Raw genomic sequence first — 121896 nt, 5'->3', positions numbered from 1 at the left:
TCAGACAAAGTTTTGAACTTTATTTTTGATTTTCGCATCTATGGGTTAAACGAACGAAATCACTGTTTCATCAACAGAGCTGTTAAAATATAAGCACTCACACTGGCTATAAGAAATAAGTTCCTACGTGAATATATGTATGGTACGCACTGACTGCAGGACCGGTTTACAAAATCTCCAAGCTTATAATAAAACTCATAAATTGTTTTCAATGAGAAATAAGTAAATAAACACAAATTGAAAGAATAAAGCAGTTAGTTTTAAGCTTTAAGCAAAATGCGTAGATAGTTGCATGCAAAGAAATAAGACCTGTATATGTTAACCTTTCCTCAAAAGTTGGTTGGAATATGTTCAACCAATACAATTGTTAAACAGCATGTTGCTGTATATGATAGTATAACAAATTGAGAAAACTTGCTTAAAAATTTCTTCACAATTAAATTATGTTGACAACATTCAATTCATCAAATATTGAACTGCTCCATTAAGAAAATCAAATTCAACCAGCATGTAATATTTGAATTGAATAAACATATAAGTATGATTTAATCATTCTTGAAAAAAGGCAGTCATTAATTCAAACAAAATAATAAGTTTGCAAATATTTTAGTCAAGCAACATTCACTTTTATTTACTGTGACTTTTTTATGCATGCGCTTTTTAATTTGAAGATTGAAGTTAACCAATAACGAACAGTTGAAATACTGTAAAATCTTTAATTTAAATATAAAAATACGGAACGAAATTCTTGATACATTATTAAACAATTACGGAATTCAATGGCTTAAACATAAACGGACATATTCTTAAAAGAACATTCAGAATGATTTTAAGGAAGTAAGGGTGAATACCATTTTTTATTCATTTCTTCAAAGTCAGATAAGTAAGAGTAAAATATAACTTTAACTGGAAAATAATTAAGCTAGTGAGCTTATAGAAACTAACAGTCTTACAATATTTAAGGTAATGAATGAGGAAAGATAAAAGGGCAATTCCTTTATATGTGAAATCATTTTAACCGTCATCAGAGAACACCATATGATTCCCCCTTCTTTCAATGTTTACATTAATCAGGGAGATAGAAGGACATTGCAAACCATGGAAACACACTTAATTTGTCACGCCCTGCGCACACTTAATTTGTCACGCCCTGTGCATGCGCAGTACACACCTTAAAAATATAAACAACACAATGAACAAGCGAAATGTATTTATTATATTGCGGAAACAGTAGCTACTAGTTAATGGAGACTGTTAATTCTACGAACAACAAGTTATTGAAATGTTGTATATGACTTGCGTTGTGATAATTTTAGCATCGGCTTGCGATTCATCAACTCAGAATGTTCCGTCTGAGATGGAAACGTTCACCAATGTCATGCTGAGTGAAGCAAAGAGACTTTGTCCGTTGGCAAACATATGTGGAAATAACAACCTAAATGACGAGAACAAAATCGAGACGGGGAAAATTTCTTGTTGTGATGGTATGTTTGATTAACATATTTTTACTTTGTGTCATGATAGTCATTCATTTAGTTCCTTACCAACGTTAATTTTACCACGTTGTTTGCACTCTGCTACATACTTTGATTCTGATTTAGACTCTACTTAAAATGCACTTAAATCAAAAAGGACAACGTGTGCACGGAAGAAATTGAATACTCTGTAAACGTGAGGTTAATTTCACGCCGTTTACGTTGTCGAAGTGCTCCATGACGATGTATATATGTTGTATGTATCTATTGTTAAAATACAAACGTAACTCACAGTTTAGTAATCTTTTATAAAATTGTTCGCTTGATACATATAATTGTGCTGACAAAATTTGTGCAACGTATGTATTGTTATAGAATAAAAAAGAAGAAGTATATGAACTTTCCGGACATCCTCCGTAGTTTGCAATACTGATAGAATAGTTGGTATCTCACTGTCGAGTGTTTATTAAATTCTAAAGAATAAATTGAATAAAAATGTTTCTCATTTGTTGAATGGCGATCAAGGGCGGCAAAGAGTTTAAATAGCCTAAAGGTTGCTCAAAATATTTCCAAAACATGATAAAAAGAAATTAGCAAATGTAGCAAATGGTGATGAAACATGGGTGCATAATTTGAAACCAGTAAGGAATATTGATGATAAAATATGAGCTACCATAGCTATCCAAAGTCCTGTAATTGCTAAAAGCTCGCTGAGTGCAAAGACGATTTTTGCATGCAATTTTCTTCTGTAATGCAGGTGTTGCAATTCAGGTGCCAATAAAAAAGTCACAAGTGTTTCTGGACAGCATAAGATAACGTATTGAAGAAAATTTTAAAATATTACTATCAAAATAGGCGCAAATTAAACAGTTTCAAACATACACGATTTTCCACAAGGACGCTTTCTTTTACTTTTAAACCATACGCCGCTTTTCATGGAATGACACGAAGTGTCACATTGTTTCACAAGTTTCCATGCAAAACCTCCGTATGAACACATATGCTTCTTTATGTTTCTTTATTCAAATTTCAGCCTTTTCGTGTTTAATGTTGAATTTTGCTTTAGCCGGTGCTAGGGGTGTGTAAAAAATTGTGTCTTATTAAATGGTCAAAAGATGAGTTAGTTAAGCACTTCGAAGTGAAAAAGAAATGTTCGGAATTTACTTATGAATTCACGTTCAGGTCAATCAAATATCTCTAATGTTTAATGTACAACGTTTTTTTTTAGATCAGCCATTTTAAAGTTAAAATGGCATTTAATATTACGAGTAACATTACGTATTAATCATGTCTCAGGAAGTGTGGTATATTTTAATTCTTTTATACAATTTTACAGATTGTTCTTGCGATGCAAACTGCTCGAAGCGCGGAGACTGCTGTTTTCTTACCGAAGCTGAAAAGGTCGCAGTAATTGATCAAAGAAAACACCAGGAATGTATCGCTCCAGCAACTTTGGATCTCCTACCTACCAAATACTACAAGTATAGATTTTACTACATGACAACTTCATGTCCCGATGAGCAAGATTCTGGTCAAAATAACTCATTCGACTGCGGAAATGTTCATGTTGCACCATGGGGAAGCCTTTTTCCGATTTATTCTAAATCCACAGGAAAGATTTACAAAAATAGTGCTTGTGCAGATTGTCATGGAGTACGTGATGGTGTTGAATGGTTCGCTTACATGAATTGTAAAGCAGTGGATAAAAGTCACACTCGATATTTATCTGTCGCTGAAAATATCAATCCTTTCACTTACAACTCGTTCTCAGACTACTGTCAAATCTATTTCACCCCCACACAAACGATAGATAAAGAAATATGTTTTCCAGATATCATTGATACATGCAATGACACAGAAGCATGTTTGCTTAATACAAAAAAAAATTTACTGAAATGGTCTTACAAATATCCAACTAACAGGGAAGAACACACTCCATAGAACGACACTGTAAAAGGGGTTTTTCCCCGAAAAAAATTAAATTTATTAACCCCTTTTTCTAGTTAATAAAAAGGCAAATTGTTTCTTTTTTTTAATAATTATATAAAAAGTTTTTAAAATATAAATTTTTAAACATACGTTATTAACCCGTTGGGTAGAAATAACGAAAAAATTTAATTTTTTAAATTTTTTAAAGGGAAATCATAAAATATTTTAGGGTTAAAAATTTACTGGTAAAAATTGTTTTTAAAAATAATTAGTTTTTTGCCATATGTTTTTATGTTTTATTAAACAAATCTGGGATTAATTTGACTTTTTATATTTGTTTAGGCAGTGGGAAAACTTTGCTAGACGTCTTTTTGCCCAAATCTGGTAAAATATATGACATAAACCTTTAATTTTTTTACCCCAGCTTTGACATGGGTTTTCCATACACTTTTGCTTTCTTTTAAATTTGTGTCAGAAATAATCAATCCCCCAATTAAATGACGTTACTGAAAAAGGGAAGTAAACCATTTTCTTGGATGGAGTTGCCCCTGGTAAGTTTTTTGGGCAATTTAAATTTGATTTTTTATTAAAATTTTTTGGAAAATAGGGGGCAAAAGATTTAAAAAACGGGGGGAAATTTTTCATCATATTTCCCCTGAAAAAACCCTAAAAAAGAAGAGGGGAAAAACATTTCAGTTTTTCAAAAAATTTCCCAATACTATATGAAAAAAACCATGGAGAATAGTTACCCGGGGAAAAACAGAAAGCTTTCTTTTTAAATTTTTCTAGAATAAAAAATTTTCTTTACCCGTCCTGGACTTAAAATAAATTTGCCCCTTTAAAATTTGGTATCATTTGGGAATTTAAAAAACCCCAAAATTTCCGGGAAAACGTTTCCCCTTTTTCAGCAAAATTAAATTTTTCCCAAAATCAAAAATTCGAAAAAAACCACCTGAATTCGGAAGAGTTAAAAAATAAATTTTTCCCTTGAAAAAATGATTTTCATTTAATTTTCAGGGGGTTAAAAATTATAGTATGATAGTAGAAAAATGTTTCCCTTTTTTTACAAGGGTCCCTTTTTCTTTGATAGTGAATTTGAAGTAATGGGCGAAAATTGAGGGAAAAACCTAAAATTCGTATATTTTTAAACGACAGCCCTTTTATGGGAACGACAAAAGGGTTTTAAATCTTTCGTCGGGCCCCGGGATTTGCAAAAGAAATTTTTGTAGATCATGTAGCGGCAAAAATTTATTTTAATTTAAAACAGAAAGTTATAATTTCAGTTTAAAAACCTCTTGTGGTAAGGAATGCCCCAAAATAACCCCAGTATTTTCACTAAATCTTGTCAAGTATATATGTTTTGCAAACTGATAAGCACATCATTGTGCGATATATACGGAGCAGATATTACTATTATGAATCTTTGTATTGTTTAGAAGCACACACGCACCCAACAGAAACGGCTGCTCTTGCAAATCGCCGCCTTCTCGTTATCAGTTATATATACATGTATTTATTCCAGATTGTACTATCTATTTATAGGTTTCACTCTTTCTCATAATTGCTTAGATCATGTTGTCGTTTATTCAAATTAGATCGTTGTCTTTGATTCATATACATACACATCTTAACTTTTGATCCCTTCTTGCATTTTTGATTTAGTTTACGGTTGCCGACCATTCTTACACAGCTTTATGATGTGACATAGATAAAAACTCCCAGAAATCGCTTAATACGATACATTTTTTTAAAATGTAAAATTTAAACTTTTTGTGATTTTAGATGTTTCATGTGCTATCAAATACTTTTAAATAAATAAAGATATCTGCAAAAGATTACATCACTCAGAATTCAAGTTTTTTCCCAAACCAAGAATATAAACCAAGTAAATATACATATTTTTAGAATTGGAAATAAAAATATATAGACACCTCTGGGAAATAAAGTGTGGGGAAAAAGTTTTGGAGGGGAATATTGCCCAAAATTTTAAGTTTGGTCACATATTCAACGGGGCAGAAGAAATTAAAAACAAGGATATTTGTGCCCTGTTTTTGCGTTTATTTTTAAAACCCCCCCGGTTTCCCCATAGGGGGCGAGTCCCCCCAGAAGAGTTTTGTCTTTTTAATTTTTTTGGAGGATATTTGCAATTTACAGATACAAAAAAGATCCCCCAAATTTCCCAAAGCTTCTCCGGGTTTTTTTATGGTCCCAAAGTGTTTAAGCCCCCCATACCCCGGGGCCTCGTTTTTAAAGCCCTCACCCGAAAGACTGATTATTTAATTTTAGTTGGCCACCCCGGAAATCGAACCAACAATTTTCGAGTTTACAGTCCCCGCGTTTTAAAACCTTTTGAGCTATGCGGGCTGGTTTAGGTTTATTTGTTTTGTGCGAAACGTTTATACCTCCCCTGAAAAGGGTGTGAAATTGAAATATTTCAAAATTTATCTATAATTGTTTTTAGATTTTTTTGTCGTTTATTCAAATTAGACGTTTGTCTTTGATTCATAAAAATAAAACATTTTTAACTTTTACCCCTTTTTTCATTTTTAAATTTAGTTTACGGTTCCCGCCCCTTTCTTACACAGTTTTAAATTGATTTTGGACTAAAAAAAACTCCCAGAAATCCCCTTAATACGAAAATTTTTTTTTTAAAATGAAAAATTTAAATTTTTTTTTTGATTTTAGAGGGTTTCATGTGCTTTTCAAATTTATTTTTTAAAATAAATAAAATATCTCCAAAAGTTTACATCACTCAGAATTCAAGTTTTTTCCCAAACCAAGAATATAAACCAAGTAAATATACATATTTTTAGAATTGGAAATAAAAATATATAGACACCTCTGGGAAATAAAGTGTGTGAAACAAGTCATTGACAGAATATTGTCAAAATCAACTGGTCACATAAACAACGAGGCAGAAGTATGATAAACAGAGGATATTTGTTTTGTATTTATTTATTATTCATTAAAGTCTCATCAATATACATTCATACAAGTTACAATCAATATATATATATATATATAGTCATAATAAAAAGTATATTGCCACTCCATAGTGGAGTTATAAGAGACTGTACAAACATCATATACACATTATATGAAATCATTTGAAAGGAACACAACAATAAATGATAAAAACTAAATGAACTAAAGGACTAGGCTAAATGAATTTATAAAAATTAATAATAATAATTAAAATAAATAAATAAATAAAAAATAAACGCATAAGCGAAGACACATTAGAATCAGTTTAAGTAGGAAAAGTATATGCAATTATACATACAATCTAATTAAGAAAGATTATTTACAAATTAAAACTACCCGTCTTTGTAATATAAGATAGCAGGTTTTGGCACAGATTCTTATCATATCTGGGTTGGAAAACAAAAAATCAAATTTATTGGCATCAGATAGTGTTAAAAATAAGTCATTATGATCTATTGCACGATTAAACATTTTTTCTCTTATATCACAGTACACTGGACAGTGAAACAATACATGATATTCATTTTCTATAGTTTCACAAAATGGACAAATTCTTTCATTAATTGGCAAACCTTCGTATCTGCCAGTTTCAATTCTAATGGGAGCAACCCCACACCGGAACTTACAAAATGCGGACCTGTGTCTAGGCGGAAGAATCAATTTGCAATATTGCTCAGTGACATATTCATATTTAACGCATTTATACAACCGGAGTTTATTACCGCCTCGTCTAGAAAGACCCGTATTTCTATTAATTCTGTCTTTCCAGGTGGTAATGTACTTATTATAGACAATACTACTGACTTTCTGTACAAAAGATGTTGGCAAGGGCTGTAAGATATTATCATACGTGTTCAAATGATTGTCATCGAAAAATTGCTTAATCAAAAATGCCCAATTTCTACACAAACGATTGGACTTTGACGCTACCCAGAGTGCTATTCGTTTATTGACTCTCTCTGTGTTCATATGAGATAAGCGTGACCAATACAGAGAAACTGATTTCCACTGCCTAACTGACGGAGGAATCCAACCCATGTCACCTGAAACACCATCATTAGGAGTGTACTTTCCGACACCTAGAAAAAAGCGTTGAGCTCTGTTGTGAACCGCATTAATACACGAATAAGACCAAGAACCCCATAGAGGTGCACTATAACTTATTACAGGCCAAACAACAGAGTCATACAATTTAGAATAAACTTCAAATGGAACACCACCAAGCCTTTGCATTTTGCAATTAAAAGACCCAATGCGCGACTAGCACTCTGAGCAACAGCTTTAACAGTTACTGAATAATCGAGATGCTCGTGTAATATGACACCTAAATAAGTATATCTATCAACTATGTTCAATACATTATTACCACATTTAAAGGCAACACTCGTACGTTGAACAGCTTTCGGGCGGAAGTGAAATACATTACTTTTTATAGGGTTAACGGTCATATCATTCAACGAACACCAGTCATTTAAGGCATTTAACAATATCTGTAGATCTTGAGCATTATCAGCTAATTTAACGATATCATCAGCGAATAACATGATACAAAGTTTTTCATTACCAATTTTTAAACCCAGATCAAAAGATTTAATCAATAATGTTAAATCATTGATGAATAAATTAAAAAGCAAGGGAGATAAAATGCATCCTTGACGTAAACCACATTTCACGTCAAACCACTCTGTTTTAAATGAATTAATTCGAACACATGACATCACAGATACATACAAAGATTGAACAGCAGATAACATCTTACCACATACACCAATATCATACAATCTTTTCCAAAGTATATTTCTATTTATAGTATCATAAGCTTTCTTAAAATCGATGAAGGCACAAAATGTTGACAATTTATTTTTCTTTCTTGTATCAAAAATGTTATTAAGAGACAAAATATGATCTATGGTACTACGACCTTTTCTGAATCCGTTCTGTTCATCTGACAATTTTACATTTGATTCCGTCCAAAGATTCAATCGAATATTTAAAATATAACAATACAGTTTATACATTGAAGGTGCAAGTGATATGCCTCTATATGATAAAGGGTCTCGTTTATCTAAGGTAGATGATTTTGGTATCGGGCAAATTACAGATTTACTCCATAAAGTAGGAACTATACCTTTATCAAAGCAAATGTTAAATAAAACATGCAAAAAAGAAAGAGCAGAATCATTGGTAAGCACCTCAACTGGAATGTTATCAATTCCACAAGATTTACCTTTCTTGGCATTAGCCAATGCTTTATGAACCTCTATGACGGAAATATGATCATTAAAGGAAATATTTTCTGAGTGTGAAGTGTCAACAAAAGTATATAATTCACTATCCGTATGAGTGACATCACTCAGAATTCAAGTTTTTTCCCAAACCAAGAATATAAACCAAGTAAATATACATATTTTTAGAATTGGAAATAAAAATATATAGACACCTCTGGGAAATAAAGTGTGTGAAACAAGTCATTGACAGAATATTGTCAAAATCAACTGGTCACATAAACAACGAGGCAGAAGTATGATAAACAGAGGATATTTGTTTTGTATGAATACGTTATATATCTCACTGAGAAGTGTGAAAATTGCAATATTTCACTTAGCGTTAATGTTTAGTTCAATAACGTTTTTATTGTGTAAATATAAACACAATATACAATTTCCAAATTTTACAAACATAATCATCAAGTAAGTGTACATACAAAAGGCTGGGCCAAGCAAAAGTTCTAACAATATTATCGTTGGTCATTCCCTAGCGTTAGTGTAAATGTGGATACTTTCTCAATTTTATGTGAAATATATATCATATTTATATTATATACTTACAAATGAAATATTGAGAAATATTGATGAAATAAAATGCATATTTTTATTTTCTGTATTTTCACTGTATAAATTTAGTTTTCACTGCAGTGAAACATATTTCCCGTATTTTCACTAGTGTCTTGTCGGAATACTTTCTTCTAAATTCTGCCAATACACATATTTTAGTATGCAATTTGTTACGAGTATATAAACATCTGAAAAAAAGGAATCGATGAAACAAAACAATGTTAAAGCGTTAATGTCAATCATAAACATTTAGCACATGGACTCTATATGTTTCATTTTATTGCAACCAACAGCAAAACGTAGCACACGATGTGGCCCTACTTTAAAGTGACATCATGTTAAAATTGTCAAATTGAGCTGAATTGACTGATATATTTCAAATGATTGACTGTTATAATGGTGATTACCTAATGTATATATTTGAAAATATTTAGGATGAAATATATGTACGACATTTATGCCTTAAATATATAATGACTGCCCCACTCTTTTTGTCAATTGATTGTTACATGTAAAATCCGATGGATAGTTTGAGAAATTTCCTTATGCCACGTGAATTGTTTATCTTTTATATTAAGTAAATTATAAAAATATAAACTACAGCAAAATGTTAACTTTTCTGGACTTTCACCTGTTTACTTACTATATGCCTTTGGACGGGCACATTGTCACATTAAAGAATCATACTCTGTTGCAGAGGATAAAATAATAAAAAAATGCTTGCACTGTTTATCTTATTACCTGTACATTAAAATGTCCATGTAATCAAATCACGATTACTTGTATTTGTCAAACGGTATTGCTTTGTTTTACTTTTTTTTTCTTTTTTTTTTTGGTGGTGGTGGGGGATAACGGTGCTTTGTTAACCGTTCGAGAAATGCATGGTTTAATTTCTGTAATTGTGTTAAATTATGGTGTACTATTAATTCTATTCCAGATAGAAAATATACATCCTTTTTATATACTTCATTTTGATAACGTGTTACATTGGATAAGTAAGACTTTTCTACTTTTTGACTTTTTCGGCGCCTATTAGTATAACTATTCGACGTCTAATATATAGACACTTCGACCCTTAACCCTTGATATCTATAAACATTTCGTCCAGAAACTTTGACACACATTTTAAAATTGAATTAAATTCTTAACCGAAATCAAGAACATTTACAGAAACGAATTTGAATTTATGTATTGAAAACTTTAAAGTAACAAATACGTAGTAAGTAATGTAGTATGTTTTTGATCCACGGACTTTAATTGACCATTAATCGTATTATAATTAAAGGATTAGGTACAATTTGGTAAAGAAAAGAATCACACCGCCCATTACAAATCATCTTTGTTGTTGTTGTTGTTGCTTTAAATATTTTTATTTTCTATATCGTTTGCACAAAACGTACTTCATTCTACTAAATATCGTGGTATTTATTGTTCGTACATGTATTTAGGACATGATTCTTAACAATAAAGAAGGTTGAACAGATATATAGATTTTCTCTCACATAAACCTTTAAATAAACATTTAAAACTTGCTGATAATTTTTTCTTTAATACATTTGTATGTATGTACAAAATTATTTTTTTTGTCGAACGATGTGAATATCAAACAATGGTCCGCCTTAATTAGAATGAGGATGAACACAAACGTGTAAATGAGTAGTTACTAATAAGCTCAGCAAAAAAGTCATGTCGCACTTAACAATAATACAAGTATATTGGAGTGACAACAACAATAATGTTGCTGAACCCGTGAAGCCTCGTTAACTTATATATTTTATTGTAATATTGAAACGTGGGTAGGAAATTACATCAAACAGGTAGCAAATGTGTTAGTTACAATGAAATCATTAACGGGCTAATATTAATGTTGTTAAAGAGTACATATAATGGTTGCTAATAAGTAATATTTTGCAAGCCGAAGAAAGTGGACGTCATCACCATTGATTTGACATTATGCTCAATATTTTTGTTATCAAGTTGAGTTTATTAAATAATTATTGTCATACCACTCGATGAAAATAAATCCTATATTTATACAATACAATAATACAATACAATAATACAATACAGTTTATTTGGTTTAAACATTACAACAACATTTCTATCACAATAATAGACAGGCAACATAGCTAATAGCAGCAATATGCAAAAACAACATGTTATCAAATTTGTGTTAGCGGAGGGATATTTGTTATATGACAAACTATATAAATCTTGATTTGATATTTTTTGTGATGACATACATAAAGGAAGATTACTACACAAATTAAGAGAAAAATGTTAATTACCTCTTCTTTTAAAGGCAAAGTATAATTTTTTTTGATAAACTTTGAGTCATTTTTCTAGACTTAGATGATAAGATACTTTCAAACTTTGTGATTGTTGGCCAATGGCAATAATAACTTGGCAAATATTTTATTCTTATATCTCTATAGTAAGGGCAGACTAACAATTTATATAAAACTTGAATATTTTCTATATGTTCGTGTAGAATCAACACTGAATTTATGGAAGTACATGTAGTTGAATAAAATACTATTATGCTCGCAAAATATAGATTTATACAACTCGTTCAATAAATTCAGTATTGAATATTTGCTCATTTTACATCCTATTTTTCTTTAAACGTGTTAAAATTCGATAAGCAAACCATGCTTGTTGTTCACATCTTGTTTATCATATTTGTAGCTTTGATATGTTTAAATTTGAGGGCCAAAACCATCGTATGTTTATACATTTTAAGCCTTTATCAGAAGGAAAGAGTTATTGCAAAAATGTTAACATTTAATATCAACATTCAAGAAATATATCGCATCAAATAATCAGGAAAAGTTTTGGACTTTATTTTTGGTTTTCGCATTCATGGGGTAAACGAAATCACTGTATCATCAACAGAGCTGTTAAAATATAATCACAATGTCTCCTCATTACGATACTAGGAAACAAGTTCGTTCGTTAATACATGTATGATACGCACATCTGATGCAGGACGGGCTTTACGAATAATTCAAGCTTATAGTATAACTTATCATTTGTTGAGCAGTAAGTAAATAAACACAAATTATTATAATAAAGCTGCGATTTTTTCTTATACGTTTCAGAAAATTATAACAAACGTCAAAATACGGCAACAACTGTATTGAAAAATGTGAAACTCAGCTCCATGCCAAATGCATAGATAATTACATGAATGTAAAATTGGGAAAACTATGATAAAAAGCCCTGAATATGTTTTCTTTTCTTATTACTAAAAAACTGTGTAACTTATTAATATATGTTCTATAAAGTAATGACATTGACTTATGTTTATTTGTAAAACACACTGTGTACCCATGGGCATATTGCCCAGATGTATTTTGAAATAAACTCTTGAAACTATCAGTACAATATAAGACGCATGTTGCTGTATAGGATAGTATAACAAATAGAAAGTGAATCGGCGAAACATTTCTTCACAATAAAATTATGTTGATAACATTCTATTCATGAAATACTGAACTGCACCATTAGAGAAAATTAAATTCAACCAACATGTAATATTTGAATTGATTTAACGTACATGTATATGTATGATTTAATAATTCGGAAAAAAAACTAAAAAAATTAAAAAGACAGTCATTAATTGAAATAAAAATAATTACTTGCAAATATTTTAGTCAAGCTTCATTCTTCTGTTTTTAATTGTGACTGTTTTATGCACGTGCTTTTTAATCTGAAGATTGAAGTTAAACAATTACGAATTTCATGAAAAGAACAGTAAAAGTTCTGTCAAATTTTAAATTCAAATATAAAAATACGAAACGAATTCGTAAAACATTATTACACACGTACAGAATTCAGTAGCTTAAATATACACGGACATAATTCTTAAAGAACATTCAGAATATTTTTAAAGAAGTAAGGGTGAATACTAATATTCCTCAAATTTAGATAAGTAAGAGTAAAATATAATTTTATAGTACTCAGTCTATCAAAACAAACGCAACAACAACAACAACAACAAACAACTATTCAATCTGTTAAAAGTTGTTTTAAGAAAAATGCAAAGTTAATGTAAATTTATGTATCAAGCTAGATTGCTTATAGAAACTAACGATCTTACAATATTTAAGGTAATGAATGTGGAAAGATAAAAGGATGATTCCACGTGTGAAACTCATTTTAACCGTCATCAGAGAACACCATATGATTTTCCCCCTTCATCCAATGTTTACATAAAACAGGAAGATAGAAGGACATTGTAAACCATGGAAACAAACATAATTTATCACGCCCTGCGCATGCGCCGTACACAAGATTATAAGTATAAACAACACAATGAACCAGCCAAACGTATTCACGATATTGCGGACACAGTAGCTACTAGTAATGGGAGACTGTTTACTCTACGAATAACAAGTTATTGAAATGTTGTCGTATATGACTTGCGTTGTGATTATTTTAGCATCGGTTTGCGATTTATCAACTCAGAATGTTCCGTCTGAGATGGAAACGTTCACCAATGTCATGTTGAGTGAAGCAAAGAGACTTTGCCCGTTGGCAAATATATGTGGAAATAACAACCTTAATGACGAGACCAAAATCGAGACGGGGAAAATCTCTTGTTGTGATGGTAGGTTTGATTAACATATTTTTACTTTGTGTCATGATAGTCATTCATTTAGTTCCTTACCAACGTTAATTTTACCACGTTGTTTGCACTCTGCTACATACTTTGATTCTGATTTAGACTCTACTTAAAATGCACTTAAATCAAAAAGGACAACGTGTGCACCTGCTGTCGAAAATATATAAAAAAGTTACAGAAATTGTTGAAAAAGATGTCAGATCTATACTGGTACCATGGCTTGTGAAAACGGAAGAAATTGAATAATCTGTAAACGTGAAGTTAATTTGACGCCGTTTACGTTGTCAAAGTGCTACATGACGATGTATATATGTTGTATGTTACTACTGTTAAAATACAAACGTAACTCACAGTTCAGTAATCTTTTATGAAAGTGTTCGCTAGATATGTGTAATTTGTGCAACGTATGTATTGTTGTAGAATAAAAAATGAAGAAGTACATGTATATGAACTTTCCGGACATCCCCCGTAGTTTACAATACTGCCAGAATAGTTGGTATCTCACTGTCGAGTGTTTATCGGCCTGAGAGGTGTATATCGGCTATTTAACACCGGTTTGGAGTTTTGATGCGTAGGAATTGACCACGAAGGCCGTAGGCCTGGCTCGAATCAAAACGACAAAACCGGTGTTAAATAGCCGATATACACCTCTCAGGCCGAAGATCACTAATGTTATTTTTTTCAAGCGGATTAACTTCCGGTGCCGATTTTCGTATAACGCTGTTCGATCTTCGCACCCTACTGTTGCAAAGATATAGAAAATATTAAACAAAAGAAATAATAAGAAAAAATAGTATTTTATCAAGTTTTCAACACGTCGTATTGTGTTTACATCAGTGCCCTATTCATCGTTCTTGTATGTATGAAATGACGTGAGCTTGTTTATGAATGAGTTGTTTACTTAAGATGACGACATTACGCTTCTTACGGATTGGCGCCGTTTTGTCAAAATATTTATTAACTGATATGAATCAAATATGTGGCGTTAGTGTATGTGAGATATTATTTCGGTATTGTATGAAAAGAAAACATTATAAGAACAGAAAATATAAATAAAAATGCTTTTTACTGTTGCTTTAAAAGGCCTTGTAAACTATATAATCGAAGGTGAAAACATAACAGCCGCATAAACAAGTAGTCCCTAACAAGTGTTTATTGGCAGTTTAACACCGTTTTTTTTCCTTCTTTGTCTATAGTGAAAAATCACGTGGAGTGTTAGAATAAATTCTAAAGTATAAATTGAATAAAAATGTTTCTCATTTGTTGAATGGCGATCAAGGGCGGCAAAGAGTTAAAATAGCATAAACGCTGCTCAAAATCTTTCCAAAACATGATAAAAAGAAATTAGCAAATGTAACAAATGGTGATGAAACATGGGTGCATAATTTGAAACCAGTAAGGAATATTGATGATAAAATATGAGCTACCATAGCTATCCAAAGTCCTTTAATTGCTAAAAGCTCGCTGAGTGCAAATATGGTTTTTGCATGCAACTTTTTTCTGTAGTGCAGGTGTTGCAATTTAGGTGCCGATAAAAATGTCACAAGTGTTTCTGGAAAGCGTTATTGACATGAAGTATTGAAGACATTTTTAAAAAGCACTATCATAATAGGCGCAAATTAAACAGTTTCAAAAATATACGATTTTCCACAAGCACGCTTTCCATACGCCGCTTTTCATGGAATGGCACGAAGTGTGACAGTGAAGTTTCCATGCTAAACCTCCGTATGAACACATATGCGAATGTTTCTTAATTCAAATTTCACCCTTTTCGTGTTTAATGTTGAATTTTGCTTTAGCCGGTGCTAGGGGTGTGTAAAATATTGTGTCTTATTAAATGGTCAAAAGATGAGTTAGTTAAGCACTTCGAAGTGAAAAAAGAAATGTTCGGAATTTACTTATGAATTCACGTTCAGGTCAATCAAATATCTCTAATGTTTAATGTACAGCGCTTTTTTTAGATCAGCCATTTTAAAGTTAAAATGGCATTTTATATTACGAGAAACATTACGTATTAATCATGTCTCAGGAAGTGTGGTATATTTTAATTCTTTTTATACAATTTTACAGATTGTTCTTGCGATGCAAACTGCTCGAAGCGCGGAGACTGCTGTTTTCCTACCGAAGCTGAAAAGGTCGCATTAATTGATCAAAGAAAACACCAGGAATGTATCGCTCCACAAACTTTGGATCTCCTACCTACCGAATACTACAAGTATAGATTTTACTACATGACAACTTCATGTCCCGATGAGCAAGATTCTGGTCAAAATAACACATTCGACTGCGGAAATGTTCATGTTGCACCATGGGGAAGCCTTTTTCCGATTTATTCTAAATCCACAGGAAAGATTTACAAAAATAGTGCTTGTGCAGATTGTCATGGAGTACGTGATGGTGTTGAATGGTTCGCTTACATGAATTGTAAAGCAGTGGATAAAAGTCACACTCGATATTTATCTGTCGCTGAAAATATCAATCCTTTCACTTACAACTCGTTCTCAGACTACTGTCAAATCTATTTCACCCCCACACAAACGATAGATAAAGAAATATGTTTTCCAGATATCATTGATACATGCAATGACACAGAAGCAATGATTCCTGAAATGTCTGAAATGACTTCAAATGATGTTATTGAAGCGTGTGTCAATGGTGCTGTTGCACCGTTTCATTCCCACTATACTTACGCCAACGTGTTCTGTTTCTTATGTAACGGTGGCGTCAGTTTCATAGCTGAAAATTGCTTTACATTCAACACGCAATTATTTGGACCGCCTGAGAATGGCAAAACCTTTACATGTTTGCTTAATACAAATTTTCTGATGAGTCTTACAAATATCAACAACAGGAGACACACTCATAGAACGACAGCATGTACAAGGAACACCGCACAGAATCAAGTATTAACTCCATTTTTCTAGTTAATAATAAGCAAACTGCTACTACTTATTTAATAATTATATACTAAGATAAAAATATAAATAGTTTAAAAATTCGTTATTAAGTTATTTACGTTATTAAGCGTTAGTAGCAATAAAACGAAATAATTAATGTTTTGAAATTTATACTTTTTAAGAAATATACTGTATATAAATATATTACTGTTCAAATTTACGTAAATGTTTTGAAATAACTTAGCTTTTTTCATATTTGTTTAGGCAGTCGATACGTGCATAGACGTCTTGTGTCCATCTGGTCAAATATATGACATCAACTTTAACTGTTTTTATCCAGCATTGACATGGCGTGTTCCATATCACATTGCTCTTCGTCTGAAGTTTGTGTCAGAGATAATGAATCAATCCACATTAATGACGTTACTGCAAAGCGGAAGTGACGTCAGTTCTTGGATGGACTGTCCCTGGCCTAAGTGGTGGGTAATTAATGATCTTTTTTATGAATTGGAAATAGCCGGCAAACAGAGTAAGAACGTGGGGAGTTTCATCATATTTCTGAAAACAACTCAAAGAAGACGGAAACACAGTTCAGTTCTCAAAGAAATTCAATACTATATGACAAAACCATGGAGAATATTAGCCCTGCAAACAGAAATGCTTCTTTCTTCACATTTTCTAGAATATAAAATTCTTTATCCGTCCTGGCAATTAAATAATCAAATTGTCCCTGAATGGTATCAATTGGCAACACAAAATCAATATACCGGGAAGATTCCCTTCTTTCAGCAGAATTCAATATTTCCAATCATAAATTCGAAAATACCCATGCCTGAATTCGGAAGAGTTAACAAAATGAATTTCTGTAAAATGATATCACTTGAATTCAGTGGTTCAAATTATAGTATGATAGTAGAAAATATGCTTCTTTTATACAATGGTACCTTTCTCTTTGATAGTGAATTTGAAGTAATGGGCGATATTGATGGAAAACTAGAAATTCGTATATGTTTAAACGACAGTCCATTTATAGAACGACAGAAGGTTAAATCATCGTCAGCACCGACTGTAGCAAGTTTTGTAGCTTCATTGTACGCGGCAATATTTATATTCATATTATAACAGATAAGTATATACTTGCAGATTGAAATACTCGTTGAGGTAAGAGGAATGGTCAAAAATAACACAGTATTTGCAGTAAATCTTGGCGAGTATATATGTTCTGCAAACTGATAAGCACATCATTGTGCGATATATACGAAGCAGATATTACTATTTTGCATCTTTGTATTGTCAAAGAAGCACACACGCACCCAACAGAAAAGGCTGCTCTTGCAAATCGCCGCCTTCTCGTTATCAGTTATATATACATGTATTTATTCCAGATTGTACTATCTATTTAAAGGTTTCACTCTTTCTCATAATTGCTTAGATCATGTTGTCATTTATTCAAATTAGATCGTTGTCTTTGATTCATATACATAAACATCTTAATTTTTTATCCCTTCTTGCATTTTTGATTTAGTTAACGGTTGCCGACCATTCTTACACAGCTTTATGATGTGACAAAAATAAAAACTCCCAGAAATCGCTTAATACGATACATTTTTTTAAACGTCGCTAAATTATGGAGAAAAGTAGAAAAGTTTATCTTAGCCACAATGACTTAAACTTACAACGGAAGACATGATATTATGTATATGCATGGCAAATAGACGAAATGTCTTAGACATCCAAAAATCTAATTCTAGCCTAAATAAACAAGACAGAAAGGAATGACAAACTGGTTAATTTATTTTGGGAACCATGAAAAGACAACGATTAAAATATAGTCATACGGAGGACCAGCGATCTGTAGAAATAGAAGAAATATGTTACATTTTGTTAGGTTTTTTTTTACATTCAGTTAAAGTGAATCGGTCTGTAATTGAAGGTATGTTATAAAATAAATAATTACGTTGGTTATAAGAATTATGTATAAATGATGCTGCTCAGTGTTCGATACAGGATCCGTTATTACATACATCTATATAGCAGATAATAAAATGTTCTAGCACAAAATATTTTTATTGTCACATAAATGTTCATACTAAATAACTTAGAACTTTATATCAACTAAACATTATTTTTTTTCAAGTAATTTTTTATAAGAATATCCAAATGATACATTTTTATTATTTCTTTTATCAATATTTTGGACACTTATGGAAAATTTGCACGTAATAGTCCAATCAAATTTAATATTTCAAAAATTAATATGTTTGTTAGATATATAATGCTATAATAAAAATATTTTAACATGAATGAATTGTTTTGTATAAAGTATTGTTTATGTTTGCCCAATTGGCTTTTAAGCCTGATGGCCTTTCAATGAAATAAAAATGTTTAAATATTGTGAATATTGTTAGGCATTTTCATTGCACAGAATTATATACTCTTGGGTTTTATTATTCCTATATTTGTTGAATAATACACTATAAGTAATATACTAAAATTGCCAAATGACTATTATGAGCCCATTTCTAGTGAGAAGCCTTGCATTTTTTTGCCATTTTGTCATTTTGCACAATAAGAAATGATGATTCTGGAAAAGCGGTGTGAGGGAGGAGGCCTATTGGTGCTACACCAAATGGTGCACGAATCTCGGGAAAATATTTCCAGTCCCGTCATGTTTTTTTAAAGAAAAGTTTCTTGTTATAAAAAACAGCAACGCGTATAGAGTTAATCAACTACAAGTATATTTAGTACTTACCACAAGGAAAAAAATTCGTCTTTCATGAAATTAAAACTGGTTATTCATGTCAAACATTAACTAGTTACTGACATGTAACATTGATTTAGTTATATAGATTTTGACAGGTTACATTTTCTGAGTAAATGCTATTGTGGGATTATAAAAATAACGCACGTCTCTCAGGGTAATAGTGCATATTGTAATTAGAAACCCGAGAACTGAAATAACACCCAAGATTCACTTGTATCTTGAACAATGAAATTTAGCAAATGCTTTTCTGACATAAAACGGTAAATTAGTAGAGGATTTAACATAGTTTTGAATTGTTTATATGCATTACAACACGTGGAATCGGTAATCTGATGATACCAGTGTGTGTTTTATAAATCTACAAGTTTCTGTTTAAAATAATGCAGAAATACATTAATAATATCACCAACAGTTTGGTTTAACCAAACAAATCCAAAACCGTATCTGAATACCAAATTTCTAATGGAAGATGCCCAACTTATCCTTCCTAAACTATCTTGCTGTTTAAACATTAAATTAATAAAAAATGGGTATCTATTTTCAGACATACATAAGAGTTTGCACCAGTATTTTATACATTTAATACAATGTATGATGATCAATACTGAGTGTGGAGTTTATCACATTCTCCCAAAGCTACACCACCATTTACAGAAGAAATGCCTCCAAGGAAATCTTTACAATATTGAATATGAAGTTGTTCTAAAATATCCGAGTATTCTTTACCTTATATTTCAGCCCCATACGTAAGAATAGGTTTTGCCATAGAATCAAATAATATAAAATATTCGTCATGTAAAAAAAAATAACCAAATGTTCTATTCACAAAAATAGATATCCTTTCTTGCGCAGCAAACTGCTTTCGCCCTAGACCAAGAAAGGTGTGCAAACTGTTACCTTTACACGCGAGTATAACCAATATATACGTTCGTAACGGACCGCTGTTTCGGAACACAATTACTACTGTTTTTAACTCAATTAAAGTGATGCCTGTATCACTACAAAATTCTGAAATAGACTATAATTGCATTTGTAACTCAGTTGCTGTTTCAGCACAATTTGCAACGTCGTCTTCGAAAAGAACACATATAATGTAATTAATTTGAATCGTTGCGGTCGTAGTAAGCGAGATAACTCATTAATACATAAATAAAATATTATTGTACTGGTTACGTCCATTGCCTTGTCTGAAAGAACAAACCGCGTATATTCCCATAACGCCATTTTGATGTTAACTAGTGAACAATTTATGGTGCAAATGTCCATCAAAGGCGTTTGGAAATTCAACAGTCCAACACCAGGTTTACTAATGTATTTTTGTAAAGTTTAGTAAAAATGTTACAGGCCTTGACATTAGCGGTGGTCCGTTGGTCCGAGACCACCTGATTTTGGCAAGGACCAACTAGTTTTACAAGCAACTGGTCCGTCAGACCACTTGAATTTTCAGGATGGTGCAAGGCTCTTCTGGGAGGAAGGCGATTTGGTAAAAAAACATGTTATATACTTTCTGTTTAAAATCATTTGTCCGACGTACATGTATACGTTCATTCATCTCATTAATTAAAGAAGTTCTTAAGCCTAAAAATTTTGCTTACGTATGTTAAAAAGGAAAGAACTTGTTTTATTAATTTAGGTAAAAGATTCATTCAAATGACACTAGTATTGAATTTTATTTAATTGTGATATTGTATTTTATATCGGATAAACTTAATTTTAGATACTTGAATAATGGCAGCAAACAAAAGAAAATTGAAAAAATATATCTACCGGTAGTAATTCTTGACTTCTTATCTTTATTTCAACAATAAAAGATCTGTTTTTCGCACTTAACTTTTAATTAACAATTTAATAATTTTTATGAAAAATGTTAATCTATAAAAGATAATTATTATAAGACGTATCACGTAACAACAATGAGCATTTGAATAAGAGTTAGAGAATATGGCAGACTAATGTGGTATCGCTAATCTCTAACTTGAGTTGAGAAAGAATTCCATTCAACATAAAATTTTACCTAAATAAGTGCAGCTCTGATATCTATTTGTAAATGAGATAAAAAAATCACTTTACAACAGAATACCTACTGACTTGCTCTCCTTAATTTCTGATCAGATGAAAATTATTTATATATCTATCAATATATGTTTTCTTTAGTTGTTAATAATATATCTCTGTGTATTTTTTTTCAAAATCTGAATATTTTTTATTTAATGAATGAAAAAAACAACAACAAAAACATGATGGACCACTTGACTTCCAGAAGGACCACCTATATTTCAAATCCAGTGGTCCGACTTACCACCTGCTAAAAAAGTAAGTGGCGAGGCCTCATGTTATCAACAGTGGAATATTCTGCCATAAATCCTGCTTGATATTTGCCATAAAACCTGCTTGATATTCGTCTATTTCGTTAAATCTTTTGGCCAATGTACATAGCCTATCGTGATTAATATTTGAGAATATTGTATCAACGATATACCTCTATAATATGAAGGGTCTTATTTATTACCGGATTTATGTAAAGGTCTCTCCACATGCCAGTTTCTAATATCTTACTAAATAATGTCTGAAAAATAGGATAAAAAATGATCTGGGATGACGATTTCATAATGACATCGCGAGATATTTCTTCACCTAAATCTCTATGACAATATATTGTCATCACTGAATGTTTCAAGAATGTCATTTTCTGATACGGTTTCGAGATTACCAAAGGTTGCAGGTGCAGGCACACTGTTATTAATTAAAACTTGTGATGTCAACCGGCTGATTTGTAAGGAGCAGTACCTCAACGTTTACTCATGTCACGTTGATTGTCCTCTGTTTGTCGACACGAATAACTTCTTATTGAAGATTCTGCTTTATGTCCTGTAACACGCATAATATAACGTGCTTTGTCCCCAGCTCTGCCCAATATATAGATGTTGAAGTCGCTCTTATACAACGGTTGAAATATTCAGTTTTTATCACATACTTGTACCCGTGCCGATTTTGCGACTCCGTAAAAATGGTATTGCACTGCTGTGCATATATTCAAGAAATAACATCGGCCTGAGAGGTGTATATCGGCTATTTAACACCGGTTTGGAGTTTTGATGCGTAGGAATTTACCACGAAGGCCGTAGGCCTTAGTGGTTAATTTTTTCGCGTCAAAACGACAAAACCGGTGTTAAATAGCCGATATACACCTCTCAGGTCGATGTTATTTCGATTCTATCACGATAAAATAAGGAAGATCACTTATGTTATTTTTCAAGCGGAAATAACTTCCGGTGCCGATTTTCGTATAACGCTGTTCGATTTTCGCACCCTACAGTTGCAAAGATATAGAAATTATTAAACAAAATAAATAATAAGAAAGAAACGTTATTTTATCAAGTTTTCAACAATAAAAACTTGTGTTTTCAGCCCCATTTATCATTCTTGTATGTATGAAATAACGTCAGCTTGTTTATGAATGAGTTGTTTACTTAGGATGACGTCATTACGCTGCTTACGGATTGGCGCAGTTTTGTCAAAATATTTATTAACTGATATGGATCTAATATGTGGCGTTAGTGTATGTGAGATATTATTTCGGTATTGTATGAAAAGAAAACATTATAAGAACAGAAAATATAAATAAAAATGTTTTTTATTGTTGCTTTAAAAGGCTTTGTAAACTATATAATCGAGGGAGAAAACATAAAAGCCGCATATACAAGTAGTCCCTTACCAGTGTTTATTGGCAGGTTAACACCGTTTTTTTCCTTCTTTGTCTATAGTGACAAAATCACGTGGAGTGATAAAATTTGACGTAACGTCATTTGCGTTATACAAGCAAGTGTAAGTGTAAAAGACGCGCAAAATGTTAGTTACTTTAAACAGTTTTTTATTTTTGGTATGTGATAAATCGACTTTCACTCGTTTAGGTACATATGTAATTTTACTCAACACATTCAATAAATTCAGTATTGTTTCAGTCTTTAAAACGAATCTATATAACTGCACAAGGATTTCTTTGGTTAAAATATGATTTAATTAATTAACAAATTTGTATAAGACATGTTTATATAGAAACTTTAAATAAATAAATCTTAGACAAGTTATATGTGTGCCGTGGCATAATAGTGTTACAAGTTTTTTTTTATTTAATCATACTTTAGCATGTTCAAAAGTAAAACCAATATCTTTGAGTAAAAAAAAATATTTTGCATGTAATATAATATGTGAAATGAATATATCTTTACGAGACTAAACAAAGACTACAATGAACGCGTCACCGCTCAGCGCAGATCCACATACGCATTGTTTTACTTTTACCATGTTCACAATTGTACAATATTCTGAAATTATAAGGGCTAAAAGAGCCACACATTTGAGAAAAAGAGTTTATTGCCGATATAGTTTATTGACGATTCGGAATCCAAAATGGGGACAGTCTCTTCACAAACTGGACAATCAAAATTTAATGTTCAAGATGACTCCATTTTAAAACATAACACGAAAATCGAAAAACAATCACGAATATTAGTTAGCATAAATAGTGACAATACGGTGAGGATATCTGAGGGAATATCGATAGCTACTCAAACACCACGGGATAGGAACGGTTTATTGGATACTGTGGTAGAACCAAACAAAGAAATTACTCCAAATTATAAGGAATCGAGGATAAAAGCGTACAGGGAAGATAAATTCGTGCAAACTGAACTTGAAGAACAAGAAATGGAAAATGTGCATGAAAGTAAAGTTGATACAAATAGTAGTCAAGTTGTTATTCCACAGCTACATTTATACGATGGAAATTATGAAAGTGACAATAACCATGTAAATAATGAAGTACAACAAGAAGACAAAAATGATTTAATGAGAAGGAAAGAAGCATCAGACAGTGAAGTTGGTATGACTGACTATTGGACTGACACCGGAGTTCAAACAGATGACGAGTTAACAAATTATGGTGTAAGGATAGCATGGGATACTAAATCCGTTGACGCACCTGAACGTATACATCAACACTTGAGTAAGGAGGCAATAAAAAGGGACAACGAAAAAGAAACAAGATCTAAATCGGACTCACCTGAATTTATCAATCATGATAAAAGATTGAACCAAGATTATAATGAGGCAAATAGCCCCGAGGAGAACCAGACATTCCAAAATACTGATTGTGATATCCTTGCATCAGTCAATTGTTTGTCGGAAGATTCTAAAAGGGACGAGAATAGTAAGCATCAGGAATTAAATAGTACAAATATGGATATGCAAAGTTTAAGAAATGAAAACAGGAATGAAGATGAAGAATCAAATAGGGTTCCAGAACATAACTTGCCAAGACTGATAAGGCCATTTGATCAATTGTCATTAGAGAGATATGGAAAATATAAGGTTCGACTTTCCAGTGACAAAGAAAAATGTATAGTGTCGTCTGCAGCATTTCTCGAAACGGGAGATGCAATATTAATTGACAGAAGTAACCAAAAAGTGAAATTTGTCGATAAAACATTTCAATTCATTTCCTCTTACGAGCTCCCTGCTAAGCCATGGGCAATTTGTTCCAAAGGTAAAGACATTTATGTGACGATGGGAAACACTCAAATTCAACAACTTATTGTTGAGGATATGATCATAGAACCGGTTAAATCATATGACATTAAGGGCAGATGCTTGGGTATTTGTTTATTAAACAGTTTTCTGGCGGTTGGCCTGCAGGTTGGAGAAATATGTTTGTTAGATTCGGATGGTAAAAGGCAAGGGACTATCCAATTACCTACAATAAGTGACAAACCATGCAATCCTTGGCATTTAACTGCAACAACAGAAGGGAATGTTCTTGTAACTGATTCTGACGCCTGTGCACTGTTTTGTGTAAACACAAAGTCGGAACTTATTTTCACGTTCAAACAATTAGGCTCGCCTCGTGGAACAGCTGTGGATTCTGAAGGAAATATACTGATTGCTGGGAGGGATAAAGAAACGGGGGCCGTTGTAACTATTGTTCACAAGGATGAAGAGTTGCGCCATATGTTACACATAAATCAGCAATTAGAAATAAAAAGTAGAGTTCTAATGACGTGGGAACAATTGGAATTCGTCCCTTATTGTGTATGTTTCAGAAAGGACAGGGTAGTTGTGTTAGGGGGTATACAAGAGTCCTTAAAAATAATGACTCTCTGATACGTATAGAAGAGAAATGTATAGTTGTACCACCAACATAGTACTGAACATTATTATGTATGTATGCTAAACCAAAAGTATCATTTCGTTTGTTGTTTCAAAAGATTTAATAAATTAACTCTTGTTGTTTATCACGGAATGTTTTATAAGTTCCACCTTGTGTTTTAAGAAATGTTTTTTTTTCTCAAAACAATTGTGTACAATGCTGATAGACGCATTGCTACTACAAAAGCTCAGCCCTTAGCTAACAAGAGCGGTCAGTTACATGTTACAAGTATTAGGATATTTATCATTTTTTTAAGTTCACAAGGGTCAAAATTCAGTTAAAATTCGCGTAATTTATGGGCTTGCGATATTGACCTATATGAAGACATTTATAAAGTTTCAAATGAAAACCTTCAATAGTATTAAGCAAATTTAATCACAAACAAAAATAACATAGAATTGCAGACTCGGTTTGATTTGGTCTGGTACATGAGGGATAATGAAATAAGTGCAACATCCCTCACGCCCCCTAGCACCGGCTTGAGCGGTACTCCAATTTTCTCAACACTTTATAGTGTTGGGTATCAATGATCCGAAGGCCCAGAAATATAACAACACTGAAGTGAAGTACGGGGCAACTTTTTACGGCCTGCCACACAGCACTTGACACCTGCTGTTGTGAAGTACAAAAAATCTGGAAAACAAAGTGATCCCTCGGAGCATTAATCACAACAAAATAACATAAGAATTTGCAGACTCGGTTTTGATTGAGTCTGTAATGAGGATAATGAATAAGTGCAACATCCCTCCACGCCCCCTAGCACCGGCTTGAGCGGTACTCAATTCTCAACACTTAATAGTGTTGGTATCAATGATCCCGAAGGACCAGAAAATATAACAACACTGAAGTGAAGTACGGGGCAACTTTTTACGGCTGCCACACAGCACTTGACACCTGCTGTTGTGAAGTACAAAATTCTGGAAACAAAGTGATCCCTCGGAAGCATTAATCACAACAAAATAACATAAGAAGACATTTATAAAGTTTCAAATGAAAACCTTCAATAGTATTGAAGACCTATGTTGCATACAATGTTTTAACCAAGAATTATCAAAGTTCAAAAAGGGTCATAAGTCTTTCAAAATCCATGCTAGTTTAATTCATGGGCCTCCTATATATTGACCTCAAATAAGTGTGTGAAGTAACCAGATCTTCTGTGGTTGATGGGACAAGATGTTATACAAGATGCACATAAAACTTGAACCAGTGTTACACCGACACCCAGGCTCACTGTTCTTCAAATAGTCAAACTCAAAAGGTTCACAGAACGTTTCTGCACACTTAAATTCATTTGAATTACCTAGTTTATACAAAATACTCTCTGTATAAATATGAAAACAAGAAACAAAAACAGTTATATGAAAGTTGTATTTATTTAAAAAAACAATGTAAGCATGTAACAAATCTACAAAGGAAAACATGAAAATACAACAATATTAGGATCTAGAAAAATCTTTTCTCTGAAACTACAATGTACATGTATGTTAATTTGTCCTCAAAACACAAACATTGCCATTTTTATAGTAACCAAATCAATATATAAAACATTTGATTAATCAAACTCAAGGAATCAAAAATTTATTATCATTATCATAACATCTATAACACATTTACAATGTAGAAAGTAAGATTCTTTTGGGCCCATATTTTGCTCCAAAATGATTTATTGCTTATTAGCTTTCATTCACTCATATAATTTGTTTCACTGACAACATCTTGGCATTTATTACACATGCCAGACTATTGAAATTATGTTGTATATAGTACTATATACATGTGAAAGTTGTTTTGTTAATAGGCTTCCCACAATTTTCTGCCAATAAAATTCAAGACTTGTTTCTGATAATTTGCTGTTTGTTGTTTTCCGCTCTTATTTTCTCTTAACGCTTTAAAATGGACATTTAATTTCTTGCTTTTAGTCTACATAATTATGATGTATTTAATACATGAATGGATCATGTATTGTCACCTCTGTGCAGAAATGGGTAACTCCTATTAAATTGTGTAAGGATTTTGTAATTTCTGCACTAAGGTGATGGAATATCAATTTAAATTGCATTAATCAAATAGATGGCTTATACAAATAAAATATCCATTTAACTACATTTTGCATTCCCGGAACAATGTTTTAATGCATAATCAGAAAAAATCTTGAGATATCTTAATATTTGATTTAAGTAAAAATGAATAGTGTCTAATAATTAAAATTTGAGAAAATATACTCTTTTTGATGCTATTGATAAATAAAATCATAAGAGTTACTGCCCTTGTCTGCCACAAACCAACACCCTAATTCCTCAATACTAACACTCATTTATATAACCAAAATAACATGACATTATTTCCTTTGATTAATTAAATTCACAATTTCAATTCATTTGCAAAAACACAATTTTTGCTTATGATTTATACAATTATTTTAGATTTGTTACATGTAACATGCACTATTATTGGGTTTATGCTTTACTGGCTAACATATAAAAGCAGTATTATACAAACTTACATAGAGTAACAGCAAAAAATTAAAAGTAACTACCAAATATATTTCAGACCTTCTACCAAAAATTTTTTTTAACTTTACCCTGATTTGAACTAAAAATCATAAAGACATTTTCACAATTGAAAACAATCCTTTTGACACATCTTTTCCCCAAACTTTATCTCTGGAGTAAATGAATCCCTAAATTATGTACATTTTTAGTAACAATAAAAAACAAAACAAAAATGTTTAAGGTAACTTGGGAGTCAAAACTGTCAAATGCTGCACTGTTTTTTTTAAAGCACTAAAAAAATGAAACTTTAAAGCATTTCACACAAAATAAATATAATAAATAATTGAAGTGGCCACACTTCTGACAAAATATGTCAAAAAAAGGGGGAAAAGAATAAAAAATCTTGACATTCATTCAATTAAGATCAACGATAAAGTGGAAAAATGAAAGTAAATTGTAATTTTAGCACTCATAACTTGTATACAAATCACTGTCAAACTTTTCAACGTTGAAAATGCTAGTCAGGAACACACAAGAATCTGTCACATATTTTTTTATAAAATTATATAAAACACTAGTGAAATTCATTTTATTTTCCACACAAAAAAGATTATCTGAGTATAGGTAAATCTTGATGATAAAATATTGAATTTTCTCAGATATCAGGGCTCTATAAATCCTATAGACTGACGTCCTGGACAACTAAAAAACACCAAGGACAAGTGACAATAAATAGAAAGTAAGTCCTGTAAAAGTCTGATTTTTATCATTTGTGGAAGAACAATATTAACCCCTTGCCTGCTATACAGGAACACAGTCTGCTGTGTCAATACGGATCATGGGCACAGTCTGTTTCCAAAGAGTTTACACATTAACAGCCTCGTATTCACATTTACTACTTTTTGTTAGCAAATGCATAAATTTTTCATTCATAAATAGATAACTTGTGATAATGACATACTCTATGCTGTGTAAAAGTGACCAATCATATTCTTTATGCAAATTATACCGCAGTTGATTTTGGAGCATGAATGCTGGAGTAAACAAAGTAAAATAGCAAACGCTAGGATAAATGTTAACAAAGTATTAGAGCAATTGTGGGCAGAGTGCGAAAGTGATGAGGAAATTGTTCAGGAAACCAATATAAATCGCACGATTCTGAATATGAAATAATGAAAACGATATATTTTGTCAAATAATTTATATCACAAGAATACAAGACATGAAAGTTAAATCTTATTCACTGTGTGTTCATACAAAAGAAACATGAATCTACTTTCAATATAAGAAAATATTCATTGTGATTTGTAGTAAAGAGACAAATTTTTGTCAAGTTGTCTTATTTATGTACATAAGAATGTAAAAATATTAGTGAACTGTAAATATTCTTATTGTTTTGCTTTATGTTTATCAAGGTTAAACCACTTGACATAAACATATACTGATAAAAAATTATATCATGATAAAGACTGCATATTCCATACCGAGTGTACTTAGATAAATATCAGAGGTTAATTAGCTACAGCTGTAAGATTAACAGTATTGCTGTTATCTTGTTTATTAATGCCAGATCACAGTGGCTATGCTAACAAGCCATTAAATACACAGCAGACCAAGGATTAAAATATTAAAAAAGAAACTATCTACTATTAAACAATCAAACATACTAGCTGAAATAGTAATAGTTCTTACGAAAACAGACAAATTTTCATTGAAACTGTGAAACTGAGTCAAAACAAACACAGGCTATTAAAGTTGAATGGTACATGGGAAGAGTCCTGGACAATTAGAATTATTTCAGTTGCAACAAAATGTTTTATTGTATACTAAATAAAATGCAAACTGTAACTGTAAAAAATTTCGATATGCATAATAAGCATACTGAACATTATGTTTTACATTTATAAGACTTCGACTCTTGTAATTAGTTTTAGGACAACACTATTTTATTAGGTTAGTTGTCTTGGACAACTGGATTCAAAACAAATTTGTACAGCCCTGTATATCTCCTGTAACATATGAAAATGAATATTACATATAAAAAAATTCTGAAAATACTGGCATCTTCTGGGTTTTTTTTTACTCATTTATCACATTACAGGATACACATTGTTCTGCAGTTGAAAATAAAAATTTACTATCACAGTGTTTGATTTTGCATAATTCCTGATTAAATGTTTATATTACCTATTCCACTACAACAACTTTAAGAAGGTTACTTGGCCTTAACCCAGCTTCCACCAGTACCAACACTTTGACCAGATCCAAACTCACCACCAAGTGAGGGAAAGTCTGAATCTATATTGTGAATTACCATGTGGCCATTATAGTCCTTTCTCACAAGCACTTGTCGGCATGTCTGACAAGTCAAGAAACCTGACTGGGTCTTTGTCCAAGCACCTTTGGCATTCCTACTTTTCCCACTTATTTTTAGCACATTATCTGGTTTCTTCATACATTCTGACTGCATGTACACATTCAGTAACTCTTGTTGTTTCTCAATATCTGGAAGCAAAGCTAGCAGTTCTTGGAAGACATCTAAGAAATTCTCCTTGCCAAGAATCTCACAGCATCTGTTGTAATACTGACCAGCTGTGATGTCAGAGCGACGGAACTCACCAGAGAGGGTTTTAAAGTCTGTGAATTGCATAGAATCTGAATCACAGAATGACCTAATAGTACTAATCAACAGCTGATTTCTTTCCTGAAAACCTTCTGGCTGGTAATACTGGTAATTGTCCATGTTTGTCCCAATAGTGATTTCTTTCTCTTCTAAAACCCCATTGTTTAAACTTCCAGACATTGACTGAGAACTAAATCCTGGCGGTGGTTTGTTGTTAGCACTTGCTGGATTTCCAAAACCTGGTGGAGCATTAGACTGAACTGATTTTTTCTCATTCCTAAATCCAGGGGGTGGTTTCTTCGGACTTTTTGACCCCAGACTTGGAAAATCCTCATCAGCAATTGCAAATTTCACCAGTTGTGGTTGAGCTTCTCTGTATACAGGTTCAGATATTTTTAGTTCTGTTATATTAAGTACTTCTTTCTCAGACTCCATTTTCTTTTCTATCTTATCAATTTTTTTCTTGCCTTTTCCTTTTTCAGGTTTGGGTTCTACTTTATTATCTTGATTTGATTTCACTACTGGTTCCTGTTTTCCTGAAACACCAGAGTCTTCTTTTATTTCAGATTTCAGTAACAGACTAGCTATGTCATCCAGTGAAGAATTACCTTTTAGGGAACCATTATTTCCAGCGTCTTCATTTTTAATCACTGTTAATTTGTCCTTCTTTTTCTTCTTTTTATTTTTATTTCTTTCAGACTTTGGAGAATCTGGTACATTAATAGGACTAAAACGATCTATAACTTCCTTACTAGTCAATTCTGTATGGGTAACATTATTATTACTATTCTTAATTTCTTTAGACGGCTTTTTAGAAGAGGAATTAAACCATTTATCATTACTTGATTTATTAGAAGGTGCTCCTAATGATGGAAAGTCATTAACATTGTAAGATTGAGGTATTTTATGTTTGCTATTAGGTCTCTTTGTTGCAGGTTTGTCTATCACATTTATCTTTTTCTCTGGTTGAGTCCAACCTGTTTGTAAAGGTTTAAACGAAGACTTATTACTAGATGGTAAATCCGGAAAATCTTCTTCAGGATTTTTAGCTTTAAAAGTGGAAGTAAATTTTGCACCTCGTCCTTTTGCAGGCAAACTATTAATAGAACTGTCACTTCGAGATGTTAATGTTGGAAAGTCATTTAAACCACCATGTTGAACTGACATACTATTTGACATAGCAAATCTGTCAGCTAGTGACGGTTTACTGTCTGATGTTGCTGTAGACACTGATGTAGATGTTGTTGTTGTTGAGACAGTAGCTTGTGACTTGACACTGGCAGAAACATTGTTTTCCACAGGAGCCTGAGCGCCAAGGGCAGGAAAATGTTCCTCAGTGCGAGCAAAATCATCTTCAGAGGATGACGATGAATCAGCTTTAGGTTTCTCTTTCTTCATGTCCACATCCTTCATTGTACTGAGAGAAGCTTGAATTGCTCTATCTATGTCTTGTTTCTCCCTAATATGCCATAGAAAATACATTATATTATAATAACAACATCAATTCTCAACTTGTATGCACATGTATCAAATTAACTTACAGAATAAGGCAGAACTTACATCACCAGTTTGATATTAGCTATCATGCCAGTTTTGTCTATATTTATAATTTTGAATTTTTTTTTATTTCAAACTATGCTAAAGTAATTGATTCAAGAATGATATATAAGGTTTGATAATAGCAAAAAGAGCTTACATTAGTTAGAAAATAAAAAATTCATTTGACACAATGTCTTCACTGACTTTTTGAATTGGTGCTTTGTCAGAATCATATTAACTGACTGTCAGCAAGAAAGGTTTACAATAAATAAACTAAATTAAATCTTACAATGTCTCAAGACAATTATAAAAGTTTGTACAAGCTTAAATCTGCACAATCTTGACACTTATAAAAACTTCCAACAGAAAAACAATCACTATTCACCTATGTGAGGTATAGTTGTTGGTGTATTTGTTCCCCCCTCTACCACCTCTGTTACCCTGATTTCGAGGACCACCCCTCCGTCCATCTTCATTCTCATCTCTTCTTGGTTCTCTACCTGTAATTGATTTATAAATGAAATACATGTATAGTACAAGAATGGTTATCATACATTTTACTCAGAACAAAATGCATTAAAAATACCCCCAAATATTACATCATGTGGATGTGAGGTATATTATAGTAAGTGAATAGCACTTTCCATGTATAACTAGTGAATGTTGGTGTGTTCAGTATATTAGTATACTTGCAACTTGAACCATGTGCTACAATTGCAAAGTGACTCAAACCTTATAAAGTGTGGTTCATAAAATAAAGCTATTGCTTACAAAGGTTGTCTATACTAAAATTCTAAACTTGTTTCATTGTTAATGGCCTTAAAACATATTTACCAAGTTAACAATCTACAACAATGTATCCGGATAATATCATTTTATTTGAAGCAAACCTAATGTGGATTATAGACGCCAACTGCATGCAAACCTTATTACTATGGGACCATCAAAAAAAAGGTTACATACATGTATGATAGGGAAACTTAAAATATGAATAAAATATAGTACACAAAATTGACCAAGACTAGTTACAATAGTCAAGATTTTATAACTCCCAATGTTACTACCTTTTGCATTGACAGTTAACATCAAAAGCATTTTCACAGCATTGAAAAATCATGCAGTTCAGATATCTGTTTGACTAATTATACTCAAATACCTGTCTTGTCAAGTATCTTAGTGACAAAATAATGTCACTTTAGGACACAACTGTCAGACAGGGAGTTGTTTAAATCACTGACTGTATAAATGATTTATGGTGTGCAATTTTAATTAGGGTTTGTGTACATATGACATGCAGTTGTTTAATTCAGTGAGTTGCTATATCAAGTTTGACTGAACCTACTGTACAGTACCTACATGGAAATGAAGACTTATTTCTTTTAAATATAGAGTTCAACATAAATTAAAGGCAGACAAGCTAGTCAGTAAAATGGAAGAAATACTTACCTCTCTGTGGTCTACTATTTGGTCTAGGTGCATAATTGATATCAATGTTGATGGTTCTTTCTTGCCTTGCTTGAAGTTTAGTCTGGGCTTTACTATGTTCTTGAGCCTGATGACTTTTCAGATCAATGTCGGAACGAAAGGCGTTAGTAAACTGAGCACTGGCACATTCTCCTTCCTCACATAGGTAATGGTCAGTGTCAAAATGATCTCTCAGTGATGAATAGTCACTTTAAATATAATAGATATATATTTAACATAACTGATATACTGTTAGAGATAAATTCTATTTAAATGTAAAGTTATGTGTAAGTCAAATAGGGCTGTGCACAACGATTCACCAAATGTTGTAATCTATTTCAATTTCAGGCATCCCAATTCTATTATCTTTTATTTGATTCATGGCTTATTTTTATTTTGCCTTTAGTTGACAATTCTGCTTATTAACTCTTAAGTGTGCCCCTTAACATTTTTTTCCCCATTTTTTAGTTGTATAAACATTATCTCAACTTACTTGACTTCTTTCTTATTACTAGTAGTGTTCATGAAAATAAAAAGTGGTCTATTTGGAAAACAATTATAATCGAACTAACTATCACAGTATTAATTTGACTACACTTACAGATCTGACTTTTTTTTCTGAACTTAAAGTAGGCGTTTTAACACTTTAATATCAGTGCTTTCTTTTCATGTGTTGCATCAATTTAGTTGTGCTAATACTAACTTCGGACAGGACATAACCACAAAACATATATTTTATGTTACTATGTTTAATTCCTTAAGCATTCCTACACCCTTTATTTAAGTTTTGTTGGAGGATTTCTTAGAATTTTCTTACTACTTTGACATCTGTAGCCATTCTGATTTGCTCACCGAAAATACAACACCACACGCTCACTGACTGGAGGACTGAGTAAAATTAACCAATCATATGTAACCTAATATAGCAGTTGACTAGTGAGAGAGGTACTAAAACTCACATTGATTTTTTCCGTGTTTATTGTTGGTTGTGAATAGAATCAAAATTGTTTCAGATGTATATATGTACAGCTTTTAAACACATTTATATAAAAACACCCCTCAACCTGTTAATTACAGTAAATAAAATTATACACAAAAGCTTAACTTACTTATAAAATTCTTGAGATCCAAGACTTTCACAGAAATGACAATAAAAGTGATCCTTTCTAAGATGCTTGTACAGTTCATCTTTGTCTAAATATCTTTCTTCACAGAACTGACACAATGGATGACCTTTGTATGACTTATCGTCTTTGTCACCAACACGACGGTGAATGGCATGGTCATGCCGATTGTATGCCTTGCGCTCACTACTGAATATCTGATTAAACCAAAAATACAAAGAATAAAGTTTTTATGACATTTCAAAAGTTTTCAGATAATCTAAAATAATGCAAATCTAAAATTACAATACGAAGATTTATAGTGTCATCAATGATGTTATGTTTCATTTTGAAAAGAGAAAGTTATTAATCAGATGAGTGAATTTCCTCATCAAGTTATTCTTGAAAACAAGATTTAATTTTCTTAATTTGTTCATAAAATTCAAGCAGCTTTATTTTTATAACAAGACATTTCAGTGAGTCCCTTTACTTTCAAACACAAATTTACCTGCTTTTATTTTGTATGCAAATGGAGATATCGGATTTGTTATGAAATAAATTTAAATTTACCTTCAATTCTAAACAAAGATCACAATAAAATAAGGTGTGGACACGTCTCATATGATCTCTGAGTGCTTTAAAATTTTTCTCTGGATACCGGTCCTTACATTTAGTGCAGCGGTGCTCCAGCAACTCTTCAAACCTTTCTCGTATAGTGTCGTCCTCAAACTGAATTTTCAATTTTCTGTTCATAATAAACTTTCTTATAGGCATCTCTCCAAACTTTTCTCTTGTTTTCAGGAAGAAAACCTGAAAATTAATGTGAAAAATAAATTGATAAGTACTGTGTTATTAAGTTTGACAGTCGCACATTCTCAATTGACACATACATTTAGCATCACGGACTCAGAATATCTTTGCTTCCCTCCTGAGTCCTGCAGTCCATAGCAATTTTTTCTAGGTCTCTGGAGGGACAACAAACAATATTTCATTATATGCCTTAATCGCATGAAAAACAATATATATACTTATATTTAATCATACATGTATATCTGTTCTCATGGTATTTTTTTTTCAATATTCAAAGTTTTTAGAATGTACCGGTACTTCAATCATAGGATATAGGTGGTATCTATCTTGTCTTCCTTAAATGTAATTTTGATAAGTAAGTTTTAACCATGTAACATAAACTTTAACTTTTCTGCAGCAGTAACAGACATTAAGTATCATTAATTAATTCGGGCTAGTATCATTAATTAATTCGGGTCTCTCTCTGAAATACATGTATTTAAAGTGATGTGAATTTTAACTAAAGCCCATATTTTCCAAAAAAAAAATAGGAAAAGGAAACTACTATGTCAGCTACATTTTCTTTTTTAAAAACAAAAGTGAAAGTAAAATTTTCTGAAAATGCAAAATTGTACCAATGTAATATTTTTCAAAAAATGATCAAGTGAATTAAAAGCAAATTTATGACATGTTTACACATTAAATATGACAAAAACATGCATTTCACTAAGATATTCAAAATATGAATTCTTGATATATATAAATTATTATAAAGTATAATTTTTTTTTATAATACTGTATATTAAATTGAGGAGGGGAGGAAATTAAGATATAGAAAATCTGTCTGTAATTTGTTATATACATTTATTATTGTATACTGACATGTACATGTAACTGTGGAACAACACAATAAAGTTATCAAACTACAATATTCCACTACATGTTTGTTTCCACTCTTATGATAAACTAAAGTGAATCTCGGAGAGAAAAAAACTGTTGCAGGTGTATTTTTTAAGGTATAGATCTATACATGTTAGGCAACAATAAATACTTTTTAAGGAGGGGAAGAGGGCCAAATTTGAGCACAAAATTGTCTCTAAAAAGCACAGACTACAGATTTTTAAAAAAAATAATAGATCTGCTAAAAGGAAGTTGATATAAATTTGTATTCAAACATTATTTTAAGACAGTCTGACCCCCGTATATAGTGTACAACAATGTAATTTTACACTTCTTCACCTTTTTATCTTTTAAGGCAGTGGCTGCTTAAACAGTTCTGATCATAACCAAATAATCTCTGCCCCTGCTTAATTGCTTACTGATAAGTAACAATATTGTGCCACTAATAATAATTAATAGGAAGTGGCTAGCCGTACGGGCCCGTAAGACAGTAAGACAGTAAGACAAACTTTATTTATAGTCGGTTATGATTAACAGTACAAAACATAAGCTTTAAGCTTGTATCCGACATGAACAAAATATAGAAAATAATAATAAGAAACAAAGAAACAAAAACAAACAGACACCATAAGATAATAATACATACAATTAATTTATATAGTCATTGTAATGAAATCTGAGCGGTTACAATGAAAAATACAGTCATATCTATTAACAGGGTTTTACATATATACAGATACATAGTACATAATTCAAGGAAAAGACTAAATTTATTTACAAGCAAAAAAACAGGAATCAAGTAAAATAGAACATAAACGATTAGATGCACATAGAGCAGGCACACTTGTCATTACTCCATGTTTCAATTAGTCGTTTAAACTCATTTAAGTCAGATGTACATCTTAGATCATTAGATAAACTATTCCAGATTTTAGATGCTTCAAAGCGAAAACTCTTTTTACCATAATTGGTTGTGCGTACTTTAGGTACATCTAAAGTTTTTTGGTATCTAAAATTATAATTTGATGAACGCACATTAACAAGTTCTTGAACATACTTAGGAGAAATGCTGTTAAGACATTTAAAAACTTCAATAGCGAGTTGTTTAATTCCAGGGCACTAGACAACATTTGGGGACAGGTACCCATACCCTCAGGAAGGGGAATTTTGCGTCATTTTAAGACAAAAGGGGGAATTTCAAGTCATATACTAGTATGAGTTCTTTAAATTTAGGTTTTACACTAACTCTTGGCACTATTTCCTACCATTACTTACAATAGGCTTATAGCTAGTATATTTATTACTATAGACCTTACAAATAAAACATATAACATGAAGTTGTTCTTGAAGTAGGCTATCTCACTGTTTTCTTATTGCACTTGACTGACTCAGACATCAATCACAGCTCCAGATATATGTTTTTGGCCAAGGGTTTTATACCCCTCAAATTCTAGAGTGAGGGGTAAAATGCAAATTCTGAAAAACATAAGGGTTAAATTAAAATCTATAACAAGCATAATGCATTTTTTTATGATAAAAATTAAAACTGACAGTTGCTTTTGTTGTTGTTGTTTACAAAAAAAAACTTGTACAAAAAATATTGATTCAGTGCAACAAGCTCTGGAAAGGCAGACTTTCCTAGGCAAGGGTATGTTGTACCCAAGTTATGGAAACACAGCAAAATTATTTCCTATTATAGTCATTAATGTTTTCTTTATTTTTAATGTTAAAAATGTATCACACTATTTTGCAATCTGCACTGGTCAGTTCTTAATCTATTTTCTACATAATTCTGCCTGTTCTTTAGATTGAAACAATTATAACAATGAAAATTGAAATAAGAATTAAATAAAAATAAACAAGAAAGTTTTATGCCTTTTCTAAGAAAAGTATTGGTTTCAGAGGAAATTGTATGTAACTGTAAAACTGAGTACGAAAATATTTGGTTCGAAAATATTTGAGTACAAAACTGCAAGAGAAATACGTTTTTTCCAACAACAACTGACAGAAATTAAAACAGTTTTGTTTATTTTCTAGCAGAAGTATGATGATGTATGTCTATTCTCTAAACAAATTAAATATAAGGTAAACTCCTACAATGATAATCTGCCACATTAATTTTGTCAATAATTTTACGGGAGTTATCTCCCTTCTGTACATTTCTCACTTCCTGCTACTTTCGGTTTTAACATACAGCGTTGTTGACAACTGTATTTTAGTTTTCAATCCATTGAAAGTTGAACAGAAATATATTTTATTTTCATGAAATCAAAACATCACCTTTTTCTTAAATATCAAACATTAGCACTACGATTTTTTTTTTAGGGGAATTTTTTACTGAAATAGGGGAAAAAAACATATGATTTTGAGAGGGGAATGGGGCCGATATTCGGCCCCAAAAATGGCCAAACGAGTGCCCTGAATTCTACTGATATGGAGTGAAGACATATTAGTCAGTTTAAGCAGATCTTCATAACTTGATGAATAGTCATTAAAAACAATTTTCAGAGCTCTATATTGAAGTTTTTCCAACTTGTTTGTATTGTCCTTACTACAAAAATGCCAGACTAAAGGGCAGAAATTAAAGTTGGATCTGATAAAACTTTTGTATATAAGAATTTTTGCATCCAGATTAAGTAGAGGACATAGTCTGGTTAATACATTTATTTGTCTTGCTGACTTTTTACAAACATTTGAGATATGAATATCAAAATTTAATAGGGAATCTATTTCAATACCTAGAAGTTTTACATGAGATTCACAAGGAATAGTGGCATCAAGAATCTGGAATTTAGACACATTTTTACAGGTTTGTTTGCCTATACATATAGCCTGAAACTTCTCAGGGTTTGCTTGCATAAGATTGTCTTCAAACCATTTAATCATGACAACACTTTCATCTTGTATTGTGCTTTTGAGAGTTTCCACATTAATATGATTAAATGAGAGGGTATTGTCGTCTGCATAATTATAAACAGAACCCTTTTTAATGAAATAAAATATATCATTTAAGAAAATGTTAAATAAGAGGGGACCAAGAATTGACCCTTGTGGAACCCCTTTGTTTATTTCATTCCACTCACTACAGATTGTACCTAGTTTTACTTGTTGCTGTCTTTTAAACAAATAACTTTGCATGAGATTAGCAGAGGCATCAGACAGACCATAGGCCTTAAGTTTAAAGAATAATCAGGTCATGCGGAAGACAGTCAAAAGCCTTAGACAGATCCATGAGTATGGCAGCTTACATATTCATTTCTATCTAATGCTCTCTTCCAATCTTCAATGAGGCGCAGTAATGTTGTCTGACAGCCAAAATTTCTACGGAATGCTGATAGAAAGTCATGAAAAATGTTTTCAAAATGTAAGTTAAGTTGAGCACTAATAGATTTTTCAAAAAACTTTTGAAATGGTAGGTAAGATGCTGACAGGCCTGTAATTTTTCTTTTGGAAAGGATCATCCTTTTTGAACAGAGGTTTAACTTGTGCTAGTTTTAAAGCTTGTGGAAATTGAGAGGTTTGAAAGCTTTTATTAATAAGCGAAGTTATAGGATTTGTCAGGGCATACGCACCTGCTTTAATTATCTTTGGTGGTAGGCTGTCCACACCAATGGCCTTTTTTGAATTTAAACTTTTCAATAATTTAAAAGTTTGATCAGTGCTCACTGGAGCAAATTGAAAAGTATCTATTGATGGATGATTTTTAGATATTTGTGTTATGCTAGGATGTGTTTCATCAATATCAGCATCAGTTTTTATACCAATATCACAAGCAATATTCACATAAAAATCATTCAGAATATTACTTATTTCCTTTTGGTCTGATATTAGGGTCTCATTTTCATTAAGAATAATTTTGCTGTCAGATTTTGCTGTAGATTTTGATGTCAAAAACGGTTTAATTGTTGGCCAGAAGTGGCTAGATTTTGGACCTTCATTACACCTTTCAAAGAAATATTTTTCCATTGACTCTCTTTTTAGTTTTGTGACCAAATTTCTTTGTTTGCGGAACTTTTCCCAGTTTTTGTTATTACGGTTTTTGAAATAGCAATTTCTTAGTTGCTGTTTTTTATAGATTGATTTTCTCAATTCGCCATTCATGAAAGGAACTTTTTGTGATCTTAATTTGCGTTCTTTTATTGGAGCATGTTCATCTACAACTTCTTTGAAAAGTGTTTCAAAAGCCCAGTATGAATCATCAATATCATCAAAAATATCTGCAATATGGAATGGAATTTTGCTAAGTTCAGTGTTGAAAACAGACTCATTAAAATGTTTGTATGATCTAAATTTAACATATTTCGGTTTTGTTTGACAACACTGCTCTTTTATTGTAGTAGCTACTAGATTGTGACAGTCACTGATACCAACATCTAAATTTTCTGTGTTACAAATAAAATTTGATCTGTTAGTTAAAATAACATCAATTGCTGAGGGACTTGCATTTTTCATAAAGCATGTGTTTCCTTTTACAACATTTTCAAGGTTATATGTATCACAAATATCGCGAAGGGTGGATGATTTTTCAAGCCTGTTCATGTCAAAGTTCAGATCACCAAGAAGCAGGATGTTTTCATATTGTCTTAAAGTTCTATCAAGAACATTAGTGCAGGTGTTAGTAAAATCCACATTTTTGATATTAGGAGGTTTGTAAAGAGCCAGGATACACCACTTTCTTTTATTTAAAGATAGTTCAAAACACATGCATTCAAAATTTTCTGGCTCCAGGTCTTTCTTTCTCCGGAATGGCAAATCATCACGTGAATAAACAAGAATTCCCCCTCCAAATTTATTGCGATCCCGGCGATCAATTTTGTATCCATTATAATGGAAAATGTTGCTATTAAAGCTATCATCCAGCTTAGTTTCAGATAAGATAAATATATCCACTAATTTTCTCTTCAAAATTTCATGCACTTCTAAGTATTTTGATTTAAGACTGTTGATATTTAAATGTGCTATCAAAGGACGTTTGAGATCTTTTTGTCGTAATTCACTTAATTTTTTTAGGATATCACTGTTACAATCTTCACTATTTAATATGACGGATTTGTTGTTATCGATTGTTGCTGCATCATCTGAGGATAAGATTTGCTCTGTTGAAACTGAGTTAGTTGGTGTACTTCCATGTAATGAAATGGATTGACCTGTTGATGATGGTGATTGAGCTGTTGATGGTGGGAATTGACATTGTAGGGATAAGGATCTACTCCATGAGAAAGATGATTGTCCTGTTGATGATAAGAATTGATCTGCTGAGGATAAGAATTGGTCTTTTGTGGATTTACCTGTTGTGATTGGGGATTGACATTTTGATGATGGGGACTGACTTGTTGCAGATAAGGATTGACAAAAGTTCTAGCCGTACGTGAGTCACGTATGACTAGCCAGGACTCGCTGCATTGTCTAGCCGTACGGCACTTTTCAAAATTATATAGAAGTCGATCATGCATGTGTTATTTTGTGCCTCATGATTATGATTTGTTGTTTTATTTGACTGAAAGATGATTTTTGGTTAATTAAGCACATGGATCGAATAAATAATGATCGGAGTGGAATAAATAAATAAATAAATAAATAAAAAGAACATTGAAAAAAAAAAACGATGAAAAGCAAAAATAATTGTATAATTTTCAAATACAGTAGATAAATATCGAACATAAAAGCACAATCAATTAATAAGCCTTAAATAAAGCCTACCCAGGGACTGACAATAGAATTTTAAAATGCGTTTCACGGAACATGCAAACTTTCCTTAATGATGGACAAACTTCTATACCGTCGGTAATTGACGCAAATATCAGAGCCTAACAATAATTATTTTCTTTTTTTTTCATTTTAAAGGTGTCGAAAATTAAACTTTATGAAACAAAAAAGGATTATTATCAAAATTTTGTAAACTATTTCAATTGATGTTATTTAACTGCGACCTAACGCTATTTTTTCTCGATGTCTTGAGATGATAAAGATCGATATTCGTACTTTTTTTACTGTAGCCAACAAGGCGATTAATCTCTATTTAAAGTAAATATACGAAGACAATTACTATTTCTTGGTTAAAATCCTCGCTTAAAGTCATGAAATAACATATGTATTTTCGACTTCTATATAAATTTGAAAAGTGCCGTACGGCTAGACAATGCAGCGAGTCCTGGCTAGTCGTACGTGACTCACGTACGGCTAGAACTTTTGGCTAGCCGTACGGCTAGCCACTTCCTAATTAATATTCCCGAACTGAAACAAGATGACATTGTGTTTGATTCTGTAATGAAATATTATTTAATAGGTACCTCTGGTAAATCTGTCCTACATATTGGACAATAAAACTGCTCACACAAAGCCCTCATTCTAGTGGAACATCTGAAACAAATCGGATGATCACATTTGCCAATTGCAAAAAAGTCAATGTGCTCGTGGCAAACAAGGCAGAGGTTGTCTGTAGACTCCATAATAATTATAATCTTTTTCTTTAATGTGATAACTAAAAAATACAGAAATACGTCTTGTTTCTAAATATATTAATATCTGAGCTTGACACGTCAACAATGGGTGTTTTATAATCTTTTCAATCCAAAAATAGGTTTGTTTCTTCTTTCCGCCTGATTGTGCAACTTGGTGTGTGATAAACGTCATCAGTTTTAGTGATTATAGATCTATTTTTATAATTTTAAAGAAAATGTTTCTTTTCAAGAAAAAGTAAAAATTATTGTGAAAATCTTTGTGAAAAATATCAAGCGATAACCGAAATATAAAAGACAAACCGTTTACTTTAAAATATTTATTTATTATACGCATAAATATATGACGTCATTCCAAACTTCACAAGACGGAAAAATGTCACTACCATCACAACCTCAAGCTTATGGAGCTGGCATGGCTGGAGGGTCGTTTGACCCTGTCGCCTTCATTAAGAGACCCCAGGTTATTCTCAGGATAGTTAGCTGGGTAGGTTTAAGTTTTCATTTGAAATATCTATGACTTTGAAAGGCATAAAAGCTAATCAATGACCAATTATTTATGGTTGTCATTATTAGAAATTACTCATGATCATGTGTTTCAACTTTCATTTTGTGTTTATAAAATTATGCAAAATGATTTTAAATTAATTATTATACATGCGTTTAGAAATTCGTTAATTGCAGTAGTAAAGCAACACCAAAGCCACAATAATCATTCTAAACCATTTAAAATGGCATTTTTATCCTAGTTAGTGTCTAGTTTGTACCTAGATCTAGATGACTAAGATGTAGGCCTATCCTGGAGTAGACCCAGAGTCTTAACCATGAGTATATATATATATTTATAGAAAGGCTGTCCTCGGAAATAACAAGAATGAACACTGGGTTATTTACTAATCTTTCCGACTGATAACTCTCACTGCTATTTTGCTTGTAGGATACTTAAATATGCCAAAATGTCATCAGAGCAGTTTTGCATGTGGACGTGTACATGTTGAGAAAATTTGCAACCTGACTGGGACTCGAACCCAGGACCCTCGAAATACAGTACCTCAGCTCTCCCGACTAAGCTAGCTGGCTGCTATAACACGCTAAAAAGTGAACAGTTCTGAACCGGGACATACTCCCCCACTAATATTGAAATGCGTCCTGGAATTTCTAATGGGTACAGAGAACAAAGTGAAATTGGACTCGGAGCATATACATGTACCATTATGGTCCCATGTTGGGTGTCACAGGGTGAGAAAAATGTGCAACCTGACCAGGACTTGAACCCAGGACCCTCAGATTTCCATACTGCAGCTCTAGCAACTGAACTTATCCAGCCACATACACACTGTCTCCCCTAAATCAGGGAACAGTTCTGAACAGTGACATTTATAAGGAAGTCTAATTTTCAGATTGTTATGAATGAAATAAAAAATTAGAGACAATATTAAATTTTGGTGATCTGTGAATTGAAGTTTTATCTTTTTGATTGCAGAACTTTGAAATTTAAGTTATCGATTTCAGCTTTGCTTTGCTCTTAGCAGGCCTGATTATGTCGGAATTGTAAGCGAAGTATGATTCATTTTAGGAGTACATTTTAAAATACAAGTTTCTTCATCTTCCCAGCAAAGTAAGAACATGAGTTAAAGTCTTGTTGATACATAATATTTCATTATCTTCATATAGGCTTCTAATGCATTTGTTTAGTTGGTACACTACTACACATCTTTAAATTCTAGTTTCTATATTTTGTCAGAAATTTTCAGACATTATACTTTTTATTCATTTATACTCTTTATACATTTATATTTGAATACTCATTTATTCACATTTGAATATGATCAAGTTATGTGTGCAATGTAATGTAATCATTAATGAAAGCAGGCAGCAACTTTGATGTTCTTTGAGTACATGCAGCAGTCACACAGATTGACATTAATGGTAGGCAAGTTCATTTAAACTGGATCATTTTAACAATTGTTTGAACTGTAGACACTCGGAGTTGGTAATTTTCATTGTCAGAGAATCTTACAAACTTTAGTTACAATATTTTATGATTTAAATATCAATTCTGCACACACACTCTAAAATATGGGTTAAACTAATGGAAAATATGTTGTACCTATTGCAAAGAAAGTAATTATACCCCCGCACAACAAAGTTGTAAGGGGGGTATACTGGAATCAGCTTTTCCGTCCAGCCACTGGGCATCCGTCGGTTTTTCCTTGTCTGCCCAATAACTTAAGAATCCTTTGACCCACGGTCTTCATATTTGGCATGGAGGTTAGTCATGATTAGTAGATGACCCCTATTGATTTTAAGTTCACCAGGTCAAAGGTCACAGAGGCCTTGACTGTAAAAAGCTTGTCCACCCAATAACTTAAGATTCCGTTGACCCACAGTCTTCATATTTGGCATGGAAATTAGTCATGAGTAGTAGATGACCCCTATAGAATTTGAGGTCACTGTGTCAAAAGTCAAGGTCACAGAGGCCTTGACTAAAAAAAATCTTGGCTGCCCAATATCTGAATTCTTTGACCCACAGTCTTCATATTTGGCATGGAGGTAAGTCTTGATTATTAGATGGAGGTTGGTCATGACCATTTGGTGACCTATGTTGATTTAGAGTTCACTGGATCAAAAGTCAAGGTCCCAGGGGCCTTTAGTTCAGAAAGCTTGTGATCTTTTCCACTAAAAACATGTAGAATAAATAGCTTAGATTTTTTTTTTATTCTTTCCTACCCTAACTTTTTCTGAAAAAAATCTGAGAAACAAAAAATAATTAAATAAAACAGTGACCTAAAATATAAATTTTCGTTCTTAAAAGTTTTGAGCCTGCTCTCAGTCCACAATGAGATAAAGGACTAGTTGCAATCATCACTCAAAAGAGCAATAAAAAGGCCATCAAGGTCCTGTTGATAAAGATTTCATGAAGATAAAAATTGAGCTACCAAAAGTATAGAGCTTGGTCTTACTGCATGAATGCTCATATTGGGCAGGGGCACTACAGATGGCACTGGCTAAATACAGTTACATTTATATCATATACAGATATATTCATATCATATTAGATCGCAATATCAAGTTTGATTTTGGTTATTTAATTTTTTTGTGACAGGAGTTGTGTACCCTTTAATTATCAGGTTATTTTTGTATAATTTTCATTATCAGCCAGGTGAGTGTTTCCTCATAAAATTTAACTTTTGAAATGTATACTAAATTGTTTGGGATCACATCAAATTGGTAATATAAAAATTTAGGACGTTAAATTTGATATTTGTAATAGCTATGGATCAATATCTTTTGAAAAGTTTCATCAGTTTGAGTGTTTTACTTCCTAATCTCAACGGAGCTAAAGTTTCATATTTTGTTAAATGTTACAGAAAACTTATAACAGTATGTAAATGAAATCACTGTACCATGTCTTTCCTAGCCTGTTCCCAGTTTTGAATACGAGCACATTTTACTTCCGATCAATATGCTGGTACCTTTCTTGGCCGTGAGCCTATATATTATAACTCGAAATTTTATTGTGAAAACAGGAAGTAGACTTTTAAACATAGAAAAGTCTCCAGTCACGGATCTTTTGATAATTTTACACCCAACCATTGATAGATCAGATGAAAGGAGCATAATTGTGCCCTTTTGTGTGTTTATGTAAGAGGGGTTTTAATCTTGATGCTAACACCTTTATGTACATGTAGATAGATATGAAGATAGAGTCTTTATAAAACTAAACATTTAAATAAGATGAATCTACAGTCATTGTAAATAAAAGTGTCATTTTGATATATTGAAATATAAACTGGACCAATAAATTACCTTGACAATTCCTGTGGAACCATAAAAGCGAAATTTAACTAAAACTATCTAACCAATGGAACAATTTAAGATACTAACCTAGTTGGAACTATTCAAATAGAAAATTATTCATGTGTAAATTAATCTCATAAAAGGGTTTAATTATATCTGAAAGTTGCGAGAAAAAGTTTGAACTTTGTTTTTAGGAAAAGAATCTTTTTTGTACTATGATACAGTGATTTTTGTTACAGTGATTTCCTCCTTATATAACAGAGGCCAATAAAAGACCTTTTCTTAATTGAAATTCTAATTCTATAAAATTGATGCAGTTTTCCCAAATATCTAAACTTATTCCAGCTGTTTTACTTCCCGAATTAGCAATTTTAGGGATAATTTTTCCAAAAATATCAATTGAGAAAAACCACTGTGTTAGGGATATGATACCAAAATGCATCTAAAAATGGTCATTTTCAATGACTACATACTAATTTTTGATATTTCAGGTGTTTTCTATAATAGTGTTTGGATGTATATCTGCTGGCGGATACTACCGAGACCACTGTCAGATGCGGGACAGTGGAGCATGTGGCTATGGTATAGGTATTGGGGTGATGGCTTTCCTGTTCTGTATAGCATTCCTTATCATTGATGTTCTCTTCGACAACATGAGCAGTGTTCAACACAGAAAATATGCTGTCCTTGCAGATCTCATTGTATCTGGTAAGTTTGTCTTTATTATTTATCACATAATTGTGTGTGTGGGTGTGTGGTTTTTGATAAAAAGTTGGCTACTTTAGCCAAGTATTTAAGGTAACTACCCACATAGTTTAAAGTTTACATCATTCATTTTAGTTCAGTTGAGTAGGAAGCTATGAGCTAATATCGGCACACTCTTGACTGAGCAATTAGGGTAAGTGTTTTGCTCAGAGAAACAACAGCTTGCCCCTGTTGAGGTTTGAACCCACACTGCTAGAGATCTTTAGATTATTTGTCCTAGGCAATAACCACTCAGCCATGCTGCCACATAATGGTATGTTCTTGCTTTCAATGTAGAACTTTTCAAATGTTCAGGAAAAGTTCAGCAAACATACAATAGTTCAGCCGTTCCTTAGCTAACTGAAGGTCATTGGTGGTTCTACTTATTGTATGTTAAATAATACTGGGAATCTTACTTCCCCAGTATAGCATGTAAGCCATCATATGACTTAAATAGTGTTTGACAACTTCTAACTGTTGTACAAACAAAAAAGATACTTACCCATATTTAAGAAAGAAAAAGAAGAAGAAAAAAACAGCTTCCAAAAATCAATATATTTCTTTTAAGTAGCCTAGGTAAAATTGAACTATTTTGACTTTTCGTTAAGGGAGTGACAAGATTTTCATTGAATTATAAAAAAGCACATTATACATACATGTATATTATCTTTGGAAACTGAAACACTTAAATTTACTAATCTAAAACACTTAAAGTGAATATGAAATGAAAACACAAAAAACTAAAACCACATTGATTCTTGAATAACAGGACATTTTTTACTGTAAACAATTTAAAGTAAATTGTATCAATGTAGTACCTCTATAAGCACAAAAGCAGAAAGCACTATTTATGCATTTATAATGCAGAGATAGTCAGTAAAAGGGAAAGTTTTCAGATTATGTGAACTCTCTAAAGAGAAGTAATGAATAGATCCAATATTCCAATATAAGCTGCTTGCTTGATTGTGTACACGAGACTACTACAGCTTTCCTTTACTACAATCATTCATGTTCTGCTACTGTCCAAAAACCGTTCTGTGACTGTAAAAAAAATGATCAATACCTTCTGGTATATATATACCATTTATATAATGAGATTGCTTTTAACTTGCTAAACTTTTACTTAACCCTAATGCTTAAATGGACTTGTCCATCTGTCAATCTAAACCAAACTTTTTATCATTACTAGGGAATACTTCAAGATTAGTACTGACTGATTGAATAGGGAACAGTGCAGACCATGATCAGATTGCACAGGTGTGCAGTCTTGGTCTGCACTGTTTTCATGGGTTAGATTCAGTCGCTGTCAGAAGGGTTACTGATCATGTAGTGTTAGTGTCTTTAATGCCTTCCAGTTTCACCAGTTGAACACTAGTGCAGCCCACACATATGATCCAAAATATGCCCTATTTTAACAAGGGACATGTAAGAATTGAAAACAGAATGAGATTATTTAACAAATTAATTAATAGCATAGATAAATAGTCAGCACCTGTAGGTAACTGGTCTGTAAATGAAAAGTGTAGGCTTGTTTATTTTCATTACTTTCTGCCATTGTATTTTTAAATTAAACTTAAAGCACTTAGTCTAAGTTACAGTACTAAAATAATTTAATTCTTCTTTGATAATTAAGTTATATATCTGCTGGGACAAAACTTGTAAATAATTATGGTTATGGGCCTTTGCTGTCAAAATTTGGCACATTTGAGAAACCTTTAGCCAAGTTGAATAAGTTTGATTAATTTCCTAAATACAGATTATTTTACACAATGTCATGTTCATTAATGGTTTGACACAGTTTTTCCTAAGCCTCATTCTTTAAGATAGATCCCAAAAAATAGTGTATGAAAATCATGTTTCTAAACCTCATTCTTTAAGATAGTACCCCAAAAAATAGTTGTATGAAAATCATGTTTCGCAAGGTGGATCAATAAAATTATTAGAGACAGAGAGTGGGAGAGTAAATCTTAAATCCTGCCGTATACATAACTATAGTCTTCATTGATTTCCAATTGACACTTTACAGAACTCTTATTTTCCCAGTGCCAAAGCTTTGCTTGACTCTCGTTTAATAGACAAAACCAAACAAATACAGTGATCATGATTATAGATATTTGCCTCTTATTAACCTGTTAAGCCCCATACAATGTAAAATAATCATCTTATAATGTCAGCCAATCCCTGTAGTTATTTTATACGATATTTTACACAAGACTACTTTGTATCTGTAGACCATAACATTTTGTTGTTGTTAAGGGTCAGTTATTATAAGTTGTTGTCATATGTCCTTCAAGGTTATCTGTCTGTCTGTCTGTTTGTCTGCCCTATTGTGTTCCTTGTCCGTGTTCCTTGTGTTCCTGTAAGTCACTCAAGAGAAGAATGTATACTTTTCATATACAGTCTAACTTGCCCATGCGACCACGTGTATTAAGCGACCTTTGTCTAAAACGACCACTTTAAATTCCCCCGATCATTTTCTCTCTATATCTTTAATGTATTAAGCGACTTTTGCTCAACGCGACCAGCGACCGCTAATTAGTCACCTAATTGAGATAAATCTTTTCATTAAACGACCACTTTTACCTGTCAAGTAATTGTGTTTTTAGATGACGCCACTTCGTAATGTCACAAGTGTCAACAATCAAAACACAACAAATAAATGTGTGAAAAAGTCTATTTCCCAAACCGTTTTAGCGTATGCAAATGAAGTTAAGTATAGGCGTGACATGTATTATCCAATAATATCGGATAAACAATGCAACGCTCCGCCCCTACTGAGATGGTGTATACGCTTCGCTTGTTGACATTTAGACTGCATTGAATTGACATTGAACTTGATCAGCGATTAAATTAATCGAAACAATTAGATGTAGTTTGTATATTTCAAATGAAAAAAATTCACAACAGAAAACATCTTCACTTATAGGGTTTTTCGTGTTTGAATCAAAGAAAAAAACAACGGAGAAGTTAAAAAATTCTGGAAAAATGTCAAACATGTACGTAATGGATCAAAACTGTTTTGTCAATAAATATCAGAAAGTAATGTTTTACATTTGCATCCATTTAGATTATTGGAGCGTGCTTATTATTCAACATGTATATAAAAACGAATTTGAAAAACATTCCCACCGCATAAGAAAGATGTCATTTATAGATTTTGACTTTTATATCATGCTGACTGTCTTAAGAGACCGTTTTGGGTGTTTCCCTTGCGCGGTCGCTTAATACACGTTTGACTGTAATCAATGGATACATCTATCATGGACTTAAACATGAACATTCAGCTTTGTTTCTGAAAAAAAGTTAACAGTACCTGATCAATAAAAAATCAAAGGATTTCTGTCAGAGAACACCTTGCTAATGTCATGTGATATCAGTAAAGAATGGTGCACATGGTGCAGTAGAAGATTTTCAATATCAACATGATGATGTGATGTGTACCCATGTTTGTATAAAATATCATGTTGCAATTATTGTATGAAATAAAAGCAGGAAAAAAAGTGCAGAAACTTATATAAGCTGGTAAATCTGGAAGCAAGGAACATATTTATGATGTAGTTTCATGTAAATGTATAAACTAGTTAACCTATAGGGAAATTTTATCTTTTGATGAGGCATTCATGGCCAAGTGGTTAAAACAGTTCACTTTAACCACGCTCCATTCACAAGTATGGGTTTGAATCCTGTCAGGGAATTTGTATTCTTTCCAGTGAGGACCTTGTCCAAAAATCTTGTGGTCAACCCAGGTGACTGCTGTTGCTGAAATAATGCACAGAGGGGCACCTGACATCTTCCTTGACCAGTTAAGCTGTAAAGTCACCATATACAGTTTCAATGTGACAATGGTTGAACCTATTTCACCCCTGCCCTCCCCCATATCCCAAACGAAAAAAAACAACAAAAAACAAAACAGTAACCACTTAAAAACATAAAAAACTAACATCACAGGGAGATCTAGTGGTTCATTTCAGTATCAAAAAATGGATTTTTTTTTTCTTCATCACAAACTGATTAAGATATTAACTTTTTTTGAAGAGTCTGAGATATGGCATCTTTATATTTAACCTCAGTTTTAATATGTGATCTTTCATTGGGGAATATCATAATAGCACAATTATACATCTACTAAAATTGAAGTTGAAAATATCACAGTTTGCCTGACTCAGCAGATTTTATTATCAGTGTGGATCAGTTTACAGAATAATTGTCCTATCATGCTTGTGGTGCCTTTCTTTTGTGTATTGATTTTATCCTTTGATCACTTAAAGTGTTGATATCACAGTGATCTGTTGGAGAGTACTTAATATAGAAAATCATTTATACCTTGAATCATGGAATGCTGATGATTTAGTTTGGTTGTAAAACCTGAGACGAGCCTGCTCATACAGCATAAAACCTAAGACAAGCCTGCTTGTCTGTTGTAAAACCTGAGATGAGCCTGCTTATCCAGCGTTAAACCTAAGACGAGCCTGTTCGTCCAGTGTAAACATGAGACAAGTCTGCTCATCCGGTGTAAAACCGGAGATGAGCCTGCTCATCCAGCATTAAACCTAAGACAATCCTGCTCATCAGGAGTAAAACTTGAGACCAGTCTGCTTATCCAGTGTAGAAACTGAGACAAGCATTCTCATCTGTGGTGTAAAACCTGATGTGAGCCTGCTTATCAGATTATATCTGGAGTAAAACCTGAGACGAGCCTGCTCATCAATTGTAAAACCTGAGACATGAGCCTGCTTTTCTGGTGTAGAACCTGACGTGAGCCTGCCTATCCGGTGTAGAACCTGAGGCTAGCCTGTTTATTTGGTGTAAAACCTGACACGAGCCTGTTTATCTGACGTAAAACCTGAGATGTGCTTGCTCATCCAATGTAAAACCTGACATGAACCTGCTAATCTGGTGTTTAAACCTGAGACGAGCCTGCTTTTCTGATGTAAAACTTGAGACAAGCCTGCTCATCCAGTGTAGAACCTGAGACGACCCTGCTCATCCATTGTAAAATCTGAGATGAGTCTGCTTTTCTGGAGTAAAACCTGAGACAAGCCTGCTCATCCAATGTACATGTACATCCTGAGATGAGCCTGCGTGTCCCATGTAGAACCCAAAACAAGCCTGCTTATTCACTGTACAATATAGAACCTGAGACGTTTTCAAATACTCATTGTTATTTTTCTATCACTCATAAATTATTTATTAATTGAAATGTTAATAAAGTGGTTTTATCTTACACTTTTCTTTCCCTTCTAGACAATAAATGCTCGTGCACAGCATGGTTTATCAATAATTCATTATACTTTTATAAATACTGCACATTTAACAAATGAGTATGTCTGGGAAATAATAACCTGTCTATTATATCTTGTTATTTTAGAATTACTTTAAAGGTATACATTGTTTTATCTTCTGTTTCTTTCGGACCAACTCAGTATTAGAATGTGAAAGTATAATTTTCCAGTAATTTAATTATCCTTCCTTACTGACTTAAAAAAAAATCAAGCTTGAAAATGGCTTTGTTGAACCTGAGTGCATATTTTACCATTAGTGTAATTATCCTTTGTAAAAAAGTTACAGGAAGTTTTTTGTTTTTAAGAGGGCATGATTTAGTTTAATAATGGTGATAAAAAGGAAGTTTTTCAGGTGTAAGTGCATCCTTTTCTCTTTACTTGATGTTAGCAGTAATTATTGATTAGATACAAGATTAATTAAGTAGCAATGGATTTAAACAAGATAGATCTAAAATTGTGATACAAGTCTGTTACAAATTGTACTTGTCAAGCATAGAGCAAGAATATTGATTGACAATTTTTTGTAAGCAAAAGATATTATCAAAGTTTGTTCATATTTCAAACAATCTGTAAATGAAGTGCAGCTATTTTTTTTATGGAAGACATTATTTTTAGGCAAAGTCTGATCTTAATCATTGAAAATAATGTACATTTCATGAGCATGCAATGGTGCGACTGATTGAAATTTATGGTTTTAACCTATTTAGGCTTATTGTTGCAATAAGCCCAGAAGATACATACATGCAGACATCCAGGTTCTATACTGTTATTTTCCCAATTTTGGTACTGAACACCCTTAATACACTAATGGACTGTTCCAAATGTACAACATCAGCAGGCAATATGTTTATTTAACTTAACTCAACCTCTATGGCAATTTACTTTGTTTAAAAAATGTTTTATAATTATGAAATATTGAAAAATGAGGTGTTAGATTTCAACCTTGTACACTGCTAAAGGATGAACCTAAAACTTATCATTTATTTATATTATGTTCAGCTAAAGTGAAACATTACTGACAACATCATTCCAGTAAAGTAATATAATATTTGACATCGCAATGGCTTATCAGTATTCCCTGCATGAAAATAATCATCACTGCAGGATTATTCATGTTTAAAGCCTTATATATATGAGCTGCGTCAGTTTCTCTACTTGTTATAGGGTTTGTAAGCGAACAGCATGGATCCTGATCAGACTGCGGGGATGCGCAGGCTGGTCTGGATCCATGCTGGTCGCAAACGCATTATGTTGGTTTTGTCGTGACGCGGCTCATATGAGCAATGATCAATAGAAATATAGAGATAGTGAATCATGTTTGGACTGTTATATTTCAGCTTTGTGGACATTTCTGTGGTTTGTGGGTTTCTGTTTCCTGACAGATCAGTGGAGACGAAGGGAAGAGAAGCCAGGGTATATTGCACCACATGGTCATGGCAAGGACAACATTCAAGCTTCAATAGCATTCTCTTTCTTCTCCATCTTCACATGGGTAAGTAATATATGCTGAAACCATGTTTTCTGTATACTTTTATGTTTCTACTGATGGATTTATGAATTTCAGCTAAGCTCTTTTCCAGCATTTTTCCATTGACATCATAGGTCATATTGCAACAGATTAAGAAAAATATGATGGGCTAAGTTCTGATTCTGAATCCAGTGTCTGTGGATCATAGGCTTACCTGTTTGCTTGTTTGTTTGTCTGATTTATTTTAAACGCAGCATGCCTCCTGATGCATGCTAATTTTCATGAAAATTTTGAAAATGTATTTAAAAGGTTAAATATTGTGAAGTGAACAAAGAAAGTACTTTACATTTACATTTATATTGAATCTCTTTACTTTTCTTAAGATCTTAAGTCCTTTTTTGCCCCCACAGAGTGGGAGCATATAGCGTTGCACTTGTCCGTCCGTCCGTATGTACGTTTGTCCGTACGTCCCGAAATCTTGTGAACGCAACTCCTCTTAAACCGGATGGCAGATTTTGCTTAAACTTTCAGGGATGAACAACCTTAATGTGTAGATGGTAGTAAAGGAAGGAATTTTTGCTGCGACCAAATTTAACAGAATTATGGCCCTTTGTTGATTTTTTCACTATATACTATATAGAAATTTTGTGAACGCAACTCCTCTTAAACCGGATGGCAGATTTTGCTTAAACTTTCAGGGATGAACAACCTTAATGTGTAGATGGTAGTAAAGGAAGGAATTTTTGCTGCGACCAAATTTAACAGAATTATGGCCCTTTGTTGATTTTTTCACTATATACTATATAGAAATTTTGTGAACGCAACTCCTCTTAAACCGGATGGCAGATTTTGCTTAAACTTCCAGGGATGAACAACCTTAATGTGTAGATGGTAGTAAAGGAAGGAATTTTTGCTGCAACCAAATTTAACAGAATTATGGCCCTTTGTTGATTTTTTCACTATATACCATATAGAAATTTTGTGAACGCAACTCCTCTTAAACCGGATGGCAGATTTTGCTTAAACTTCCAGGGATGAACAACCTTAATGTGTAGATGGTAGTAAAGGAAGGAATTTTTGCTGCGACCAAATTTAACAGAATTATGGCCCTTGTTGATTTTTTCAATATATACTAGTACCATATAAATGTTGTCAGTGGGGGCATCCGTGTCCTTTGGACACAGTTCTAGTTTTTAAAGATTGAATTTCTTGATGCTCATCTGGAGGCTTGCAACTTTAAGATCGATTTTGAAACATTTTTTTGTTGTATGTTGGTGATCAGTCAACCTAACCAGCTTTCCTTGATAACTAACCAGTAAACACCAATTCTCAACAAATGTCTGACTACCTGTCCGACATGAACCAGCTGTGAGAGACTAATGTGCATTAGACCAATTTTTGCAGGGAAATTTTGCCTCACAATATGATCACCCCGGGATAACAAAATATCCAATGCTCTCCCTATTGGGCTAAATGTGCTGAAGCACTTTAGTTGTAAAACAATCCTTATAATTAAGTTTTTTATATATAATCTGTAGACAAGACTTACTCGTTGGCATTTTAATTGTTTCAATTAAGCAAAATTGACTTATGTCCATAATTTAAGTGTCCTAAAATCTTTTGTAAAAAAATTGTTAAAACATTTGTCAGAAATCTATTTTTATCCTGTAAAGTCATTGTGTGAAACGTAACAAACTGCCAAGAATGTCAATGTTGATAGGAGAAAAATAGTTTGCAATATAAAGTAAATTATCTTACTTTTAATTTAGTATATATACAGCTATGCTATCTTGATCATTTTAGGCTGGATTAGCATTCTTTGCATTCAGAAGATACCGTGAGGGAACATCAGAGTCTCTTTCCTCTGGTTACCCTGACAACCAGCCGCAGACCCAGTCTTCACCATATTCATCGTTCCCTGGAAGTGACGCAAGCGATCCCTACCAACAACCTCCATTTGCTGGCCAGAAGAGTGGGGATATCCCCGAATACCAGGCCCCTACTTACTAGTCATGATTATGATGTTAGCTATAATACTAAAATTATATATTCCATTCATTGTAAAATTATTTTTACTTTTTTGAAGAGATTAAGTTTGTTGTTTTAATACTAGGGAGATAATCCTTTTTGTTTTGTGAAAAGGCATGAACAATATTTGTTTGTAATAAGAAACAGTGCAGGGTTATGGTTAGGATGGTGAATATTGATGATAAGGGTAACATATCATGGTCTGGACAGAGTCAGCAGGGGGTCAGATACTGTGTTGGAACAGGGCATCATGAGAAAATCTCTCGACCCACAAATATAGTCAGTTGATCCACAAATATAGTCAGTCGGGAGATCAAAGTTAGTATTAAAGTACAAGTACTTGAGTTTTAGAAATTAAAAATAAATAGCAAGTTTCTGGAAGATTATCATTATGACCATGTTTTGTATCATGGGGAAAAAAATATAATATTTCTTCTTTGTTTAAGCAGGTAATTATTTTAGTGCCTCATAACCGAAAGTTGTGGTAATGGTTTGAAATTTCATTACTAGTTTAAAGGAGGAACTTAATTAATTTAAGGAGAAAACTTTTTTGTATGTTTTTTAAGTGTATGTTAACAAAGATTGACAAAAGCTTTTAGACTAACTTCAGCTATATCTAGTTTTTAAAGATAATTCAGTATTTAGAATAACCTAATATTTATGATAATTTTAAACATGGTTGTAGCAGTATCTTTTTTTTATTTTGTTTAATTTATTAAATTAATATAGTGCATTGTTGAATACCTAACAATTACTAGAAATAATGCTTTTGAGGTATATTTTCTGCATATAAAGTTAATTTTTATCTTTGAATCTGAGATGATAGTGATGGTAAAGTTTACAACGCAATAAAAGTTTTTTTTTGTTTTTTTTTGTAACTTTGAAATTTTTGAAAATTTAACATTTTTTAAAGTTTGTTCAACCTTGTCAAATTTTAATCAATGTAGCCTGAATCATTGATGTATGAATATTAATGATTGATAATTTCATAATTGATTGCATATAGTCATATTGTAAGTTTCCAAATAGTAAAAATATGCCTGAAATCGCTTACTGTACATATAAACTCGGATTTTATTTTATATATGTATTTTTTTCATTGCTTATGACTTACTTAATGACTTTCATTGTGGCTTGTAAAGAAGGTTTCAAAACATCTAGATAATCTGTGCTTTTTCCTTTGTGCTCACACATTTTATTTGCTATTATTTGTAAAATGTTTTCTTTTTTTATTTTGTTATTTTATTTGTTGTTTTTCTTTTGTTCTTAGAGGGTTAGCCTTGCCCTAAAAACTGGTTGTTAAGAAGCTATTTATGTTTATTATATTCTATGTTACTGTTAGGATAAGATTTCTGTGGGTTTGACCTAATTTCATTCCATTTTCTTTTCACATATGAATTTATTTTATAGATCAGAGTAAATCCTTATAGTTTGTAATGTTATGAAAAAGTTTTGTGATTTTAAACCATGCCAAAATTAAACAATGTAGAGGGTATTGTATACAAGATAAACACAGATGGATGCATTGAGTTTCATACAACTTATTATGGAAGAAAAGCCTGAAAATCAGAACTTTGACGTTTTGATAGAATAAAAATAATGAATGAAAAAATTAATAAATGAATAAAAATGAAAAATATCTAAAATTACTGTAGGTTATATGTCCAGTTAATAGGACTAACATGCTAAAAATAAATGATAGGAATGTTTGTAAAGAAGTAATGATGAAACCATTGAAATATAAAGGGTATTTACATAATGATATAAGCGGTTGTGGTTTTCATTAGATAGATACAGATCCTTTTTTTTTATCTTTATACAAGTGTATAAGTTTATGCTTGCAATAGCATGTTAATCTTGTAGCTTTTACATGTAAGTTATAGATAATCACGACTAATGTTAACATTCTATATCATGTATTGAGATGTATTGTTCTTTATGTTAAAGAATTGAAATGGTTGCTTTGCATATGTGTGTCATGCGTTCATTGGTGTTTTTTTTCTGCTTACAATTTCTGTTAGATTACATTATTATGTTTATGTTTGTAGTTTGTTAAAGAAATTTTTTTCATGATTTTGTACTGAGAATAATTATTAGATCTACAATTTACATATTAGACGAGAAATATATAAAAATCTTGATGCAGCTTGATTTACATTAATAATCAAAAGCATAATATTAAAATATACACAGAATATCCCAAAATCTTTCTAAGCAATTTGTTTTTTTGTATACATGTTTACATTGTTACTTCCAAGAAGATCTTTATGAAGCTGTTGCTTGTGGAATAAATCGGAAACTTATGCCTACATATTATGTATCATTTATATAGAATACATTATGTTCATTTGATTAAAACCAGCTTAAGTACTTGTATATGCATGTATACGATGATATTATATCATACTGGCAAAAGATGTGTTTACTTAACATATTAATATAGTCCATTCATATGTACACTTAACTTACTGATAGTGTTCATACATGTGTGACAAATGATGACATATTTTCAGTTTTATTATAACTTTTTATACTGATTTGTGGAAGAGCTGTAAAATTCTTATTGTTCCTCATTTTAGACACAAAATTTGAATCCAAGTAGAAAAGTTTATAGAAGTTAATCATTTACTGCAAATACAATTATTTTAAAGCTGGTTTTTGTTATGTTTGTAAGTGAAAGTGCCATTATGAGCACAGAAGTCCATTCCAGAAATGCCATTCCATCTGTATTTATTTACCTTATGTTTAGATAGTTTATAATAATTTTGTTGTGATATTTTACATTTATTGTTATCTTCCTTCTCTCTATCTTTCTGAGAAAGGGGGATAATTCATTCTATCTTATTGTATAAGCAATACTTTGCTGTGTGGTCTATGTAATATATTGTCCCCCCTTTAGCACTGCATAGATAGATATATATATGTATATTTAAGTACCTTTAAACTATTTACTAACCAGTCATGTTCAATCATCTATTTATAACAATATTATCACTCATCACCGATGTTGTATAGAGTCTTTACCTTTTTGAAATGTTGATCCTGTCAGTTGCTGATGTCAGGCGGTTTTCAAGCCCAAAGTCAGCCTTGAAAAGTAGATTGGCTCTAAACAGCTAGCTTGCACCTGCCAGATTTACTTCTTAACACTCTAGAAAAGAGTAAAAACCATCAAACAGTTTCCAACATCAGGATTTTGTTTAGATTAACTGAACCAGTTTTTGTTAAGCATTTATGTAAATAATGACATCTGGTAAACTGGATTGAACCTTTGTAATGTTATTGGTGTCTGTGAAAGTAAACCCTACAACAGGTAACTTGTTTATGATTTATATAAAATGCTCTTTATTTAAAGAGGTACAAACTAGCTTGAAACAAAAGCAAAACTGAAATATAAATGATGTATTTTAGAAAATACTTAGTAATCAATTACCACAGAAATATTTCTAATTTAGCAGTGATCATCGATTTATATGTTACATTAATTCATTTAGTGGATGTTGTTTTCACTCTTAGACCATTATGCACTCATTTATATATACACTAATAAAATGTCCATTAAGGTTTGATACATGTATAGTGTACACATTAACATGCAGGCATTGAGAAGTTTGTCAGTAAATTTAGGTTTGAGAAAATATTAATCTTGAAATTTTGAGGTTTTCATTAAAAACCTATTATCATAAACATTTGTAACAAGTTAAAAAAAACCTATCATCACAAGTTAAAAAACCTTGTTTATAAATGACTCTTTGTGAAACTGGGTAGTTTTTTTTCCACGCAATATGTTTTAATAAGACAAAAGATGCATGGTTACAAATTGATTGCTTTTTAAATCTTGGCAGCAGCTTATGCAATCAACATGCAGAATATGATTAACACAGAAAAACATATATGCAATATTTTGCTGAAACTATGTTGCCAGGAAATAACGCCATGAATTGGTTTTGTTTTGTTGCCAGCCTGTGTGAAACATTGAAAATAAATTATCACAGAAATCATATCATTAAGCTTTTGGCATGAAGTATAGAATTGTATATATCAGTATTATAAGTAGTGAAGTGTCATATTTTTCCTATACATATGTCTGTTCAATTAAAAAAGTGTACTTGGCATTTTAAAGAAATTTTATCTCTTTTATAAGTGAGGTTATGTCATACATACAGACAAACTGCTCAAAGTTCAGCAAATTAGTAGTACCCAATAATTGCATCTAAATATTTAAAGGCAGGTCATATTTTCATTTAGCCAAAATGGTAATGTAAGACAATATATAAGTTACTCCATTCATCTCAATGCCTGTAGGTGAATGTGGTCTATAAACCATGGTAGTTCTATGCATAGTGTGATGTTTTGATATTTATCATTATATTTTATAGAGTAGAATAGTGAGAGTTATATAAACTGTTTATTGAACTGTGTGTGTGTGTGTGTGTTCGCGTGTATATGTGTGATACTGTAAATGTACTGTTGACAGAGATCTGAACATTTAGTGGGTTTTTTTAATAGTTCCTTTTCAATTTGAAGTTTATATTGAAAGAACTTTACAAGAGTAAGCCTATCAAAATCAATGGACTGGAATAAAACAGTACATATATTTTGAGATTTAAATAAAATTACAAAGAATATTGGAATTCAAAAAAAAAATCATAATTTGCATGATTAAAGACATTATAAAGACATTATAGTAAAATTAAACTTAAAATTAAATGATCGAATTTGTTGATCACTAACATTTCTATGTTAAGTTGTTATAATCGTTATTTTAACACTTGATGTTATTATGAAAGAAATGTCAGGGATTGATTAAATTGATTTTTCATCTGTCTGTTATTAAAGAACCATAATGTCAATGGTGTAAAGAATAATTAGTAGCTGTTTAGGTTAAAAGTCATTAGACTAAGTAAAGTAATAGTAATAATACTGATGTATGTGTATTTATTAAAGTCTTAACCACTGATTCTTATTTTAATTGTAATCTTTCAATTCATATGACTAAGATTAGTCAAATAGGTGACTTAAAATGGCTTTTTGTAACTGTATTTTTTTGTGGTATAGAAGATAGAATGTACTGTATTTTTTTCTCAACTTTCATTAATAAGAGGTAGCAAAATGCACCGTGGGATAATACAGTGTACAAAATAGTGTATTTGAAAATAATTTGTACTTTTTATCAATCTTTCCAAATAGGTGTTTGAAAGTATACATTTTAAACTATTGTACTAATGGTTTTAGGGATTTTCTATATTTTGTATTGTTTCTGTTTCTGAACATTTAAACACAGTAATGTATTATCTTAAAATATTTTCTTTATTTCACAGACAATTGCAATTACATTCAGTGGAAAGGAATGTATTAGTTGGGCCATCTAATGGTACACAATCATAAAAATAGACAGTTTTCACCTGTACCCTGAATTATCATATCATTGGTATTATCAGCATAAATTATTTAGTCATTGAGAAATACTAGTAAACAAATAAGGAAATAAATGTTACCCGTTAGTTATAATGTGTTCTATAGAAATATTTGTTGTTTCATCTAGGAAGTGTCATTGTGAAACATGTATGTAAGTCCATTCATCTGCCAAAATGAAAATCATTTGAGAAAAAGTGTTAATACTGTACTCTTACTGTATTCGTATCTGCGCAAAATATTTCTGCAAGTTAAATACATGTAATACATTCTGAATGTTTACTTAGAACTTGACAAATATTTCGTTAAAAGACTGGAATGTTGTTTGTTTTTTCAGATCAGAGACTTAAAGTTAGCATGATGGATTAGAATATGAAGATTACTAGAATAGAACTAGATAAGTGTGACAGTGGTTTAGATTTGTTATTGTAAACAGTTACGTGTGGGACCTTGTATAAATATTGTTGTACCAGTAAAATATGCTGTGTGACCTCATTACACTCATGTCCGTAAATAAATAAAATGTTGTCAATAAACAGATGTGGATGATCTGCCAAATCTTGTTGTCTTTATCTCCTGTACCTTTGGTTGGATTTTTAACTTACTACATATATTAATGATTCAAGTAATATTGCGATTCTTCAGCTTCACTGCAGGAAGAATTTCGCAGGTGTCATCCGTGTTTAATTGGAGGCACCTAGTGGAACCTTGGTAAAGCTAGATATCTAGATATATCAAAAATGCTGATTATTTTGAAACGTTGGTCTGTCATATGATAAAGGAGTGTTTATCAGAATTTGGGAGTTTTCTGTATGGGCGTATTTGGATTGCCAGTTGAAGATAAAAAATTATTAACATGTTCAGTGAGTTCAGAAACGTACAAAACTTATATGTGAAAAAGTGATTGTCAAAGAAGTTATTTTAGAAATAGCTTTCTGTCAGATATTTGTAACTTTGTAGACAGTAGTTTCCATGATGTATAAAACAATGAAACATTTTACTAGTTCATATATAAATGACGTATCCAGGGGTAAAAGTTTTCCGTCTCACGACGGAATTCCGTATTTTCGGCGATCTCCGAGGTCGTTTTTCTGAATGACGTAAATCCGATGAGAAATCGGGTAGGGTGTGTGTGCATGCCTCATTAATTAGCGAGTGCACATTGCTTGATACATTATTTTGAATAGATTTGTCCATCTCAGACCCGTTTGCACAAATTTTCTACAAGTGGGAAATACTATTACAATACGGAGATTGCCGATGAAAAATTGAGCTAGTTTATACAAGATCAGATTTGATTGGTCGTCGTTATTTTCACCAGCCAATGAAATCGTTTGTTGCATAGTCATTTGATTTCAAAATACATGTACAAAAATTGTCAGTGTTTTACAAAAACAACAACAATGAAGTGTTTACCGCCTGGTTTTAATACTAACGATCTGGAAAAAGGTGCAAAAAACAAATGGAGGTGGGAGTGGTTAGCGGAAAAGGACTCTAAAGGTGAAAAATGGGATGCTTGGTTGAAGAAACCAAATGCAATGGGCATTGCCTTTTGTGAAGCCTGTTCCAAAACGATCAACTACAAATCGAACGGAAAAAAGGTGCTTCGTAATCACGCTGAAGATGAGGACCACAAAAAGAATCTTAGGACAGTAAAAACAAACCAAGTAAGATCATTTCTCTGTGTAGTTTAGTCACTATCTAGAGTTAGCAATGAAAAGAGGTTTAGTTGTGCATTGTGTTGTTAATAAACAATGCACATTACCCCACCCTCTTTTTCTTCTGTCTTCCCCCCCCCCCCCACTTTCATATGGTCAGGGCAAGGGTTGGGGGTTGAATTAAAAAATGGCCTTGTGCAGGGGAACCTATGCCCAAATTTTTCATAGGTCTGGACTTTGATTTTTTTCCCACCTAAATAAAATTTTTTTTTCAGCTGAATTTTTTAAGGATTAGAAAATGATTTTGAATATCTGTGTTTTTTAGATTGATTATCTCCTGTTTTCCGAACTAAATTGACAATTTTATCAGTGTGATATTCTATTTGATATATTTTCATACATCTTTCATTTGAAAATTGTCTTTTCAGGTACTGCCAGGCTCATCAAAAGCTGTGGACAAAAAGATTGAAAGCATGCAAGACCGTATTGCCAAACAAAGAGCAATCACAACTGCCTTTCTGAGTGAACATTGTCTGCCATTTTCCATAGTGGGCGATCTCTTAGATCTTGCCAAACGTTAAGCTGAAGACAAGCCTGCTCTTGAAAAAACTACTCTTTCTCCAACCAGTGCAATGTACATAACAACACATGGTGTAGCCAAATCTTTTAAGGATGAAGTGAGGTCAAAAGTGAAAGATAAGTTTATATCTTTGAATATGGATGAGGCAACTAACAAAAACAATGACAAAGTACTGAATATAATCATTCAGTACTTTGATGATGAAACAAATCAAGTAGTATTGGATCATTTAGGATCGAGAATTCAGAATGTTTCCACATCTGAAGAAATTGTCAAGTCAGTTGAGAGTGTGCTGCAGGAGTATGATATTAAATGGTCACAGATCATAAGTATTTAAATGGATAACTGCAGCACAATGAGGGGTGTGAAAGGAGGTGTTGAAGCACTGATCAGAAAGAAAAAATAGCTGTCTGTTGGACATCAGTAGGGGACACAGTACACATGATAAGTAATGTGGCAAAATCTCTCATGAAAAATCTAAGATATGAAATAGAAAATAGTAAAAAGAATGAACATAATCCATTTATGTGGATTGTATATGTATTGCTCAGTGAATTTGTGTAAATTTTAACATATCATTTTAATTACATCTGAAGATAAATAAAGCACTTGAGTATGTATCTGAGCCTTTTTTTTAGCTTTGTAATTCACCAAATTGCAAGACCCCCAACTTTTTAGTTCAGTATTTTCAGTTTCTGTTACTTTTACCCCTGCGTATCCTGCCTGCAGTTTAGCTGTAATATGACTAGCTATGTCAGTGTGACAGTAAAAATATCCCATTTATCAAACATGAGGACTTGTCACTAGTTATACTTTGGAGACTTATGAGGAAATCTGGTTTTGACTGAATTTATAGTTTATGACAAAATTAGGCCTACTTTGGACAATGGGTGTAGATTCAATAATATTATAGTGACACCGTATTCTGAATATATAATGATAAAGTTTGCAACGGTGTTTTTTACGATCTTGTTATTTCCAGTTGGGCCTTGATGTCTGAACACCAAAAGTTCATATTTCACTCGCGGCTACGCCACTCGTGAAATATACCTTTAGGTGCTCACTCGGTGAAATATATTTCGATCTTACACTAAACTTAACAAATTTTCTTTTTATTATATGCAAAGAAACGTTTTTAAAAGACAATTATTTAAAAACCTAATACTGAATGAAAAGCGCGCCAAATAATAATACAACGTGACGTCATTTACGACGTCACGTCATTAAGTTGGTTCCCAGTACTGTGCACGCTGGTATTTCACTGAAACAACGTAAGGGGCTTAAATTCAAAACAGTGAAATTATCAAAGTGGTAATTTCACTGTTTCAAACAGTGAAATTACCAGTTTTATATCACTGATATATTTCTATAAACCACCGAAAAGCATGTAATAAAGTTTAGTAATACATGTAGTATTAATTTTGAAGTTTTACGCTACACCATTTAAGAAGTCGAGGACCGTACCGAGGACTGTGTCACATATGTCCTAAGTAAAATATAGCCATCTAGCGATTATGATTCCTGAACTAGTAAACACTAGGAGACATTTTCATCCTCGACTGAACATTAAAAAAATGCGAAACTTCACCTTAAAAAAGGTTTCGCGCCCCTCACCCCCCTCTTCCATCAGTATGTGCACGTCGTGATTAAAGATCCTCATATGCAACGTGTGTGACGGCAAGTTCGCATGCTTTCTGCAGCATGTGGTAACGTTTGTATGAAGTAAGTTGCCGATATCCTGACTGAAGCCAAGGGGAGTGGCCTTACAAAGTAGAAAGGGACGACAAAGAAGGGCACTAGGGTTCATGAGCCCCTAGTACGCAGGTTACTGTACGTTTAGGTGTTCATTGACCGCTATACACGACCTCCTTTCGCCTCAAAAATCATATCTTTGGCTAACAGTCACGGAGGTAAATTATCACTATTATGCGCTTCGAAATTGAATCTTGAAGGGCATCACTGTACACATTTCCAAGGTCCGAAGACTTCGAACTCTAAAGCGAAATCTGCGTGTTTTGCCTTCCGACCGGGTAGATAGAGTTCAGAGATATCAACAGAAGTCCAGTCATTCCAAATACTATTGAAATTGCGCATAAATGCAACAAGCATAGTTACACAAAATATTATAAAAGATAAAAAGAAAACCAAACAGACCAGCTATCAATCATAACCAAACAATAATAAATAATCACACTTATTTAAAATAAAAACCGCGCATAACTACTTGGACAAGTGTCGCAGGTTAATCTATTTCTTTAAACAAAACATGGCCAGTACCATAGTTCGTTGAGGCGTATGTGCAGCACTCAGTAAGTCGTAATAAGTCGAGATAGCGTTCGTTTCTTATTGTTCGTAAAAAAGCGTAAGTAAAATGCGTTAAATTTCTTTTTATGAGTTTCAAAGTTATTTTAAGTAATGATACTTGAAGATATGTTGTCAGTAGTTTTAGTGTGAAAGTACATGCACCTGTATTATACAACGCAATGCCATTTTATCTTTAAGTTTGATAATGATTGATAGAGATGTCAGATGTTAAAGTTTAAGTTTATTTAAACCACACGCAAGTAAAATCTGGCAATTGCACTTTATGGATGACAGATGCATATCTTTTAGAGGGAACTAGCAGCTCACAACTCTAACGCTTTACAGACTTCCAGTGTTATGTCAAAACAATAACATATACAACACTGCATGCTAGTGAGGTAATAATAACACATTGTCTTCAATCATAAGCGTAAATTAAGAAAACGTTATCAACTCACAAAAATCTATTAAATTATAATTATTTGAAATTGTGTTATATTCAATATACCAGTAGTTCTAAACTGCTAAAAATCACAAAAATCCAGCGCCTTGCTTCTCAGAGCATTATTCCTACAAAAAAGTTGTTTATCATAAACCAGTTTCATTTATTTCATTTAAAAATACCAACATCAATCAAAAACAAAATAATAAAACATTTAATTATTATCAAACAATTATGATTTGATCTGTCAGACATAATTTTGATATAATAAATTGATGTGCACTTAACTAACCGGACATTCTTGTTTTCGTCGACTGGCACGGATGTTTCGTGGTGTATTACATGGTACAATCAACGAATTAACAGTTACATCGTCGCATGAATGATATTTATATACATGTGAACATCATATGGACAACCAGCAATAAACTACGATTCAACAGCGATGTCAAAGATAAAAAGTTATGCACGTTCTAACTTAGCCCAACAAATTTTGCCGACCGACATCTATGTAATTATAGTTTGTAAAATCGGTTGTGAATCACAGACGAAGCAATATGCAAATGTAATACATGTATATTAATCTACATTCAACTTATAAACGTACATAGAGCCAGGTAGCTTATCGAGGACATGCATACGGAATTCCATAAACGATATCCTACTGCTAACTGCCTACTGCTAACTGGACAGCCTGCTGCTCACTGCCTACTGCTTATTGGCAGTCTAAGTCTATGTACGGATCAAATAGAAGTATTTCGAATGTACACACATGTGCGCCCGCCATTTTGTTGAAAAAATCTGCTTGGAAAACAATGGTAAGTAAATTGAAAAGGATTATTTTATAATTAAGCCTAATAATTTGTAATTTCGAATTCATTGCAATGACTTGTGTACGTCCTACCATTGCACACTGCATTAATTATTTATTTTATGAAATGGTTCCAAGTGCCTCTTGCACAGGTGATTGATAAATTGTCAAATATAGGACTCATTTTAGGGTAAATCAACTTAATAATATTTTATTCACAAAGAATCTTTGTTCAACAATCAACATGGACGTACTTGAGCCTACTATTCCTCAGTTGAGAGGCGGAGATCTGGACCATTATGTCAACACTCCCTTATTTTATTTAGAATTTCATAGTTTACTAAACTTTCATTTGACAATGTAATACATTTCTAGAAGAATATCTATAATATACTGGTGAAATCACGGGTGAAATTTATGCTAAACATTCTCTCATAATCAAAAATGTGTGAGTTCAAATACGAGGTCATTTTGGTTCAGTTTTCATTGGCTGTTAGTTATATTTGTAATTCCTTATTAGATGAAATGTAATGCATTTTTGTTGATTGCACTCTTTAGTTTATGTTGCAAAGATATGTGCTTTGAAGGTTAATTATAGAATCAATTCTATTCCAGTACAGAGGATGATATTTAAATCTGACAGAAACATTTCAATGACAGAAACATTTCAATGGAGGAACAGCTTATACTTTCATTTACTTCACAGACAAGTAACAGAACCAATACACCTGTATGAAACTATTGAAATTACAATGGAAGAGGAAAAGGACTACATAAATGTATTGGTTCTTATAGGCGAGTTTAACTCGGCTTCCTTCTGAAAGCATAAACAAAGACAAACTTGGCTGTATTCAAATTGTTTCAAAAACGTTCAATATTTCAATGACATAAAGAGTGCAAACATTAAGTGATAAATTACAGTTTGGACCAGCTTATTTTACTTTTATGAAAAGCCATCGTTATTCTCTTGTTTAAATTCAATTGTGCTATTGAAAAACTCTGAGAAATAATAGATTCTTAACTATTTAAATTTACTTAAACATTTCTGATAGACAAAATGATCATGTTAATGTTACAATATATATTTTTTGACGTGTTTGTTTAAAATCCATCTTTTATATAATTTTTATAATTACATGTATCTTGTTAACAAACACACTTAAAAGTGAACTTTAAGGTTGGTTATTTTTTCTATTTCTTTTTGCAATTACCGCAAGTAAAACCAATGAGCAAATCTGCCTTCGTATTTGCCAGAATCATCCAATGAAAGTCATTGCTATTTCTATCAGGGTTTTAAAGGTTTGACAACTAAGGTAAACAGTTCTAAGACATCGTGATAGTGTAGAGCTTCTATGGTATAATATGAAGCATTTTTAAGTTACCATTCTTACAACGTGTATATCACTTTATATTGCAGAGTATATTTACATTAATATAATTTCATAACAATTATATAATTCATAACAGAACCTTTAATTATAATTCTGCTTTTATATTAATTGCTTTCCCCGAAACTTTACAAATATTTTATATAGATTTTGATTTTTTACAGGCGTGTCATAATTTTTATTTTAAATAACGGCGTATACATTACTGGTCTAAACATACTTTTTATGTGGTGTTATTATCAATAAGTGTATTTTGTTTTCGTTTTAATTGAAAATAAAAAAGTTCTTTAAAAATAAAATATCATAATTTTCTTGTAATTTTGTTTATGTTTAGCTCCCCCCCGGAAAACAAAATTATGACAAAATGAATTGAAAATGGTTATATATATGTTAACCATAAAGCAAAGTTTGTTTGTTGAATGTTGTAACATGACCAATTTGGAAAAAAAATCAACATTGTCCACATTTAAACAGTGTCTTAGTCCATCAATTTTTAATGCATGGGATCGCGAAAAGTATGCATTAGGAAGATCAAGATTACGTTATATTATTAGTTCCATAAGAAATACATCTGAAGCTCCAATATCTGGCAAGTTATCTGAATATTTTTCTTCAAAACAGCTTTACAAGTTAACCTAAACACTCTTTTCTTAAGACAATGAAATAAAATTACGGACGTCCAGCAATATATTGATTAGTCTGTTTTCTATCCTGTGGTTTTAATGCCTTTATCATAAGTTATAAAAATCAGAATGTAACAGAGGCAATACTGCAAAAACTAAGAAATTACATGCGGAAGACATTACACTGACTCAAATTTAGGATGCCGCAGTTCATCATATCGTTAAACAAATACTAACATCACTTTGTATTAATAATGCCCAAGTAATTCAAAGACCTTTCAATGATTTTATTATGCATCGACTTTCCAATTATAACACAATAATTGACATGTTAGTCATCATGCTTCGATCTGTCGAATAAGTTTTTAACATCCACTAAAGTAACATTTTCTTGAGTCAAATCTAAGGCTTTGTATAATTAAGGTATACATGTACGGTCTACAATCACCAGAACAAGTATGAACTTTTTTAGATAGAACTAAACGGTTCCATTTATGGTTTGGACCATGAAGTGTGTATACTCTCCCAGTATACGTTTAACGTTGATCAGAATAAACTACTGGTAATCCGAGACGTGACTGGTTATTTGTTTGGGTAGTCACAACACTGGAAAGCATTGGTGGCTATACAAAAACAAATCAGTTTATAATCTCACAACCTTCACCTTTCTGACATTCTGAGACCCAAACAAATTCAGCGCCTTCTGTGCTTTGATATATATAATTGTGTCTGAAAAAATATATATCTATGTTTTGAGCACCATTCATTATCTAGATTATTTTTTAACAAAACATAGCATTATTTTCAAAATACGAACATAAAACTGACATTACAAGGCCTTCGTTTAAAAATATCATTAAGCTCTATAGTTACAGGGTAGGGTCAATATCATTCAATGAACAAATATTATAATATACATGTTATATGGTAGATGTACCTGAGCTTAAACAGGGATAAACATGTATAAATAATTAAGCAAGCAGTTATATTTGTAAGCTCAAAATTACGGAACAAGATTTAACGACAGAAAAACTTGTAATATTTGGTTTGATAACATTTTGATAAAGTTTACAGGTCTATGATTGGGAAAAGTTCCAGATGCCTGCAAAAATATATACTTATTTTCTGCTTAGTACGAGAAGTATACATGTACATGTATAAATGTAACAAGTTCAAAGGTTTCAGTCAAAGTATTCATAAATGATACAGAGTAATTCCTTGACTAATACTGTTTCAAACAGCCTCATTGTAACATATAAACACATTGGAAGAAGGACATAAAAAGCCAACATTTACTTTCAGGCAATTAATCGGGTATAAGACAGGTGTAACAGTTGGTATTTATCAATTAACAGTAAGCATTAAACAGTAAACAGTCGATGTAAGCATTGAGCAGTTGAAAGTAAGCAGTTGACAGTAGGCAGTTGACAGTAAGCAGTTGACAGTAGGCAGTTGACAGTAAACAGTAGGCTGTCGTTTATGGAATTCCGTACACACATGACGTCATATTGGCTTTTCGTACGGTAATTTGTACTCTAAAGAATGATTGATTTAAAGATAATCACTCTATGATTCAAGGTAAACCAAGCACATTGGTTGTTATGACTTATATCTAAAATAAATTAATAAATGTTTCAAAATTCAAAGTTTTACCAGTTCATGTTTAGTGATGAATTCTGTTTAAGCCGGTGCTAAGGTGCGTGGACGGTATTTGCAATTACCACTACTGTCCATGAACAGGCTCAATCAAACCGAGCCTGCAAAATTTCATATTTTGACCTAATGGGCTTTCTTTAGGGATTCTGTTTTTCTCTATTTTATATGCCTCACTCACTTGTACAAGTGAAATAGGTATCTTTCAAAAATAAGGAATAAAATCTTTAAAAGACCATTTGCTATTTTAGTATCCTTTGATTATGTTTAATATTCTTTGTTTATAGATCTACTTACTCAGTAGGCGTTATGAACAATGTTTATAAAAGAAGAGCCCCCAGGCGTTAACATGAAAACAGTATGCCCTGTTCTTATCTGTCTGCTTATTGTTATAATTCAGATTTAACGTGTACTGTACACATAGTATTACATTTTCAAAATGAAATGTTCATCTATCCCATGTATAAGTAAAAGTAAAAAAAAAAAACTGTACATTTTGCCATATTTGTTTTAAGTTTTATATTCTACTCCACAAAAATGATCAATAATTTAAGTGACTCATGGAAGATTCTTTAAATATCCTTCAGAATTTATCTATCTGTAATGTTAAATTGATTAAAAAGAAAGGGACAGACGATATCTTACGCAGTTTTTATATTGTCTCCATTATTAATTATAGTCTCGGTCTTTCTCGACTTGAGCACCTTTAAGCAGCCATAGCGTGTAAGAAACGTTATATATCATTATCAGTTATTAGATAATACAAGGTGCAGGAGTTCTATAAATAGAAGAAATTGGACGAGTGTATAGTTTCAATACTAAATTTATTGAACGAGTGGAAAAAATATTATGTGCGAGACTTTGGAGGGCATAATATTGTTTTATTCAACCAGTTCAAAAAATTTAGTAGATATATTGAATCTACACTCTTTCAATATCCTCTATTTATTTCCTTTAACACGCGACGAAGTGACGTTATTTAAGTATTCATGACATCAAAACTTGAAAATATTATCATAGCACATCAAGTCTCCGACGACACATGCTAGCTTTTACATCCTTTTGCTAACGGAACAATGCTGCTTTAAGCCTTGATGATAATGAAATTTAAAATTAGTAAACCACACAAACAATTCGTTGAGATCAAAGTGTTCTGAAATGGTTGTATTATCTCTCCGATTGCCAAAATGATGTTTTATTAAGAAATCATATTTGGCTGGCGTTGTACCAAGTAGTTTCCATGAGAAAGATCAATTAATTTCTCAAGCATTTGCTCCTGTAAAAACGTATGGTAATATAACGTAAATGTTGTGATGTAACGAAGCCAATTGTTTATTGCAATAATATCTCAAGATACCATTCGCAAAATACATGTACCATCACTTTTATGTTTTTAAATCATGATTCGCATATAAATGTGGACCATAACCGGTCTCATACGCAAAATACCATCACGTACTATTGTATTACATGTAGTAAAAACGAACAGCAACAATTTAGGTGCTTTTATGTTTTGCTTTTCAAACGTGTACTAGAGTATTATATTTCCATCTTATCAGACATTTATTGCACAATTGAAGTGTTTTAACATCGTTAAAGTAATTAAATCATCATAGATTTTTTCATGCTCAATGAATGTATACACATACGGTTTTCAGATAACATATTCATTATTCAGTCACTACGTCGTGAGTAAAGAATTTATAAGTTATTTTTCATATCTACATGAAGTAAAAAGATCTGAATTGATAATAAGAACCATGTCTGTTACTAAATTCTATTTCAGCTACCAACATTTCAAGCAAATGCAAGTTGAAATTTTGTAAATTTAATATATTCAAGTTTGATGTCGAAGTTCTAAATTGCCAAATTGAAAACTTAAATTGTGGATATTTTGAAGTACATCGCTATATCTGTATGCAGTTACAGTTGGCACAATAATTTATTGATAATGACTGCCAGTCACTTTTTTCATTGTCAATAAAAATTATTTTGCACAAAACCATGATCGATACATTTGAAAAACTATTAATGATGATAAAAGAACAATGTTTAGACCAACAGTTTCTTGCACGTTTGGCAAATTTTACATGACAGGAATTTATTTAAAAGGGGCATTTCATTACTGCTATAAACTGCAACAAAAGATTAATTTATTCATTGCATATTTTATTAAATTTATTTCACTGTTCAATGACATGTAGTCTAATTTGTGACATATTCCATTTATTATATCGATAAATGCAACTTAAATTTGATGTTTATTGCAGTTTCATTGTTACCAATTAAATTTGTTTACATTAGTTTTAGTTGGAAGTAGCTGAAATCACAATATTTTAAACTATCATTTGTAATGTATACCGAATGCAAATTAGAAGTTTATTTATGGTGTAAAATATATATGCTGAATCTACTTTATTCCCATTTTATTATTAAGCACCAGGGCCAAACCTGCTAAATCATATAAACAGTCTATTTGTATATCTTTTAAACACTCCTTCATATTCTTTGTGTATAAGTTACTGTAGTCAAACATTTTCGCCTTTTTATTTTTTGCCAACATGGAAAAGACGATGATATATTGCGCAAGGATTAGAGCTTTATTTGTTTACAGACATTTGTGTATAGTAAACGGTGACCAAATTATTATGCATTCATATGCCCATCGACACTGCTAACATCATATGGCGTCATTCCATCTTTAGAAAGAGACCCCGGCTGCCTCTCGGTGCAACATTTCAGACACGAGCTGGCTCCTGAATCCGAAGTCCCTCATGCGATGAGAACCAACAACGGTACAACAATGTACATTTTAAACTCCTAAGTGATTGCAAACTGTCTCGTTTATTCATTCCTGTGTATAATCAAGCTTTTATTATTTCTGTAAATGCTGAAAAGAAAATATATGAATTTATTACATTGTTTGTAAATTTGTGAATGTATTTTCACGTTTTGATCATCTGTCAAGTGTTGCGTACATTATCTGATGTGTGCTGTATAATCGCCGCAAGGAAATTAAAGGTTTCTATGATCTTACTGTATACGATTTATATGTTCACTACGCATCTATGATATAATACAAACGGTTCGTGCAATTTGATAAGATTATTACTTGTATCAATAACAATGAAAAGGATTAACTAATGGGCTATTTGACTGAAAACGTACAGATAGTTATTGGTAAGTTACTATTTCGTTTTACTTAGCATGCAAATTATTTTATCTTGAAAGCACTAGTTCATTGTCTCTCTCAGACATGAAAAACCTTCATTTGAAAAAGAAAGAAAGAAAAAAAAAGCAACAACAGCATTGTTCTCTTAGTTTATACAAATTTATTTTAGTTCGATTGTACTGGAAGCTATAAGCGTATAGTTGATATATGCTAAGAAATGTTGATTTTAAAATATATCACCGTACTTTCATTTATAGATGATTAATGTCGTTCCTTAACGCATGCAACGTATTTGTTGGTTTTATTGTCAACATCAAAATGATAACGTTGATACCAATGTCTTGTTGCCGAAATAACATCATATAAAGCAAATAATTGATAAAAGACAAATGTAAATTGCAAAACAGGGAAATCGTTTCGAAATAAAATCTTTCAACATTACTTTATTTTTAAGGTATGCAATCATTTAAGTTACTTTATAACTGACATTTAACTGCGCGAGTAACCGAATTATTATAATTGCCATTTAAAATAATGAGATGTAATAACATGTTGATATTGGTTCGTTTTAGTTTAAAGGAACTCTACTGAGGTCCAAAAGCTTATAATTTCAATTTGATTTTTTATTACACCAGTTTGCCACTTAAAACAGAAAGATTTGCAGAAGGTTATTAAGGAATATACTCAGAAATAATTTGAAAATCGTAGTTTATGCTATTCTTGTCCGAATTGAATGAAAGTGTTTCAACGCTTTTTAATTTTTGGTAATTTTTCACTATTAGAATAATAATTCTGGAAAAACGGGTTGAACCAATGATCTGAAAGTTTGCGTCTAGATTTACATCAAATTAAACATTAATCTTGACAATTATTTACAATCCCGTCTTGCCAAAAAAATAATGATATAAACATGATTATTCAGGAAATGCTATACTTTTTATCACTGGCATGGCCAAGAATGATAAATTTACAGCGGATGTAAGCGATGATTTAATTTTACCTCACATGTTAAACAAACACATTTCAATTTCATGCTGTATTTATGTTTTTATACCAAAGTATGAATGTTCTGTCCTTCTTTACATCATAACTTATGATTCAGAAAAAAGTTCATTTGTTTATAACATTATTTTTTCTTTTCTTTCAATGTCCATGTTTGTTATATAGTTAATACTATGCAGCAATTTATTTTTAATCATTGAATGCCACTTTACTACTTATAAAATGTAAATGATGTACGTTGTGTTACATTTTGTTTGAAACATATACATGTATTTTGTGACCATGTGCAATTTGTACGCGTATTAAAAGAACTAATTAATCTGTCATATGATCAAATACATATATTGGAAAGTTAGAAAGAAGTGCGCAAATGTTTATTATTTCGTAGTTTTCTTTAACATTTAAACTTATTATTGAGTGTTGTGCAAACAAAACATTTATTCGTGAAGTCTATAATTATATTAGTATAATTGTTACATTATCCCATTATTACACATTTTTCTGTAGATTATTGAATTGTCAATTTGAATTACAAGTCGATTTTTCAGTTTAAAAACTTGTTCATTTTCAAAGTGAAATGTAAAGATTATAAATTATAACTTTTATAAAGTCGACACTGCTGTTTGCGATATGTAAGTTAATCTTGTTCACAACACTTTTATCATTTCAAAATGCCCTTTTACTAGAGGAATTTGAAATTTTGTCAATGACCAGAAGGTTTACATATATTTGATGCATGCAAGCTTTGACTCATAACACACACTGGTCAACGCGCATGCGTAAAAGAATATTGTGATGGTATTTTAGCCACTTAGCAATGATTACATGCATTCGCCATTCGCTTATAAGGAAGTGTTCAAACATTTGACTTTCATATTTTGGACGTATTCGTTTTTATAATTCAAACAATATTTTTGGTAACAACATGCAGTAAATATACAGCTTCATACACTTTATGTGGTCCACTTAAAATATGTGGTCCACTTAAAATAATATTATGTTTGAAAGACTGAATTTCTATTTTCTATCGCAAAATCCAAATCATATTACCTATTACATATCTTTAATTTAATGTATATGTATAATGTACATGTAATAGCAGGAAATATATAGGATATGGAATTACTTTGTAATATAAAGTTATATATATCTTATTTAATTCTTTCTGACTTAAAACGACAATATATTCAATATCTTATAGGTGGAATCTTATGAAAGTGGTGTTATCTCCCGTGTTATTTAATGACTGACATAAATACTTGCCCACTTAATTTCCATTACTGTGTTATGAGAACTATTTGTAGGAGTCAATCTAGCCTATCAGATAATTAATCTTGAGCATTTTCTATATCCTCAATATCGATTGCGTTGGCGGGTTTTTCACCTGATCGCCCACTTTGTGGGTAACTCAATCGGTACAATCGTTGAAGTATCTGATGCACAAATTAATTTTAGTATTCACTCAATGGACAAAAATGTAAATTATGTCAATTTCAATTTTCAATTTTATGTACAAACGATGAAAAGCAGTAGTAGCTGAGATAATCGCTTGATTTATTAACCACAAATACGAATGGCAACAAAACAAGTCGTTTTTATTTTTTATTCTTCAAAGGGAGCATTTAAACTATACGTCTTATCTGACTTAAAATAAAACCAATTAAACCAGTTAAAATATGTTTATTTCCTTTTTTATGCTCTAGCATAAACAAAACATTCTCAATGTCTTAGTTTGTTGAGGCACAGCCGTGTAGCACTCTATAAGTTGTAATAAGTCGAGACAGCGGCCATTCTTATGTTTTTATGAAGCGTAAGCAAAACGCGTTGATTTTTAATGAGTTTTCAAATTTATTTTTAGTGTTGATACTTAGAGATTTGTTGTAAGCAGTTTTGAGAAATGGCTAGATAAATACAAGTAGTGTGAAAGTTGAAATCACAAGTGCATGCACCTGTATTCTACAAAAAATGCTTTTTATCAATGATAAAGTAATCACCAATGATACAAATAAAGCATGTCGCATGTAAAAGTTTAAGTTTATTGAAATTGCTGGCAATTGCTCTTAGTTGATTTTATTCAAAACTCAAACGCTTTACAGACCTGCAGTGTTATGCAAAAGTAATATCATGTACAATACTGCGTGCTAGTGAAGTAAAAGACAATATGCTATCAACTCACAAAAATCACAATATGCCTCAGAAATCCATATTACTTTCAATTGTTTACAAATGTTAAATATGTGTTTAATAATGTTTAAATAATAGATTTAGAGCATGGAAGATGTTTTAAAACTGAAGTAAGTAGCGCTGCATGTTAAGAATTGTTTCATAAAAGGTAGCAAAATGTAAATAAGATAGTATTTTGTCCTCCATGCGAAATACTAATTCACTATAATTATACCAATTGCCAACGGAGCAAAGAAAGCAAAATATAGTTCATCTTTGTTAATCAAAGAAATCATTTTGAAACTGTAATAAAATACCAAAAAATAAGCAGTTTTGTGAAATAAAAATGATAACATATTTGAGGCATAATGGGCCTTTAAACAATAATAATTAGCAATTGTGTCAACTTTAATATAGTTCTAATTGGTTACAAAAAACACTAAAAACCAAATGTCTGCGTTTCCGAGCATTTTATTCCTACAAATTTTGTTGTTTATCACAAACCAGTTTCATTTATTTTATTATTTTATTAAAAAAGAAAGGTAGACAACAAAAAACGACAACAAAAAAGCAACATCAACAACAAACAACAAAAACAAAACATTTCAATTATAATGAAAATATTATGATTTGATCTGTTAATCATATAATTTTAATTAATATAATAAATTGATGTGCACTTAACTTACCGCCGGACATTCTTGTTTTCGTCTACTGGAACGGATGTTTCGTTGTGTATTACATGGTACAATCAACGAATTAACAGTTACATCGTCGTATGAATGATTTTTATAAACGCTTTTAAATGTGAACATCATGTGAACAACTGCATGTGAACAAACAGCAATAAACTACTACAGAAATGTCAATGCACGTTCTTACTCAGCCCAACAAATTGTGCGCCAGGGCTTTTTATAATTTAAACGCTAGTCGCCGACCGACATCTTTGTAATTATAATTTGTAAAATCGGTTGTTAATCACAAACGAAGCAATATGCAAATGTAATACATGTATATTAATCTACATTCAACTTATAAACGTACATAACGTCACGTATCTTTTTGAGGACACACATGACGTCATATTAGCATATTAAATTCTTCTTTTCAAATTTTGCTTTAAGAGAGTTTAATCGTATGGAAATTGGTACTTTATTAGAATGATTGATAATATGTATCGATTGTCAAGTATAATCATTCTATGTTTCAAGGTAAAACAAGCACATCAAGCTTATTAGCTGTTATGATTTATATCTAAAGTAAATAAAATAATAAATTAATAAATAAATGTTGTTATATAAAATAGACAATTGTATTACAATGATATCCCAAGATACCATTCGCAAAAGACATGTACCATCACTGAAATATTAAACCATGATTCCCATATAAATGGACCAATACCACTCTCATACACAAAATACCATCACGTGATATTGTATTAGTGAAAACTAACAGCAACAATTTAGATGCTTTTATGTTTTGCATAGAGTATTATATTTCCATTTTATCTGACATTTATTGCACAATTGAATTGTTCTAACATCGTTAAAGTAATTAAAATAATCATAGTTTTGTGCACCATGAATGTATTCACATACGGTTTTCAGATAACACATTCATTATTTATGAGTGGAGATTTAAGCAAGTTTTAGGTTATTATTCTTATCTACATGATGTAACTAGATCTGAATTGATATTAATTAAGAACCATATCAGTTACTGAATTCTTTTTCAGTTACCAACATTTCAAGCAAACGCAATTTGAAAAATGTAAATCTAATATATTCAATTTTGATGTCGAAGTTCAATGTAAATCGTGGATATTTTGAAGTACACCGCAATATCTGTATGCAGTAACAGTTAGTGCAATGAGTAATAGAAAGAGCACCGAAACACGAGGCTATCTGATTTGTACGAGGGGGCGTAGCCCCCGAGTATTAATCAGATTGCCGAGTGTTTTGGTGTTCTTTCTCTTTTGTATCATAGTCAAACATAAAAGCACGTTCCCTGTTGTCACAATATGAAACCCCGGCAAAAATGAACCAATGAACGAACATCTGAATATGACATTCTGTCGCTTTCCCTTTCTCTGCCGTCACAATATGTAAACCCCAGCAAAAATGAGCCAATCAATGGGCATGCTCTGGAGTGCGGGTAACTAATACCCGCACTCCAGTTAACGCACTGTGCATGTATATGATAACGATTTAACCCTGACACATTTTCAACAGAAAGGTCTCCAAACTATGATACAATTTATTGATAATGACTGCAGTCAGTTTTTTTCCATTGTCAATTAAAATCATTTTGCACTAAACCATGACCGAAATATTTGAAAAACGTTTGGCAAACTTTACATGGCACGAATTTATCTAAAAGGGGCATTTCATTACTGACATATACTGTAACAAAAGATTAATTTATTCAGTGCATATTTTATTAAATTTATTCCACTGTTCAATGACAAGTAGTCTAATTTGTGACATATTCCATTTATTATTTCGATATATGCAACTTTATATTGATGTTTATTGCAGTTTCATTGTAACCGATTAGGATTTTGTACATTAGTATTAGTTGGATGCAGTTGAAATCACAATATTTTAAAATATTATTTGTAATGTATACCGAATGCAAATGAGAAGTTTTTTCATGGTGTAAAATATATATATATGCTGAATTTACTTTATTCCCATTTAAGTAAGCAACAGGGTCGAAACTGATAAATCATTTTAAAAGTTTATTTGTATATCTATTAAACACTCCTTCATATTCTTGTAGTCAAACATTTTCGCCTTCTTATTTTTTCCCTATCATTGAAAAGACGATGATATATTGCGCAAGGATTAGAGCTTTATTTGTCTACATACGTTTGCGTATAAAAAGCAGTGACCAAATGATAATACATTCATATGCTTATCTACACGGGTACCATCATATGGTGTCATTTCATCTTTAGAAAGAGACATCGGGTGCCTCTCCGTGCAACATTTCAGGCACGAGCCGGCTCCTGAATCCATGGTCCTTTATGGGATGAGAACCAACAGCAGTGTGTGCAAATATGCACAATTTGAACTCTTAAAAGGGTTGTTTAAACTGTTTCGTTTATTCCTATGTTAAATGAAGCTTTTATTATTTCCGTAAATGCGGAGAAGAAAATATGAATTTATTAAATTATTTGTAAAATTGTGAATGTATTTTCACGTTATGATCATCTGTCAAGTGTTGCGTACATTATCTAATGTGTGTTGTATAATCGCCACAAGGAAATTAAAGGTTTCTATAATCTTACTGTATACGATTTATATGTTCACTACGCATCTATGATATAATACCAACGGTTCGTGCAATGTGTTACTTGTATCAATAATAATTAAAAGGATTAACTAATGGGTTATTTGACTGAAAACGTACAGATAGTTATTGGTAAGCTACTATTTCGTTTTACTTAGCATGCAAATTATTTTATCTGGAATGCACTAGTTCATTGTCTCTCTCAGACATGAAAAAACTTCATTTGAATAAAAAACAACAACAACAACAACAACATTGTTTCTCTTAGTTTATACAGATTTATTTTAGTTCGATTTAAGCTTATTGTTAGTATATACTACTGTTAAAAAATGTTAATATTAAAAATTATATCACCGTACGTTCCTTAACGCATGCAACGTGTTTGTTGGTTTTATTGTCAACATCAAATGATAACGTTGATACCAATGTCTTGTTGCCGAAATGACATCATATAAAGCAAATAATTGATAAAAGACAAATGTAATAGAGAAACAGGGAGAACGTTTCAAATAAAATCTTACAACATCTTACTTTCTTTTTAAGGTATGTAATAATTTAAGTTACTTTATAACTGGTATTTTACTGCGCGAGTAACCAAATTATTATAATTGCCATTTAAAATAATGAGATGTAATAACATGTTGATATTGGTTCGTTTTAGTTTAAAGGAACTCTACTGAGGTCAAAAAGCTTATAATTTCAATTTGATTATTTTATTTGACACTTAAAACAGAAAGATCTGCGGAGGGTTATTAAGGAATATACTCAGAAATAATTTGAAAATCGTATTTTATGCTATTCTAAGTCCGAATTGAATAAAAGTGTTTTAACTCTTTTCAATTTATGGTAATTTTTCACAATAAGAATAATAATTCTGGAAAAACGGGTAGGCCCAATGATCTGAAAGTTTGCGTCTAGATTTACATCAAATTAAACATTAATCTTGAAAATTATTTACAATCTCGTCATGTCAAGAAAAAAATGATATAAACATAATTATTCAGGAAATGCTATACTTTTTATCACTGGCATGGCCAAGAATGATAATGTTACAGCGGGTGTATAAGATGATTTAATCTTGCCTCACATGTTAAACAAACACATTTCAATCATGCCATAATTTTGATGTACTTATGTTATTAAACCAAAGTATGAATGTTCTCTCCTTTTTATGTACATGTAATAGCAGGAAATATAGAGGATATGGAATTACTTTGTAATATAAAGTTATATATCTCTTATTTAATTCTTTCTGACTTAAAACGACAATATATTCAATATTTTATAGGTGGAATCTTATGAAAGTGGTGTTATCTCCCGTGTTATATAATGAATGACATAAATACTTGCCCACTTAATTTCCATTACTTTGTTATGAGAACTATTTGTAGGAGTCAATCTAGCCTATTAGATAATTAATTTTTTTTTCTATATCCTCAATATCGATTGCGTTGGCGGGTTTTTCACCTGATCGCCCATTTTGCGGGTAACTCAATCGGTACAATCGTTGAAGTATCTGATGCACACATTAATTTTAGTATTTACTCCATGGACAAAAATGTAAATTATGTCAATTTCAATTTTCAATTTTATGTACAAACAATGGAAAACATTAGTATCTGAGATAATTGCTTGATTTATTAACCACAAATACGAATGGCAACAAAAAAAGTCGTTTTTATTTTTTATTCTTCAAAGGGAGCATTTAAACTATATAATACGTCTTATCTAACTTAAAATAAAACCATTTAAACCAGTTAAACTATGTTTATTTCCTTTTTTATGCTTTAGCATAAACAAAACATTCTCAATGTCTTAGTTTGTTGAGGCACAGCCGTGTAGCACTCTATAAGTTGTAATAAGTCGAGACAGCTAACATTCTTATGTTTTTATTAAACGTAAGCAAAACGCTTTGATTTTTTATAAGTTTTCAAAGTTATTTTTAGTGTTGATACTTAGAGCTTTGTTGTAAGCAGTTTTGAGAAATGGCTAGATAAATACGAGAACAAGTAGTGTGAAAGTTGAAATCACAAGTGCATGCACCTGTATTCTACAAAGACATGCTTTTTATCAATGATAAAGTAATCACCAATGATACAAATAAAGCATGTCACATGTAAAAGTTTAAGTTTATTGAAATTGCTGGCAATTGCTCTTAGTTGATTTTATTCAAAACTCAAACGCTTTACAGACCTGCAGTGTTATGCAAAAGTAATATCATGTACAATACTGCGTGCTAGTGAAGAAATAACGTTTTCTAAAAGACAATATGTTATCAGCTCACAAAAATCACAATATGCCTCAGAAATCCATATTACTTTCAATTGTTAACAAATGTTAAATATGTGTTTAATAATGTTTAAATAATAGATTTAGAGCATGGAAGATGTTTTAAAACTGAAGAAAGTAGCGCTGAATGTTAAGAATTGTTTCATAAAAGGTAGCAAAATGTAAATAAGATAGTATTTTGTCTTCCATACGAAATACTAATTCACTATAATTATACCAATTGCCAACGGAACAAAGAAAGCAAAAGATAGTTCATCTATGTTAATCAAAGAAATCATTTTGAAACTGTAATAAGATACCAAAAATAAGCAGTTTTGTGAAATAAAAATGATAACATATTTGAGGCATAATGGGCCTTTAAACTATAATAATTAGCAATTGTGTCAACTTTAATATACATGTAGTTCTAATTGGTTACAAAAACACTAGAAACACAATATCTGCGTTTCCGAGCATTTTATTCCTACAAATTTTGTTGTTTATCACAAACCAGTTTCATTTATTTTATTATTTTATTAAAAAAGAAAGGTAGACAACAAAAAACGACAACAAAAAAGCAACATCAACAACAAACAACAAAAACAAAACCTTTGAATTATAATGAAAATATTATGATTTGATCTGTTAATCATATAATTTTAATTAATATATTAAATTGATGTGCACTTAACTTACCGCCGGACATTCTTGTTTTCGTCTACTGGAACGGATGTTTCGTTGTGTATTACATGGTACAATCAACGAATTAACAGTTACATCGTCGTATGAATGATTTTTATAAACGCTTTTAAATGTGAACATCATGTGAACAACTGCATGTGAACAAACAGCAATAAACTACTACAGAAATGTCAATGCACGTTCTAACTTAGCCCAACAAATTTTTGCGCCATTGATTTTTATAATATAAACGATGGTCGCCGATCGACATCTATGTTATTATAGTTTGTTAAATCGGTTGTGAATCACAAACGAAGCAATATGCAAATATAATACATGTATATTAATCTACATTCAACTTATAAACGTACATAAAGTCAGGAAGCTTATTGAGGACACACATGACGTTATATTAGCATATTAAATTCTTCTTTTCAAATTTTGCTTTAAATAAGAGAGTTTAATCGTATGAAAATTGGTACTTTATTAGAATGATTGATATAATGTATCTATTGTCAAGTATAATCATTCTATGTTTCAAGGTAAACCAAGCACATCAAGCTCATTAGCTGTTATGATTTTTTTCTAAAGTAAATAAATAAATAAATAAATAAATAAATAAAACTGATTAATTTATGAATTAAAGATTAATTTTATTTATCACATAACCGTGCCGATTTTGCGACTCCGTAAATATGGTATTGCACGGCCGTGCATATATTTTGACGTGACGTCATTAGCGTTATACAAACATAGTGTAAAGACGCGCTAAATGTTAGCGTTATACTATAGACGCGTCAATGAAAAATGACTCTTATTTTACTTTAAACGGTCTTTATTTTGGGTATGTGATAAATAGAATATTAAATTCGTGTAAGTTCATAACTGAATTTATTGCACTCGTTGAATAAAATAATATTATGCTCGCCAAAGGCTCGCATAATATAATTTTATTCAACTCGTGCAATAAATTCAGTATTGAACTTACACTCATTCAATATCCTCTATATCTACGAAGATTTCAAAATTCAAAATTTCACCAGTTCATGTTTAATGTTGAATTCTGCTTAAGCCGGTGCTAAGGGGCGTGGATGGTATTTGCAATTAGCACACTATGAACAGGCTCAATCAAATCGAGCCTGCAACATTTCTAACTTTGACTGACTTTAGGGATTTTGTTTTTCTCTATTTTATGTGTCTCATTCACTTGCATAAGTGAAATAGGTATCTTAAAAAAAAGAAATAAATCTTTAAAAGAGCATTTGCTATTTTTTTATCCTTTGATTATGTGTAATAATCTTTGTTTATGGATCTTCTTACTCGGTAGGCGTTATGAACAATGTTTATAAAAGAAAAGCCCTCAGGCGTTAACATTGTGAGTGTTGATGAAAACAGTATGCCCTGTTCTTATCCTCGTTCGAGTAATTTTTCTGACTGCTATTTGTAATAATTCATATTTAACGTATGCACATAGTTTTACAGTTTTAAAATGAAATGTTCATCTATCCCATGTATAAGTAATAGTAAAAAAACTTTACATTTTGCTCTATTTGTTTTAAATTTTAATTATATTCCACAAAAATGATCAATTATTTAAGTGACTCATGGAAGATTCTTTAAATATCCGTCTGAATTTATCTATCTGTACATGTAATTGATTAAAAAGAAAGGGACAGACGATATCTTACGTTTTTATATTGTCTCCATTGTTAATAATAGTCTCGGTCTTTCTAAATATATAATTAAGCTCGACTTGAGCAACTTTAAGCAGCCATTGCGTGTAAGAAACGTTATATATCAGATAACACAACGTACAGGAGTGCTATAAATAGAGGAAATGGACGAGTGTATAGGTTCAATACTAAATTTATTGAACGAGTATTGTTTTATTCAACGAGTTCAAAAAATGTAGTATATCTATTAAATCTAGAGATCTTCACTCATTCAAAATCCTCTATTTATTTCCTTTAACACGCGTCGAAGTGACGTCATTTAAATATTAATGGCATCAAAACTTGAAAATATTATCATAGCACATCAAGTCTCCGACGACACATGCTAGCATTTTACATCCTTTTGCTAACGGAACAATGCTGCTTGCTTGATGATAATAAAATTTTAAATTAGTAGACCATATAAACAATTCTTTATTTATGAGTGGAGATTTAAACAATTTTTAGGTTATTATTCTTATCTACATAATGTAACTAGATCTGAATTGATATTAATTGAGAACCATATCAGTTACTGAATTCTGTTTCAGTTACCAACATTTCAAGCAAACGCAATTTGAAAAATGTAAATCTAATATATTTAATTTTGATGTCGAAGTTAAATGTAAATCGTGGATATTTTGAAGTACACCGCAATATCTGTATGCAGTAACAGTTAGTGCAATAATTTATTGATAATGACTGCAGTCAGTTTTTTTCCATTGTCAATTAAAATCATTTTGCACAAAACCATGACCGAAATATTTGTAAAACGTTTGGCAAACTTTACATGGCACAAATTTATTTAAAAGGGGTATTTCATTACTGACATATACTGTAACAAAAGATTAATTTATTCAGTGCATATTTTATTAAATTTACTCCACTGTTCAATGACAGGTAGTCTAATTTGTGACATATTCCATTTAATATTTCGATATATGCAACTTTATATTGATGTTTATTGCAGTTTCATTGTAACCGATTAGGATTTTGTACATTAGTATTAGTTGGATGCAGTTGAAATCACAATATTTTAAAATATAATTAGTAATGTATACCGAATGCAAATGAGAAGTTTATTCATGGTGTAAAATATATATGTATGCTGAATTTACTTTATTCCCATTTAAGCAACAGGGTCGAAACTGCTAAATCATTTTAAAAGTTTATTTGTATATCTATTAAACACTCCTTCATATTCTTGTAGTCAAACATTTTAGCCTTTCTTATTTTTTCCCTATCATTGAAAAGACGATGATATATTGCGCAAGGATTAGAACATTAATTTGTCTGCATACGTTTGCGTATAAAAAGCAGTGACCAAATGATAATACATTCATATGCTTATCTACACGGGTACCATCATATGGTGTCATTTCATCTTTAGAAAAAGACATCGGGTGCCTCTCCGTGCAACATTTCCGGCACGAGCCGGCTCCTGAATCCAGGGTCCTTTATGGGATAAGAACCAACAGCAGTGAGTGCAAATATGCACAATTTGAACTCTTAAAAGGGTTGTTTAAACTGTTTCGTTTATTCCTATGTTAAATGAAGCTTTTATTATTTCCGTAAATGCGGAGAAGAAAATATGAATTTATTAAATTATTTGTAAAATTGTGAATGTATTTTCACGTTATGATCATCTGTCAAGTGTTTCGTACATTATCTAATCGCCACAAGGAAATTAAAGGTTTCTATAATCTTACTGTATACGATTTATATGTTCGCTACGCATCTATAAAATAATACCAATGGTTCGTGAAATGTGATAAGATTATTACTTGTATCAATAACAATGAAAAGGATTAACTAATGGGTTATTTGACTGAAAACGTACAGATAGTTATTGGTAAGTTTCTATTTCGTTTTACTTAGCATGCAAATTATTTTATCTGGAATGCACTAGTTAAGTGTCTCTCTCAGACATGAAAAAACTTCTTTTGAAAAAAAAAATAATAATAACAACATTGTTTCTCTTAGTTTATACAAATTTATTTTAGTTCGATTGTGCTGGAAGCTTTAAGCTTATTGTTAATATATACTACTGATAAGAAATGTTAATATTAAAATATATCACCGTACTTTCATTTAAAGATGATTAATGTCGTTCCTTAACGCATGTGGTGCATTTGTTGGTTTTATTGTCAACATCAAATGATAATGTTGATACCAATGTCTTGTTGCCGAAATTACATCATATAAAGCAAATAATTGATAAAAGACAAATGTAATAGTAAAACAGGGAAAACGTTTCAAATAAAATCTTACAACATCTTACTTTCTTTTAAAGGTATGTAATAATTTAAGTTACTTTATAACTGGTATTTTACTGCGCGAGTAACAGAATTATTATGATTGTCATTTAAAATAATGAGATGTAATAACATGTTGATATTGGTTCGTTTTAGTTTAAAGGAACTCCACTGAGGTCAAAAGCTTATAAAATAAATTTGATTTGAAGGTTATTAAGGCATTACTTAGAAATTATTTGAAAATCGTATTTCATGCTAGTCTAAGTCCGAATTGAATGAAAGTGTTGCAACGCTTTTCATTTTTTGGTAATTTTTCACAATTAGAATAATAATTCTGGAAAAACGGGTTGACCCAATGATCTGAAAATTTGCGTCTAGATTTACATCAAATTAAACATTAATCTTGAAAATTATTTACAATCCCGTCTTGCCAAGAAAATAATGATATAAACATGATTATTCAGGAAATGCTATACTTTTTATCACTGGCATGGCCAAGAATAATAATGTTACAGCGGGTGTATAAGATGATTTAATTTTACCTCACATGTTAAACAAACACATTTCAATCATGCCATAATTTTGATGTACTTATGTTATTAAACCAAAGTATGAATGTTCTCTCCTTCGTGACATCATAACTTATGATTCAGATAAAAGTTAATTTGTTTATAACATTATTTTCTTTTCTTTCAATGTCCATGTTTGTTATATAGTTAATACTATGCAGCAATTTATTTTTAATCATTGAATGTCACTTTACTACTTATAAAATGTAAATGATGTACGCGGTGTTACATTTTGTTTGAAACAAATACAGTGAGTTAGCCAATAGCGGATCATAGCCAATAACTGATCAGTCAGTGATTTAACGAAATATTCTTCTAATAGGTTTGAGCTTATAAATGTTTTTACCTAAAGGCATGTGAATTAGGATGTTAGCTACTTGACAGCGGAAAAAATGTAAACATCCGTGTAATTCATATCAGATTCACTCAGATGCTTAACAAAGCGTTTACGTTTCTCGTGAAATTTAGCGCCGTTGACAACGCATATTTGAAATTGTTGCCTTATTTATCATAAAAACTCGAAAGATATTGGATCAAAGCTGGTAGATATTTGATGCCCAATATGTTAACTACCTGCAACACCAACCGTTTAAAAAATACTTGAGGAATTATTTTCATAGCGCTATTCAAATGAATTGCACCGAGTTACCCAATAGCTGATCATGCAATTTATAGGAAGGGACCGCCTAAAAGTTATACAACCTGTTATAGAAAATATTTTTTTTACAAAATTTTAGTTTGTAGACCAAATTAATAAATAAATAATATAAAGTTTAAATGATTTATGTTAATATTACAACTGAATTATGCAGTCCATGCCAAAAAGGTATTTTATGCAGTATAAACAGCTGCAACAGTTAAATACTGTTACAGGCTACATGTACGTAGGTATCCGTTTTTTTTCCAGACTATATATAACATCATAAATCATTTGTTATTAAATAAATCAGATACAAAGAACATATTTTTTTTTCATATTCAGTTATCTATATGACTTTCGATATATATTGAGACTTGTCCTCACCCAGCGTCTGTGTCCTGATTTCAGTTTAAGATTTTTGTGCAGTAATTTTACAGTAAAATAATTTTTACATATACATTTTTTTTCTTTAAGCATCAACTTCAAACTTCAAATCATAATTAATGTTACTTATCAACCACGTCTTATGTGACAAGGTTGATAACTCTGGCAAAACTATTTCCGTAATTATCTCCATTTGGATTAAGATTTTTCATTAAAATATTTCTTTTACTGCAACTTCTTTATTTCTTAATGTATCCACTTCAAACTTCAAATATATGTTCCTTTACATCATCGCCAACACGATTTGTGAAATACTTTTTACAGAATTATTCCTACAGAATATGTGACTCCAAATGTATGTAGTATATTTTTAATTAAGACTAGGCTTTAAAACTTAAAATTTAATTTGTTAAAAATTTAATAAAACTAAATTATTTTATTAACTTCTCCATTTTCTTCATTTCTCAAGGCATCTACGTTACTTATTATCACCAACTTCAAATGTGATAAATATGTTACTCTAAAAATGAATATTTCTGTGATTTACCCCCCCCCCCCCGCTCCCCATTATAAGACTTTAGAAAATTGTTCAGACAGTTCTCTGTCATTATTCAACGTTTTATTTCAAGAGTTACTTCCTCTTTGAACTATGATTTTCTTTTAAAACTTCACATAAGTTTAGCTCTTATCATTCTTTTTATTGATTTAATTTTAGATTTCAAAAAAAATGTTGTCTTTTCCATTACAGAGCATAGGAATTGTCTGACATGGTCACTTGAATGTCATATGTCGCTCAATTAATTGAACTAATACGTGGATTCTTGATGTTGATACAAAAATACATTTATATTATAATTTTGTCCATAGTCTTGTCTTCCTTTAAATATTGCATCCGTAATTGATTAGTCGAGTGGAGCTGTCTCCTCTGACAGCTCTTGTTTCATATGCTAACAAAGACATCTCAATGCAGAATGGGTCAAAGTATCAAATAGTAAAATTATACTTAATGAATCCATGCCAGCTCAATGTTTATTTGTTTTATTGTTTCAGATAATGATGCTTCCAAAGTCTAAAGGAAAACAAAAAAAATGTACACAGAAGTCCAGCCCTATGACCTAAAATTGTGTTGGTGTGACGTTAAACCCAACAAAAATAAAATTTTTCAGTCACATATGTCTGTTACATATAACAATAAAGAATTCTTTTTTACTTAAATTACATATTTTTCAAGCTGTTGCTAGTGTTTATAACAATTAATTGTGAAATAAAAGTTCATATCCATTTGTCTGCACAATCAGAATTATTATTACATTGCCTTTTATGAATGATAGTCAGAATTGTTTTACACTAGTACATGCATTTTGTTATGATTCTGTTCGTTTTTTATTGCAGATTTTTCTAAGGAGTAAAGCAGTATATGTTGAAAATTTTGTTTGTTTTTCTTATAAAATATATCCTAATCATACTGACCACATAGAACATGCAAATTTCTAGATATTGCACTTTTAGCTTTTGTTTCACAGCAGCAACAGTAACAACACATTAAGGTTACAGTTACTTTAATCAAGTTTTACATCAAATGTGTTTTCATGAGCTGCTTTGTCCCTGTAATCCTGAAAAAAAATGACTATGCATTTATTATAATGTCAACCATCATTTGTCTTGTGGTGGTTGCCTACACAAATATCTAGTTTACCATTATTACAATCATAACATTACTATGTTAACCACAATCATTAGTTGCCTCTTGAATTCTTTACTCCATTTACACTCTATATTCAGGGGTGACATATATTTGTGCAATATTTTTCTTTGTTCAGGACGAATTTGACAGAAAATTCGTATTTTTGAGACAATCCCCATTCGTATGTCACGTGATCCGCTAATGGCTGATTTGACCCGTTATTGCATGTTTACTAGATGTTTGAAAAGGGTAAATGCACCATGATGCATTCAAAATACAAATTCACAAGAAGTACACAGTAAAAGAGGAATAAAAATACTTCAAATCTATATACATTTATTTAAGAATTTAAAAATCATTCGTTCATAAACACTAAAAGTTTCACTAGTGATCCGTTATTGGCCAACTCACTGTACATGTATTTTGTGACCATGTGCAATTTGTACACATATTAAAAGAATAAATTAATCTGTCATGTGATCAAATACATATATATTGGAAAGTTAGAAAGAAGTGCGCAACTGTTTATTATTTCGTACTTTTCTTTAACATTTTAACTTATTATTGAGTGTTGTGCAAACAAAACATTTATTCGTGAAGTCTATATATTAGTATAATTGTTTCATTATCCCATTATTACACATTTTTCTGTAGATTATTGAATTGTCAATTTAAATTACAAGTCGATTTTTCTGTTTAAAAACTTGTTCATTTTCAAAGTGAAATGTAAAGATTATAAATTATAACTTTAATAACGTCGGCACTGCTGTTTGTTATATGTAAGTTAATCTTGTTCACAACACTTTTATCATTTAAAAATGTCCTGTTACTAAAGGAATTTGAAATTTTGTCAATGACCAGAAGGTTTACATATATTTGATGCAAGCTTTGTAACACACACTGGTCAACGCGCATGCGTAAAAGAATATTGTGATGGTATTTTAGCCACTAAGCAATGATTACACGCATTCGCCATTCGCTTATAAGAAAGTGTTTAAACATATGACTTTCATATTTTGGACGTATTTGTTTTTATAATTCAAACAATATTTTTGGTAACAACATGCAGCAAATATACAGCTTCATACACTTTATGTGGTCCACTTAAAATAATATTATGTTTGAAAGACTGAATTTCTATTTTCTACCGCAAAATCCAAATCATATTGCCTATAACATATCTTTAATTTAATGTACATGTATAATGTACATGTAATAGCAGGAAATATATAGGATATGGAATTACTTTGTAATATAAAGTTATATATATATATATATAATTCTTTTGGACTTAAAACGACAATATATTCAATATTTTATAGGTGGAATCTTATGAAAGTGGTGTTATCTCCCGTGTTATTTAATGACTGACATAAAAACGTGCCCACTGAATTTCCATTACTGTGTTACGAGAACTATTTGTAGGAGTCAATCTAGCCTATTAGATAATCAATCTTGAGCATTTTCTATATCCTCAATATCGATTGCGTTGGCGGGTTTTTCACCTGATCGCCCATTTTGCGGGTAACTCAATCGGTACAATCGTTGAAGTATCTGATGCACAAATTAATTTTAGTATTTACCCCATGGACAAAAATGTAAATTATGTCAATTTTCAATTTTATGTACAAACGATGGAAAGCATTAGTAGCTGAGATAATTGCTTGATTTATTAACCACAAATACGAATGGCAACAAAAAAGTCGCTTTTATTTTTATTCTTCAAAGGGAGCATTTAAACTATATAATACGTCTTATCTGACTAAAATAAAACCATTTAAACCAGTTCAACTATGTTTTGTTCCTTTTTTATGCTTTAGCATAAACAAAACATTCTCAATGTCTTAGTTTGTTGAGGCACAGCCGTGTAGCACTCTATAAGTTGTAATAAGTCGAGACAGCTAACATTCTTATGTTTTTATTAAACTTAAGCAAAACGCTTTAATTTTTTATAAGTTTTCAAAGTTATTTTTAGTGTTGATACTTAGAGCTTTGTTGTAAGCAGTTTTGAGAAATGGCTAGATAAATACGAGTACAAGTAGTGTGAAAGTTGAAATCACAAGTGCAATGCACCTGTATTCTACAAAGACATGCTTTTTTATCAATGATAAAGTAATCACCAATAATACAAATAAAGCATGTCACATGTAAAAGTTTAAGTTTATTGAAATTGCTGGCAATTGCTCTTAGTTGATTTTATTCAAAACTCAAAAACGCTTTACAGACCTGCAGTGTTATGGCAAAAGTAATATCATGTACAATACTGCGTGCTCAGTGAAGAAATAACGTTTTCTAAAAGACAATATGTTATCAGCTCACAAAAATCACAAATATGCCTCAGTAAATCCATATTACTTTCAATTGTTAACAAATGTTAAATATGTGTTTAATAATGTTTAAATAATAGATTTAGAGCATGGAAGATGTTTTAAAACTGAAGAAAGTAGCGCTGAATGTTAAGAATTGTTTCATAAAAGGTAGCAAAATGTAAATAAGATAGTATTTTGTCTTCCATACGAAATACTAATTCACTATAATTATACCAATTGCCAACGGAGCAAAGAAAGCAAAAGACAGTTCATCTATGTTAATCAAAGAAATCATTTTGAAACTGTAATAAGATACCAACAATAAGCAGTTTTGTGAAATAAAAATGATAACATATTTGAGGCATAATGGGCCTTTAAACTATAATAATTGTTCTAACATCGTTAAAGGAATTTAAATAATCATAGTTTTGTGCACCATGAATGTACGGTTTTCAGATAACACATTCATTATTTTTTGAGTGGAGATTTAAACACTTTTTAGGTTATTATTCTTATCTACATGATGTAACTAGATCTGAATTGATATTAATTAAGAACCATATCAGTTACTGAATTCTGTTTCAGTTACCAACATTTCAAGCAAACGCAATTTGAAAAATGTAAATCTAATATATTCAATTTTGATGTCGAAGTTCAATGTAAATCGTAGATATTTTGAAGTACACCGCAATATCTGTATGCAGTAACAGTTAGTGCAATAATTTATTGATAATGACTGCAGTCAGTTTTTTCCATTGTCAATTAAAATCATTTTGCACAAAACCATGACCAAAATATTTGAAAAACGTTTGGCAAACTTTACATGGCACGAATTTATCTAAAAGGGGTATTTCATTACTGACATATACTGTAACAAAAGATTAATTTATTCAGTGCATATTTTATTAAATTTATTCCACTGTTCAATGACAAGTAGTCTAATTTGTGACATATTCCATTTATTATTTCGATATATGCAACTTTATATTGATGTTTATTGCAGTTTCATTGTAACCGATTAGGATTTTGTACATTAGTATTAGTTGGATGCAGTTGAAATCACCATATTTTAAACTTTTATTTGTAATGTATACCGAATGCAAATGAGAAGTTTTTTTCATGGTGTAAAAATATATATATATGCTGAATTTACTTTATTCCATTTAAGTAAGCAACAGGGTCGAAACTGATAAATCATTTTAAAAGTTTATTTGTATATCTATTAAACACTCCTTCATATTCTTGTAGTCAAACATTTTCGCCTTTTATTTTTTCCCTATCATTGAAAAGACGATGATATATTGCGCAAGGATTAGAGCTTTATTTGTCTACAGACGTTTGCGTATAAAAAGCAGTGACCAAATGATAATACATTCATATGCTTATCTACACGGGTACCATCATATGGTGTCATTTCATCTTTAGAAAGAGACCTCGGGTGCCTCTCCGTGCAACATTTCAGGCACGAGCCGGCTCCTGAATCCAGGGTCCTTTATGGGATGAGAACCAACAGCAGTGAGTGCATATATGCACAATTTGAACTCTTAAAAGGGTTGTTTAAACTGTTTCGTTTATACCTATGTTAAATGAAGCTTTTATTATTTCCGTAAATGCGGAGAAGAAAATTTGAATTTATTAAATTATTTGTAAAATTGTGAATGTATTTTCACGTTATGATCATCTGTCAAGTGTTGCGTACATTATCTAATGTGTGTTGTATAATCGCCACAAGGAAATTAAAGGTTTCTATAATCTTACTGTATACGATTTATATGTTCGCTACGCATCTATAAAATAATACCAATGGTTCGTGAAATGTGATAAGATTATTACTTGTATCAATAACAATTAAAAGGATTAACTAATGGGTTATTTGACTGAAAACGTACAGATAGTAATTGGTAAGTTTCTATTTCGTTTTACTTAGCATGCAAATTATTTTATCTGGAATGCACTAGTTAAGTGTCTCTCTCAGACATAAAAAACTTCTTTTGAAAAAAAAAAATAAATAACAACATTGTTTCTCTTACTTTATACAAATTTATTTTAGTTCGATTGTGCTGGAAGCTTTAAGCTTATTGTTAATATATACTACTGATAAGAAATGTTAATATTAAAAGATATCACCGTACTTTCATTTAAAGATGATTAATGTCGTTCCTTAACGCATGTGGCGCATTTGTTGGTTTTATTGTCAACATCAAATGATAATGTTGATACCAATGTCTTGTTGCCGAAATGACATCATATAAAGCAAATAATTGATAAAAGACAAATGTAATTAGTAAAACAGGGAAAACGTTTCAAAATAAAATCTTACAACATCTTACTTTCTTTTAAAGGTATGTAATAATTTAAGTTACTTTATAACTGATATTTTACTGCGCGAGTAACAGAATTTATTATAATTGCCATTTAAAATAATGAGATGTAATAACATGTTGATAATGGTTCGTTTTAGTTTAAAGGAACTCCACTGAGGTCAAAAGCTTATAATTTCAATTTGAATAAATTTTGATTTGAAGGTTATTAAGGCATTACTTAGAAAATTATTTGAAAATCGTATTTTATGCTAGTCTAAGTCCGAATTGAATGAAAGTGTTGCAACGCTTTTTAATTTTTTGGTAATTTTTCACAATTAGAATAATAATTCTGGAAAAACGGGTTGACCCAATGATCTGAAAATTTGCGTCTAGATTTACATCAAATTAAACATTAATCTTGAAAATTATTTACAATCCCGTCTTGCCAAGAAAATAATGATATAAACATGATTATTCAGGAAATGCTATACTTTTTATCACTGGCATGACCAAAGAATGATAATGTTACAGCGGGTGTATAAGATGATTTAATTTTACCTCACATGTTAAACAAACACATTTCAATCATGCCATAATTTTGATGTACTTATGTTATTAAACCAAAGTATGAATGTTCTCTCCTTCGTGACATCATAACTTATGATTCAGATAAAAGTTAATTTGTTTATAACATTATTTTCTTTTCTTTCAATGTCCATGTTTGTTATATGGTTAATACTATGCAGCAATTTATTTTTAATCATTGAATGCCACTTTACTACTTATTAAATGTAAATGATGTACGTGCGGTTACATTTTGTTTGAAACATATACATGTATTTTGTGACCATTTGCAATTTGTACACGTATTAAAAGAACTAATTAATCTGTCATGTGATCAAATTGGAAAGTTAGAAAGAAGTGCGCAAATGTTTATTATTTCGTAGTTTTCTTTAACATTTAAACTTATCATTGAGTGTTGTGCAAACAAAACATTTATTCGTGAAGTCTATATATTAGTATAATTGTTACATTATCCCATTATTACACATTTTTCTGTAGCTTATTGAATTGTCAATTTAAATTACAAGTCGATTTTTCAATTAAAAAACTTGTTTATTTTCAAAGTGAAATGTTAAGATTATAAATTATAACTTTAATAAAGTCGGCACTGCTGTTTGTTATATGTAAGTTAATCTTGTTCACAACACTTTTATCATTTTAAAATGTCCTGTTACTAAAGGAATTTGATATTTTGTCAATGACCAGAAGGTTTACAAATATTTGCTCTTAACACATAACACACACTGGCCAACGCGCATGCGTAAAAGAATATTGTGATGGTATTTTAGCCACTAAGGGGGGCAGGGGACCTAAAAATGAACAATTTTGTATTTCAGTGTGACCAGAAACACAATTCCAAATATTTCAAAATCTGTTTCACAGGCAGATAACCAGTTGCACAGCATTATTCAATGATATATGACATACATTGAAGAAAATAATATTTTGCATGCATTGCTCCTTCAAAAAAATGACTGACAGCAATTTATATTTACCCCCACCTAGCTAAAATCACACCTAAAATATACCAATATGGGCAATCTTCATGAAGGTGCAGCATACTCCAGAATCCGCCCGATTCCTTTAAAAATATCAGTAACACGCAGTGCAAGCTATGGCATTTTCAGAAATGACCAATAAAGTGTCGGTCATACGTTTAGATTTTTCACAAATTTTATCTGAAATTTCTTACTTGTTTGGCGCCAACTGTCAAAGCTTGATTTTATACTTTTTCACCTCCATTCGGAGAGTCAGAAATACATATAAAGCTACCAAAATGCTTAGTTTCGGGTAAAAACCCAAAAATACTTCTCATTTCCTACACACAAACAAGAAAGAATTACAATGACAGAGAAATATCAGAAGTTATCAGTACCTTCAAAACACCATGTCTGAGTTATTAAAAAAATTGACCGGGGTCATCATTCGAATATGTCCTGTGCCCCCTAAGCAATAATTACATGCATTCGCCATTCGCTTATAAGAAAGTGTTTAAACATATGACTTTCATATTTTGGACTATTCGTTTTTATAATTCAAACAATATTTTTGGTAACAACATGCAGCAAATATACAGCATCTTACACTTTATGTGGTCCACTTAAAATAATATTATGTTTGAAAGACTGAATTTCTATTTTCTACCGCAAAATCCAAATCATATTATCTATTACATATCTTTAATTTGATGTACATGTATAATGTACATGTAATAGCAGGAAATATATAGGATATGGAATTACTTTGTAATATAAAGTTATATATATCTTATTTAATTCTTTCTGACTTAAAACGACAATATATTCAATATTTTATAGGTGGACTCTTATGAAAGTGGTGTTATCTCCCGTGTTATATAATGAATGGCATAAATAGTTGCCCACTTAATTTCCATTACTTTGTTATGAGAACTATTTGTAGGAGTCAATCTAGCCTATTAGATAATTAATCTTGAGCATTTTCTATATCCTCAATATCGATTGCGTTGGCGTGTTTTTCACCTGATCGCCCATTTTGTGGGTAACTCAATCGGTACAATCGTTGAAGTATCTGATGCACACATTTATTTTAGTATTCCCTCAATGGACAAAAATGTAAATTATGTCAATTTCAATTTTCAATTTTATGTACAAACAATGGAAAACATTAGTATCTGAGATAATTGCTTGATTTATACGAATGGCAACAAAAAAAGTCGTTTTTATTTTTTATTCTTCAAAGGGAGCATTTAAACTATATAATACGTCTTATCTGACTTAAAATAAAACCATTTAAACCAGTTAAACTATGTTTATTTCCTTTTTTATGCTTTAGCATAAACAAAACATTCTCAATGTCTTAGTTTGTTGAGGCACAGCCATGTAGCACTCTATAAGTTGTAATAAGTCGAGACAGCTAACATTCTTATGTTTTTATTAAACGTAAGCAAAACGCTTTGATTTTTTATAAGTTTTCAAAGTTATTTTTAGTGTTGATACTTAGAGCTTTGTTGTAAGCAGTTTTGAGAAATGGCTAGATAAATACGAGAACAAGTAGTGTGAAAGTTGAAATCACAAGTGCATGCACCTGTATTCTACAAAGACATGCTTTTTATCAATTATAAAGTAATCACCAATAATACAAATAAAGCATGTCACATGTAAAAGTTTAAGTTTATTGAAATTGCTGGCAATTGCTCTTAGTTGATTTTATTCAAAACTCAAACGCTTTACAGACCTGCAGTGTTATGCAAAAGTAATATCATGTACAATACTGCGTGCTAGTGAAGAAATAACGTTTTCTAAAAGACAATATGTTATCAGCTCACAAAAATCACAATATGCCTCAGAAATCCATATTACTTTCAATTGTTAACAAATGTTAAATATGTGTTTAATAATGTTTAAATAATAGATTTAGAGCATGGAAGATGTTTTAAAACTGAAGAAAGTAGCGCTGAATGTTAAGAATTGTTTCATAAAAGGTAGCAAAATGTAAAATAGATAGTATTTTGTCTTCCATACGAAATACTAATTCACTATAATTATACCAATTGCCAACGGAGCAAAGAAAGCAAGAGATAGTTCTTCTATGTTAATCAAAGAAATCATTTTGAAACTGTAATAAGATACCAAAAATAAGCAGTTTTGTGAAATAAAAATGATAACATATTTGAGGCATAATGGGCCTTTAAACTATAATAATTAGCAATTGTGTCAACTTTAATATAGTTCTAATTGGTTACAAAAACACTAAAAACACAATATCTGCGTTTCCGAGCATTTTATTCCTACAAATTTTGTTGTTTATCACAAACCAGTTTCATTTATTTTTATTATTTTATTAAAAAAGAAAGGTAGACAACAAAAAACGACAACAAAAAAGCAACATCAACAACAAAAACAAAACCTTTGAATTATAATGAAAATATTATGATTTGATCTGTTAATCATATAATTTTAATTAATATAATAAATTGATGTGCACTTAACTTACCGCCGGACATTCTTGTTTTCGTCTACTGGAACGGATGTTTCGTTGTGTATTACATGGTACAATCAACGAATTAACAGTTACATCGTCGTATGAATGATTTTTATAAACGCTTTTAAATGTGAATATCATGTGAACAACATCATGTGAACAACATCATGTGAACAACCAGCAATAAACTACTACAGAAATGTCAATGCACGTTCTTACTCAGCCCAACAAATTGTGCGCCAGGGCTTTTTATAATATAAACGATGGTCGCCGACTGACATCTTTGTAATCATAGTTTGTTAAATCGGTTGTGAATCACAAACGAAGCAATATGCAAATGTAATACATGCATATTAATCTACATTCAACTTATAAACGTACATAAAGTCAGGAAGCTTATTAAGGACACACATGACGCCATATTAGCATATTAAATTCTTCCTTTCAAATTTTGCTTTAAGAGAGTTTAATCGTATGGAAATTGGTACTTTATTAGAATGATTGATATAATGTATCTATTGTCAAGTATAATCATTCTATGTTTCAAGGTTAACCAAGCCCATCAAGCTTATTAGCTGTTATGATTTATATCTAATGTAAATAAAATAATAAATTAATAAATAAATAAATAAAAATAAATAAATAAATAAATAAATAAATACATAAATAAATAAATAAAACTTAAATAATTTATGAATTAAAGATTAATTTTATATCTAAGAAGATTTCAAAATTTCACCAGTTCATGTTTAATGTTGAATTCTGCTTAAGCCGGTGCTAAGGGGCGTGGATGGTATTTGCAATTACCACTATTGCAATTACCACACTATGAACAGGCTCAATCAAATCGAGCCTGCAACATTTCTAACTTTGACTGATACGCTTACTTTAGGGATTCTGTTTTTCTCTATTTTATGTGTCTCATTCACTTGCATAAGTGAAATAGGTATCTTTAAAAAAAAGAAATAAATCTTTAAAAGAGCACTTGCTATTTTTTTATCCTTTGATTATGTTTAATAATCTTTGTTTATGGATCTACTTACTCGGTAGGCGTTATGAACAATGTTTATAAAAGAAAAGCCCTCAGGCGTTAACATTGTGAGTGTTGATGAAAACAGTATGCCCTGTTCTTATCCTCGTTCGAGTATATTGCAGTATTTTAAATGAAAGAATTACTAAATTCTGTGAGAGTGAAAAAATATACATGATGAGCAAAATGGTTTTTGTGTCGCCTCTACGGAGTAGTGGCGACATATAGGGATCACTTCTCCGTCGTCTGTCTGTCCGTCTGTCTGTCTGTCTGTCCGTCTGTCCGTCCGTCCGTCACAAAACTTGTCCGGACTACTCCTCATAAACTACTGGTGCAATTTCATCCAAACTTTACAGGAATGATCAGTACCAAGTCTAGTTGTGCATATTGTCAGCATTTTCCGGTTCAATGATTTTTGTCAGAGTTATGGCCCTTTAATAATTTTTATTTTTAAAGTTTGTCCGGACTACTTCTCTTATACCACTAATGCAATTTCAATGAAACTTTACAGGATTGATCTGTAGCGCAAGTCCTTGCGCATATTGCAAGGGTTTTCCGGTTGAATGATTTTTGGCCGAGTTATGGCCCTTTGATAAAAAGGTTTCTTTTTCTGTGTGTTGCCAGATACACAAAAGCTTGTCCGGACTACTCCTCATAAACTACGGGTGCAATTTCATCCAAACTTTACAGGAATGATCAGTACGAAGTCTTGTTGTGCATATTGTCAGCATTTTCCGGTTCAATGATTTTTGTTTGAGTTATGGCCCTTTGATTAAAAGGTGTTTTTTTCTGTGTGTTGCCAGATACGCAAAAGCTTGTCCGGACTACTCCTCATAAACTACTGGTGCAATTTTATCCAAACTTTACAGGAATGATCAGTACCAAGTCTAGTTGTGCACTGTCCGTCTGTCTGTCCGTCTGTCACAAAATTTGTCCAAACATGAAATTGGCCATCATGAGGCGACACATGTGATTACTGATCGCTCTTGTGTTAAAGATAGAAGTACTATTGATCATGTCTACACCCTTACAAGTATTGTTGAAACAAGAAAATTGAAAAAAAACAAAGTACTTTTGCAGCCTTTATTGATTTCAAAAAGGCATATGATACTGTACCTAGGGCTAAATTATGGACAAAACTACAACAGTCAGGTCTGTGTGGAAAAATTCTCAAATCTGTTATTTCATTGTATAAATATGTTCAATGCTGTATAAGGTTAAATGGTTTTGATTCACAGTGGTTTGAAGTAAATTGTGGTTTGAAACAAGGCTGCCCGCTGTCACCTATACTTTTTAACCTATACACCAATGACTTAGTTACTGCTATAAAAGAAGCAAATATTGGAATTAAAGTAAATGATGAGCTGTTAAGTATTTTATTATTCGCAGACGATATTGTTATCTTAGCGGAAACAGCTGCAGATTTACAGAAGCTGCTTGATATTTTTAATATTTGGTGTAATAATAATAGTATGGTTGTTAATTGTAACAAATCTAATATTGTTCATTTTCGACCACCTAGTTGTATTCAGACAAGCTTTGTTTTTAAAATTGGACCGTCACACCTACAGATTACTCATAGTTATAGATATCTTGGTGTTGTATTAAATGAATTCTTAGATTTTACAGAAATTGCCAAAAATGTAGCCATGTCCGCTGGTAGAGCACTTGGTTTAGTAATCTCGAAATGTAGAAGTTTTGGTGGTTTTAACTTTTCAACATTCACAAAACTCTATGACTCCATGGTTCTACCTGTAATAAATTATGCAGCTCCAATATGGGGTGATAAATCCTACTCATGTATAAATGCTGTCCAAAATAGAGCCATGAGGTATTTTTGGGAGTTGGAAAATACACACCAAATGCTGCTGTACTTGGAGATATGGGTTGGAAACCAATATTTGTAAAACAGTGGGGTGCTGTTACAAGGCAGTATTGTAGATTTTTAAAGATGCATGACTCTAGATTAAATAAAAAAGTTTTTGAATGGGTTAAATTGTTCTCTAATACAAGATGTAAAAACGGAATATTTCGTATAATGGAAATGTACAGAAACATTGGAATGTTTAATATAGATAATTTACATAGATGTACTAAAACTGTTGTAGACACTTTAGAAAATAAGCTGTTACAGATTGAAATTGAGAAATGGAAGCAAACTGTAAACAGAGTTGATTCAGTAAGAGGTAATGGTTGTAATAAGTTGAGATCTTACAGACTTATAAAGTCTCATTTTGTAACTGAACACTTTGTTAAAGAACCACTTCCATTTCATTTTCGAAGTGCTATGGCAAAATTTAGATGCGGTGTGGCACCGATTAGAATAGAAACTGGGCGGTATGAAAATCTTAATGTACATGACAGAACTTGTTTCAATTGTTTAAACTGTATTGAAGATGAAGAGCATGTTTTACTGAAATGTCCATTGTACACCTTCATAAGAGAGGAACTATACACACAGAGTAGAGGAGTTTTTAATGGGTTTGATAATTTATCTGATAAGGAGAAATTTTGTATATTATTCACTGATGTAAACATAGTTAAATATACAGCCAAAGCCTGTTTTAACATTTTAAAGCAAAGGAAAATTTTACTGTACTGTAAATAATGTAATTTTCTTTTTTATAGTACAGTGTTTATTTTAACATTTGAATTGTATTATTAGTAGTAATTTTTATTACTACATTCTCATATGGAAAAGTATTGAGAAAATAGTTTTCATTTTTTAGTCCAGGCACACAATTATAAAGAACTTGAAATTGTGGATATATACTATCAGCATCAATTTGAAGCATTGGGGTTTGGATAATTGTTTCTAAAATAACTTAATGCTGATATTTCAGATTATATATTTCAGATAACAGTTAACAATGGATCAATTTATTGTCAATAACTTTTTTTTTGTGACACACTTGTTAATAGTGTAAAATTTATTGGATACATAATACTAGACTAGTATCAGATGGACACACAGTTTCCTCATGATCCATATACATTTAAACTTCACATTATTAACAACAAGGTATAAATATAGTTAACAATATTTTAGGCCAAGTCATTATTTCAAAACTTGGTCTTTTAAAATAGATGCTATGTAACGTTTTAAGTAATGCATAGATTGATTTGTCTCTTATATTTCTGTATTGAAAGGCATACTTATTTTATAATGTTTTACACTACAGTTTTATATAATGTTGTACGTATGAAGAGACATAAAAAACTATTTGACTTGACTTGACTTGACTTGAGTAATTTTTCTGACTGCTATTTGTAATAAATATCCCCCGCCGAAAAATTTCGGCGGAGGATATAGAAATAGTCTCCGTCCGTCCGTCCGACCTTCCGTCCTTCCGTCCGTCCGTCCTTCCGTCCGACATTTTTGTCCGGAGCATATCTCTAAAAGTATTTGAGTTATCAACTTGAAACTTCATAGGTGGATAGACCTCATTGAGGAGGAGTGCAGTGCACAAGAATGAAAACTCTACCTTGCATGATTTTTGAGTTATTCCCTTTTGTTATTTTTCAAAATTGATTTTTGTCCTGAGCATAACTCCAAAAGCCTATGAGATATTAACATGAAACTTCATAGGTGCATAGATCTCACTCAGGAGGTGTGCAGTGCACAAGAATGATAACTCTACCTTTCATAATTTTTGAGTTATTGCCCTTTGTTATTTTTTATACCTAATTTTTCACCTGAATGGAGCATAACTCAAAAAGTGTTTGAGATATCAGCATGAAATGTCATAGGTGGATAGATCTTATTGAGGAGGAATGTTGTGTGCAAGAATGATAACTCTTCCATATACAATTTTTGAGTTATTGCCCTTTGTTATTTTCATGCTATTTTGTCCAGAGCTTATCTCAAAAAGTATTTGAGGTATCAACTTGAAACTTCAAAGGTGGATGGATCTCATTGAGGAGGAGTGCACTGTACAAGAATGATAACTCTACCTTGCATAATTTTTGAGTTATTGCCCTTTGTTCTTTTTCAAACTTAATTTTTCAATTCAATTTTTTTCTCAAAAAGTATTTGAGGTATCAACTTGAAACTTCATAGGTGGATAGATTTTACTGAGGAGGGATGCAGCACACAAGAATGATAACCTACCCTGCATTATTTTTCAGTAATTGCCCTTTGTTATTTTCAGCCATCAGTATTCACATAGGTTTCAAATCTGTAATCACTATAGCCATCAGTTTTCATTACCAAAAGACCTCTTAAAATGGAATTATTCCGCTCTACTACATATACATTCTTCCAATGAGCAAAACCATTCGGCGGGGGATGGCCATGTTGACATGGCTCTTGTTCATATTTAAGGTATACACATAGTTTTACAGTTTTAAAATGAAATGTTCATCTATCCCATGTATAAGTAATAGTAAAAAAACTTTACATTTTGCTCTATTTGTTTTAAATTTTAATTATACTCCACAAAAATGATCAATTATTTAAGTGACTCATGGAAGATTCTTTAAATATCCGTCTGAATTTATCTATCTGTAATTGATTAAAAAGAAAGGGACAGACGATATCTTACGTTTTTATATTGTCTCCATTGTTAATAATAGTCTCGGTCTTTCTAAATATATAATTAAGCTCGACTTGAGCAACTTTAAGCAGCCATTGCGTGTAAGAAACGTTATATATCAGATAACACAACGTGCAGAAGTGCTATAAATAGAGGAAAATGGACGAGTGTATAGGTTTAATACTACATTTATTGAACGAGTGAAAAAATATAGTATGTGCTAGCCTTTGGAGAGCATAATATAGTTTTATTCAACGAGTTCAAAAAATTTAGTATATCTATTAAATCTAGAGATCTTCACTCATTCAAAATCCTCTATTTATTTCCTTTAACACGCGTCGAAGTGACGTCATTTACGTATTGATGGCATCAAAACTAGAAAATGTTATCATAGCACACCAAGTCTCCGACGACACATGCTAGCATTTTATATTCTTTTGCTAACGGAACAATGCTGCTGGCTTGATGATAATAAAATTTTAAATTAGTAAACCATATAAACAATTCTTGAGATCAAAGTGGTCTGCAATGATTGTATTATTTCTTCTGATTGCCAAAATGATGTTTGTTAAGAAATTACATTTGATTTGCATTGTGCCAATTAGTTTCCAAGATAAAGATTAATTAATTACCCAAGCCTTTGCTCCTGTAAAAATGATATGGTAACGTAAGGTAAATGTTGTTATATAAAAAAAGACAATTGTATTACAATGATATCCCAAGATACCATTCGCAAAAGACATGTACCATCACTGAAATATTAAATCATGATTCCCATATAAATGGACCAATACCACTCTCATACACAAAATACCATCACGTAATATTGTATTAGTGAAAACGAACAGCAACAATTTAGATGCTTTTATGTTTTGCTTTTCAAACGTGTACTAGAGTATTATATTTCCATTTTATCAGACATTTATTGCAAAATTGAATTGTTCTAACATCGTTAAAGTAATTTAAATTATTATAGTTTTTGTGCACAATGGATGTACAAACATACGGTTTTCAGATAACATATTCATTATTCAATCACCAAGGCGTGAGTAAAGAGTTATGATAGTTTATTAGTTATTATTCTTATCTACATGACGTCACTAGGTCTGAATCGATAATAAGGACCATGTATGTTACTAAATTCTATTTCAGCTACCGATATTTCAGGCAAACGCAAGTTGAAAAAATGTAAATTTAATATATTCAGTTTTGATGTCGAAGTTCTAAATTATATTGACAATCTAAATCGTGGATATTTTGAAAATAAATTACCAGTACACCGCTATATCTGTATGCAGTTACAGTTTGTGCAATAATTTATTGGTAATGACCGCCAGTCAAGTGTTTAATCGTCAGTTAAAATCATGTTGCACAAAGTCATGTATTTGAAAAACTATTAATGGTTGAGACCAACTTCTCTTGCATGATTGCCAAACTTTATATGGCACGAATTTATTTAAAAGGGGACATTTCATTATATAAACTGTAACAAAATATTAATTTATTCATTGCATATGTTATTAAATTTTTCACTGTTCAATGACAAGTAGTCTAATTTGTGACATATTCCATTTATTATATCGATATATGCAACTTTATATTGATGTTTCTTACAGTTTCATTGTAACCGATTAGGATTTTGAACATTAGTATTAGTTGGATGCAGTTGAAATCACAATATTTTAAAATATTATTTGTAATATATACCTAATGCAAATTAGAAGTTTATTTATAGTGTACAATATATACGCTGAATCTATTTTATTCTCATTTTATTATTAAGCACTAGGATCGAATCTGCTAAAAGTTTTGAAAACATTTAAATTTATGTAGATCTATAAAGCACTCCTTTATAATCTGTGTGTATAAGTAACTGTAGTCAAATATTTTCGCCTTTTTATTTTTTTCCCAACAATGAAATTTATTTTCTTCCCCCAACATTGAAAAGACGATGATATTTTGCGCAAGGAATAAAGCTTTATTTGTCTACAGACATTTGCGTATAATAAACAGTGACCAAGTAATTGCACATTCACATGCCCATACACAGGTAACACCATATGGCGTCATTACATCTTTATAGGTGGACAAAAGACATCGGGTGCCTCTCGGTGCAAGATTTCAGGCACGAGCCGGCTCCTGAATCCAAAGTCCCTTATGGGATGAGGACCAACATCGGTGAGGGCAAATATGCACAATTTGAACTCCTACAAGGATTGTGCAAACTATTTCGTTTTTTCCTGTGTTTAATCAAGCTTTTATTATTTCCGTAAATGCCGAGAAGAAAATATATGAATTTATTACATTGTTTGTAAAATAGTGAATGTATTTTCAAGTAATTTAATCATTTGTCAAGTGATGCGTACACTATCTGATATGCGTTGTGTAATCGCCACAATGAAATTAAATAATTCTATAATCTTACTGTATATGTTTTATATGTTCGCTATGCATCTATAATATAATACCAATAGTTCGTGAAATGTGATAAGATTATTAGTTGTATCTCAATAACATGTTAAAGGATTCACTTTTGGTTTGTTTGACTGAAAACGTGCATATAGTTATTGGTAAGTTACTGTTTCGTGTTACTTAGCATGCAATTTATTTTATTTGGAATGTACTAGTTCAATGTCTCACTTAGACATGAAAACTTTATCTGAGTTATACCATTGTTCCTCTTTGGTATTAAATGTACAATTATACTATTAAATTTTTAAAAAGAAATGATGTCATAGTAATGCTATCTGAGAAAAAAAGGGGATTTACATGCACTTTGATTAACTAAAACTTCATTTTCATGTTTATCTTTAAAATGGTAATTGTGTACATTTGAACTTGAAAGATACCTTAAATAAAATACTGTTACCATTATTAAGAATAAAAATATGAGGAAACACTACTGTCATATATTTCCGATATATCACTGTAATTTATCATTATTCAAATTCTAAAAAAATCTTTGTTTATGTTGTAGCAATATGACCTCTTTTATAAATGCAATAACTGGTAGTTTAGGTGCTTGCAAAACATTTTCATACATGGCTTCATTGTATGATTTTTATAGTTTATTTTGACCAAACAGCGTCATGAAGATCCCAAACAACACTTCTTTGTAGCTTCTTTCAAAGGGCTAGAGTTTCAGCTAGTGATGAATTTAGTATTAAGTATATATTAATATTGATTTGGCTACAAATTATAATGCTATAAATAGACAAAAGTAGTCATTTATATTGAGTGACAGGGAACATTTGCACAAGAAATTATGGGCCAGCGCTAGCTCTGATGTTGAAGAGAAGTACGAACTGAGTTATCATTTATGTAATTATACCAATATTTGGATGTTTTCTCCTTTGTAACATAAAAAGACTTTAGGACTTAATTACAGAAAAAGTAGTTTGTATTTGTTTTTTGTTATATTATTTTCTTTCTTTCATTGTTCATGTTTGTCATATATTTAATGCTATGCCACTTTGCTACTCATAAAATGTAAATGATGCACGTGGTGTTACATTTTGTTTGGTATGTAATACAGGTATTATGTGACCATTTGCAGTTTTGTACACGTCTTTAAAAGAAGAAATTGATCTGTCATGTGATCAAATACATATATTTAAACGCGATCATATGTGCGCAAAAGTTTATTATTTCGTAGTTTTACTTCACATTTTAACTTATTACTGAGCATTTTGCAGACAAAACATTTATTCGTGAGTTATATCACAGTTTAATATAATTATCCCATTATCTAGGTTTAATTTACACGCTTTTCTGTAGATTATTGAAATGTCAGTTTAAATTACAAGTCGATTATTTTTGTTAAAACACTTGTTCATTTTCAAAGTGAAATGTAAAGATCACAAATTGTAACTTTAATAAAATCAGGATTGCTGTGTTCACAACATTTTTATCGTCTCGAAATGCCTGTTACCAAAGGAAAATGAATTTTTGTTAATGAACAAAAGGTCTAAATATATTTGATAAGAGCCGTTACAGCAAACTTCGCCCCTCAAAATACACTGTTCAACGCGCATGCGTAAACCAGAGTATTATGGTGCTAGTTTTACAATTTAGCAATGATAACATGCATTCGTCATTCGCTTATAAGGATGTGTTCAAACAAATGTCATTTATAATTTGGAGATATTCCTTTTAAAATTCCAACACTATTTTTGGTAACAACAGGCTGCAAATATTCAGCTTCATACACTTTAAGTGGTTCCATGTAAATGAGTGTTATGTTTGTGGGGTTAGAAATTATATGTTCTATCGCAAAAACCAATGCATATTACATATACCTTACACTTATCTTGGATTTGATGTATGATGTACAGGTAATAGCAAAAACTATATGGGATATGGAATTATTTTGAATTATGAAGTTAACAATATTTTATTTAATTTTTGTCTTAAGACGACAAAGTATTCAATATATGTTTGAGTTTGAATCTTATAAAAGTGATGTTTTCTCCCATGAAATATAAAGAATGACATAAATACGTGCTCACTCAATTTTCATTACTTTGTTACGAGAACTATTTGTAAACGTCAATTTAGCCCATTAGATAATTCAGAGAGTTTTCTGTTTGAAAGCTGTTGCAACCTTGATATCTGTTGCGTTGGTGGGTCTTTCACATGATCGCTCATTTTGCGGATAGCACAATCGGTACAATCATTGAAGTATCCGATGCACAAATTATTCTTAGTATTTGCTCAATGTGCATCGATGCAATTTATGTCGATGGCAAACGAAGGAAAGCATTTATTTAGCAGCTTAGATATTTGCTTGATTATTAACCACAAATATGAATGGCAACAACAAATCTGTTTGATGTTTTTTATTCTTCAAAGGGAGCGTTCAAACTATATATTTTGTCTTTTCTGTATTAAAGTAAAGCCATTTAGTCAACATATCTTACACAATAAAATTCAAATATTAATGTTTTAAACTTCTTCGGAAGGGTTTTGATACAAATAATACAAATAAAATGTGAAAAACTCAGGTCCCTTTTAACTCTATGAATCCACAATATGCAAATTTCAAAAATGAATTCCATAATAGCGTTAAATGTTAGTAATTGCTTGCAGAATCCTGTGTATTGTTCCCCATTTTATATTAGCAAGATTTGTTCTTAACTAACTATTCAAAACATTTACCACAAGTGTGAACAATACTCATTATGAAACTAAGACGACTTAATGACCTTAATGATCTTATCAAAAGCTCCATCTACATAAAAAACACTGATAGAACTTTACAAAGTTTTAGTTTCAAATTTATCATGAAATCATAAAGACTCATGCATCATGTAAAACATTTTGAATATCAGGGTTGTAATAAAATATTGTACATATTGTAAAATATGATTTATCTTTATCAAATTGTAAAAAAAGCATGCATCGCAACTGAATTATACAATCTATCTCTTCCATTAATCGCATGTTTACCACCAAAATAATAACCTTAAATTCTTACATAATCATGAATCAAGATGAATAAATGACTTAAGATATAAGAATCTTATAAGATAAAATTTCTTTCATTCGCAAAATTTTGATCCGAAATTTTGACTGAAAACGATCTAGGCCGGAACTTTCACAGTTTGTCTACAACTTCTTATAGTAACAGATCATTGATTATCTCGATGTTTTTATTCTTACTTATAGAATAAAAATACACAATTTCACAGTTACTAAACAGCTAACATTTTTTTCTTTATTTGATTAAGATGTACTGTTGTATAAAAAACTATGCAGTGTTATTTCATGTTGAACCAACATAAATTTATTTTGATGCATGCTCAATGATCGCTTCATCTAGACTGTTTTTGCCTGATCATGTCAACAGTATAAATTAGACTTTCCTAGTATTGTGTCCCTTGTGGCGTAAACATTTCATTCACAATTGACTGTGCATAATTACTAAAACAGATTATATTTGTTAATCAATTTGCACTGGATTCACGAATGAAATCAAATATTTTAGTATAAAACTTAAAAGGATCAATAAGAATCTGTAAAGAATTTATTTTTCAATAGCATTTTATAGCTTATTATTCAATGTTTGTTGGCTCGATACAGAATATCTAACAAACAGAGACATGGATGTTTCTCTACAAACTTTTTTAAAACTTGAAACACAGTCCAGAATATCATTTAACTAATTGTATTGCCTACCTAATATCGAATATTTACGGCGTATTAATATTTAATTAAACATTATATTTTGCTATGAAAATCCATGTGTTTTACTTATTTATTTGTTTGTGCAATATAGGACAACAAAAGTTCTAAATTGACATTATAATTAATGCTCTTGAAAGTAGAAAAAATATTGAAAAAACTCTGTATATGCGCTCACCAACAACTATGCTGTAGGATAATGATATTATTTCATTTTTCATATCCTACATGTGATGTGTTTAATGTATGTGATCAGTAGTTTGTGTTTGTGATATATGTGACGGGTGATTGGTGTTTATGTATGTGATTAGGATGTGATGTATGTGATACGTGTGTTTTGTATGTGATGAGGCGCAATGCATATGATGTCTTTGTAGTAAATGTGATGTGTGCAGTGTGTATGTGATGATGGTGTGGTGTATGTAATGAGGGTGTGGTAAGGGTGTGATGTATGTGATGAAAGTGTAAGATGTATGTGATGTATGCAATGATAATGTTTTGCTTGCGATGAGGATGTGTATGTAAAAAATGTGCTGTTCGGATGAGTGAATGGTGTACGTGATAAGTGTTTGAAGAGAAAAGTTTGAGATTTGGCTCATTTAAAACAAATAATGGCCCAGTCCTGTGAATTTATCCAGATTGAATAATTCGTTTTATGTACAGATATAATCCTAGTCTTTTCAGATAAATACACACATTTTTTCAGTTTGAATTCTAAGAATATATTGAGATTCACGTTTCTTGCTGTAGATGAGTCAGAACCTACATTTGTACAAACTATAAATATACTTTATAATGTTAACAGCATTAGATATTGAGTAATCACATTTTCCATATAATTGACATTTTAGAAACGTATAATCTTTATTATCTTCAAAGTTTATTAAAATGTTACGGTTAAATGAAATTATAAAATTGTTCAAGGTTTCATGAAAAACAAACTACATGTATCATTGTAGGTGGTCCTTCATTCTATTAAGCAAAATAAATAAATAAATAAATAAAAAACAAGAAGTTGGAATAATAATGGCGAAGAGCACCATTATGTGTTTAACTCGCGGAATTCAAAATGTAGATGTACATAAATTCTATTGCATTAGATGTACGATCACAAAAAAGAGGATTCTCTTCACATTCTTCTAGTTTGTGAGCATAACTATTTCTATTGTTTTGAATATCGGTTAAAATCATAACCAAATTTATTTTAGATTTTTAAATTGGTCTTATTATACGTTAATCTTTATGACACTTTTTTAATTATGGCATGAGCTTCTTAACAATTACAAGAAATTAATGGATTATGTGAAATAAAATGCAATGAGAGAGCAAATCTCTCTTATATCTAAATTTAATCTCTATAAGATTCAAATTCAATGAAAACTGTTATTACATTATGTACAATAAAGTACAACGTATTACAATTCAAAACAACAACAACATAATAACTTGCTTTGCACGGATTAAGCATGATATTTGCTTGTTCATTGCTATTATACGTATATCTATCTTTTCAGTTACTTTATTGATACTATAAATCTGCCTGTGGTATTTACAAAAGTATTAGCAAAAAGAAAAAAGAAAAACAATGTTGAAAGTGATTCACTTCATCTAAATTATATTAAGCATTCAGATTATTTATTTGTTTTATATAATCAATTAAGATGTTTCCAAGCCCTAATAAATTTTGAAATTGAAGTGGTTAGACGGTAAAATATACTTCTTTCAACGATTTTCAGAGGACATGGGCCTTTCCCATTCTTCATATTGTCTTATCTAAAAAGAGGTAAAAATTACGATATATGACATAATTGTAGCGTTTTAAGGAACACGAACCCTGTCAGTGAAAAGCAAGCTCACAACAAAGAGTGGTTTATGTCCTTATATAAGAGATAATTTCCTATATGATAATTCATCAACTTCATTTTTAGATCAAGGATATTAAGAGAACTTGTCAAATACAAGTTAATCGGTTAACGAAAATGAACCATCTGTAGATCACAATAACTAATAAAAAAGTAATGGCTAAATAGCCTCTAAGTTTTTCCTGTAAATTAACGTCAGTCAAAGTCAACAGAAATACAAATATAAACCAGTTTTTGCAGAAGAAAACAGATGTGCAGAATATTACACGGATCTTAAGTTAATAATAGCTGATGCCGAAACTCTATTTATATAGTTCGAAAATACATGAATGTTTTTAAAAATGTATCCTCAAACAGAAGTATATACAGTATGTATGTGTTTTAGATAAATAGGTAACAATTAAAAATGTGTAATAATGTTGATATTTGGCAGCATGTCTTCACCACCTCTGTAAGTTTGACTTTTCTGCCCGATTTGATTGACATGGCCAATTAACCAATCAAATAACGGCATTTATACACACGATTATCCGCCATTTTGTTTGACGACAACAAGTAGTTTTGACCTGACGCTACTTTACGGCGCTAGGGGCGTGAGAGATGTTGCACGATACATGTCCTGATACTGCTCCAATGAACAGATCAATTAAATGGAATCTGCAATTATCAAATTATTAATTATTATTATGCTTTGTTATAAGTGCTTTCGGAGGATTTCCATTTTTCCAGACTTAGAGAAGCAAGTACCAAGAACTGTGTGGCAGCCGTACAAGTTCCCCGTACATCATTTCAGTTTGTCCTTCGGGGTCATTGACAGTGTGGAAGATTAAATACCATTAACCGATGTTTTCCTCATGAACAGATTTTCTTAAATCAAGTTTGCAATCATCAATCAATTTCACTGCTCTTGAGGGACTTTCATTTTTTTCAAGATGTTTATTTTTAAAATTCATTCTTTAATTACTTGCATATTATTCAAAACAACGATTAATCACCTCAGTGAATTTTAACCAGTTTTATCTATAACATTAAATCTTGTATGCCTTTATATCATATTATATATTCATTATCCTTCTAGGTATTTTGATTTATATAACTTCGTTTGTGTTATTTCAGAAGCATTAGCAAGGCTAATGATAAAACGTAAAAAAAGAAAACCGCAATTTACCTCCTATAGCTTTAAATCTTGATAAAATTTCAGATGAAAACATTTACGCAGTTGATTTTAAACTTTTTGAGGAGGATTTCTCTTTGAAGTTATAAATCATTATTCAGAAAAATAAAACAGGAAATAATGCTTTTAGAATAGACTGATTGATTGTTGTGCAAAAAAATGCCCAAACACTCAGTTAAAACTATAACATAATGTGAGCTTTATCAGACCTTTTCTGCAATAGGGATTGTTCTCTATAATTTCATATTGGCTGCAACGATAAGAAATTCACTCAGTCCCCCCATACATGGACACTTCTGTTTCAATATCACTCAAAATTAATTATAGTCCTGAAAAAAGTCAGCGATATAGATCGATATTGATTAAATAATTTTGTAAATATTCATAAGAAATCAAAGTTATTACAATTATTAAGCATGGTGTTAGGATTATTAGGTACATTTAACGTGATGAGAACATAACCAAAAAATGTGAAAACTTGATGCTATTATAACTGACAAAACGTTTTAATGAATAAAAATTGCTCGGATGATAAAACGTAAGATAAATGTTTCCTCAGTATGTTGACGTAAATGAGTTAAAGTCTATATTTTCACAACACATATATACAAAACACATACATAATAGGTTAGTACATTCTAAATGTTGAGTAAGAGTAATTACATAGTCTTTATAATTGTCGACACATGCTTGTCTAATTAGGTCATGACGTCATATTTTTTTCTTAACATTGTGCATTTATCATATACTTACGCACTAGAGGGCTTAGTATACAAAATCATTTTACCAGCGTTCTTTTATTTTGCCGAAATCCTATGAAAAAAGTTCCATTTCTGGCCTGTCTGGCTATCTCGAGTCATTTTTACATGTACCATAAGCACAGTGTTTAGTTGTCTCCTCAACTCGATTTTCAACTTGTTTTCCTCTTACAATTGTATGTAAAAAATTTCTTAAAATTATGCATGTTTAGTATTATTTATATTATCCCATTATCGAGGTTTGATTAAAACGCTTTTCTGTTGATTATTGAAATGTCAAATCGATTATTTTTGTTAAAACACTAGTTCATTTTCAAAGTGAAATGTAAAGATCATAAATTTCAACTTTATCAAATCGGCACTGCTGTTTGTTATAAGCAATTTAATCTTGTTCACAACATTTTTCTTGCTTCAAATTGCCTAATATCAAAGGAATTTGAAAATTTGTTCATGACCAAAAAAATTTGAAAAAGTGCCGTTACAGAAGCTTTGCCTCTCAACATACAGGTCAAAACGCATGCGTAAAAAAAAATGGTGAAAGCTTCAAATTTAAGCAATGATTTGATTGTTTCCGCCATTCCTTTTTTAAGAAAAAGGAAAATCTTTTAAAAAAACATAATATCTTTTTGGGATTGGGGAGCAGATGTCTAATTCATAACCTTAAGTGCTCACTTTATGTAAATAATATGTTTGCAAAAACCAAAGCATATTATGTATCACTTATCTCGAATTTGATGTTTGATGTTCATGTAAAAGCAAGAACTATAAGGGATATGGAATTATTTTGTATAATGAAGTAATCAATATTTTACATGTTTTTTTTCTGCATTAAGACGTCAATGTATTCAATATATTAATTGAGATGGAATCTTATAAAAGTGATATTTTCTCGCGTGTAATATAATGAATGACATAAATACTTGCTCACTCAATTTTCATTACTTCGTTATGAGAAATATTTGTACCCGGCAATCTAGCCTATTAGATAATTGATAATTAAGAGCATTTTCTATATGAAAGCTATTGAATCCTCGATATCGATTGCGTTGGCGGGTTTTTCACTTGATCGCTCATTTTGTGGGTAACTAAACCAGTACAACCATTGAAGAATCCAATGCACAAATTATTTTTAGTATTTGCTCAATGGAAATATAAAAATGAAATGTATGTCAATTACAAACAATGGAAAGCATTAATAGCTTAGACAATTGCTTTATTTATTAACCGCAAATATGAATGGCAACAAAAAATCAGTTTATTTTTAATTCTTCAAAGGGAGCGTTTAAAGTATATAATTGGTCCTATCTGACTTAAAGTAAAACCATTTAGTCAACATATTTTTCTCAATAAAACTCATGTGTTTATGTTTTAAGCGTCCTTGGATGAGTTTCAATACAATTAATACAATTTAAATGTGAAAAACTCATTTTCCTTTTACAGAGGTCTATGAATCCACAATATGCGTATTTCTTTTCATTCCATTATTGTGTTAAATGTTTGTAATTCCTCACTGTATCCTGTGTATTGTTTCATTTTTTCATGAGCATGTATGTTAACTAACTAATCAAAACTGTCTACCACAAACAAGTGTGAACTCATTATTAAACTAACAAAACTAAATGGCCTTATCGTACTTATCATAAGATCAATCCGCATAAAAAATATATAGAACTTAACACAATTTCAGTTTCAAGGTTCCCATGAAATCATATACGAAAAACATATCGAATATCTGGATTGCAATGTAATATTGTACATGTTGTAAAACACAATTTATCTTTATCAAATTGTGAAAAAGCATGCATCGCAACTGAACTATGCATCAATCGCATGTTTATCACTAAAGTTAATAACTTTAAATTCTTACATGTAATTAATTAATCAACAATCAAGATGAATTAATGACTTGAAATATAACAATTGTATAAAATATAATTCCATTCATTCGAAAAGATTTCATTGAAAAAGATCTAGATTGGAATATTCATTTAAAAAGAAATACAGTTTGTCTAAAAAGATCAATGCTTATTTCAATTTCTTACTTATGTCATAAAATTATACTTATAGAATAAAAATACACAATTTCACAGTTTCTGAACAACTTTAATTTTTTCTTTATTTGATTAAAATGTACTGTAGTTTAAAAAAACAACTATGCAGTGTTATTTCATGTTAAACCAACATAAACTTATTTTGATGATACATTTTATAGCATGTTAAATGATCGTTACACCTAAAATGTGTTTTGCTTGAATATGTCAACAGTATAAATTGTACTTTCCTAGTTTTGTGTCCCTTGTGGCATAAATATTTCATTCAAAATTGACTGCAAAGTAACTAAAACCGATTGCATTTGTTAATCATTTTGCACTAGATGCACGAAATGTTTTAGTATAAAACTTTAATGTATTAACTTAATGTATATAAACTTAAGTATAAAAGGATCATTAAGAATCTGTAAGGCATTTCTTTTACAAACACATTTTATGACTTTAAATTCAATGTTTGTTGACTCGATGCAGAAAATCTATAAGACAGAGACAAGGACGTTTCATCAGTATGTTTTAAAAGCTTAAAACCTAGTCCAGAATATCATTTTAATATTTTGTATTGCCTACAGAATATCGAATATTTACGGCGTTATAATATTGAACATCATATTTTGCTCTGTAAATACAAGTTTTTTTTACCTTATTTATTTGTTTGTGCAATTGTATGGACAACATATATCCTAATTTGACAAAATTATACTTTTAAAAGTAGAAAAAATATGGAAAACCCCCATGTATAGGCGGTCGCCAACAACTATGCTGTAGAATTATGATATCAATTCATTTTCATATGCTGCATGTGTATTTGACCTGTAAAATGTATGTGATCAGTAGTTTGTGTTTGTGATATGTGATTGATGTACGTGACGATCGGATGTATATGTGATTAGTGTTAATGGAAGTGATGAATGTGTGGTGTATGTGATTATGTTGTGATGTATGTGACGAGCGGATGGTTTATATGATGAGTGTAAATGTATGTGAGGAGTTTGTGGTGTATGTGGTGAGGTTGTGATGTATTTTAAACGTTTGTTGTGTATGTGATAAGGTGTGACGTATGTGACATCTGTGTGGTAAATGTGATGCGTGCAGGGTGTATGTGATGAGGGTTTGGTGCATGTGATTGGGGTGCAATGTATGTGATGAAGGTGTAAGATGTATGTTATGAGGCCGTGATGTATGTGAAGTATTCAATGAGAATGTTTTGCATGCGATGAGGATGTGTATGTGATAAGTGTTTGAAGAGCAAAATTGGTGATTTGGCTCCTTTAAAAAGAATAATGTATTTCTTGTTTAGTCCTTGGAATTTATCCAGATTAAATAATGCGTTTTATCTACAGATATACGAGTAATCCTAATCTTTTCATATAATATTACCATTATTTCTAGTTCAATGTGAATACTAAGACTCTAGTGAGACTCACGTTTCTTGCTAAATATAGATGAGTCAGAACTCTATACAGATTATAAATACACTTTATAATGTCAACAGCGTTAGATATTGAGTAATCACATTTTCCATATAATTGAAATTTAAGAAATGTATAATCTAGATTATCTTCAAAGTTTATTAAAATGTTACGGTTTAATGAAATTATAAAAATGTTAAAGGTTTCATGAAAAACAAACAACATGTATCATTGTAGGTGGTCTTTAAAGCCAAAATAAAGTAGTTGGAATTATATAACCAAGAACACCATCATGCGTTTATTCAAAATGTAGATGGACATAAATTCTATCCCATTAAGTACAACAACAAAAGAGGATTCACCTCACATTCTAAATATGTGAGCATAAATATTCGAAGTTTTGTTTCAATTGTTTTGAAAATCGGTTAATATCATAAACAAATTTAAATTGGTCTTACTATTAGTTTATTATTCAGGATTGTAAAAATAAAAGATTTAAATTGTTCTGAAATCATGGCATGAGCTTCTTAACAATGAAAGATATTTAAAAGATTATGTAAAATAAAAAACAATAAGAGAGCAAATCTCTTATATCTAAATTTAATGACTATAAGATTCAAATTCAATGAAAACAGTTATTACATTATGTACAATAAAGAACACTGTGCTATAATTAAAAAAAAACACAACAAAAAACATAATACAGTGTATATTGCTTTACACGGATTAAGCATACTATTTACTTGTCCTTTGCTATTATATATCTGTATTTCCATTTACTTTATTTATACTATAAATCTGACTGTGGGATTAAGAAAAGTGTTAGCGAAAAGAAAAAAATAACAATGTGGAAATTGATTAACATTATTCTCACTTCATCTAAATTATGTTAAGCATTTAGATAACATTTATTGCTTTTACGAAATCAATTGATTACAGGAATCAAGAAGTATTTCCTCATAAAGTTTAGAATAGAAATGGCTAGACGATGAGATAGAGTTTCTGGGAATATAGGCTTCACTCTTCATGTTGGCTTATCTAAAAGAGGTAAAAACTACAATATAGGACATAATTATATTACAACAAATGTAACTGATACTCCATAATTTTCCGATCAAGGATATAAAGAGAGCTTGTAAAATACAAGTCAATCAGTTTACGAAAATGAATCCATCTGTAGATCACAATAACTAATGAAAAATGGTTAAGTAGCCTCTATGTTTTTCCTGTAAATTAACGTCAGTCAAAGTCGACAAAAATATAAATATAAGCCACGTTTTGCAGAAAAAAAAACAACAGATGTGCAGAAAATTACATGGATCTTAAGTTAATAATAGTTGATGCGGAAACCCTATTTACATAGTTTGGTAATAGATTAATGTTAAACATTTTAGAAAATTACATGCTGAAACAGAAGTATATACAGCATGTAAGTGTATCAGATTAATTAATATGTTACAATTAATTATATTTAATAATGTTGGTAATGACATATTGTCTTCACCACCTCGCTTTACTCACTTTGCTAGTTTGACCATTCTGCCCAATTTGATTGACAGGTCCAATTAGCCAATCAAATAACGGCATTTATACTAACCTCCGATAGAGATGAGAATCGGCCATTTTGTTAGACAAACAGACAGACAACCGACGCTATTTTTCGGTGCTAGAGAACACGACAAATGTTGCACAATACATAATCTCCATTGAACAGACCCAATTAAATGTAGTCTGCGATTATAAACCATTTGCTTTATGTTAAGTGCTCTCGAAGGATTTCTATTTTTCCAGACTTAGAGCAGTAAGTGGCAACCGTACAAGTTGTCCGTACTTCATCACACTGTTGTCCTTCGGGGTAATTGGTTCTAATACTTTCAGTTTGAAGGATTGAATACCATTGACCGGTTCATTTCTCACGAACGAATCGAATAAGATCGAGTCTGCAATCATCAACCAGTTTCATTGCTCTTAAGGGACTTTCATTTTTCTAGATTTTTTTAAAACGTAGATCATCCTTTAATTACTTGCATATTATTCAACACAACGATTAGTCACCTCAGTAAATTTTAACCAGTTTTATATATAACATTAAATCAAGTTTGTTTTTATATCATATTATATATTCATTATCCTGCTAGGTATTTTGATTGATATAACTCTCTTGTGTTATTTCAGAAGTATTAGCAAGGCTAATGATAAAACGTAAAAAAAAACTGAAAACTGCAATTTACCTACTGTAGCTTTTAATCGTGATAAAAGTTCAGATGACAACATTTACCATTTAATGAAACAGTTGATTTTAAACATTTTATGGAGGATTCCTCTTTAAGGTTATAAATCATTATTCAGAAAAATACAATAGGAAATAATAAGAACAGACTGATAGATTGTTATGCAAACAGAAATAAATGTGCAAACACTCAGTTAAAACTAGCACATAATGTGAGCTTTACCAGACTTTTTCTTGCGATAGGATTGTTTTCTACAATTTCATATTGGCTGCTACAATAAAGGCTTTTACTCAGTTTCCGAGTCTATTTATAGTCAGTTAGAAGGACATGCCATATTTACCAAAGTTCTTTGAAACTTTTGCTTCAATATTCAAAATTCAATAATTTGCTTCAAATTAAGGTCCTGAAAAAAATCAGATCTATATTGATTAAATAATTTTGTAACAATTCATAAGAAATCGAATGTATACAATCATTAAGCATGTTGTTAGGATTATTGGGTACATTTAACGTGATACAAACAAAGCTAAATAATGTGAAAAATTGATGCTATTATAACTGATAAAACGTTATACTATAATAATAAATAAACATTCCACGGATGAAAAATAAATGTTTCTTCAGTATGTTGACGTAAATGAGTAAAAGTCTATATTTTCACAACACATAATACAAAACATACGTAATAGCATAGTAAATTATAAATGTTGAGTAAGAGTAATTATACAGTCTTTATAATTGACGACACATGCTTGTCTAATTAGGACATGACGTCATATTTTTCGCGATACCGTGCATATATCATAATACTTACGCACTCGAGAGCTTGGTCTACAAAATTATTTTTCAGATTTGAAGACGGCATATCTATCGATAAAACAGAATATAATGCATGGAGAAAGCATCTTTGATGTATCGCC

At 31.2% G+C, this 121896-nt stretch overlaps 5 protein-coding genes across 5 annotated transcripts; 4 read left to right on the top strand and 1 right to left on the bottom strand.

Moving 5' to 3' along the window:
- Nucleotides 1-1223: 1223 nt before the first annotated feature.
- On the top strand, nucleotides 1224-3416 carry LOC132740349 (uncharacterized). The gene is made up of 2 exons (XM_060728234.1): nucleotides 1224-1484; nucleotides 2812-3416. The coding sequence occupies exons 1-2, from the start codon at nucleotides 1283-1285 to the stop codon at nucleotides 3414-3416; spliced, it is 807 nt and encodes a 268-aa protein (XP_060584217.1). The 5' UTR covers nucleotides 1224-1282.
- A 9959-nt stretch (nucleotides 3417-13375) lies between these two features.
- LOC132740344 (uncharacterized) lies at nucleotides 13376-18955 on the top strand. Its single transcript, XM_060728224.1, has 3 exons — nucleotides 13376-13835; nucleotides 15921-16753; nucleotides 17012-18955. Exons 1-3 carry the CDS (start codon nucleotides 13631-13633, stop codon nucleotides 17867-17869), a joined length of 1896 nt encoding a protein of 631 aa, XP_060584207.1. The 5' UTR covers nucleotides 13376-13630; the 3' UTR covers nucleotides 17870-18955.
- Nucleotides 18956-27070: 8115 nt separating this feature from the next.
- Nucleotides 27071-43266, bottom strand: LOC132740345 (E3 ubiquitin-protein ligase ZNF598-like). Its single transcript, XM_060728225.1, has 6 exons — nucleotides 42917-43266; nucleotides 35508-35747; nucleotides 34944-35155; nucleotides 33817-34043; nucleotides 32756-32870; nucleotides 27071-32290 (listed from the first exon to the last, which is right to left on the bottom strand). The coding sequence occupies exons 1-6, from the start codon at nucleotides 43073-43075 to the stop codon at nucleotides 30424-30426; spliced, it is 2820 nt and encodes a 939-aa protein (XP_060584208.1). The 5' UTR covers nucleotides 43076-43266; the 3' UTR covers nucleotides 27071-30423.
- A 152-nt stretch (nucleotides 43267-43418) lies between these two features.
- LOC132740346 (synaptogyrin-2-like) lies at nucleotides 43419-62370 on the top strand. The gene is made up of 4 exons (XM_060728226.1): nucleotides 43419-43571; nucleotides 47377-47593; nucleotides 54249-54403; nucleotides 56183-62370. The coding sequence occupies exons 1-4, from the start codon at nucleotides 43428-43430 to the stop codon at nucleotides 56387-56389; spliced, it is 723 nt and encodes a 240-aa protein (XP_060584209.1). The 5' UTR covers nucleotides 43419-43427; the 3' UTR covers nucleotides 56390-62370.
- A 475-nt stretch (nucleotides 62371-62845) lies between these two features.
- Nucleotides 62846-64677, top strand: LOC132740343 (uncharacterized). The gene is made up of 2 exons (XM_060728223.1): nucleotides 62846-63486; nucleotides 63906-64677. Exons 1-2 carry the CDS (start codon nucleotides 63184-63186, stop codon nucleotides 64056-64058), a joined length of 456 nt encoding a protein of 151 aa, XP_060584206.1. The 5' UTR covers nucleotides 62846-63183; the 3' UTR covers nucleotides 64059-64677.
- Nucleotides 64678-121896: the final 57219 nt, after the last annotated feature.

Source organism: Ruditapes philippinarum, unplaced genomic scaffold (assembly GCF_026571515.1).
Source record: "Ruditapes philippinarum isolate M1 unplaced genomic scaffold, ASM2657151v2 ctg1539_1_1_1_1, whole genome shotgun sequence".
Lineage (NCBI taxonomy): Eukaryota > Metazoa > Mollusca > Bivalvia > Venerida > Veneridae > Ruditapes > Ruditapes philippinarum.
Note: the sequence above shows the minus strand (reverse complement) of the source record. Positions and strands in the feature narration are given on the sequence as shown.

Bases quoted from the DNA above. Each gene is read 5' to 3' on its own strand.
- LOC132740349 (XM_060728234.1), top strand. From the start codon at position 1,283: ATGTTGTATATGACTTGCGTTGTGATAATTTTAGCATCGGCTTGCGAT. The intron at 1,485-2,811 runs GTATGTTTGATT...ACAATTTTACAG, and splicing joins GAAAATTTCTTGTTGTGATG to ATTGTTCTTGCGATGCAAAC.
- LOC132740344 (XM_060728224.1), top strand. From the start codon at position 13,631: ATGTTGTCGTATATGACTTGCGTTGTGATTATTTTAGCATCGGTTTGC. The intron at 13,836-15,920 runs GTAGGTTTGATT...ACAATTTTACAG, and splicing joins GAAAATCTCTTGTTGTGATG to ATTGTTCTTGCGATGCAAAC. The intron at 16,754-17,011 runs GTATTAACTCCA...ATATTTGTTTAG, and splicing joins GGAACACCGCACAGAATCAA to GCAGTCGATACGTGCATAGA.
- LOC132740345 (XM_060728225.1), bottom strand. From the start codon at position 43,075: ATGGAGTCTACAGACAACCTCTGCCTTGTTTGCCACGAGCACATTGAC. The intron at 35,156-35,507 runs GTAAATTTAAAT...TGGTTTAATCAG, and splicing joins ATCTTTGTTTAGAATTGAAG to ATATTCAGTAGTGAGCGCAA. The intron at 34,044-34,943 runs GTAAGTTAAGCT...TTATATTTAAAG, and splicing joins GGATCTCAAGAATTTTATAA to TGACTATTCATCACTGAGAG.
- LOC132740346 (XM_060728226.1), top strand. From the start codon at position 43,428: ATGACGTCATTCCAAACTTCACAAGACGGAAAAATGTCACTACCATCA. The intron at 43,572-47,376 runs GTAGGTTTAAGT...TTGATATTTCAG, and splicing joins TTCTCAGGATAGTTAGCTGG to GTGTTTTCTATAATAGTGTT. The intron at 54,404-56,182 runs GTAAGTAATATA...TGATCATTTTAG, and splicing joins TCTTCTCCATCTTCACATGG to GCTGGATTAGCATTCTTTGC.
- LOC132740343 (XM_060728223.1), top strand. From the start codon at position 63,184: ATGTACAAAAATTGTCAGTGTTTTACAAAAACAACAACAATGAAGTGT. The intron at 63,487-63,905 runs GTAAGATCATTT...TTGTCTTTTCAG, and splicing joins GGACAGTAAAAACAAACCAA to GTACTGCCAGGCTCATCAAA.